Source organism: Ranitomeya imitator, chromosome 1 (genome assembly GCF_032444005.1).
Source record: "Ranitomeya imitator isolate aRanImi1 chromosome 1, aRanImi1.pri, whole genome shotgun sequence".
In the NCBI taxonomy this organism is placed as follows: Eukaryota; Metazoa; Chordata; class Amphibia; order Anura; family Dendrobatidae; genus Ranitomeya; species Ranitomeya imitator.
In genome coordinates this window covers 553,265,737-553,376,519 of record NC_091282.1, presented here as the reverse complement: position 1 = coordinate 553,376,519, position 110,783 = coordinate 553,265,737, and the positions used below count along the sequence as shown (strand labels likewise).

General features: G+C 44.7%; 2 protein-coding genes across 2 annotated transcripts; one reads left to right on the top strand and one right to left on the bottom strand.

The window, feature by feature from the left end:
* Nucleotides 1–225: 225 nt before the first annotated feature.
* COPE (COPI coat complex subunit epsilon) lies at nt 226–26,768 on the bottom strand. The gene is made up of 10 exons (XM_069767720.1): nt 26,610–26,768; nt 25,712–25,774; nt 25,529–25,629; nt 20,777–20,929; nt 17,798–17,851; nt 13,452–13,533; nt 11,109–11,264; nt 4,045–4,113; nt 3,598–3,672; nt 226–548 (listed from the first exon to the last, which is right to left on the bottom strand). Exons 1-10 carry the CDS (start codon nt 26,706–26,708, stop codon nt 501–503), a joined length of 900 nt encoding a protein of 299 aa, XP_069623821.1. The 5' UTR covers nt 26,709–26,768; the 3' UTR covers nt 226–500.
* A 78-nt stretch (nt 26,769–26,846) lies between these two features.
* On the top strand, nt 26,847–61,625 carry DDX49 (DEAD-box helicase 49). The gene is made up of 13 exons (XM_069767719.1): nt 26,847–26,990; nt 33,376–33,499; nt 41,918–42,003; nt 42,100–42,221; nt 46,124–46,311; nt 46,477–46,617; nt 47,450–47,525; nt 48,027–48,103; nt 51,902–51,999; nt 58,530–58,604; nt 59,225–59,313; nt 59,411–59,482; nt 60,376–61,625. The coding sequence occupies exons 1-13, from the start codon at nt 26,876–26,878 to the stop codon at nt 60,559–60,561; spliced, it is 1,449 nt and encodes a 482-aa protein (XP_069623820.1). The 5' UTR covers nt 26,847–26,875; the 3' UTR covers nt 60,562–61,625.
* The last annotated feature ends 49,158 nt before the right edge of the window (nt 61,626–110,783 follow it).

Sequence of the window (110,783 nt, the reverse complement as noted above, 5' to 3'; positions counted from 1 at the left end):
CTACCTCTCATGCTTCATGCGGGCTGATGTTTTTGGGGGAGATTTTAACAAATTGTATCTGAGCCTGGATCACAGCTGCAGGGATTCTCAGCTTTAGGCCACGTTCACACATTCAGTATTTGGTCAGTATGGACAAATGAGATACATCCTTGACAGGAAAAGGGTTAAAAGCTCTGAGGATATAATTACACAATATTTATAAGGATATCTACATAGAGGCATGTGTAAAGAAAGAAAAGAAAAAAGTTTCTTTTTATTGGGAATGTCCATGTTATACAAGAGTTGTCAACTTATTGTAATGAATATTCCAGTGATGAAAAACTGGCAATCCAAGACTCACTTAAAAAGAAAAAAAAATTAAGTATATTACATTCCAATACAGATGCCTTCCCCGCACTAGCATTATCTTGACATTCTGCCCGATATGAAACATATGTATTTTCACTGGAAATGCTATAACTTGTGTTCATAGAGCGAAATATAAATTAATCAGGTCCAGGTCATGCGCTGGGGGCATACTGCAGCACAAGGCGATCAAATTCATTCTCCTGGAAGAAACAGAAGAGAATTGTTAATGTGTTAGGAGGAGCAACTCTTACAAAGAGAGACATTATTTCCCATATGGCAGAGATTGGAATGACTCAAATGCCGCCAAGAGGGCATACATTCATTTTTCCAAAATCTATATTATGCAAGAAAAATTTTAAATTACCACTAAAATTCCTTCCAGCACATGACACGGCCAATTATTTTCAGTGATCATTTAAAATGCAGCATAAAAATGAGAATTACAAATTTTTAAAGGAGACTTGTCAGGCACAAATATAAAATAGATGCCATATAAAACACAGTAAAAATAAAAATAACCTCCATACAGTGGATATTTTTACCCACTGTGCTTTTCTTGCTTTGCTCAAAAATGAAAACACAGTGCAGTCTTGTGATCCCAGGGCACCCCCTCTCTGACCCCGTTTGGGGTTCCAATGGGTTGCTATGGTAACCAAATGCCTACTAATAGCCTGCAAGTCTGCCATAGACCAAAGCCTAATGGATCCTGACAGAGGCTTTAATAGGCTGCCCATCAGTGGAAGGGCTTGTAACCCACAGACTGCACACAGAGAACACAACCACATTATAGCCAGCGTGCCAGTGCACATGGCTGGCGTTCTCCGATAGCATTTGTTGAAAAAGGAAAGTAAATAAAAAGTTGCAGCACTAATACATAATACATGGAATATAAAGGCAGCACTCCAACAACCCTCAGCAATGAGGACAAGCACACAAAGCTGCACAAGGAGCCAGTCACATCCACAATTTGCAAACAGGCTGGATAATGCCCTGCACTACATAAGTGCAGTGTATTTTCTATGCAATCAAATAATTGCACGTTCAAGTTCCCATGTGGGACTAATAAATATTGAAAACAATTTAGATTTACAAGAAAATAAGCCATAAACTGGATATAAAATAATACAGCAACAAAAAAGTGCCCCGATTGGGTAAAAATATAGGCATAGCACTAGAATATACAATATCACTGGAATTAAAAGGTAGTAAATGGCTTTGGGACTGGCATATTGCTGCTAAAGTAGGTGGCTTCCTCAGTAAACTCTGTTTCATACACCTAAATGGAGCGGTTTTGGCAGAAAGCTCATGGATTTTTGCAAGTTCCATTAGTTGGTCCTGTCTACACCGGAACCACCTGCAAAATGAGATTTGGCATATGCCTGAACGTGTGGCTATGTCTTTTTATCATTTTAGTGAGGATACACGTACCCTGGGTGTCCGCCTCCAGTAGGTGCATATGCCCAAAAATGATGCAAGGCACACGGTCACTCTGTTAGCACCACTATAGGGTATAGCCTAGTCGGTGCATACGCACAAATCCCGTTTTGAGGGGGTGTGGTTTTTGTTCAGACTTACCGTATTTTTCGCTTTGTAAGACGCTCCGGATTATAAGACGCACCCCAAATTTTGAGGAGAAAAATAGGAAAAAACTATTTTTTAATAAATTGGTGGGGCGTCTTATAATCCATGCGTCTTATTACTTACCAGGGGTTGTGGTTGTGGTGGATCAGGGTCCCAGGCTCGTTGCCGGAGGCAGGAGTGGAGCATTGCTGCAGGCTGGGATGAGGGGGTCTGCAGGGGGCTCCTGTGCTGCAGGGGGGCTCCTGTGCTGCAGCCTGGGATGAGGGGTCTGCAGGGGGCTCCTTTGCTGCAGGCTGGGATGAGGGGTCTGCAGGGGGCTCCTGTGCTGTAGGGCTGTCTCCGGTGCTGCGGGGGGCTCTGGCGACATTTTGTGAAAGACCAGAGCCCCCCGGCAGTTCTTCCATGCGTTCCAGTATGACTAATTCCGGGAAAATGGCCGCCGGAATCTCGAGAGATGAGATCTCAGCGCTGAAATCTCATCTCCCGAGATTCCGGCGGCCATTTTCCCGGAGTCAGTCATACTGGAACTAACTCCGGGAAAATGGCCGCTGGAATCTCGAGAGATGAGATCTCAGCGCTGAAATCTCATCTCCCGAGATTCCGGCGGCCATTTTCCCGGAATTAGTCATACTGGAACGCATGGAAGAACTGCCGGGGGGCTCTGGTCTTTCACAAAATGTCGCCAGAGCCCCCCGCAGCACCGGAGCCTTCAGCATCACCCGGGGCAGCAGCGGACAACCCCGGCAGTGGCGGCGGACGACAGCGGCGGCAGGCGGTAGCGGCGGCGGACACCCCCTCCTCCCAGCCTGTAATGGTAAGCGGTATATCCGCTTTGTTAGACGCACCCACATTTCCCCCCCAAATTTGGGGGAAATAAAGTGCGTCTTACAAAGCGGAAAATACGGTAAATCCTGACGCAACAAATGAACGGGTGTATGAAAAGTATGAAAGCTCTGTTAGGGAACAGAAAATCAGTGTAAGGATTCCAGCAAATGAATTCCCATAAGTTAACTTGTTAAAGATTCAGCAAATGTTTTTCTTTGAGAAACATAGCTAACCTATTAGAGCCACATGATTTCTTGGTGGCATGACAGCTTTGTGGTTCACATCTGAAGCTTCCACCCTTTGAGGACAGCCTTAGCAATTATAGTCACTACTGACAACTGCATGTAATCGGTTAAACAATGTGGGAAGCTTATGTGGGAAGTACCTCTGTTGCACATATGAACAGAGCACTGCCATATAGACGGATGGTAAGAGGAAAGTGATGGCAGATATGTCTGGATCCACAAATCCCCAGAAACCAGACAGGAAAAAGAAGACACTTCTATTTATCCCACTTGTTAGTTCCCCAAAACAAAGTGTTGTACAAAAGTCTTTCAACAACCATGGAAACTGGATTGTTGGTGGATCAGCTCTATCCACTAACGTAATCTAATTTCTATGAGCAACTTCAGGGTTTGACTAAAAGATGATTATTACAGGTTGGAAAAAAAATAACCCTGTTGCATGGAAATATTACCAGGAAAACAATCTCATGGCAAAAAAAAAACCCCATCAACTTTATAAAAGCATGGAGCACATATAGCAAATATATGCGATTGATGGAATACTGAAGCAGGCTTTACTCTTTAGCTTTTTTATATAAAGCTGAAGCTCGGCCATTACCTTTGCTTGAAATTCCCTAATAAACGGGTGATTTCGATGTCCATCCTTTAACTGAGACAGGTAGCGATTTGTGACCTTGAGAGAGATGATAAAGTGCACATCATGAAAATAACCCAAGGATTGCGGCAAATTAGAGAAATTAAAAATAAAAAGTTCTCGGAATATACAGGTAAAGTTTTTATTTTAACCTTTTGCAATATCCCTTTATGAATTAAGTTAAATCAGATAACTGAAAGGTAAACAGGTATTGCTTATTAAACACTCAAAGACCAATTTCAGACAATCACCATATAGGTTCAGAAATTCAACAACACTATGGATGCAACTGGGGGTTTAATGACCTAAACTAGCAGCAGCATAAACATGTTATATAGAGTACCTAGGGAAATTTGTATGCCTGGCCTAAGATGATAAACGGCATGTCAGAAGAAACAGAAAAACTCTTACTTCTGGAGGTTTTCCAATGTGTTGAGTTAATACAATGAAATTAATCAGCGTTTCTGGGTGGCTGCTGTCCTGCAAATCAAGCAGAGGTAATGTAATGTGACATTTATCAAATTTACAAATACTATTCTATTAATATAGTCATTGTATAATAAGTAATAATATGATATTTTCAGTAAGTTCATTCCCACCCACATTTGATAAATGGTGCCACTCTCATACCTAGTTCCTGGTTGGGAGTTGGTTACGCAAAGGTGTCCGGTGAGGATTAGTTTGTATCAGGCAGCAGTTGTAGTGCATACTGCATGGGAGTTGTAGAAACAGAATAATAAGACACAAGTGCTGCTTATGAGGAAGGGGCACTAGGGCCCCCTTTATTAGTCATTTGTGGGATTTCCGCTGATCTAACATTTAACACTTACCGTATATACTCAAGTATAAGCCGACCCGAGTATAAGCCGACCCCCCTAATTTTGCCACAAAAAACTGGGAAAACGTAATGACTCGAGTATAAGCCTAGGGTGGGAAATGCAGCAGCTACCAGTAAATGTCAAAAGTAAAAAATAGATACCAATAAAAGTAAAATTGAGACATCAGTAGGTTAAGTGTTTTCAATATCCATATTGAATCAGGAGCCCCATATAATGCTCCATAAAGTTTATGATGGCCCCATAAGATGCTCCATATTAAAATATGCCCCATATAATCCTGCATAAAGGTTAATAATGGCCCCATAAGATGCTCCATAGACACATTTGCCCAATATAATGCTGTACAAATGTTGATTATGGCTCCATAAGATGCGCCATAAAGATATTTGCCCCATACAGTGCTGCACAAACGTTGATCATGGCTCCATACAGACACTTGCCCCATATAGTGCTGCACAAACGTTATGGCCCCATACAGTGCTGCACAAACGTTATGGCCCCATACAGTGCTGCACAAACGTTATGGCCCCATATAGTGCTGCACAAACGTTATGGCCCCATATAGCGCTGCACAAACGTTATGGCCCCATACAGACACTTGCCCCATATAGTGCTGCACAATCGTTATGGCCCCATACAGTGCTGCACAAACGTTATGGCCCCATACAGTGCTGCACAAACGTTATGGTCCCATAGATGTTCCATACAGACATTTGCCCCATTTGCTGTTGCTGCAATAAAAAAATAAAAAATAAAAATCACATACTCACTTCTCCGTCGCTCAGACCCCTGGCACTTTCAATATTCACCTGCTCCTCGTTCCAGCGCCGCTCCATCTTCAGCGTCTCCTGCACTGCCACTGATGTTCAGGCAGAGGGCGCGCACTAACCACGTCACCGCGCCCTCTGACCTGAGCCTCACTGCAGAAGACAGAGCGGCGCCGGAACGAGAAGCAGGTGAATATTGCGCAGCGCTCCCCGTTATACTCACCTGCTCCTGGTGCTGTGCAGTCCCTGTTTCCCCGACGCCGCAGCTTCTTCCTGTACTGAGCGGTCACCGTTACCGCTGATTACAGTAATGAATATATGGCTCCACCTCTATGGAGTACCCTGCTGTGGCCACTATCAGCAGACTGAGCAGCCCCACAATCTCGGGGGAGAGAACAGCAGAGCGGCGGGGGTGCCGTTTGTCGGAGCCTGAAAAATCAGACATTGATGACATATCCCAAGTATAGATCATCAATAATAAAGTAGTGGACAACCTCTTTAATTAAAGAATCTTGCCCTCCATGATACCGCTAAATTATTCACTTTCACTAGAGTACTAAAGCCATTTGCTTTTAGTAAAGCTACTTCAAGGTGAAAAGGAATATATTCTTGTACTTTCTATCAAAGATAAATATGAGGACTAACCTTTGACCCTATACACAGGTAAGTTTCCGTAAGTTTTACTGACAATTTAAAGAACTCTCTTGAATCTTTTCACCTGCCTAAGTAAAATAAAGAAGCAAATCTCTTTCCTTAACCCCTTAAGCCCCGAGGGTGGTTTGCACGTTAAAGGGAACCTGTCACCCCGTTTTTTCAGATTGAGATAAAAAATACTGTTAAATAGGGCCTGCGCTGTGCGTTACAATAGTGTATGTAGTGTACCCTGATTCCCCACCTATGCTGCGAAATACATTACCAAAGTCGCCGTTTTCGCCTGTCAATCAGGCTGGTCAGGTCGGGTGGGCGTGGTCAAATCAGGCTGGTCAGGTCGGGTGGGCGTGGTCACAGCGCTGTTTCTTCCCCAGCTTTACGTTGTTGGCGTAGTGGTGTGCGCATGTCGAAGTGCCGCATCCACTGCGCGCACGTGAAGAAACAAGCGCACAATCTGCGCTATTACTGGCATCGGTGGGGGCGGCCATCTTCCTGGGGCCACGCGTGCGCAGATGGAGTGCTCTGCTGCACGGGGCTTCAGGAAAATGGCCGCGGGATGCCGCGCGTGCGCAGAAGAGATCGCGGCGGCCATTTTCCTGAAGCCGAGATGCAAACTATTGTAACGCACAGCGCAGGCCCTATTTAACAGTATTTTTATCTCAATCTGAAAAAGCGGGGTGACAGGTTCCCTTTAATGACCAGGCCAATTTTTACAATTCTGACCACTGTCCCTTTATGAGGTTATAACTCTGGAACGCTTCAACGGATCTTGGCGATTCTGACATTGTTTTCTCGTGACGTATTGTACTTCATGTTAGTGGTAAAATGTATTAGATATAACTTGCGTTTATTTGAGAGAAAAAAATGGAAATTTGGCGAAAATTTTGAAAATTTCGCAATTTTCCAACTTTGAATTTTTATACCCTTAAATCACAGAGATATGTCATGCAAAATACTTAATAAGTAACATTTCCCACATGTCTACTTTACATCAGCACAATTTTGGAACCAAAATTTTTTTTTGTTAGGGAGTTATAAGGGTTAAAAGTTGACCAGCAATTTCTCATTTTTACAACACCATTTTTTTTTAGGGACCACATCTCATTTGAAGTCATTTTGAGGGGTCTATATGATAGAAAATACCCAAGTGTGACACCATTTAAAAACTGCACCCCTCAAGGTGCTCAAAACCACATTCAAGAAGTTTATTAACCCTTCAGTTGTTTTACAGGAATTTTTTGAATGTTTAAATAAAAATGAACATTTAACTTTTTTTTCACGCAAAATTTATTTCAGCTCCAATTTGTTTTATTTTACCAAGGGTAACAGGAGAAAATGGACCCCAAAAGTTGTTGTACAATTTGTCCTGAGTACGCTGATACCCCATATGTGGCAGTAAACCACTGTTTGGGCGCATGGCAGAGCTCGGAAGGAAAGGAGCGCCATTTGACTTTTCAATGCAAAATTGACTGGAATTGAGATGGGACGCCATGTTGCGTTTGGAGAGCCCCTGATGTGCCTAAACATTGAAACCCACCACAAGTGACACCATTTTGGAAAGTAGACCCCCTAAGGAACTTATCTAGATGTGTTTTGAGAGCTTTGAGCCCCCCAAGTGTTTCACTACAGTTTATAACGCAGAGCCGTGAAAATAAAAATTCTTTTTTTTTTTTTTTCACAAAAATGATTTTTTAGTCCCAGTTTTGTATTTTCACAAGGGTAACAGGATAAATTGGACCCCAAAAGTTGTTGTCCAATTTGTCCTGGGTACGCTGATACCCCATATGTGGGGGGGGGAAACCACTGTTTGGGCGCATGGCAGAGCTCGGAAGGGAAGGAGCGCCATTTGGAATTCAGACTTAGATGGATTGGTCTGCAGGCGTCACGTTGCATTTGCAGAGCCCCTGATGTACCCAAAGAGTAGAAACCCCCCACAAGTGACCCCATATTGGAAACTTGACCCCCCAAGGAACTTATCTACATGTGTTGTGAGAACTTTGAACCCCTAAGTGTTTCACTGCAGTTTACAACGCAGAACCGCGAAAATAAAAAAAATCGTATTTTTCCCACAAAAATGATTTTTAGCCGCCCACATTTTTATTTTCCCAAGGATAACAAGAGAACTTGGACCCCAAAAGTTGTTGTACAATTTGTACTGAGTACGCCGATACCCCATATGTTGGGGTAAACCCCTGTTTGGGCGCACCGGAGCGCTCGGAAGGGAAGGAGCACCGTTTTACTTTTTCAACGCAGAATTGGCTGGAATTGAGCTCGGACGCCATGTTGCGTTTGGAGAGCCCCTGATATGCCTGAAACTCCCCAATTCTACCTGAAACCCTAATCCAACAACACCCCTAACCCTAATCCCAACGGTAACCCTAACCACACCCCTAACCCTGACACACCCCTAATTCTAATCCCAACCGTAAATATAATCCAAACCCTAACCCTAACTTTAGCCCCAACCCTAACTTTAGCCCCAACCCTAACCCCAACCCTAACCCCAAACCTAGCCACAACACTAACCCCAGCCCCAACCGCAGCCCCAACCCTAGCCCTAACCCTGATGGGAAAATGGAAATAAATACATTTTTTTATTTTTATTATTTTTCCCTAACTAAGGGGGTGATGAAGGGGGGTTTGATTTACTTTTATAGCGTTTTTTATATCGGATTTTTTTGATTGGCAGCCGTCACACACTAAAAGACGCTTTTTTTTTATAGCAAAAAAGTTTTTGCGTCTCCACATTTTGAGACCTGTAATTTTTCCATATTTTGGTCCACAGAGTCATCTGAGGTCTTGTTTTTTGCAGGACGAGTTGACGTTTTTATTGGTAACATTTTTGGACACGTGACAGTTTTTGATCACTTTTTATTCCGATTTTTGTGAGGCAGAATGACCAAAAACCAGCTATTCATGAATTTCTTTTGGGGGAGGAGTTTATACCGTTCCGCGTTTGGTAAAATTGATAAAGCAGTTTTATTCGTTGGGTCAGTACGATTACAGCGATATCTCATGTATATCATTTTTTTTGTGTTTTGGCGCTTTTATACGATAAAAGCTATTTTATAGAAAAAATAATTATTTTGGCATCGCTTTATTCTCAGGACTATAACTTTTTTATTTTTTTGCTTATTATGCTTTGTGGCGGCTCGTTTTTTGCGGGACAAGATGATGTTTTCAGCGGTACCATGGTTATTTACATCCGTCTTTTTGATCGCGTGTTATTCCACTTTTTGTTCGGCGGTATGATAAAGCATTGTTTTTTGGCTCTTTTTTTCACTTTTCACTTTTGTTCACTGAAGGGGTTAACTAGTGGGACAGTTTTATAGGTTGGGTCGTTACGGACGCGGCGATACTAAATATGTGTACTTTTATTTATTTATTTTTTTTAGATAAAGAAATGTATTTATGGGAATAACATTTTTTATTATTATTTATTTAGTAATTTATTTTTTTTGGGGGGAAATTTTTTTTAAACTTTTTTACTTTGTCCCGGGGGGGACATCACAGATCGCCGATCTCAGTTTGCATAGCACTCTGTGAGATCGGCGATCTCACTCATCGCTGCAGGCTTACAGAGCTGCACCTGCAGCCTGCTCCTGACCCGGAAGTACTCCCTGCAGGACCCGGATGCAGCCCCGCGGCCATTTTGGATCCGGGGCCTGCAGGGAGAAGACGCTCGGTACAAGGTGAGCACATCACCTTGTACCGAACGTCTCAGGGAAGCACGCAGGGAGCCCCCTCCCTGCACGATGCTTCCCTGTACCGCCGGCACACCGCGATCATGTTTGATCGCGGTGTGCCAGGGGTTAATGTGCCGGGAGCGGTCCGTGACCGCTCCTGGCACATAGTGCCGGATGTCAGCTGCGATAGTCAGCTGACACCCGGCCGCGATCGGCCGCGCTCCCCCCGTGAGCGCGGCCGATCGCTATGACGTACTATTCCGTCGGTGGGAATTAAGGCCCACCCCACCTCGACGGGATAGTACGTCTTATGGGATTAAGGGGTTAATACGCCTATTACAACTGATGAGATCTTCCCTTACCTCTATTATAAAACGCTCTCAAACATCCCGATTCGAAGATGATCACATACAACGTTCTACAGTCACCCTATCCCAAATTTCTCATTCATATAGGACAATAATCCTTAAAAAGGGAAAAAAATCCCCTTGAGTGTCCCACTTAAGCGGTCAGTGTACCACATGCTCTATCCTTACCATTCCCTGTGTACAATGGGATGAGGCATAGTGCCTTTTGTTGACCCTCCTCTTTGCATTGTGTATTGAGCCACTGGCCACTGGAGAATCACAATATGAGAAAGAGGGGACACATCAAGCACAATAGGGTCTTATCAGGTGGAGAAATTGGCCTAGGTGAGAGATAAAGGAATTGCTTACCTATTGGAGTTGTTTAAGGGTGCCGTCTCACAGTGGCACTTTGGTCGCTACGACGGCACGATCCGTGACGCTCCAGCATCGCACCATTATCGCTCCAGCGTCGTAGACTGCGGTCACACTTCGCAATGCACGAAGCTGTTGGTTACTATGCGCACATCGTATACAAAATCGTGCACACCTTTGTTACACGATGCGATCATGCCGCCACAGCGGGACACTTGACGACTAAAGAAAGTTTCAAACGATCTGCTACGGCGTACGATTCTCAGCGGGGTCCCTGATTGCTGTAGCGTGTCAGACACAGCGAGATCTTAAGTATATTGCTGGAACGTCACGAATCGTGCCGTCGTAGCGATCAAAATGCCACTGTGTGACGGTACCCTAAGGGTGTTTTCACATTGCGTTCTATGTCCTCAGCAGGGCATACGTCCGAAATATCCTGCAAAAAGGAGATTTGGACGCATGTGCCGACGTTGCCATAGAATGTAATGTGACGGCAGAGCCCCAGTGGACAGTCTGAAAATTGCAAGATTTTGTTTTTTCAAATACAAAACATGATATGAAAAAAAAAAATGCATTGACAATTTCTTTTTTTTTTTTAAATAGATCCAATACAAAAACCTGATTTTACTAATGTTATTCTCTGATGACACTTTTCCTTTAAGCAGTATGATACATGTAAAGTAAAGCTGAACTGGTCTGGAAAATGGCTAAATATCTTGTAGATGTTTTTGGACACAATTGGGAGCTTTATCTCATTAGTAAACAATGGCAAAAAGAAACAAACAAAAAAAATTAATTAGAGTAGACCTCTACCTTGTCTAAAGCCTCCTGTAGGACTCCTTCGGCGTCCTCCCACTTGCCCTGTCCCATGTAACAAGTAGCTTGCCCATTTAACAGCAGGACAGTGGAAGAATATTTGTCAGACATCTCCTGGAAAATGTAGAAGGCATCCTGCAGTTTATCCCCTGCCTGTTGGAATAAGTCTCAAGCATCAGAAAACTGAGCACAGAGATACAAAAGCAATAGATACAACACACGGTGTAAAAAAGGTATCGTGGTCTATGAAATATTCAGGAGTGATCACACGATCTTGGTATACATGTGCCGTGATCCCAGTTATAGGAGATGCACAAAAGTAAAGGGTAACTGCCATAGGGAGAAGAAAGGCAAACTTATAAGGGTCTGCTTAATGATCGACAATGATCCAATTTCATGAGAGGATATTGAGAAGAAAGAAGGTCAGTCACCTAGAGAGACTCCATTAGGTCAAAACAAGTTCTACTATAAACCTAAGAGTCACGCCAAGGGGAGCAGTTATTGGTTGCCTATTATCCAGCATTCTGGCTAATCATTCTTTCTAAACTACATATCCTTAAAGGGGTGGACAGTAGCTTGATTCTGCCAGAACAGGTAATGCTTTAATAGAGTGGCTTACAAAGGGAGATCCAAATTGGGGAGCGCCGCCTGTATGACGTCCCGATGTACACTGTGTGCAGAATTATTAGGCAAGTTGTATTTTAGAGGATTATTTTTATTATTGATCAACAACTATGTTCTCAATCAACCCATAAGACTCATAAATATCAAAGCTTAATATTTTTGGAAGTTGGAGTATTTTTTTTTTTAGATTTGGCTATCTTAGGAGGATATCTGTGTGTGCAAGTAACTATTACTGTGCAGAATTATTAGGCAACTTAATAAAAACCAAATATATTCCCATCTCACTTGTTTTTTTTCACCAGGTAAACCAATATGACTGCACAAAATTTAGAAATAAAACATTTCTGACATGCAAAAAACAAACCCCCAAAAAATTAGTGACCAATATAGCCGCCTTTCTTTATGATGACACTCAGCAGCCTTCCATCCCTAGATTCTGTCAGTTGCTTGATCTGTTTACGATCAACATTGTGTGTAGCAGCCACCACAGCCTCCAGACACTGTTCCGAGAGGTGCACTGTTTTCCCTCCCTGTAGATCTCACATTTTATGAGGGACCACAGGTTCTCTATGGGGTTCAGATCAGGTGAACAAGGGGGCCATGTCATTATTTTTTCTTCTTTGAGACCTTTACTGGCCAGCCACACTGTGGAGTAGTTGGAGGCATCTGATGGAGCATTGTCCTGCATGAAAATCATGTTTTTCTTGAATGATACCGACTTCTTCCTGTACCACTGCTTGAAGAAGCTGTCGTCCAGAAACTGGCAGTAGGTCTGGGAGTTGAGCTTCACTCCATCCTCAACCCGAAAAGGTCCCACAAGTTCATCCTTGATGATACCAGCCCATACCAGTACCCCACCTCCACCTTGCTGGCGTCTGAGTCGGAGTGGAGCTATCTGCCCTTTACTGATCCAGCCTCTGGCCCATCCATCTGGCCCATCAAGATTCACTATCATTTCATCAGTCCATAAAACCTTTGACAAGTCAGTTTTAGATATTTCTTGGCCCAGTCTTGACATTTTATCTTATGTTTCTTGTTCAAAGGTGGTCGTTTTTCAGCCTTCCTTACCTTGGCCATGTCCCTGAGTATCGCACACCTTGTGCTTTTTGTTACTCCAGTAACATTGCAGCTCCGAAATATGGTAAACCTGGTGGCAAATGGCATCTTGGCAGCTTCACGCTTGATTTTCCTCAATTCATGGGCAGTTATTTTGCGCCTTTTTTGCTCAACACGCTTCTTGCGACCCTGTTGGCTATTTGCCATCAAACGCTTGATTGTTCGGTGATCACACTTCAAAAGTTTGGCAATTTCAAGACTGCTGCATCCCTCTGCAAGGCATCTCACAATTATGGACTTAAACGCAGCGTCCAGATGTTACAGCATAGTGGAGGGGATTTCATGAAATCCCGTCTCCACTATGCATTAAAAGATGCATGCGGCAGACCCGCGAAAATGCATATGCGGCGCGTCTTTTAAGAACGCAGCGTGTCCTTACATTGCAGAAACAACGCAAGGACAACGCAGGTGACCTGCCAGTGACCTCAGGTGCAGATTTGGTCAGGATTTTACCTGCATAAAATCCTGACCAAATCCTGATGCAATCCTGAACGTGGACACATACCCTAAGAAGCATATAGATACAGATTGTCTTGAGACAACATCTTTAAATGCAACCTTACATTTTCTGCGGATTTACAGCACATACTACATACTGACCACGGCAATGTTAACCCATGCTGTCGCCAGCTGGGTCAGTGTTGCATCCTCATCTGTATCCAACATCTTCCTTAGTTCTTTGCTACAACGAAGGAAAAAAAATTATGAAACAGTAATAGTGAAATTATAAAAGTTTTCCTTAAATATTACCAAACAAGTAATGCCTTGAAAATTTTCAAGATTGGATTTCAGTCATTTCCAGATTCAATAAAAATGTGCTCCCGTGTTTGAAAATCAGGAAGGTCTACAGTTTACCCCTTAACGCACTATGCCATATACTGTATGTGGCTCATGCTGATAGCACAGGCTCAAGTGTGATCACCAACAGAGCCTGCTGGTAACTGATAGCTGGACCCCTGCTGTATTCCGGGGAACAAAGATTATCCCAGGTGTGTCAATAGGGAGGGAAGACCTAAGTAGGCTTTATCTGTTGCCTTTTTCCTCATCAGACCAACAGGAGACCCTTCCCCCCACCCCCAACAACAGTGCCTAAACAAAAAGTGAAACTTACTATATAGAGTCATTACAAACAGAGTGATCTATTTAGTGTTGATTTCTGTTAATGATGATTATGGCTTACAGCCAATGAAAACCCAAAAGTCATTATCTCAGTAAATTAGAATACTTTATAACACCAGCTTGAAAAATGATTTTAAAACCCAAAATGTTGGCCTACTGAAATGTAAATTAAATAAACGCACTCCATACTTGGTCGGGGCTCCTTTTGCATCAATTACTGCATCAATGCGGCGTGGCATGGAGGCGATCAGCCTGTGGCACTGCTGAGGTGTTATGGAAGCCCAGGTTGCTTTGATAGCAGCCTTCAGCTCGTCTGCATTGTTGGGTCCGGTGTCTCTCATCTTCCTCTTGACAATACCCCATAGATTCTCTATGTAGTTAAGGTCAGGTGAGTTAGCTGCCAATCAAGCACAGTGATACTGTTGTTTGTAAACCAGGTATTGGTACTTTTGGCAGTATGGACAGGTGCCAAGTCCTGCTGGAGAATGAAATTTCCAACTCCAAAAAGCTTGTCGGCAGAGGGAAGCATGAAGTGCTCTAAAATATCCTGGTAGATAGCTGGGTTGATTTTGGTCTTGATAAAACACAGCGGACTTACACCAGCAGATTATATGGCCCCACAACCCATCACTGATTGTGGAAACTTCACACTAGACCTCAAGCAGCTTGGATTGTGGCCTCTCCACTCTTCCTCAAGACTCTGGGACCTTGATTTCCAAATGAAATGCAAAATTTACTTTCATCTTAAAACAACACCTTGGACCACTAAGTAACAGTCAAGTTCTTTTTCTCCTTGGCCCAGCTAAGACGCTTCTGGCGTTGTCTATTGGCATGAGTGGCTTGACACAAGGAATTTGACACTTGTAGCCCATGTCCTGGATATGTCTGTGTGTGGTGGCTCTTGAAGCAATGGCTCCAGCAGCAGTCCACTCCTTGTGAATCTCCCCAAAATTTTTGAATGGCCTTTTCTTAACAATCCTTTCAAGGCTGTGGTTATCCCGGTTGCTTGTGCACCTTTTTCTACCACACCTTTTCCTTCCACTTAACTTTCCATTAATATGCTTGGATACAGCATTCTGTGAACAACCAGCTTCTTTAGTAATGACTTTTTGTGGCTTACCCTCCTTGTGGAGTGTGTCAATGACTGCCTTCTGGACATCTGTCAAGTCAGCAGTCTTCCCCATGATTGTGGAGCCTACTGAAAAAGACTAAGGGAGCTTTTTCAATGCTTAGAAAGACTTAGCAGGTGTTTTTTTGTTAATAATTCTAATTTACTGAGATAATGACTTTTGGGTTTTCATTGGCTGTAAGCCATAATCATCATTAACAGAAATAAACTCTTGAAATAGATCACTGTTTGTAATGACTCTATATAATATACGAGTTTCACTGTTTGTATTGAAGAACTGAAATAAATCAACTTTTTGATGATATTCTAATTTTGTGATAAGCATGTGTCGCTTTGTGCTTTCCCAGCTAAGGTCTGTGTTTTCCTGTTTTGACATTGGCTTGTTTATTGATGATTCTCATGCCTGATGATTCTGTACCTTTGCGGTTCTCTTGGTTTTGACCCAGCTACCTGACTATTCTTCTTACGAGCTTGCACCACCGAACAGCAGCCGACTCTGTGGGCCTTGCCCAGGGATCCTTGTGTAAGTCCAGATCCCTGTATAGGTTTTGAAGGGTGAATGCCAGTGTCACCCCCAAAATGGAAGTTGTGCTAAGCCCACCGGCATCAGGGGCTTATCTACAGCATTCTGCAATGCTGTAGATAAGCCCCCGATGTAACCTGCAAGATGAGAAAAAGAGGTTAGATCATACTCACCCAGGGGCGGTCCCCACTGCGGTCCGGGTCCGATGGGCGTCACAGTCTGGTCTAGCTCCTCCCATCTTCTTACGATCACGTCCTCTTCTTGTCTTCATGCCGCAGCTCCGGCGCAGACTTACTTTGTCTGCCCTGTTGAGGGCAGAGCAAAGTGCTGCAGTGCGCAGGCACCGGGAAAGGTCAGAGAGGGCCCGGCGCCTGCGCACTGCAGCACTTTGCTCTGCCCTCAACAGGGCAGACAAAGTACGTCTGCGCCGGAGCAGCAGCGTGAAGACAAGAAGAGGACGTCATCGTATGAAGATGGGAGGCCCCGGACAGGACCGCAACGCCCTTCGGACCGGGACATTCCCTGGGTGAGTATAATATAACCTCTTTTTCTCATCTTTCAGGATACATCGGGGGCTTATCTACAGCATTCCAGAATGCTGTAGAAAGCCCCTGATGCCGGTGGGCTTAGCTCAACTTCCATTTTGGGGGTGACAGGTTCCCTTTAAGCATGTTCGTGGTTCCATTTCAGAGTAGCTGGGCGACCACTGACAGAGCCTCATTACAGTTCTCTTCAATGTGTAGCAGTCGCTGTTGAGGACTGCAGAATAGCTCCTACTCTCTTACATTCCTTGATTATAGATTGTGAAAAAAGACAACATTACATTAACATTCTGGTCATTCACAACATTTCAGATAAAGTGTAATTCTTTCACTTTTTATTGTGAGTATATCACTCCTTTGGCATAGTGCTTCCTTAAATAAGCACTCCCACACAATATTTTATTACCTAAATCTGTATAAATTTATACAATGTCTTGAAAAAGTATTCATATCTCACGAACTTTTACACATTGTTTCATGTTACACCCAGAAACTTACTTTTTTTTTTATTGGGATTTTATGTAATATAACAATACTAAGTAGCAAGTATTTCTGAAATGTAAGGTAAATGATACATGGTTTTCTAATTAATTTAACAATATAAATCTGAAAATTGTGACGTGTATTTATATTCAGCCCCCTGTAGTTTCATACCCCTAAATAAAATCCTGAGTGACCAATGGCCTTCAGAAATCACATTTCTAGAAATCACATCTACTATGCTGTAACATCTGGCCGCTGCGGATTTGTATAAGTACTCAGCATCAAACCCGCAGCAACTGCAGATCGTGGGCACATACCCTTACAAAGAGGTTCAGGTCTTTACACTTGGATATTTTTCCTGCTTCCAACACAACTTGAAAAATTGATTGCCTCATGGCAGCAAATGAGCAATATAGGTTACTCAATTCATCAAAGTGTTTATCATCATGTCAGTGTATAAAAAATATTATAGTATACAGCTGCAGTACTTATGAGGGTTCCTTCAAAATATATATTTATATTATTCTGCACAAAAGTTCACCACAGTGGTAAATGACAGAAAAGTGAAAAAATATATCCAAGCGGTTTCTTAACATTTCGACCCAAGCCTTTCTCAAGTTCGCAAGTGTGAATAGTAGTAGAGAGAAGCTGAAGATGAGCTGGTACCTCGTATATAGCAGTGAGCTTCAGATGAGAAGTACGTAAGTACGTAAGTTAATACATTGGTGGTAGTGGGTTGCCTGGTAGCATCAATGAGGCCTGTGTCATCATGACATTCCCATAATATCCATGCAGTGTACCCTGCGTTCACTGTGGAGGAGCACACTGCTATATACGAGGTACCAGCTCTTTAGCTTTATCTCTACTACTACTCACACTTGAAAATTTGAGAAAGACCCGAGCTCGTTGCATATATTTTTTCAATTTTCTGTCATTTACCACTGCGGTGAACTTTTGTGCAGAATAATAAAAAATAAATATTTTGAAGGAACTCTCATGAGTGCGGCTGTATACTATATACTTTAGTACCTGGGTTTAATCCCCGTCTAGCCACCACCACTACCTATTTTCTGAGTGTACATCTTTAGGACTATTCAGTGTATAAAAATAATGACCGTATGAAGTTACAATTAAAATAAAATGCACTTACCGAGCTAGATCAAGTCTGTCTATTTTCAGAAGTATCTGGATAATTGTCGCCATGCTGAAATGGGTAAGATGATAATTTGTTTACATTTTTCCCTTTATTCTTAAGATCTTTTTTATATGCAGATGACAAATCTCTACATCTACACTTGTAAATGAAATGTGTTTTTTTTTTAATTGTAAAATATAAAATGTATATTTTACATTTCCGCAATTGTAATGCGCAGCAGAATAACGTTACTGTGTCCTTTTTGCTGCAACAATGGCACAAATGAGACTTTTTCCCACCATTCCACAAAGATTTTTTTTCCCAAATTACAAATACATCCTGTAGTAAATTAACTTATGGCCATAAAAGCTACAATTAATTTAGCAAAAAAAGTAATTAAATTATATTATACTATATACTACAATCCCTCAAAAGGCCTATGTTGATGGGAAAGTTATAGTTATAGATAGTTATAGATCCTAGAAGAGATCAGATAAAATACATTTGGCTACAGCAAAAACTGACCACAAATAAATAGCAATTTTAGTTTGTATATTTAATATGGATGCATATCTAATTCTGGTAATAATATTGTTAAAATATTTGAACATTTAAAACACAGCGAATTGTTATAAAAGCAATTCAGCGCTTCTTCGCTGTCCTGCATTTTACCACCATGTGTCACTGCTGCTACTGAATTAGATGAGACCTATAAGAACTAGGATGAGTTGACATTTTGTACTAATAAAGTAAATCAGAGCTTCAGTAAGAAATGACAGATGCGGGATTATTTGCTTTATGAATCACATACATTTACAGCACAAGTATGGTATGACATTATAGGCTGGGGATACAAAGAGATTTACTCCCTTCCACCTTCTAAAGTGTGAAAATAACTTTAAAGGGAACCTGTCACCCCAAAAATCGAAGATAAGCTGTGGCCACCGGCCTCAGGTGCTTATCTACAGCATTCTGTAATGCAGTAGATAAGCCCCCCCCGATGTATCCTGAAAGATGAGAAAAAGACGTTAGATTATACTCACCCAGGGGCGGTCCCGCAGCGGTCCGGTCCAGGGCCTTCCATCTTCTTACGATGACGTCCCCTTCTTGTATTCACGCTGCGGCTCCGGGGCAGGCGTACCTTGTCTGCCCTGTTGAGGGCAGAGCAAAGTACTGCAGTGCGCAGGTGCCGGGCCATTGACCTTTCCCGATCGGGGGATTATCTACTGCATTACAGAATGCTGTACATAAACCCCTGATGCCGATGGCAACAGCTCATCTTCGATTTTTGGGGTGACAGGTTCCCTTTAAAAGTTGCATGCAGAAGACTTCTTCAAGCAATTTTATTGCTGCATGAAGAATAAAAACACAGCAAAATCCAATAAAGCTACTAGATTAATCTATTCCATTCTATTAACTCAATTTTGGTGGGGCCATACCAGGGGAATGGATGCCAACACTGTGGACGAGGTCAGGTAGCAGGACCTTGCTGGAGAGGCAAACCTATACAGAGAAGAGGTGGGAGGACGTGATTCAATGCTGTGCATACGCCTGTATTGTCAAACCTGCTGTCACTCTGCTGAGGCTCACTATGACTTATAGCAGCAGCGTGAACGTTCAGAAGGATCTAAGGCAAGCCTTAGACTTCATCAATGTAAGAGTCACCTGATCTGTGTGAAAATTCAGTCTACTGCTATAACTCATGCCATCCTCAGCAGAACACAGGCCTGACCATACAGACCCGTGAACCTGGCTATAATGTATATACAAAATAATGCCTGGTACAATGGTGGTTTTAGTATAATATATACCAGTCACATTGTATCCTGTATACTGTATATACTATGTGCACAGATATCACATGTTATATACAGGATAATAGGGGAGTGGTATAATATCTGATGTAGTTATAATTGACTTGTATAAACCATCTGAGGTCTGTTATAGTCTATCATATTATATACCAGGCACATAATATCCAGTATACTGTGCGTACAGTCACCAGATGCTATATACAGCATAATATAGGCCTGCTATCTCATACCATACTGTTCTACTATACTGCTCTGACAGCTGGCAGCCAATGTGCAGTATACAGACCCAGTATGCTCCATTTCACTGCACAAGTTTGTTGCCCTCAATGTTTCCCTGTAATGACATATCCCTGTCACAGCATGCAAGTGACAATTCTGATCACCAGTATGTTACAAAACTGTGCAAGGGAAATCTCCTTTAGAACAAATAGGTATATTGGTCATTTTGGGAAAAAAAATGTAAAAAGATTAAAATAAAAAAAACACATCTGATAAAAGCCAATGATGGAGGTGCATAGTGTCAAACTTCCACCAGTCTGATATTGATGATCATAAGGATAGGTTATCTTCAGCACAGAAGTGCACATCCCTTTTCAAGGAGAGACGATTATGCAAGGTCATTATTGTGCCATTTAATGCCTATGGAAATTAGATACACAGAGACTGGTGAGAACTGTACTCAGTGGTCTCCCTCATAAACTGACTTTATTAGCCTAAAGGTACCGTCACACTAGACGATATCGCTAGCGATCTGTGACGTTGCAGCGTCCTCGCTAGCGATATCGTCCAGTGTGACAGGCAGCAGCGATCAGGCCCCTGCTGTGATATCGCTGGTCGGGGAAGAAAGTCCAGAACTTTGTTTCGTCGCTGGATCTCCTGCTGACATCATCGGGACAGACAGCGGTAGGTAAGTATGAAGCGTTTGTTTTTTTTACTTTAACGATGGTAACCAGGGTAAACATCGGGTTACTAAGTGCGGCCCTGCGCTTAGTAACCCGATGTTTACCGGCATCGTTGGTCGCTGGAGTGCGGTCTGTGTGACAGCTCTCCAGCGACCAAACAGCGACGCTGCAGCGATCCGGATCGTTGTCGGTATCGCTGCAGCGTCGCTTAGTGTGACGGTACCTTAACATACCAGAAGATACAAGCCAGATGATGTGATAATGGCTCAGTCACCTACCATTCCAGGCTGTCTCCCTGGTGAAGAGTACGGAGGGCAGCATCTGCATTGCCATCATGAAAATAGATTGCAGCTGCCATTAACAGGAATGTTGTGTTGGTGACATCAACACTTTTAGCCATCTTTTTATCAAGGTCAGAGACAATAGCATCCCTAAAAAAAGGAAAGATACATTAAAATATAAAAACAGTGGAAATATCCAAGCACAGTGACAAGGGGAAAGCAAACAACACGTAGAAATCCTATGCTAATCTCCACACAAGCTGACCACTGTCAAGCATCATATGTGATAAGTAAAGACAAATCTAAACCTTTTAATTCAAGTTTTTTATCCCTTAAATGCATGACACAAATATACAGAAATGAGTGATAAAAAGTAGATGGGCGACAGTCAAGGAGCAAAAGAAACACCATTTAATGGAATGTTATATTAAAGGGTTATGCTTACCACAGCAAGTGATAGCACATTGCTAACTGACCCACAGCTATGATTTAGCCTACATCACAGGCTTTCCTCACACAGTGGTGCTCATGGGCACCCCAATAACATCAGAGAATACTTGTAAAATAGTATGAAATTCAAGTTTCATGTGTCACAAAATAAAGCACAACACAAAGTACACACACAATGTCACGCTGGGTGAAGGAAAAAGTAAGTATACAACAACTGGAAGAGGGAAGCCCAAACACTAGGGAAGAGGTGAGTGGAGATCCCGTAGGCAGAAAATCACCCTGCCTTTCCTAAACGTCCCTAAACAGGTTATGCACCTATCGCCGAGCAGGAATCTATTCCGTGCCTGACCCCAGCGATAGGCCCTGGATAGGGAGGGGACGGGGATACATAGTTAGTCCCCACTAAAACGGTAGACGGAAGGGGGAAAAACACTTAGCTTTGAGAAGACCACCGATACATCACGTCAGCAATCTTCCAAGGATCCTCAGGGAAGACACTAACTGACTGATAGAGTTTCGAACAAGACTGAGGCAAGTATGAGCTAACACCGGCACCATGCTGCAGCAACTAAATATATTTGGCCAATTACTTCAAAGAAAAAAATTGACCGTATCCAACAGGAAATTTTCTTCCAATCCCTTCATACCATGCACTGTCCTCCCTTCCACTGCATCTAGCTCATTCTCTGATTTTGAGCCAGTCACAGAAGAAGAAGTGATCAGGCTCCTTGCATCTTCTCTACAATCTGGTTTCTGCTCTTTACACTCTACTGAAACTGCCCTCACTAAAGTCTCTACACTGTGTGCAGAATTATTAGGCAAGTTGTATTTTGATCACATGATACTTTTTATACATGTTGTCCTACTCCAATCTGTTCAGGCTTGAGAGCCAACTACCAATTAAGTAAATCAGGTGATTTGCATCTCTGTAATGAGGAGGGGTGTTGTCTAATAACATCAAAACCCTATATAAGGTGTGCTTAATTATTAGGCAACTTCCTTTCCTTTGGCAAAATGGGTCAGAAGAGAGATTTGACGGGCTCTGAAAACTCCAAAATTGTGAGATGTCTTGTAGAGGGATGCAGCACTCTTCAAATTGTCAAACTTTTGAAGCATGATCACCGAACAACCATGAATTGAGGAAAATCAAGCGTGAAGCTGCCGAGATGCCATTTGCCACCAGTTGTTCCATATTTCAGAGCTGCAACGTTACTGGAGTAACAAAAAGCGCAAGGTGTGCGATACTCAGGGACATGGCCAAGTTAACTAAAGCAATTGTTACCATCCACCTCTCGTGTCTCCCCTTTTCCTCATAGTCTGTAAGCTTGCGAGCAGGGCCCTCATTCCTCTTGGTATCTATTTTGAACTGTGTTTTTTTGTTATGCTGTAATGTCTATTGTCTGTACAAGTACCCTCTATAATTTGTAAAGCACTGCGGAATATGTTGGCGCTATATAAATAAAATTATTATTATTATGGTAAGGAAGGCTGAAAAACGACCACCTTTGAACAAGAAACATAAGATAAAACGTCAAGACTGGGCCAAGAAATATCTAAGACTGACTCTTCAAAGGTTTTTTGGACTGATGAAATGAGAGTGACTCTTGATGGGCCAGATGGATGGGCCAGAGGCTGGATCAGTAAAGGGTAGAGAGCTCCACTCCGACTCAGACGCCAGCAAGGTGGAGGTGGGGTACTGGTATCATCAAAGATGAACTTGTGGGTCCTTTTCGGGTTGAGGATGGAGTGAAGCTCAACTCCCAGACCTACTGCCAGTTTCAGGAAGACTTCTTCAAGCAGTGGTACAGGAAGAAGTCGGTATCGTTCAAGAAAAACATGATTTTCATGCAGGACAATGCTCCATCACATGCCTCCAACTACTCCACAGCGTGGCTGGCCAGTAAAGGTCTCAAAGAAGAAAAAATAATGACATGGCCCCCTTGTTCACCTGATCTGAACCCCATAGAGAACCTGTGGTCCCTCATAAAATTTGAGATCTACAGGGAGGGAAAACAGTGCACCTCTCGGAACAGTGTCTGGGGGGCTGTGGTGGCTGCTGCACGCAATGTTGATCGTAAACAGATCAAGCAACTGACAGAATCTATGAATGGAAGGCTGATGAGTGTCATCATAAAGAAAGGTGGCTATATTGATCACTAATTTTGGGGAGGGTTTGTTTTTGCATGTCAGAATTTTTAATTTCTAAATTTTGTGCACTTATATTGGTTTACCTGGTGAAAATAAACAAGTGAGATGGGAATATATTTGTTTTTTATTAAGCTGCCTAATAATTCTGCACAGTAATAGTTACCTGCACAAACAGATATCCTCCTAAGATAGCCAAATAAAAAAAAAAAAAACACTCCAACTTCCAAAAACATTAAGCTTTGATATTTGAGTCTTTTGGGTTGATTGAGAACATAGTTGTTGATCAATAATAAAAATAATCCTCTAAAATACAACTTGCCTAATAATTCTGCACACAGTGTAATGATTTACTAACAGCTAAATCTAATGGTCACTGCTTCATGCTAATTCTCTTGAATCTCTCCGCAGCATTCAATACTGTGGATCATCAGCTCCTCCTCACTATGCACACTCCATTGGCCTCAAGGACACTGTTCTCTCCTGGTTCTCCTCCTATCTCTCTGACCGATCCTTCACTGTATCTTTTGCTGGTTCCTCTCCTCCTCTCACCTTCCCCTTACTGTTGGGGTTCCTCAAGGATCAGTCCTAGGCCCCCTCCTCTTCTCTTTGCATTCCTCCCCTATTGGACAAACAATCAGTAGATTTGGGTTCCAGTACCATCTCTATGCTGATGACACCCAATTATACACTTCTGCTCCTGATTTCACGCCGACCTTTTTAGAAAACATCAGTGTTTGTCTTTCCGCTGTCTCTAACATCATGTCCTCCCTCTATCTGAAACTGAACCTGTCAAAAACCGAACTCCTTGTGTTTCCTCTCTCCACTAACCTACCTTTGCCTGACATTGCCACTTCCTTGTGTGGTTCCACCATTACTTTCCAGAAACATGACCGCTGTCTTGGGGTCATACTTGATTCCGAGCTTTGCTTCACTCCCCTCATCCAATCACTAGCTCAAAAAATTTTTTCTAGAATTTGCCCTTTTCTTACTTTCGACTCTGCAAAAACTCTTACTGTTTCTCTTATTCATTCTCGTCTGGACTATTGTAACTCTCTACTAATTGGCCTCCCTCTTACCAAACTCTCCCCTCTCCAATCTGTCCTGAATGCTGCAGCCAGGTTCATATTCCTCACCAACCGTTACACCGATGCCTCTACCTTGTGCCAGTCATTACACTGGCTACCCATCCACTCCAGAATCCAGTACAAATGTATTACCCTCATCCACAAAGCACTCTCTACATCTACTCTCTTGTCTCAGTCTACCACCCTACCCGTGCCCTCTGCTCCGCTAATGACCTCAGGTTAGCATCCTCAATAATCAGAACCTCCCACTCCCGTCTCCAAGACTTTACACGTGCTGCGCCGATTCTTTGGAATGCACTACCCAGGTTAATACGATTGATCCCAATCCCCACAGTTTTAAGCGTGCACTAAAAACGCATTTCTTCACACTGCCCTACCACCTCAATAGATTAACCTAACTATCCCTGTGTGGCCCATTCAAATTTTTTTACCATAACCAGGTTCCTCGTATCATGTTCTCATATGCTTTATGCAGTTAATAGCCCTCTGTGTCTGTACTGTTGCATATTTAGACTGATAACCGGTTCATGCAGCTTTACATGAACACCTGATCCTTACATTATGGCTGGTCTGAACAAGTAAAGCAATTGTTACCATCCATCTCCCGTCCCTTGTCTCCCCTTTTTCCTCATAGATTGTAAGCTTGCGAACAGGGCCCTCACTCCTCTTGGTATCTGTTTTGACCTGTGTTTATGGTCATGCTGTAATGTCTATTGTCTGTACAAGTCCCCTCTATAATGTAAAGTGCTGCGGAATATGTTGGTGCTATATAAATAAAATTATTATTATTATTTAAACCTTCAGCACAGGTGAAGGTAACTATTGGGTCCCAGAGGGAGAAAGATATTGCTCCACATTAGAGATGGAAAAATCAAGAAGGTGCTCGAGCTAAACGTGAAGACCTTCTACAGCCAGATCTAGGATGACTGTCTGTCACACTGGACACACCTGTGACACATGTGTGTGTAAAACTGTAAGTGGTAATGCACTAGGAAAAAAAAAGCCATGTCCTAAATTAGAGAGCCAAAAATTAAACAATTAGGCCCATAAGATGTTATGCACATACCTGCGGCTTTCATTGGACAAATACTCTGCAAACATGCGAACAGCCTGCAACTCGGCACTGGAATTAGAGCGAATTTCATCCAAAACAACCCCATACTTCCTCTGTTACCAAGAAAAAAAGAAGGACAGTAATGAGGGTGCAAGAACAGGTTTTATAACTGCAGAGACAAATCTCATTATATACCTGTGCTATATAAGCCCGATACAGGAACACATCTCTCTCCACCTCTTTCTCTGGGCTTGAAGTCTGCAAAACACAAAAAAAAGTAAAAGGGTAAAGAAAACCTGCAATCATCAATGCAAGAATCTAACAGAAGTACCTAGATGCTGTCCACTGACATTAGGCACCACTCACACAAATGTATTATACAATCCGCAAAGCCCAGATCTACTGCAGAACTCCACACCCCAAATAACAGCCTCACATTTGCTTCCGAAGTGGTTAGTTCGGATCAGGAAACCCATGGTCAGTCCGGCATTGCAGTTTGTACATGGACCATTTACGTTTGTGTGAGTGTAGCCCAAGGTGAAGCTCAGCCATGTGCCCACACTAGCACATTTACATGCACATTGGGGTTTGGCATTACTAAGGAGATAACCAGCTGCAGCAGAGCAATCTTTGGCCACACAGGGTCATTGTGTAGCCCCCAGCCTTGTATATAATCACTCCCATTGGCGCACACACAAGGCCCATAAGTGGATACATGCAGTCACCCATATTCCCAGTAGCAGCGGGAGAAGAAATACGCTGGCTCCTGCGTCTGACTTATAGAGTATGTAGACCAGTACTCCAATTATCAAGACCCTGACTCCTAGCAGTGAGCTCCTGAAATCCTCTGCACAGCTGTGCACATATTTATATGTAACCATTATTATCCTCCCATACTGCACACTACTTTTCAGCCAGTAACTATGCAAACATTAAACACTGAGCGTCCTCGGAGGTCCGTACAGGTCGGTAATGATGGTTGTGGTTTCCGTGCTTACCTCCAGGCTTGTTATTTGCTACCATCTTCCCCACTGAGGGCTCTCATTTTCTGTATGTCCCCTAATCACACAGTAATGGCTGTGCGGCTCCTCACCTTCACTTTCTGCGCCTCATTGATGCTCTGTTGGTAGCTGCCAATATAGAACCAGTTTTTGATATCGAACAGCTCGTCAACCTCTCCCTGAGCAGCCATCTCTACAGCAGACACGTCACCCGGCCTGCTGCGTGCCACTTCCGCCTGTACGCGTACGGATCCCCCCTCCGCGCATGCGCACGGCACCTCCGCTGGGAAAACGAAGGCGCACAGTGGTGACGTCATACCGGAAGTGCTGCCAGTACTCACGTGTGTGTACGGAAACGATGGACGCCTTTACGAAGTTGGGTCTTTCATCGTGGCTGATAGAGCAATGCAAACAGCTGGGAATCCGCAAACCGAGCCCGGTGCAAGAGAACTGCATCCCGCCCATCTTGGAAGGTGCGTGTCCCATAAATAGTAGTGTATGATTTCCTCTGACATCACGTGTATGTTCATCGTCATAAGGTTTATGATCAGCTGCCTGTTGTAAGGGGATAAGACGTACAGTATTTTACAAATGGGCATATGGTGGTCTTAAAAGTGGGGGGAAACCAAAGGGAGGACTAGCAGCCTAACACCTCATTCAGACGTGTGGGATTCACTTGTTCTGCGGTTTTTTCAGACAGAACATAACGCATTATAGAATATGGAACTGTTCATGTGTTGTTGTTTGTGAAGCAAGTCGTCCATAGAAACCATGGAGCCATGTCCATGTGTGATCGCAGGCGCTGATCAGAATCATCCACCCGTCTGTGCCGGTCCATGAGAAATCACAGGGCACAGATGTATCAGTGTACAGCCCGTGTGCTGGCCGGCATTGTCAGGTATGGGGGAAACTTTGTCATCTGGTTCAACTGACGATAATCGGATCCAAATCCCTGATGTTTTCCCAAGTAAAATCACGGCAGTCTGAACGAGGCCTAATGGGGAGAGACACGAGAAGGGACAGAACAGGGGGATGCTGGACGGTGGCTGAGCAGGTCCTGCAGGTGGAGTCTGCAGACAGGCATCAATGACCCTTGTGCGTGTGTTACAGCGACCTCTACAGGCCACAGAGAAGGATATTGTAGTTGGGGTGAGAGAGAATGAGGATATTATAGTTTTGTACACTCTGGTTTTGAGGAAAGTGCGGATTCTGGAAACTCTTTTGAGCTGGAGGTGGTAAGGTCTTGAAATTGCGATTTGAAGGGTAAAACAGTGGGAAAAGTTACCCCCAGGCAGCAGTCTTATGAGATGGGGAAAGCGTAGGGTAATTTACCGAAATGGATATGTCTGGTAGGGTGGTTGAGTGAGATGGAAGAAAAATGGAGGGGTTATCCTGGGCCTTTTTTTCCTTTCATGCGGGCTAAGCACTTCGGTAGGTAGTTGCTAACTGCCCTCTTGTTCTGCCATGCTCTGATGTCTCCCGGCTGACCGCGGTCACAGAACCGTCCCCTGGTGGCACCTCTTCAACTTTGTGACGTCACATTGACAGAGCAGCTCATTCTCCTCCGCTCCGTTGACAGGCATCACTGCTGATGTGATGTTGATTGACACTTGGCTTCCTGCTGCCTCTGCGCCCTGTGATTTTTGCAGTGCCATTGCATGAGCATTGTAGTGAGAAATCTGCTAGTGACACTGATACCCAGTGCAGGCTCTCGAAGTCAGAATTACTTGCCATCATTGAAGAGAAGGAACTGCCCTGTTGAGATATGTCAGTGGAAGTGGGAGAATCTCCTCCAAGAAAGATCTTTGCATGACAGAACAAGCAGGTAATTGATGAGTTATTCGCTTCAGAGAAGAAAAAAGTCACAGAAATTTTTGTCCAAAAAGTTCTAGAAATCATCATGAGAAGGACGTATAGCTGATGGACAGTCTGGGATTCTGGGTAGCAGAGAGGTGACGTCTGAATGACATCAGAAGCCATGGGACTTTGCGTTGTTCCAGGTCAATGGTATAAATGAAAGAGTAGGGGTACAAGGACAGAGCGTTGCAAGAGACCGGTTAGGGAGGTATGTGGATATTCAGGAAATGGTCAAGTTTGTGATGCCAAGGAATGACAGGATTTGTGACAGGATGGAGTGGTTGACTGCGTCAATGGCAGAATGCAGGTCTAGAGCACACTTGTCAAACTCTGGCCTGTGGGGTGATTATGATCCGCGAGTCAGGAGCATTGCTAAACACTTTGATAGCTACAGCAATGCTGCGTAGCTCAGCAGTACTCACACGCCAGCACTGTGATTCTATGCAAGCTGGCTGCTCTCCTCAGGCTGCAACCATAGAGCCCTCTCCCTGCCTTCAGCCTGTGCAGAATGGCATGTTCACTCCTCCAAGCACTCTTCTACTGATGGAGGTGAGAATGCCGCCTGTCAGTTTTTTCACTGCAATATCGAATGAATCAAGTATGACCCCAAGACAGCGGGCGTGTTGCTGGGGAGTAATGGTAGAACCACACACGGAAATGGCAATGTCGGGCATAGGTACATTAGTAGAGGGAGGAAACAAAAAGAGTGATGAGTTCAGTCTGGGGCTGATTCCTGGCCCTACCTCTCCCATCCAGTGGAGTCGGTGTATCCATACAAAAATACTGTACCTGTAGTATACACATTGTACCTATGTATTAAATATATATAGGCGCAATACTCCTAAAGCTGTAGTATATAATTTTACATACAGTATATACAGTATATATTATATGATCTATTTGTAAAATATAGTTACTGCTCAAAAAAATAAAGGGAACACTTAAACAACATAATATAAGTCCAAGTCAATCACACTTCTGTGAAATCAGCCTGTCCAGTTATGAAGCAATACTCATTGTGAATCAATTTTCCTGCTGTTGTGCAAATGGAACAGACAACTGGTAGAAATGATAGGTAATTAGCAAGACAACCCCTATAAAGTAGTGAATCTGCAGGGGGTCACCAGACCATTTTCTCAGTTCTCATCCTTTTTTGACTGTTATTTTGGTCACTTTTTCATTTTTTCATTGCTCTCGCACCTTGAAGTACAGTAGCATGTGTCTACAATGCACAGAAGTTGCTCAGGTAGTGCAGCTCATCCAGGATGACACATCAATGCGAGCTGTGACAAGAAGGTTTGCAGTGTCTGTCAGCATAGTGTCCAGAGGATCGAGGCACTACCAGGAGACAGGCCAGTACACCAGGAGACGTGGAGGTGGCCTTAGGAGGGCAACAACCCGGCAGCAGGACCGCTACCTCTTCCTTTGTGCAAGGAGGAACAGTAGGAGCAGTGCCAGAGCCCTGCAAAATGACCTCCAGCAGGCCACTAACATCCATGTACAGTGGGGCAAAAAAGTATTTAGTCAGTCAGCAATAGTGCAAGTTCCACCACTTAAAAAGATGAGAGGCGTCTGTAATTTACATCATAGGTAGACCTTAACTATGGGAGACAAACTGAGAAAAAAAATCCAGAAAATCACATTGTCTGTTTTTTTAACATTTTATTTGCATATTATGGTCGAAAATAAGTATTTGGTCAGAAACAAAATTTCATCTCAATACTTTGTAATATATCCTTTGTTGGCAATGACAGAGGTCAAACGTTTTCTGTAAGTCTTCACAAGGTTGCCACACACTGTTGTTGGTATGTTGGCCCATTCCTCCATGCAGATCTCCTCTAGAGCAGTGATGTTTTTGGCTTTTCGCTTGGCAACACGGACTTTCAACTCCCTCCAAAGGTTTTCTATAGGGTTGAGATCTGGAGACTGGCTAGGCCACTCCAGGACCTTGAAATGCTTCTTACGAAGCCACTCCTTCGTTGCCCTGGCGGTGTGCTTTGGATCATTGTCATGTTGAAAGACCCAGCCACGTTTCATCTTCAATGCCCTTGCTGATGGAAGGAGGTTTGCACTCAAAATCTCACGATACATGGCCCCATTCATTCTTTCATGTACCCGGATCAGTCGTCCTGGCCCCTTTGCAGAGAAACAGCCCCAAAGCATGATGTTTCCACCACCATGCTTTACAGTAGGTATGGTGTTTGATGGATGCAACTCAGTATTCTTTTTCCTCCAAACACGACAAGTTGTGTTTCTACCAAACAGTTCCAGTTTGGTTTCATCAGACCATAGGACATTCTCCCAAAACTCCTCTGGATCATCCAAATGCTCTCTAGCAAACTTCAGACGGGCCCGGACATGTACTGGCTTAAGCAGTGGGACACGTCTGGCACTGCAGGATCTGAGTCCATGGTGGCGTAGTGTGTTACTTATGGTAGGCCTTGTTACATTGGTCCCAGCTCTCTGCAGTTCATTCACTAGGTCCCCCCACGTGGTTCTGGGATTTTTGCTCACCGTTCTTGTGATCATTCTGACACCACGGGGTGGGATTTTGCGTGGAGCCCCAGATCGAGGGAGATTATCAGTGGTCTTGTATGTCTTCCATTTTCTAATTATTGCTCACACTGTTGATTTCTTCACTCCAAGCTGGTTGGCTATTGCAGATTCAGTCTTCCCAGCCTGGTGCAGGGCTACAATTTTGTTTCTGGTGTCCTTTGACAGCTCTTTGGTCTTCACCATAGTGGAGTTTGGAGTCAGACTGTTTGAGGGTGTGCACAGGTGTCTTTTTATACTGATAACAAGTTTAAACAGGTGCCATTACTACAGGTAATGAGTGGAGGAAAGAGGAGACTCTTAAAGAAGAAGTTACAGGTCTGTGAGAGCCAGAAATCTTGATTGTTTGTTTCTGACCAAATACTTATTTTCCACCATAATATGCAAATAAATTGTTAAAAAAACAGACAATGTGATTTTCTGGATTTTTATTTCTCAGTTTGTCTCCCATAGTTGAGGTCTACCTATGATGTAAATTACAGACGCCTCTCATCTTTTTAAGTGGTGGAACTTGTACTATTGCTTACTGACTAAATACTTTTTTGCCTCACTGTATCTACTCAGACTGTCAGAAACAGACTCCATGAGGGTGGTATGAGGGCCCAATGTAACATAAGTGGGTGTTGTGCTTACAACCCAACACTGTGCAGTGCGATTGACATTTACCAGAGAAGTCAAAACACTTTTCAGACTGACAATCAGTCAGCCGAATAAATTGAAGAGACCCCGGAAGAAGCTGGATTGCGAAATGCGCGTTGGGTTGAGGTGGGACGCTGGGTCAGCTACAGGTAGCTATTGTTACTGTCCTTTTTCATTTTATCTGGATCCACTGTATGTATGCTTAGGCAGCTAAAGTGTGACGGAATAAGTTTATATACAGCACTATTTTCTACTATGTGGCACTGTATGCTTTTAGCCTGTTATACTTATGTGACCCCCCACCTTCAGTTTTGGTGCTTGTGCACTATGGCACGGGATATACTGTCCATGAATAAAGCCTTATTTTAAATTTAAATTCTGGATCTCTTCAATTTATTCGGCTGACTGATTGTCAGTCCGAAAAGTGTTTTGATATCTATTAGGAAGTGCCAGTGATATAAATGGGACAATGGTGATTTATTTACCAGAGAAGACCAAGATTGGCAGATTCAACATTGGCACCCTGTGACCTTCATGGATGAGAGCTGGTTTATACTGAGCACATGTGACAGAGTCTGGAGACATCATGGAGAAGGTTCTGCTGCCTGAAACATACTCCAGCATGACCAGTTTGGCAGTGGATCAGTAATGGTGTGGGGTGACATTTCTTTGGAGGGCCGCACAGCCCTCCATGTGCTCACCAGAGGTACACTGACTGCCATTAGGTACCAAGATGAGGTCCTGAGACCCATTGTGAGACCATATTTTCAGGTTCAGTGTTCCCTGGGTTCCTTCTGATGGATGACAATGCTAGGCCTCATGAGGCTGGAGTGTGTCAGCAGTTCCTGCATGATGAAGGCATTGATGCTATGGACTGGTCTGCTCGTTCCCCAGACCTGAATCCAATTGAGCACATCATGTCTTGTTCCATCCACCAATGCCATGTTGCACCACAGGCTGTCCAGGAGTTGACTGAAGCTTAAATCCAGATCTGGGAGGAGATCCCTCAGGAGACCATCCGCTGCCTCATTAGGAGAATGCCCAGGCGTTGTAGGGAGGTCCTACAGACACGTGGTAGCCACACACACTACTGAGCATCATTTCCATGTCTTGAGGCACTTCCACTGACCATGGATCAGCCTGTAATTTGATTTTCCACTTTGATTTTGAGTATCCTTCCAAATCCAGACCTCCGTGGGATATTAATTTTGTTTTACATTGATCATTTTTATGTTTTACTGTTCTCAACACATTCCACTATGTAATGAATGAAGATTTGCAACTGGAATTGTTTGCATCGGCCAGATGTCAATCCTTTGAACTGGGCTGCTAGGTGCCGTACTAGTCACGGTATAATGGCCATTACTGTAGCACACCTCTGAGTCTTGTGCAGAGAAGCAGTAGCAGTCAATGGCCAAAAACCTTTACAATATGAGTGCAGCTCCAACCAAAGTGTTTCCTGCAGATAGGTCATCAATGCCTTATGCCCAGACAGCCTCTTTAAGGACTAGAGGAGCAATAACTGTGGGGGCATATACAAACATTTTGAGGGAGTATTTTTGTGCAATATTTATTGAAATAGGAGGTGAGGTGACTGTGCTCTCCTCCTCTACTCATCTGGTACATTTCTGGTATATTTCTGATGCACACACAGAGTTGCACTTGAAGGATTAAGCATACATAGATTGGGCCTAAATGGTCTTGACTTTCAATATATTCTAAAGACCCTAATGGTACTGTAGCTTCTGTTTATAAATGCAAGCTCATACCTGCATTGGTTTATTGAACCACTTTTGTTTTTTTGGATAGGTCGTGACTGCATGGGTTGTGCTAAAACTGGGAGTGGGAAGACTGCTGCTTTTGTTCTGCCCATACTCCAGAAGCTGTCTGAGGATCCTTTTGGAATATTTTGCCTGGTGCTCACACCTACTCGGTAAGATCATTCACTTGATTTTTTTTATGAACTAGAATATTTGGCACGAAGATAAATGATTGCTCACTCCTTACTAGACAATGATTTTTAACACTGGCCTTGGTAACCCAGTGTGTTGTGTACACTTTTTTTTCTAGGTCTGCTCTAATAGCCCCTTTGCACATTGGGCATAACTGTACGTCCTGCATTGGAGTGCCCGTGACTCTCCTTGTTGTACGTTCTCCTACAATACCATGCCATTATATCCCTCTTTCCCAGACTCCAGCACTTAATGGGTCTTTGGTTGCCAAAGTAACTGTCTCTGCTCTCTAATAGAACATGATAAACCAATGTTAGCAGTCAGTCCAGGTATGTAGAGAATAATGTTTATAAATTTAGATGGGTAATATAAAGCATAGTAAATATGTACCTTCAAGTATTGGACTGGTGTAATATAGGTTCTGCACCATGAAAATTGCAGATGAAGTAAGCATATTGTGCACACTGAACCAATGGTAAGAGTAACATGTTAATTATTTTACAAAATTGAATCAAATACAATTTTATTGAATGGCTCAAGTTAAAAGCATAATATATCAAATAGCCAGTAGATGGCACTATATAACAGGGATAAAGTGCATAACTTTCCTTAATTTGTTTCCTAGGTGGTTTTCTTCCTAACATGTATATGACAGTTAGATTTGCTATCAACGCCTATTGGAAATCATAGGGCTTATTACTAGATGATCATTCCATTCCGATGATAGCAACTTGCATGTTAATTCCTTCCACCTATTCATTTGTTATATAGTGCCATCTACTGGTGAATTCATATGTTATGCTTTTATCTTGAGTAATTCAATAAACTTGTATTTTACTCAACTTTGTAAAGTACAGGTGCTTCTCACAAAATTAGAATATCATCAAAAGGTTAATTTATTTCAGTTCTTCAATACAAAAAGTGAAACTCATATATAGTCATTACAGAGTGATCTATTTCAAGTGTTTATTTCTGTTAGTGTTGGGCTAGTTTCTGCTATACTGAGCATGCACTTGTTGTCCGTTCTGCACATGCTCGGTGTGTGCGCTTTTAGCTATAAAAAGTGATCAGAATAAATAATAACAACGTTACGGGTCTTGGAAAATGGGGGCACAAAGCAAAACATTTTTTTTTTACCACTTAAACACAAAGATATGTAAGTTTGCGATCGCTGAAATCGTACTGACCTGCAGAATTGCATCAATGTCATATCAGGTCATTTTTACTATACAGCAAATGCCATAAAAGCAAAAAATAATTGTAGAATTGCATTTTTTTCATTATTTCATCCGACTTGGAATATTTTTTTTTTTTCAGTGCATTTTATGGTAATCTAATTCAAAACTACTGCTCATCCTGCAAAAAAGCAAGTCCTCATATTACTGTATTGACTGAAAAATAAAAAAAAGGTATTTCTTGTGGAAGAAGCGGAATGAAAAAAAGTCAGTCCTGAAGGGGTTAATGGGAACTTGTCATGCAAAATAGTGCTATTAACCTGCAGATATGGGGGTCAAGCTGCAGGTTAATAGCGTTCTGACACTGTCCGTAGACTGCACTGAGAGCCCCGCTGCCAGGAGGAAATTGGCTTTATTTCCCTGGCGGTGTTTGGCTTTTAGTCCTGGGGGGCAGCACCAGTTCGGGTTCAGGCACTGCTCTGTGTATACCACTACCGTAACCACGCTCCTGGCACTGACTTAACAAGCGGCCCAAATCCTGAGATCTAAAAGCTCGCTCACATGAGTGTATAACATGGCCGAGTGCTAACCAATGTTTTATTGGATAGCTTTTAGCCCTATATTATACTGTGGGCAGTGCTGACTAGTGCTTTTTTTTTCTCATGCCTATTCAGCGTGAGGAAAAATATGCAGCATGCGCTCCCATACAAGGGTATGGGTGCATGTAAAGCATCCGACTGTACTCAGATGTCATCAGAGTGCGGTACGACATGTCCACTCAAACAAAGGAGAATGTGGAGAAATTACGTTCTCAGTCTTCTCCACACCTGTGCTCTGATTCTCACATGCGAGAGAATAGGATCACACTAAGGTGACACTGCTCAAACACTGGGAGCAGTACTAACCATTACACTGGTGACCATGACGCAGTGCACGATGGTGACCATGACGCAGCGCACGATGGTGACCATGACGCAGCGCACGATGGTGACCATGACGCAGCGCACGATGGTGACCATGACGCAGCGCACGATGGTGACCATGACGCAGCGCACCATGCTGACCATGACGCAGCGCACCATGGTGACCATGACGCAGCGCACCATGGTGACCATGACGCAGCGCACCATGCTGACCATGACGCAGCGCACCATGCTGACCATGACGCAGCGCACCATGGTGACCATGACGCAGCGCACCATGGTGACCATGACGCAGCGCACCATGGTGACCATGACGCAGCGCACCATGGTGACCATGACGCAGCGCACCATGGTGACCATGACGCAGCGCACCATGGTGACCATGACGCAGCGCACCATGGTGACCATGACGCAGCGCACCATGGTGACCATGACGCAGCGCACCATGGTGACCATGACGCAGCGCACCATGGTGACCATGACGCAGCGCACCATGGTGACCATGACGCAGCGCACCATGGTGACCATGACGCAGCGCACCATGGTGACCATGACGCAGCGCACCATGGTGACCATGACGCAGCGCACCATGGTGACCATGACGCAGCGCACCATGGTGACCATGACGCAGCGCACCATGGTGACCATGACGCAGCGCACCATGGTGACCATGACGCAGCGCACCATGGTGACCATGACGCAGCGCACCATGGTGACCATGACGCAGCGCACCATGGTGACCATGACGCAGCGCACCATGGTGACCATGACGCAGCGCACCATGGTGACCATGACGCAGCGCACCATGGTGACCATGACGCAGCGCACCATGGTGACCATGACGCAGCGCACCATGGTGACCATGACGCAGCGCACCATGGTGACCATGACGCAGCGCACCATGGTGACCATGACGCAGCGCACCATGGTGACCATGACGCAGCGCACCATGGTGACCATGACGCAGCGCACCATGGTGACCATGACGCAGCGCACCATGGTGACCATGACGCAGCGCACCATGGTGACCATGACGCAGCGCACCATGGTAATGTCTCCCTCCGTATATAATAATCTCTGGGGCAGAGTTATCTCTGGCACCATCCGCCCCGGAGTCTGGAAGAGGCCACTTATATAAAGTGATAAAAGATAATTTCTCAGCAGCAACACAGCTGATATGAGACACACAGGAATCACTCTCCTCAGCAGTCTATAACCTGTATGCCCATATTAACCCCTTCACCCTGAAGCCTGTTTTCACCTTGACCGGGCCAATTTTTACAATTCTGGCCACTGTCCCTTTATGAGGTAATAACTCTGGAACGCTTCAATGGATCCCACGGATTCTGAGATTGATTTTCTCATGACATATTGTACTTCATGATAGTGGTAAAATTTCTTTGATATGACTTGCGTTTATTAATTTTGCAATTTTCAATCTTTTAATTTGTATGCCCTTAAAGGGAACCTGTCACCCCGTTTTTTCAGATTGAGCTATAAATACTGTTAAATAGGGCCTGCGCTGTGCGTTACTATAGTGTATGTAGTGTACCCTGATTCCCCATGTATGCTGAGAAATACATTACCAAAGTCGCCGTTTTCGCCTGTCAATCAGGCTGGTCTGGTCAGGTGGGCGTGTTCACAGCGCTCTTTTCTTCCCCAGCTTTCCGTTGGTGGCGTAGTGGTGTGCGCATGTCCAAGGTCCGAATTCCCTGCGCCCACGTGAAGACACAGCGCGCGATCTGCGCTGTCATCCCTTTCATCGGTGGGGGCGGCCATCTTCCTGGGGCCGCGCGTGCGCAGATGGAGTGCTCTGCTGCACGGGGCTTCAGGAAAATGGCCGCGGGATGCCGCGCGTGCGCACAAGAGATCGCGGCGGCCATTTTCCCAAAGCAGCATACATGGGGAATCAGGGTACACTACATACACTATAGTAACGCACAGCGCAGGCCCTATTTAACAGTATTTATAGCTCAATCTGAAAAAACGGGGTGACAGGTTCCCTTTAAATCAGAGAGTGGTGTCACACAAAATAGTTAACAAATATCATTTCCCACATGTCTACTTTACATCAGCACAAATTTTCAGACATTTTTTTGTTAGGAAGTTATAAGGGTTAAAAGTTAATCAGCGATTTCTCATTTTTACAGCTAAATTTGCAAAACCATATTTTTTTTAAGGACCACCTCACATTTGAAGTGACTTTGGGGGCCTATATGACAGAAAATACAAAAGTGTGACACCATTCTAAAAACTGCACCCCTCAAAGTGTTCAATACCACATTCAAGAAGTTTATTAACCCTTCAGGTGCTTCCCAGGAATCTTTGGAATGTTGAAGGAAAAAATAAACATTTACTTTTTCTTTCACAAAAATTTTCCTTTAGACGTAATTTTGTTTTACTTTCTCAAGGGTAACAGGAGAAATTGCTCAATACAATTTGTTTTGTAATTTCTAATGTGTAAGGAGCGCCATTTGACTTTTTGAATGTAAAATTTGCTGGAATGATTAGCATACGCTATGTCACGTTTGGAGATCCCCTGATGTGCCTAAACAGTGGAAACCCCCACAAGTGACACCATTTTGGAAACTAGACCCCTTATGGGACTTATCTAGATGTGTATTGAGCACTTTGAACCCCCAAGTGCTTCACAGAAGTTTAAAACTTTAAGTCGTGAAAATAAATCACATTTTTCCCACAAAAATCTTTTTTCAGCTACATATTTTTTTATTTTCACTAAAGTAGCAGGAGAAAATGGGCCCCAAAGTTTGTTTTTCCTGAGTTCACAGATAACCCATATGTGGTCGAAAACTACTTTTGAGGCACAATGCAAAGCTCAGAAGGAAGTAGCGCCATATTACTGTGCAGATTTTGTTGCACTTGTTTGAGGGTGCCATGTTACATTGGCAGAGCCCCTGAGGTGCCAGAACAGCAGAACCCCCCCATATGTTGACCCCATTTTACAAACTAAACCTCTCAATGAATTCATCTAGGGGTACAGTGATTATATTCACACCATTGGGCAGTGAAGATGAAATAATTTACATTTTACCTCCAAGATTTACATTTTCATACTGGTAAATGGGTAAAAATGGCTCCAGAATTTGTCCCACAATTTCTGCTGAATGTAGAAATACCACATATGCGACTGTAAAGTCCTGCTTAGCCACACGGAGAGAGTACTATACATGGAGGGACAGAGCGCCATTTGCCTCCTAGAGCTCAGATTTTCCTAGAACAGTTTGTGGATTCCATATAAAGGGCCCCCAAGTGCTAGAAAAGCAGAATCCCCCCTCAAGTGACCCCATTTTGGAAATTCTATTTACAATCCTAAAAAGATGGACCCCACTGGATCACAGGTCCTATGGCGTTCACAGTGCCTCCATCAGCCTCATTATAGGGAATCTTCCGCCACAGGTTCCGTCTGAATCACATAATCAGAAATTTACACGGAAACCCCGGTATAAGCGTAGAGTGCAGGATAAATGTGCACTGAGCCTTACTGTGATCTTTTGGAGGTAGAATGAAAAAAATCCACAGCAGGTGAAGAATTGGTTTTATTTATTTTTTATGCCGTTCCACGTGTGGTATAAGTGATTAGAAGACTTTATTCTTCAGGTCAGTGCGATAACAGCAATATCAGATTTATAGCGTGTTTTTATGTTTGGCTTCTGTCACACACTAAAAGATGTTATTGCAAAAACTAGTTTTTTACATCACCATATTTTGAGAGCTATACTTTTTCCATATTTCTGCCAACAGAGTCATGTGAGGTCTTGTTTTTTGCAGGACGAGCTGACGTTTTTATTGATACCATTTTTGGGTATATGACATTTTTTGATCGCTTTTTATTCTGATTGTTGGGGGACTGAACAAAAATTTGCAATTCAGGAATTGCTTTTTGTTTTTTTTTTTAATACCATTCCGCCTGTGGTAAAATTGGTAAGGCAGCGATACCCAATTTATATCAGTTTTTTTATGTTTTAGCGCTTTTTAAACTATAAAATCTATTTTATAGAAAAAATAATTATTTTGCATGGCTTTATTCTGAGAGCTATAACTTTTTTATGTTTCTGCTGATGGAGCTGTATGGTGGCTTATGTTTTGTGGGACGAGATGACGTTTTCATCACTACCAATTTTTATTTACATTTGTCTTTTTGATTGCGTTTTATTGCACTTTTTGTTCAGCTGTATGATGATAAAGCATTGTTTTTTGCCTAATTTTTTTACTGTGTTCACTGAAGGGAATACCGTATATACTCGAGTATAAGCCGAGAATTTCAGCCCATTTTTTTAGGCTGAAATTGCCCCTCTCGGCTTATACTCGAGTCATTCCCAGGGGTCGGCAGGGGAGGGGAAGTGGCAGCTGTCTAATCATACTCACCTGCTCCTGGCGTGGTCCCTACAGGTCCCTGGTTCTCTGGGCGCCGGCAGCTTCTTCCTGTATTGAGCGGTCACATGGTACCGCTCATTACAGTAATGAATATGGACCCGACTCCACTCCCATAGGGGTGGAGTCGCATGTTCATTACTGTAATGAGCGGTACCATGTGACTGCTCAATACAGCAAGAAGCTGTCAGCGCCCGGGGAACCAGGGATGTGCAGGGACCGTGCCAGGAGCAGGTGAGCATGAGGCAGTGCGTAATATTCACCCATCCCACATTCCACCGTCAGCGTCGCTGTGTCTTCCCCGTCCTCTGCAGTGACGCTCAGGTCAGATGGCGCAGAGGCCGGGGAAGACACAGAGGCGCCAACGGTGGAATGGGAAAGGTGAGAATAGCCGGGGGCCCTGAGCGACGAGAGGTTGAGTATGTGATTTTTTTTTTTTTTTTTTTAAATCGCAGCAACAGCATATGGGGCAAATGTGTCTATGGAGCATCCTATGGGGCCATGTGCAGCATTATATGGGGCAAATATTTCTATGGAGCATCTTATGGGGCCATGTGCAGCATTATATGGGGCAAATATTTCTATGGAGCATCTTATGGGGCCATGTGCAGCATTATATGGGGCAAATATTTCTATGGAGCATCTTATGGGGCCATAATCGGCATTTGTGCAGCATTATACGGAGCACATATTTCTATGGAGCATCTTATAGGGCCATAATCAGCATTGTGCAGCATTGTATGGGGCAAATGTCTGTATGGAGCATCTTATGGGGTTATAATCAACATTTGTGTAGCATTATATGGGGGATATTTTAATATGGAGCATCTTATGGGGCCCATCATGAACTGTATGGAGCTTTATATGGGACATATTTTGTATGGAGCATCTTATGGGGTCCATCATAAACTGTATGGAGCATTATATTGTGCTCCTAATTTAATATGGATATTCAAAAACACTTAACCTACTGATGTCTCAATTAATTTTACTTTTATTGGTATCTATTTTTACTTTTGACATTTACCGGTAGCTGCTGCATTTCCCACCCTAGGCTTATACTCGAGTCATTAAGTTTTCCCAGTTTTTTGTGACAAAATTAGGGGTCTCGGCTTATATTCGGGTCGGCTTATACTCTAGTATATACGGTAACTAGTGGGACAGTTTTATAGAGCGGGTCGTTACGGACGCGACGATACCAAATGTGTGCACGTTTATTGTTTATTTTTTGTTTACATAAATGTATTTATTGGAAAAATATTTGATTCTTTTTTTTTTTCTTGGGGATTTTTTTTAAATATTACACTTTCTAATATATTTTTTTCTTTTTTTACATTGTCCCTGGATGAGACATTACTGTATATCATCAGATCGCTGATCTGATGTTCTGCAATGCATCTGCACTGCAGAATATTGGAGCAGCAACTGACAGGCAGGGAAGGAGGATCTGAGGTCCTACACTGTGCAGGCACTTTGAAGCCACCTTCGCTGAAGGACCCCATGCCCATCTTTCTGGGGGTCGCCATGGAGACCATCAGGACAATGCGATCACAGAGCAGTACATGTATGGCGCATGTTGGGAAGGGGTTAATAGTTTACATAGGTCAAATGTGGTGACAGATTCCCTTTAAAATGGCAGATTTAGTGTTGGATACCGTGCTGTGACATTGCTTCCCCAACATAAGCCTGTTTATATGGCATGATATTTCTTCATGTCCTACCATTCTTATTATAACTTTTTAAATGTTACTTCTGTCTAGTCCTCCCTTTTTATTGTACTATCTACGTTATTAGCCACAATTTGAAACATCAGAGTTTCTTCTTGGTACCTAAAACATACCATGGATAACAAATATATAGTGAGCTTCTTAAAATAATTCATGTTAACCACCATGGTTTTTCTGTACAGTGAACTGGCATATCAGATTGCTGAACAGTTTCGAGTTCTCGGGAAGCCGCTGGGCCTGAAGGACTGTATAATTGTTGGTGGAATGGGTACGTATCTCCAGGTCGGTGTTTGTGACTGTTAATTCTATAACAATGCCATATATCGCTTTCAGTATGTGCTCACACTAATATTTTTCTGTATAGATATGATTGCCCAAGCTTTGGAGCTGACCAGAAAGCCTCATATTGTTATAGCGACTCCTGGCCGTTTAGCTGACCACATGCGTAGTTCAAATACTTTCAGCATCAAAAAGATTAGATTCTTGGTAAGATGGCGCACATAGAAATAGGCTATAAAGTACCTAAAGCAATTTTTGTGTTTTTTTTTTTTCAGGTTCTTTAGCATTGAAAAATAATAATAAAAAAAAATGTATATATTTATATATTTCAAACCACTGATAAAGTTTACTTTGTTGTTCATTAATCTGTTTCACAGCCATTTATATTGCTACATTGACTTTTATCATAAGATTATGTATAGAACAGTTTTTCTTTAGTCAAATCAACAATTTATTGCTCAATTTCCTCTTTTAAATTGTTGTATTATTGTAATACAAAAAATGCTAATAAAAACAATCATTAAATATATGGTTAAAAGTAAAAGGGGTTGTCTACTACTTGGCCTACCCCTTCTTGATCTAAATGTTTGGTCCCATAAAATATTAAGTCTATACTTTATTCCCGATCCAGCGGTGTCAACTCTCGCGGTTCGGGTCTCTCGTGCGGTTGTTGTGACACTGTTGTGAAAGTTCGGGCTGCAGCTGATCTCTGACTTCCTGTTCAGTTCAACACGAGGTGTGGACAGTACTGCCAGCGCTGAATGGGTGCCGGTGTCACAACAACAGCACGGGAGTCCCAGGGAGAAATAGTGCCAACACTGCGGGAAAGGCACCAGCATGCGAGGGGAGTACAAACTTTTTTTATTTTATCGGGCCAAGCGTGAGGTATGAGAAGGCGTTGTCCTTGAAGTGGACAACTTCTTTATCATAGCTGAGAGAGATGGAGCAGGGCTCACCATACCACTACTGACTGAAGTTTGAATTGAGTTAAAGGGGTTGTCCCATGCAAAAAATGTATCAATAGATCTTGGAATAATAATAAATTTCAGAAGGCTGAGATTATCTCCGAAATGTGCAATTGCTTTGTACTGAGTAATGGGTTTGTTTGACCATCCAGGCACATGGTTGGCACATGTAATGCCTGCCCAGACAAGAGAGAATAAGTGATTATGCCAATGACATAGCAGTTTCTTGCAGCTGCTGCTTTCTGTGCTGTAAAACATTAACTTGCCTGTTTTATCACATGAGTGTTTTTGCCCACTACCTCATAAATCAATTTAATGAAGTTGGAGCTTCTGTTGCCGCTGAGCACGTACAGTGAAGGAAATAAGTATTTGATCCCTTGCTGATTTTGTAAGCTTGCACACGGACAAAGACATCAACAGTCTATAATTTTAAGGTAGGTTAATTTTAACAGTGATAGAATATCAAAAATAAAATCCAGAAAATCACATTGTATAAATTCTATACATTTATTTGCATTTTGCAGTGAGAAATAAGTATTTGATCCCCTACCAACCATTGAGTTCTGGCTCCTACAGACCAGTTAGACGCTCCTAATCAACTCGTTACCTGCATTAAAGACAGCTCTCTTACATAGTCACCTTTATAAAAGACTCCTGTCCACAGACTCAACTAATCAGTCAGACTCTAACCTCTACAACATGGGCAAGACCAAAGAGCTTTCTAAGGATGTCACGGGCAAGATTATAGACCTGCACAAAGCTGGAATGGACTACAAAACCGTAAGTAAGACGCTGGGTAAGGAGGAGACCACAATGAAGGCAATAGTAAGAAAATGGAACAAATACAAATGACTGTCAATCGACTTTGATCTGGGGCACCATGCAAAATCTCACCTCATTCGGTGTCCTTGACCATGAGGAGGGTGAGCGATCAGCCTAAAACTACAGGAGGGGAACTTGTTAATAATTTCAAGGCAGCTGGGACCACAGTCCCTAAGAAAACCATTGGTAACGCATTACGCCGTAAAGGTTTAAAATCCTGCAGTGCCTGCAAGGTCCCCCTGATCAAGAAGGTGCATGTGCAGACCCGTTTGAAATTTGCAATGAACACCTGGATGATTCTTATTCAGACAAAAATTGAGATCTTTTGGCATTAAATCAACTCGCCGTGTTTGGAGGAAGAGAAATGCTGCCTATGATCCAAATAATACAGTCCCCACAGTCAAGCATGGAGGTGGAAACATGTTTTGTGGGTGTTTCTCTGCTAAGGGTACAGGACTACTTCACCACATCAATGGGAGAATGGATGGAGCCATGTACCGTAAAATCCTGAGTGACATCCTCCGCCAGGGCATTAAAAATGGGTCGTGGCTGGGTCTTCCAGCAAGTCAATGACAGAAAACATACAGCCAAGGCAACAAAGGAGTGGCTCAAAAGAAGCACATTAAGGTCATAGAGTGGCCTAGCCAGTCTCCAGACCTTAATCCCATAGAAAACTTATGGAGGGAGTTGAAGCTCCCAGTTGCCAAGTGACAGCCTCAAAATCTTAATGATTTAGATATGATCTGCAAAGAGGAGTGGACCAAAATTCCTCCTGATGTGCGCAAACCTCATCAACTACAAAAAACATCTGACTGCTGTGCTTGTCAACAAGGGTTTTGCCACCAAGTATGAAGTTTTGTTTGTCAGAGGGATCAAATACTTATTTCTCAGTGCAAAATGCAAATAAATTTATACAATTTATACAATGTGATTTTCTGGATTTTATTTTTGATATTATATCTCTCAATGTTAAAAGTAACCTACCCTTAAAATTATAGACTGTTCATGTCTTTGTCAGTGGGGAAAGTTGCAAAATCAGCAAGGGATCAAATACTTGTTTCCCCCATTGTGTGTCACTGACTGACTTAATTGATGAGCTCAGAGTGCTGGAGACCTAGCAGAATAAAGGTACCGTCACACTTAGCGACGCTGCAGCGATACCGACAACGATCCGGATCGCTGCAGCGTCGCTGTTTGGTCGCTGGAGAGCTGTCACACAGACCGCTCTCCAGCGACCAACGATGCCGGTAACCAGGGTAAACATCGGGTAACTAAGCGCAGGGCCGCGCTTAGTAACCCGATGTTTACCCTGGTTACCATCCTAAAAGTAAAAAAACAAACAGAACATACTTACCTACAGCCGTCTGTCCTCCAGCGCTGTGCTCTGCACTCCTCCTGTACTGGCTGTGAGCACAGCGGCCGGAAAGCAGAGCGGTGACGTCACCGCTCTGCTTTCCGGCTGAACGACGCTCACAGCCAGTACAGGAGGAGTGCAGAGCACAGCGCTGGAGGACAGACAGCGGTAGGTAAGTATGTTCTGTTTGTTTTTTTACTTTTAGGATGGTAACCAGGGTAAACATCGGGTTACTAAGCGCGGCCCTGCGCTTAGTTACCCGATGTTTACCCTGGTTACCAGTGAAGACATCGCTGAATCGGTGTCACACACGCCGATCCAGCGATGTCAGCAGGAGTCCAGCGACGAAATAAATTTCTGGACTTTCTTCCCCGACCAGCGACAGCACAGCAGGGGCCTGATCGCTGCTGCCTGTCACACTGGACGATATCGCTAGCGAGGACGCTGCAACGTCACGGATCGCTAGCGATATCGTCTAGTGTGACGGTACCTTTACTCACTCCAGTGATAACAGGCAGGGAAATTATACCTCACGGAAAGAATCAGCTGTAGTCCCCTACTGTCATGTCTGTATACATTTTCTTTTGCGTCCTCCCCTGGTCAATAATGTTTAGATCCTGCTCCTGTACAGTCAGACAGCCATTACACAGTACAGGGGCGCATTTGACAAAATGTATCTCTGCACAGGAGCATTTTTTAACACCTCTAATTGTGGAAATTATGAATATTTATATCTATTGTTTAAAATGTACTTTGTTTGTGGGATGACCCCTTTAATAAATCTGAGACTGCATGCCAGGGATGAGTTGTCCGACAATTGTGTTGAAAATGCAGTGTATCACTAGTAACCAGACTTTCCAACATGTCTGTGCCTCTCAATAAATGTAGTGTCCCTGTGCTGCCTGTAGGGAAGGGCAGCCTGGCTGCAGGCACATTATTCATACTCGCTCCCAAATTTCAACCCCTAGGTTCTGGATGAAGCTGACCGTCTTTTGGAACAGGGTTGTACGGATTTCACTAAAGACTTGCAGGTGATCCTTGGAGGAATTCCTGCCCAAAGGCAGACACTTCTCTTCAGCGCCACCTTGACTGACACCCTGCAGGAGTTAAAATCCATTGCAATGAACAAGCCTTTCTTCTGGGAATCCACCTCAGAGTAAGGAGCTGAATATATGTTTCATGGTGCGGGAACGTCACAGATTGTGGGCGCTGATTTAGCACTTTGCATGCCGGGAGATGGCAATGTCTTAAATCTGCACTGAAATTTAGGAGGAAATGTCATGGTCTTACATGTACCTGGATAACACCTGCTTTTCTTCAGGGTGCGCACAGTGGAGCAGTTAGATCAGAGATTTATCTTGGTACCTGAGAAAGTGAAAGATGCTTATTTGGTGCATTTGATCCAGACGTTCCAGGATGAGCATGAAGACTGGTCCATTATGATCTTCACCAGCACTTGCAAGTAAGTTCTGATACATTTAATTGAATATTATGACTTTATTATTGGCATTTACTGGTAGATTGTTGAGTGCATATGTCACACAGAAGAAAAGGATTTACACATCACCAAAACTGTCACCAGGTTTTTGCCACCTAATCTGAACACAGTATAATGTATAGACAAAGACCCTTATTCCAGCAATGTCACTTACAGGGCTGCTTGCTGTTATTTTGTGTAACTCCACCCACAACCCTGATTGCCAGATTTGTGTACACTGTGCATAGGCAGAAAGCTGACACAGTGGTGGGGTGGGGTTATACAGAGCTCATTATTATGGAGGACCACATGGCAGCAGGTTTACAAGCCCTCTAGTGATATCCTGATGATAAAACAATCACTAAAAGGCTTGTAAACCTTTCTGCCTATGCATAGTGCACACAGAAATCTGGCGATCAGGGGTGTGGGCTCTGCACTCACAGAACTGGTAGATCTGCAGTAGATAAAACAGTGACTTTATCAAAATCACAGCAAGCAGCCCAGTAAGTAACATCACTGGAATCCAAGTTTCTGCCCCTACATCATGCTGCTCTTGGATGGGGTAGCAAAAATCTAGTGACAGATTCCCTTGTAAAAAATTTAATTGTAGCAGTAAAAGGTAGAATATCAACTATCTCTGTGAGTTTCTGCATTAAAGTTCCTTCACAGAGTCTTGTGAAGAAGCAAAGCACGATTTCTTTGTTTTTTTTTTTATCTTATCATTTAATTTATGAAAGTAGAACCAAAAAAGTAGACATTGGGACCGCAGTGTAGCAAAGTCTTAAATACTTTTTTTATATAAATATATATATTTCAGGAACTGCCAAGTCCTCAATATGATGCTCCGTGAGTTCAGTTTTCCTTCTGTAGCTTTGCACTCCATGATGAAGCAGGTAAGGGTTTGCAGACTTACAACTTCAAAAATTGAAAAGAGAATCTTGATTATACAGGATTGATCGCCTGATTTTTCCACTCATATGTTATCTGCTAATTGAAGGTTTACTGTTGGAGCAACTTTGACCAATGAGAACGTCATGAACAGCAGTATTCTAGTATTCTTCTGTTATTACCTCTGTTTGGTTTAAATGGGCCACATTCTGTGAATAGGAGTGTTATGCTGGTTGGTCTGTGTATGGCTGCGTACATCCTCTCACGCTCCGCCTACACTCCCCGTACTTCCGTATGCGTAATGCGTACCTATCTTTAACATTGGGTACGCAGGGACATGCGTTGGATGTGGATTCGTCCGCTTGCGGCTTTTTGACGTGCCCACCGATCGCACGGGAACGCAAAAAGACATCCACTGTCGCCGTCTGATGTCAAGGTCATATAAGAGTCTTCTCTGGCATAGGTTTTCAGCTTCTGACCTGACAGCCTTTGTGTTTTCACCATAGAAAGAGAGATTTGCTGCCCTTGCAAAATTCAAGTCCAGCGTTTACAAGATTCTAATTGCCACTGATGTAGCAGCCAGGTAAGAAGACACATGTTTTCCTGCTTATTTTCCACTTTTACAGTTGATTTTGTTGAGTAGTTGTTCATCTGACAGCCATGCTTAGTGAGGACCTTCCGTATTGATTGTACTGCTAAGTTTAAAATGTTGTGCATATTCATCAGTGCTAGGGTCACCATGTGTGGAGAGGGTTCAGGAACTGAACTCTCTCCAAACACAGTGATGTCGGCTATGTTGCATAGCCGGCATCTGTCTCTAATAGCAGTAGCTGGAGCTGAGCGCTGATCCTTGTGGTTCACCATCTAGATGCTGGTGTCCATTTCTGGAGCAGTTTCCAGTGCACACATACTTGCTTCCCTAGGAAACTCGCAATGCCATTGTGCTGCACCAATGCTTACCTTGGCAGCTGGGCTCCTGCCATCTTGGTACGCCTGTAAATTCATGCCGTACTTCCTCATGTGAGACCACAATTTTCACTACTTCCTCATATGAGACCACAATTTTCACTATCTAGTGCATTACTGAAAAAAGTGAATTATTAAATAAGAAAATTAAAATCACTACTATTGTCGTCCCATTGAAATTAAAAAAAAATAAGTACGGTATATTTGAATCACTGTGTCCTTTAGAGTCCAGCTTATTAAACTATAAAATTACATAAACCATACGATAAATGCCATAAAGAGGGGTGGGGGCCAGAACTGTCTTTTGGTCAGCATACCCACCCCCACAAATTCAATAAAGCATCAAAACATTGTAATTACCCCAAATTAGTATCAATAAAATCACCAGTTTGCCTTGCCAAAAACACAGCTCCATTTACTGCAAAATAAAAATTTTCCCATTTCAGTACGTAGTATGTTAAATGAATGGTGTCTGTCAAAATACAGATTGTCCAACAAAAAAACAAGCCCTCCTATTACTATGGTGAGGGGAGAAAATAAATTGTGACTCTTGGAAGAAAGGGGAGGAAATAGTACAAATGTAAAAATAACAATTTGCTGCGGATGCAAGGTGTTAAAGAGAATTTGTCACCCTCTGTGACGTATATGACCTATTAATATGGGCATACAGGCAATAGAAATGTTACACTAATCCTCCCCGTATGCCTCATATTAATGGTCTTGTTGTGGAGAAATGTTATATTCTGTCTTTATGCTATTGATTTCTTCCAGGCTCCAGGGAGTACGGTGCCTGGAGGAAATCCCTGCCATCCCTTACCCCCTCCCATCAGCGTCCGTTATGGCCCCGGAATCCTGTGCCCTGCACTCCCTCAGAAATACATTCCGTATCCTCCCTTCTGTGGGTGCTGCCTTCTGCTCAGACGCCGGTGACTTCTGCTCCAGTGACCTCCAGTGTGCGCACCGATAAGGTGTTCTCCCCACTTCCTCCCTGTACAGTCATCACTATGTACACATGGTTCCTAGAGATGACTGTGCAGGGAGGAAGTGGGGAGAGCATAATATCGAGGCGCACACTGGAGGAGGTCACAGTGACTCGCCTGCGCAGAAGATCCCTGAATGCAGCGCCCACAGGAGGGAGGATGAGGTATGTATTTCTGAGGGAGTTGCTAGGGTGCAGGATTCCGGGGCCGTAACTGACGCTGATGGGAGGGGGGTAGTGTTATAATGAAGATAGGAGGGCAGAGATTTATTCCAGGCACCGCACGCCCTGGAGCCTGGAAGAAATTCTTAACATAAAGAATATAAGATTTCTCAGCACAAAGACCATTAATATTAGGCATACAGGTAGGACTAGTGTAACATTTCTATTACCTGTATGCCCATATTAATAGGTCATATACGTCCCGGGTGACAGATTCCTTTTACATTATATACTGAGAGCAAATGTAATGTATAAAATACTCGAGTCCTGGTGTACAGTAGTAATGACAGCCATTTTGTACATACAATGCCTACAAGTAGTATTCAACCCCCTGCAGATTTAGCAGGTTTAATAAGATGCAAATAAGTTAGAGCCTTCAAACTTCAAACAAGAGCAGGATTTATTAACAGATGCATAAATCTTAGAAACCAAAAAGTTTTGTTGCTCAGTTAAATTTTTATAAATTTTAAACATAAAAGTGTGGGTCAATTATTATTCAACCCCTAGGTTTAATATTTTGTGGAATAACCTTTTATGCAATTACAGCTAATAATCGTCTTTTCTAAGACCTGATCAGGCCGGCACAGGTCTCTGGAGTTATCTTGGCCACTCCTCCATGCAGATCTTCTCCAAGTTATCTAGGTTCTTTGGGTGTCTCATGTGGACTTTAATCTTGAGCAAGTTTTCAATTGGGTTAAGGTCAGGAGACTGACTAGGCCACTGCAACACCTTGATTTTTTGCCTCTTGAACCAGGCCTTGGTTTTCTGGGCTGTGTGCTTTGGGTCGTTGTCTTGTTGGAAGATGAAATGACGACCCATCTTAAGATCCTTGATGGAGGAGCGGAGGTTCTTGGCCAAAATCTCCAGGTAGGCCGTGCTATCCATCTTTCCATGGATGCGGACCAGGCGGCCAGGCCCCTTGGCTGAGAAACAGCCCCACAGCATGATGCTGCCACCACCATGCTTGACTGTAGGGATGGTATTCTTGGGGTCATATGCAGCGCCATCCAGTCTCCAAACGTCACGTGTGTGGTTGGCACCAAAGATCTCGATCTTGGTCTCATCAGACCAGAGAACCTTGAACCAGTCAGTCTCAGAGTCCTCCAAGTGATCATGAGCAAACTGTAGACGAGCCTTGACATAACGCTTTGAAAGTAAAGGTACCTTACGGGCTCGACTGGAACGGAGACCATTGCGGTGGAGTACGTTACTTATGGTATTGATTGAAACCAATGTCCCCACTACCATGAGATCTTCCCGGAGCTCCTTCCTTGTTGTCCTTGGGTTAGCCTTGACTCTTCGGACAAGCCTGGCCTCGGCACGGGAGGAAACTTTCAAAGGCTGTCCAGGCCGTGGAAGGCTAACAGTAGTTCCATAAGCCTTCCACTTCCGGATGATGCTCCCAACAGTGGAGACAGGTAGGCCCAACTCCTTGGAAAGAGTTTTGTACCCCTTGCCAGCCTTGTGACCCTCCACGATCTTGTCTCTGATGGCCTTGGAATGCTCCTTTGTCTTTCCCATGTTGACCATGTATCAGTGCTGTTCACAAGTTTGGGGAGGGTCTTAAATAGTCAGAAAAGGCTGGAAAAAGAGATAATTAATCCAAGCATGTGAAGCTCATTGTTCTTTGTGCCTGAACTACTTCTTAATACTTTAGGGGAACCAAACAGAATTCTGGTGGGTTGAGGGGTTGAATAATAAATGACCCTCTGAAAATACTTTTCACAATTTAAAAAAAAAATAAACAAAGAAATAACATTCTTTTTTGCTGCAGTGCATTTCACACTTCCAGGCTGATCTACAGTCCAAATGTCACAATGCCAAGTTAATTCCAAATGTGTAAACCTGCTAAATCTGCAGGTGGTTGAATACTACTTGTAGGCACTGTACTCTGTAATGGACCCCGTTTGTAATTCTTCTGTGGTGTCTTACAATAGGAATTACAATATCTTACATTGCTGCTTAATTGTTTGTTTTCTTTTGTAAGACATTGGCTTCTTCCTTTTTTTTATGATCGTCCATTTTCATTATTGTGCACTTGTTGTGTGTGAACCACAATGGTGCCATTTATCCCCCATTGACTGTGAATCAATAGGATTGTTTAGTATCAAGTGCAGAATATTGCTGTCTTGTAGACTACATTGGCTACAGTGCATGAGAGCAGCCATGAAGCCATACATGAGGAATGTATTCACTTTTCACTTGCTTTTCCAGGGGGCTAGATATTCCCACCGTGCAGGTTGTGATCAATCATAATACCCCAGGCCTGCCAAAGGGCTACATCCATCGTGTGGGCCGTACAGCAAGGGCAGGTAGGGATTGTCAGCTCTAAGCAATGGTATCCTTTGCCTCATTGCCATGTTAACAGAATGCCGTGTGATTATTTGGGATCACTTTGTACAAATGCTCAGGGCTTTTATTTTCTCATTACTGAACTGCCTATTTCTGTTCTTAGATCTGGCTTCATTATACAATGCATTATTCTGTATGAGAATGGCTTCCTTTACTCCCCTGATCGTTACATATATGTGTGTGTCTGTATACATACATACATACATACATACATACATACATACATACATACATACATAATATTATTATTATTTTCATCATAATTTCCACCACAAAAGTGGAGTAAGGTACAACAAATGTACATTGTCAAGAAGTGACATGCATGTCTTATGTTTTTTCTCTCCACTGGCCACTTTGCAAAACCTGAAGTGGAAATAAATACCGTTACTTATAAATCTGCTTTGTGGTTCAGATGCTTAGTTTTTTTTATCTGCCACATTTGTAGCATAGATTGTGGACTTGTTCTGGTTAAAAATGACAAAAAGACTGTTATATACTCTGTATATACAGTATATCATCCATTCTGCTAAAGCACCATTTGTAGATTTAGGCCTGTAGGTGCCATATTGAGTACATCTGTGGTGCCAAGTCAAAACTAGGCCCCACCGTCTATCTAATCTGGCCAATTGGCTAGGATACAACTGTACATTCTGCCTCTAAAATATTTCTCTGTACTACTGGTGTATAAGACTGTGTGTCTTTGTGGGGCTGACATCCATGCGGCGTGCATTGTACCGGTGATGTGGTCCTTTTCTTTCTTCTGTATGTCTTTAAAGGGAATGTGTCACAATTATTATTTTTGTATTAATAATTATTGATTATATAATCAATAATTATTAACCACTTCCTGACCTCGGATGGGATAGTACGTCCGAGGTCAGAACCCCCGCTTTGATGCTGGCTCAGACGGTGAGCCCACATCAAAGCCATGACATGTCAGCTGTTTTGTACAGCTGACATGTACCGCAATAGCGGCGGGTAGAATCGCGATCCACCCGCCACCATTAACTAGTTAAATGCCGCTGTCAAATGCTGACAGTGGCATTTAACTAGCGTTTCCGGGCATCAGACGATGCATCGGCATGACAACCAGAGGTCTATTGAAGACCTCTATGGTTGTTGATGCCAGATTGTTGTGAGCGCCACCCAGTGGTTGTCATTCATAGCAATGCAGTAAATCTGCTACATAGGAGCGATCTGAGCATCACTCCTATGTAGCGGAGCCGATCAGTCTATGCCAGCTTCTAGTCTCCCATAGAGGCTATTAACCCCTTCGCGCCAGCCGCCGTACTAGTACTGCGCTGCCGGCACTGCATAAGTGCCAGCAGCAGTACTAGTACGGCGCACCGATCACCACGGTCTCGCGCTGAGCGCCGCGGTGATCGGGTGCGGGTGTCAGCTGTATATGACAGCTGACACCCCGCAGCAATGCCCACGATCGGCGCTATCGCCGATCGCGGGCATTTAACCCCTCTGATGCCGCTGTCAGTAGTGACAGCGGCATAGAGGGGGATCGCGCAGGGACGGGGGCTCCCTGCGCTCTCCCACCGGAGCAACGCAATGAGATCGCGTTGCTCCGGTGACCCGGAAGGAGTCCCCGGATCCAAGATGGCCGCCGGACTCCTTCCGGGTCATGAAGTGACCTGGCTAGCCGGCGCCTGCTAAGAGCAGGCGCTGGAAAGCCAGCTAAGCTGCCTGTCAGATCGTTGATCTGACAGTGTGCTATGCACAGTGTCAGATCAACGATCTGATCTAATACAGAGATGTCCCACCCTGGGACAATGTTAGAAAGTAAAAAAAAAAAAATAGAATGTGTAAAAAAAAAATTTAAAAAAATCCCCAAATTAAAAAAAAAAAAACATTTCCCAATAAATACATTTATTTATGTAAAAAAAAAAAAAAAACAATAAATGTACACATATTTGGTATCGCCGCGTCCGTAACGACCCGCTCTATAAAACTATCACACTAGTTAACCCCTTCAGTGAACACCGCAAAAAAAAAAAAAAAAAAAACAAGGCAAAAAACGCTTTATTATCATACAGGCGAACAAAAAGTAGAATAACACGCGATCAAAACGACGGATATAAATAACCATGGTACCGCTGAAAACGTCATCTTGTCCCGCAAAAAAAAAGCCGCCATACAGCATCATCAGCAGAAAAATAAAAAAGTTATAGCTCTCAGAATAATGCGATGCAAAAACAATTATTTTTTTATATAAAATAGTTTTTATTGTGTAAAAGCGCCAAAACATAAAAAAATTACATAAATGAGGTATCGCTGTAATCGTACTGACCCGAAGAATAAAACTGCTTTATCCATTTTACCACACGTGGAACGGTATAAACGCCCCCCCTAAAAGAAATTCAGGAATTGCTGGTTTTTGTTCATTCCGCCTCCCAAAAATCGGAATAAAAAGCGATCAAAAAATGTCATCTGCCCGAAAATGTTACCAATAAAAACATCAACTCGTCCCACAAAAAACAAGACCTCATATGACTCTGTGGGCCAAAATATGGATAAATTATAGCTCTCAAAATGTGGTGATGCAAAAACTATTTTTTGCAATAAAAAGCGTCTTTTAGTGTGTGACAGCTGCCAATCATAAAAATCCGCCAAAAAAACGCTATAAAAGTAAATCAAACCCCCCTTCATCACCCCCTTAGTTAGGGAAAAATAATAAAATGTAAAAAAATGTATTTATTTCCATTTTCCCATTAGGGCTAGGGTTAGGGCTAGGGTTAGGGTTGGGGTTAGGGTTTCAGTTATAATTGGGGGTTTCCACTGTTTAGGCACATCAGGGGCTCTCCAAACGCGACATGGCGTCCGATCTCAATTCCAGCCAATTCTGCTTTGAAAAAGTAAAACAGGGATCCTTCCCTTCCGAGTTTTCCTGTGTGCCCAAACAGTGGTTCCCCCCAACATATGGGGTATCAGCGTTCTCAGGACAAGTTGGACAACAACTTTTGGGGTCCAATTTGTCCTGTTACCCTTGGGAAAATAAAAGCATAGGGGATAAAATATCATTTTCGTGGAAAAAAAAATAAATTTATTTTCACCGCTCTGCGTTATAAACTGTAGTGAAACACTTGTTGGTTCAAAGCTCTAACAACACATCTAGATAAGTTCCTTGGGGGGTCTAGTTTCCAATATGGGGTCACTTGTGGGGGGTTTCTACTGTTTAGGTACATCAGGGGCTCTGCAAATGCAACATGACGCCTGCAGACCAATCCATCTAAGTCTGCATTTCAAATGGCGCTCCTTCCCTTCCGAGCTCTGCCGTGCACCCAAACAGTGGTTCCCCCCAACATATGGGGTATCAGCATTCTCAGGACAAGTTGGACAACAACTTTTGGGGTCCAATTTGTCCTGTTACCCTTGGGAAAATGAAAGCATAGGGGATAAAATATCATTTTCGTGGAAAAAAATATATTTTTTATTTTCACGGCTCTGCGTTATAAACTGTAGTGAAACACTTGTTGGTTCAAAGCTCTCACAACACATCTAGATAAGTTCCTTGGGGGGTCTAGTTTCCAATATGGGGTCACTTGTGGGCAGTTTCTACTGTTTAGGTACATCAGGGGCTCTGCAAATGCAACATGACACCTGCAGTCCATTCCATCTAAGTCTGCATTTCAAACGGTGCTCCTTCCCTTCCGAGCTCTGCCATGCACTCAAACGGTGGTTCCCCCCCACATGTGGGGTATCAGCGTACTCAGGACAAATTGGACAATAACATTTGTGGTCCACTATCTCCTGTTACCCTTGGGAGAAAAAAAAATTGCGGGCTAAAACATCATTTTGTGGAAAGAAAAAATGATTTTTTAATTTTCACAATGCTACATTCTAAACTTTAGTGAAACAATTGGGGGTTAAAAGTGCTCACCACACATCTAGATAAGTTCCTTAGGGGGTCTTCTTTCCAAAATGGCGTCACTTGTGGGGGGTTTCCACTGTTAAGGCACGTCAGGGGCTCTCCAAATGCGACATGGCGTCCGATCTCAATTCCAGCCAATTTTGCATTGAAAAGTCAAATGGCGCTCCTTCCCTTCCGAGCTCTGCCATGCGCTCAAACAGTGGTTTATCCCTATATATGAAGTATCGACGTACTCAGGACAAATTGCAAAACAACTTTTGGGGTCCAATTTATCATTTTACCCTTGGGAAAATAAAAAATTTGGGGCAAAAAGATCATTTTTTGTGAAAATTAAATATAATTTTTTTTTTACGGCTCTACATTATAAACTTCTGTGAAGCACTTGGAGGTTCAAAGTGCTCACCACACATCTAGATTAGTTCCTTAGGGGGTCTACTTTCCAAAATGGTGTCACTTGTGGGGGTTTCCAGTGTTTAGGCACATCAGGGGCTCTCCAATCGTGACATGGGCTCCGATCTCAATTCCAGCAAATCTCGCATTGAAAAGTCAAATGGCTCCTTCCCTTCCGAGCTCTGCCATGTGCCCAAACAGTGGTTTACCCCCACATATGGGGTATCAGCGTACTCAGGACAAATTGTACAACGTCTTTTGTGGTCCAGTTTCTCCTGTTACCCTTGGTAAAATGAAACAAATTGGACCTGAAGTAAAAATTTTGTGAAAAAAAAGTTAAATGTTCAATTTTTTTAAACATTCAAAAAATTCCTGTGAAGCACCTGAAGGGTTAATAAACTTTTTGAATGTGGTTTTGAGTACCTTGAGGGGTGCAGTTTTTAGAATGGTGTCACTTTTGGGCATTTTCTGTCATATAGACCCCTCAAAGTCACTTCAAGTGTGAGGTGGTCCGTAAAAAAATGGTTTTGTAAATTTTGTTGCAAAAATGAGAAATCGCTGGTCAACTTTTAACCCTTATAACGTCCTAACAAAAAAAAAATTATGTTTCCAAAATTGTGCTGATGTAAAGCAGACATGTGGGAAATGTTGTTTATTAACTATATTATGTGATATAACTCTCTAATTTAAGGGCATAAAAACTAAGAGTTTGAAAATTGCTAAATTTTCATAATTTCCGACAAATTTTTGTTTTTTTCACAAATAAATGCAAGTCGTATCGAAGAAGTTTTACCACTATCATGAAGTACAATATGTCACGAGAAAACAATGTCAGAATCACCAGGATCCGTTGAAGCGTTTCACAGTTATGACCTCATAAAGTGACAGTGGTCAGAATTGTAAAAATTGGCCCTGTCACTTAGGTGAAAACAGTCTTTGGGGTGAAGGGGTTAAAGCATGGCAAAAGTTAAAAAAAAAAAAAAGTTTTGAACAATATGAAAAAATATAAAAGTTTAAATCACCCCCCTTTCGCCCCATTCAAAATAAAACAATAAAAAAAATAAAATATACACATTTGGTATCACTGCATTCAGAATGGCCCGATCTATCAATAAAAAAAAAAAAGCATTAACCTGATCGCTAAACGGCGTAGCGAAAAAAAATTTTGAAACACCAGAATTATGTTTCTTTGATCACAGCGACATTGCATTAAAATGTAATAACGGGCGATCAAAAGATCGTATCTGCACCAAAGTTGTATCATTAAAAACGTCAGCTCGGCATGCAAAAAATAATCCCTCACCTGACCCCAGATCATGAAAAATAGAGACACAACGGGTAACAGAAAATGGCGCATGGCCATATTGACGGAAAAATAAAAAAGTTACGGCTCTGGGAAGTAGGGGAGCGGAAAACGCAAAACCGAAAAAAGCCCAGATCATGAAGGGGTTAATATAAAATGTAGTGGGTTTTTTTTTTACATTTTTTCATTAGTTTTTCTGCAGCCGCCGGGTGCTGCCATTTTTCTTTGCTGGTGTGTAAGTATCTGAGCATGACACTTGCGATTCCGGTCAGCATCAGCTGCGCTCACTGCTGCTACAGGTAGATAATAGCTGTATGCCACCTCCATCATGTGCCGGGAATGAGGCAAGCACATCTAATCCCACGGGAGTGGGCTGGTGAAGAAGTTGGTAATGTTAGATGGTTAAGACCTCGTCCACTCAGCTGGGTTTTCTCGTATGTGTGCCAATGATGTGTGATTTTTTTTTTTTCTTTAAACAAACAAAACATGAATAATTCATGGCCAATAACTGATTTGACATGATCCTTTTTCATAGTCATCCCAAGTGTCAGCAAAAATAGAAAGACTGAGGCATGTCAGAGATCAGTGCAATTTTCAGACCATGATGTGAATAGTCACCACATAGTTGCCATCTGTGATACATCTGTGTGCTGTCTAATTACAGAGAAAAGGGCTGTTTACATGATGGGAAATGGCTACAGAGTTATAGTGAAAACCCTAGCAGATGCCTCAAGGATCACGCTTTCATTCCATAGGGACAGATACTTCTGTTAATATCTGTCCATGTATTGATTTCATTGGCGGTTCTCAGGAATAATTGGTTCACATTTCATTGAAAACTTGTTTTAATAAATGTGACTTATGCTGGGGATTCCTACAAGATCATCATCTTTATTCCTTTTATTTTCTCTTTTCAGGACGCCATGGCATGGCAATAACATTGGTGACTCAGTATGATATTCATCTGGTGCATGCTATAGAAGAAAAAATCAGTAAGTGTCTTGTTTGTCATTTTTGTTATATGCACTCTTCATTACTTTCTAAGTTTTTCTACCATTAATTTTAGGTAGTTGTAACTCCTTTTGTTTAGAGAATACCTGTTTTGGCCTAAAAGGGACACTGTCACCTGAATTTGGAGGGAACAATCTTCAGCCATGGAGGCGGGGTTTTGGGGTGTTTGATTCACCCTTTCCTTACCCGCTGGCTGCATGCTGGCTGCAATATTGGATTGAAGTTCATTCTCTGTCCTCCGTAGTACATGCTTGCACAAGGTGCAATCTTACCTTGCGCAGGCGTGTACTATGGAGGACAGAGAATGAACTTCAATCCAATATTGCAGCCAGCATGCAGCCAGCGGGTAAGGAAAGGGTGAATCAAACACCCCAAAACCCCGCCTCCATGGCTGAAGATTGTTCCCTCCAAATTCAGGTGACAGTGTCCCTTTAAGCTTGGTGATAGTCCTTCCTACTATTAAATTTACCATAGATCTCCTTACTCAAGGTTGAGATGGCATGCTTCTTAATTATGTGCATTTGGATAATGGACATGACAACATATTAGAAGATGTGTAACCGCAAGTTTTCACTTTATTAAATCTGTTTCTCACGGGCAGATCTGAAACTACAAGAACATAAGGTGAAAGAAAGTGCAGTCCTGGAAATCCTTACCCAAGTGAATGTCACCAGGCGAGAATGTGAAATTGTAAGTCTCCTCTTAGTTTCTCCTAGATGTAATCCTTTACAATTAGAAACCCCCGATGGTGCACTGGGTACTAACTAGTATTCTCTATCGCTCCTAGAAACTTGAATGTACAGACTTTGATGAGAAGAAGGAGATAAACAAGAGGAAACAGCTTATATTAGAAGGAAAGGTAAGGTGCACTCAGTTATAGTAATGATAAGCGCCAAAGATTTCATTCATTGGGACGTGCTAATGGTCCTACATGGAGAGTTAACATTCACTACATTAATGACCGAAGCTATCCCTATTGTCAAATAAAATTATATCCAGCAATCATATTCTTTTATCTTGCTTTACTTGGACATACTATGTGATCTTACGCACTGAGGTTTTCTCCTTACACTATGCATATATAGTCATTAATGATTTTCTGTGGCAAATTACAGCTTGGAAACCATCACACTGATGTAAGCTTATGGGACAGTTGCCCCCCTTTTTTTTACTGCTATAACACCCCTTCATTCTTCTTTTGAAGGTTTTCCACAAGATTTTAGAATGTGTTCACTCACACAGTCAAGCAATTTTTGAGTTCAGACTCTGATGTTGGATAAGAAAAATGATCCAGTTGATCCCAAACATGTTTAAAGACACCCAAGTTCTTCCACACCAAAGTGACCACAGCGTGGTTTTCTGAACCTTAGCTTGTGTACAAGGGCACAGTCCTGCTACAGTATGATGTGACATTTCCCAATTTGGGAGCAGACCGTTGTTCACATATAAATTAAATGTCTAAAATTACACTTATCACTGTTTTTATTGTCCAGACCAAACAACTATTCAATTCTCCCGAACTGATATCCCTTTTTGCAGTAGGCAATATACATCCTCATAGGTAATGTTCTTGGTGCATCTGCTAAACATTGATTCAGCCTGTCAGATAGTCAAACATGATTTTTAACACCCGCTGTAGAGAATTTGGGCATAGCCTCTGAGCCCGCTCTATTCTTGTGTATGTTACATTTATGGTAGCATGGTGGAAAGGGTTATTTTTTAAATGTTATATTTACTTTATTATAATGTAAGGATCCAGATCTGGAGGCAAAAAGAAAAGCGGAACTGGAGAAAATCAGGAAACAGAAAAAGAAATTCAAGGCGCACATTCAGGAGGCATTTCAGAAAAAACAAGATGCTCAAGTACGCAGGAAATTGAAAAAGAAACAACTCCGACAAGAGAAGAAGGTTGACAAAACTCAGCTGAGCAGTGTCTGAATCTGCCTACCTGCTGTGTTCTCCTACCAGCACAGAATATCGGACTGACAGTTAACTAATGTATCCACTATATGCTTGACATCAGTAGATGTATATAACCCCAACATATTCCCTTATTATTCTCAAGGAATGGGCTGTCGTCCGCTCTTGGTATGGGCCATTCATTGGAGGATCAGCAGCTTTGAGACCTTAACTTGTCTGTTAGTGTCAGTGACTTTCTGCAATGAACATTCAAACCTAAACAATTCTCTAATGTTGACTTTACTGTATGGGGTTGTATGTTACTTGGTCAAGAGAATATTCCTTTTTTTTAAGGGGTTGTCCTCCCCTGAGCAAATTTAAACAAGCTGCAGAATCTTAGCAGAGTGAATTAGTATTCAGCGCTGTTTGCTGGGTCCAGCAGATATCGTGTAACCACAAGAATGCAGTTTCCACACTTTGTCACGTGTTAACTAAAGTCTCAGCATGAGCATTGAGCAAAGCGGCTGTAGCTCTAACTGAAACATGACAGCTAGAGTTGAGCAAATATGAATTTGCCATATTCGTGCCATATTGGTACCCTATTCTTGCTGAATTTATGTGTGACGATCGATTTCTAACATATTCGGTCATTTCGACTCCAATGACGTTCAGCTGTGTTCGGCGAATATTGCACATATAATATTCACGGCCATTCGTAATCAGAACCGAATTTTGAAAAATTTGCTCAACTCTAGTGACAAGAAGTATGCAAGTAGAGCTGAATCCTAACTGTGTAACCAATACAGACTGATAGGATTCAGCAAGCGTACACAGCTTGCCAAAAATGTACTCGGGGGTAGATAATCCATGTAATATAATTGTTCTCTGCGGAAAATATTTGAAAGAAACTGCAATTCCCCTTAAGCTTTTTCCTCTGCCCTACTCAAGTCAGTTCGAACCAAAGTTGTAATTGTACTAATTGTAACATAATGTAGGTGGTGGTGCACAAAATATCTTCAGTTCTTGTTACAAAAACTGTGGAGTGAAAGTTGGAGCTAATTTTTGTTCGAGTCAATGGAAATGTACAGAATATTTTCCTTTTAGTAATATTGGTTGGTTAAATTATTGATTATTGATTTTCATAGGAATTTAGAACTTTTAGGCTATGTGCACACGTTGCAGAATTGCCGCGGAAATTTCCGCAGCAATTCTGCAACTCCCTGCCGCGGATTTAACGCATGCAGAATTGGCATGGGTATTCCCACTAAACACTAGCGTTTTCCAAGCGAAATTAGCTTGCAGAATGCTAGCGTTTTCCAAGTGATCTGTAGCTTGGAAAACTGATTGACAGGTTGGTCACACTTGTCAGACATAGTGTTTGACAAGTGTGACCAACTTTTTACTATTGATGCTGCCTATGCAGCATCAATAGTAAAAAAGATATAATGTTAAAAATAATAAAATAAATAAATTGTGATATTCCTACACCCCTACAGCATTCCCGCTCCTCACGATGCTCCAGGAAGCTTCAGTTCCCAGTAATACCTCGTGGCAATGACCCCAGATGACGCAACATCACGTGAGACCGCTACGTCATCACAGGTCATTGTCGCAAGGCATTACTGGGAACGGGAGCATTGCGAGGAGCGGGAAGGCTGCCGGGGCCGCCGGAAGGTGAGAATATCACAATTTTTTATTTTAATTCTATTTTTGTTTTTTACAGGTATATGGTTTCGAGGGCCTGGAGGAGAGTTTCCTCTCCTCCACCCTGGGTACCAAACACACATGATCTGCTTACTTCCCGCATGGTGAGCATAGCCACATACGGGAAGTAAGCGGATCAATGCATTCCTATGTGTGCGGAATCGCTGCTATTCTGCACAAAGAATAAACATGCTGCGTTTTTTCCGAAACATGTTTCCGATGCGGAAAAAACGCAGCATGGGCACAAAAAAATGATGGGATGCTTACGTAAGTTTTTTTTTTAGCGTTTTTTCGGCAGAAAACGGCTGAAAAAAACGCTAAAAATCCTGAACGTGCGCACATAGCTTTATTATATATATTTTGTGTTAATCAATGTAAGTGATGTTACCATTTCACTATGGTAAATCTTTTATTACTACTGTATTTTCCGGCGTATAAGACGACTTTTTAACCCCTAAAAATTGTCCCAAAAGTCAGGGGTCGTCTTATACGCCGGGTATGGGTGCGTGGAGCGATCCTGGATGGTTCCCAGGGTCTGAAGGAGAGGAGACTCCTTCAGGCCCTGGGATCCATATTCATGTAAATAAAGAATAAAAATAAAAAATATGGATATACTCACCCCTCCGACGAACCCTGGCTCTCAGCGCTGCAAGCGTCTGCCTCCGTTCCTAAGAATGCAGTGAGTGAAGGACCTCACCTGAAGGAAATCTAAATGTGAATGCAAAAAGTGCATTTCTCCTACGCCTCATTGGGGGACACAGGACCATGGGTGTTATGCTACTTGCCACTAGGAGGACACTAAACACATAAAGAATTAACTCCTCTGCAGTATACACCCCCTGTCTGGCCAGTAATGACCCAGTTCTTGCTTAGTGTCTGTAGGAGGCACTTGGGTCTGTTTTCAGACCCCCAACGTTTTTTATTTTCTGTAGATTTTTATTTTTTAATTAACGGAGTGAAGGGGGCAACGGATTCCTTTCTAGGGTCCGCTCTCCCCCGAACCATCAACAGGCGAGCACGCGGAGTATACCTCCCCGTACCTCTCCTGCGACGACTGGGGCATGCCTAATCTACGCTAGGGCGATGGTTCCTATATGGTCCCGATCTCCCCCCTGTAAGATGGCGAGCACATAGAGTATTGGCTCTTATGTGCATCTCCCGGGCTCCACTGCAATGAGGCCCTCACCTGGCGGCGTTATGTAGTCCCCACAGTAGCCGTAAGTCCCCTGCGGCAGGCACATATGAAGATGGACGGAGGCTCTCCATCCCCCGGCCAAGGGAGGATCGATTGAGCTTATTACCTCGCAATGGAGGCTGCATCTCTCTTTGGTGGCGGTGAATAGTTTCCTTCCTCACGCTGCCTGCGTGGGAACGTGCGGTCCTGGTCCCTGGGGAGAGGTGCCGCTGGCTGGACGCTAGCGGCGATCATTCGACGCTGCCCGCCGGTGCGCTCCGCCAGCAAGCTCCATAAATTTAGTACCCGGCCTTTTACACCCGGACTAGGCCGCAGTTGAAATCCCCGCCCACCGCCGGAGCCCCGCCCCCTACCTGCAAATCTCGGGTGCCATCTTGGGACTCCACTTCTGCGGGGAAATCGGCCGAAAACGCTAGCTAGCTACGCTGGGCCGAGACCAATCATTCGCTCATCTCGGCGATCCACATACCGGGTGTGGAGAATTGGGCGGCGGACTTCCTCAGTCGCCAAGGTCTTGCCTCGGGCGAGTGTTCCCTCCATCTGGAAATCTTCCAGCAGATTTGTCTTCTAGCTGAAGATTCCTGCAGAGCGGTCACACAGCTAGATCTTCTGTGCAGGGACTTGTGGTGCCACAGTAGCCTGTGACACCACAATTCCTGCTGAAGAAAGAGAGACTACAACCGTAAGTGTTGATCCCCGATACCTGCCCGATCTCTCTTCATCCACCCCAATCCTCTTCCTCCTTTTATTCCCCCCTCCACTCCCCTTTGTGCCGTCTCCATGCGCACATTTAACCCCTTCATGACCCAGCCTATTTTGACCTTAAAGACCTTGCCGTTTTTTGCAATTCTGACCAGTGTCCCTTTGAGGTAATAACTCAGGAACGCTTCAACGGATCCTAGCGGTTCTGAGATTGTTTTTTCGTGACATATTGGGCTTCATGTTAGTGGTAAATTTAGGTCAATAAATTATGCGTTTATTTGTGATAAAAACGGAAATTTGGCGAAAATTTTGAAAATTTCGCAATTTTCACATTTTGAATTTTTATTGTTAAACCAGAGAGTTATGTGAAACAAAATAGTTAATAAATAACATTTCCCACATGTTTACTTTACATCAGCACAATTTTGGAAACAAAATTTTTTTTGCTAGGAAGTTATAAGGGTTAAAATTTGACCAGCGATTTCTCATTTTTTCAACGAAATTTACAAAACCATTTTTTTAGGGACCACCTCACATTTGAAGTCAGTTTGAGGGGTCTATATGGCTGAAAATACCCAAAAGTGACACCATTCTAAAAACTGCACCCCTCAAGGTACTCAAAACCACATTCCAGAAGTTTATTAACCCTTCAGGTGCTTCACAGCAGCAGAAGCAACATGGAAGGAAAAAATGAACATTTAACTTTTTAGTCACAAAAATTATCTTTTAGCAACAATTTTTTTATTTTCCCAATGGTAAAAGGAGAAACTGAACCACGTAAGTTGTTGTCCAATTTGTCCTGAGTACGCTGATACCTCATATGTGGGGGTAAACCATTGTTTGGGCGCACGGCAGGGCTTGGAAGGGAAGGAGCGCCATTTGACTTTTTGAATAAAAAATTGGCTGCACTCTTTAGCGGACACCATGTCACGTTTGGAGAGCCCCCGTGTGCCTAAAAATTGGAGCTCCCCCACAAGTGACCCCATTTTGGAAACTAGACGCCCCAGGGAACTTATCTAGATGCATAGTGAGCACTTTGAACCCCCAGGTGCTTCACAAATTGATCTGTAAAAATGAAAAAGTACTTTTTTTTTTACAAAAAAATTCTTTTAGCCTCAATTTTTTCATTTTCACATGGGCAACAGGATAAAATGGATCCTAAAATTTGTTGGGCAATTTCTCCCGAGTACGCCGATACCTCATATGTGGGGGTAAACCACTGTTTGGGCACTCGGCAGGGCTCGGAAGGGAAGGCGCGCCATTTGACTTTTTGAATGGAAAATTAGCTCCAATTGTTAGCGAACACCATGTCGCGTTTGGAGAGCCCCTGTGTGCCTAAACATTGGAGCTCCCCCACAAGTGACCCCATTTTGGAAACTAGACTCCCCAAGGAACTTATCTAGATGCATATTGAGCACTTTAAACCCCCGGGTGCTTCACAGAAGTTTATAACGCAGAGCCATGAAAATAAAAAATAATTTTTCTTTCCTCAAAAATGATTTTTTAGCCTGGAATTTCCTAATTTGCCAAGGGTAATAGGAGAAATTGGACCCCAAATGTTGTTGTCCAGTTTGTCCTGAGTACGCTGATACCCGATATGTGGGGGTAAACCACTGTTTGGGCGCACGGCAGGGCTCGGAAGGGAAGGCACGCCATTTGGCTTTTTAAATGGAAAATTAGCTCCAATCATTAGCGGACACCATGTCACGTTTGGAGAGCCCCTGTGTGCCTAAACATTGGAGATCCCCCAGAAATGACCCCATTTTGGAAACTAGTCCACCAAAGGAACTAATCTAGATGTGTGGTGAGGACTTTGAACCCCCAAGTGCTTCACAGAAGTTTATAACGCAGAGCCATGAAAATAAAAAAAAAAAATTATTTTCTCAAAAATGATCTTTCTTTATCGCCTCTCATTGGGGGACACAGGAACCATGGGTTGTATGCTGCTGCCACTAGGAGGCTGACACTATGCAAATAAAAAAGTTAGCTCCTCCTCTGCAGTGTACACCCCACCGACTGGCATTAAACTCTTCAGTTTAGCTTAGTGTCAGTAGGAGGTGGACACGGGTCTTTCATTAGACCCTTATCTACCTCAATGTGCGTCGTTTCTTTTTCAGGTTTTCGGAAGGGATACAGGGTGAGCAGTCACACCTGTAGTCCCACAAAGCGGACTATGAGTACGGCGTGTACTGCCACCCCGTATCCTCATAGATCCCTCTCCAGGACCAAGATCCTAGCACACAAGCGTGCTCAGAAGTCCGGTCCTGGCTCCGTCCCCCACCCACTCGCCTTCCAGAGCCTGTCGGTCGGAGGAGACGAGGACGTCCATCAGCTCCAAGGACGTCTAATATCTTCCACGTTGTTAAGGTTAGTAGACGGCGTGGGATATTAGGTGAGTATTTGGGGGGCCTCGGGATTCCCTTCTTCCTGCATTTCTGCGGCCGCACTGCTATTCCTGCGGCAGCACCCTTCCTGTACCAGCAATTAGGGACAATTTCCGGGGCCCATCCTTTGCGCGGCGGCTCTTAATTCCGGCCGCGCTACCTTCCCACGGTGGCTCTGCACCTCTAATCGGTGCCCCAGACCCTTTCCTCTGCGGCGCGGCCCCCACTACAGACAGCCACTCTGTTTTTATCTCCACGGTCCCTCCTTTTCAGCGGCCACGGTCGTCTCCTGCGGCGGCCGGCTTTTATTGTAGGCCCCGGCTCTTCCCGGGGCCTACTTCCGGCACAGACACCGGCGCTCCGCTGTTTCTGCGGCGGCTGCCGCGCCTGTCAGACGGGACGCCCGCACCTTTTCCTCGGCGCCGGCACCCATTTCAGCGGTCGCCGGCCGCTAATTTAGGCCCCGGCTTCCCCCGGGGCCTACTTCCGGTGACGCGCTCCGTCACTTCCGGTATCTTCGGGCGGGCTTTCTCCCGCCCGACAAACTCTGCCCGGCATTCCCCACCCACCGGCGCCATCTCGGCTGGCTCCGCCCCTTCCTCCACGCCGCTGCTGGACGCTCAGGGCACGAGTTCTCTTCATCGTGCCACGCTCCTGCGCCGGGGAAACTTCGCAGAGCGCTCTTGCTGGGAACACAGCACGCCATCTGCGCTGGGGATCCACAGCATCTTCCTCCAGGCCTGCAGCTCCTGGTATCCGGGGTTTTTCGTCTGCCGTGAGTAGCTCTGCACTGCAGACTGACACCCTCCTCTGCCCCACTGTCCCCTAACCTGCTGGCATTTTCTTCAGGGACCTCTTCAAAATGTCTAACTCTAAAGGGGGCCGCTCTCGTCCTCCGACTTCATCTTCTGCCTTAGTCACGTACTTTGCATGTTCGTCCTGTAACAGCAAACTTCCCTCAGGTCAGTCCTCCCCGCTGTGTCAGTCCTGCAGCAACCTGATTGTTCCCACCGCCCAGGATCCCCCGGCTGTTCCGCCCGAGAGTGATCCCCCCCATCCCAGGCTGGGCCGCCTCTCTGTCACAATCGGTGGCCGATTTAACACGGGTATCTCAAACCCTAGTGTCCGCGCTGGATCGGTTACCCCTGCAGACCCCTGCAGTGGCCAGCGGGTCGCAGGAACCGCCGCCCGAGCCCTCCTTGATAAGCCACAAAAGGTCCAGACAGGAACGTCGGTCTGAGTCCTCTTCGCGCTCCATCTCGCCGCTTGGCCCTCCCCCGCGGTTGGTGTCCCACCGATCCTCCTCCCCTGAGTCGGGCGAGGCATTATCTGATGCGCCTTCGGAGGATATTTCAGAGCTGGTTCCTAGCCAAATCGCCACCATGAGTGAGACAGTACAGAACCTCATTGGGGCAATAAACCAAACCTGTGGCATCAAGGATCCCTCTACGGAACCCGCAGATCAGGCGGTTTCGTTTAGACGGGCCAAACCACCTTTTAAATTTTTCGCTCCTCATCCTGAATTCGAGGAAATCTTGTCCAGAGAGAGAGAGAACCCCACTAGGCGTTTTCAGAGGGGAAAACGCCTGGGTGTGCTATATCCTTTTTCTCCAGAACTTACCGCCAATTGGACGGTCTCTCCCTCAGTGGATCCACCTGTGTCCAGGCTGTCCACCAACACGGTGCTTCCACTGTCCGGCGGAGCATCTCTGAAGGATTCAAACGATAGAGTTATAGAATCCTTCGCGAAATCTGCTTTTGAAGCGGCTTCAGCGGCTCTATGTCCAGCTTTTGCGTCCACTTGGGCTTCAAAATCCATTTCAAAATGGGCCAAGGATCTTCGGCGAGGTATCCTGGACGGGGCGCCTCCCGCACAATTAGCGGAACTTGCCAACCAGATTTCCCACGCTGGTGAATACCTAGTTTCCGCCTCCCTGGATGTCGCGTCTTGTGCGGCTCAAGCTTCCAGCAATGCCGTTGCCATCCGCCGGACCGTTTGGCTCAAGGCCTGGCAGGCGGACTTGTCCTCCAAAAAGTCCCTTACTAGTCTGCCCTTCCAGGGCTCTCGCCTCTTTGGTTCCCAGCTGGACCAAATAATTAAGGACACCACCGGGGGTACAAGTTCTCTTCTTCCCCAGGCTAAGCCTCGTCGCCCTCCTCCTAGACGACAGTTTCGTTCTTTTCAGCCTTTTCGTCGCTTCGCTGCGTCAAACTCCTTTTCCCAGCAGCAACAGAGGCCACAGGCACGCCAAGAGAAGAAGGCGGTGTCCTTTAGGCCCACTCCGTCCTGGCGTCCTCGTTTCTCCCAGGGTAGATCCTCCAGGCCCAGGACTGGAAGATCCACCTCGGCATGACTCTCGACAAGACTCCAGCCCAACTCCCAGATTGGGCGGCCGTCTTCTCCTTTTCAGGGACGTCTGGATTTCTGCAGTAGAGGATGCATGGGTCAGGGAAGTTGTATCCTCGGGATACAAAATAGAGTTCGCTTCCCGACCTCGGGATCGTTTCTTCCAATCCCGTCCTCCAAGAGACCCCGCTCTAGTTCCGGGCTTCTTCTCAGCCATCGCTTCTCTGCTCAAATCCGGGGTAATCGTTCCCGTCCCAGAAAAAGAACGCTTCACGGGTTTCTACTCGAATCTTTTTGTGGTACCGAAAAAAGACGGCAAAGTTCGCCCCATTCTGGACCTCAAATTGCTGAACAGGAGGGTTCGCCTGAGACACTTCAGGATGGAATCCCTTCGTTCAGTAATTGCTTCCATGGAGGCTCAGGAGTTTCTATGCTCAATAGATATCCAGGACGCCTACCTCCATGTCCCGATATTTCCCGGACATCACCGTTTCCTGCGCTTCGCAGTGCAACGAGATCATTTTCAGTTCGTTGCCCTGCCGTTCGGTCTCGCAACCGCGCCAAGAGTGTTCACGAAGATCATGGCGGCGCTGATGGCCATCTTGAGAGTCAGAGGCTTGGTGCTATTTCCATATCTCGACGACCTCCTCATCAAGGCTCCGTCCTTCGCTCAGGCTCACGAAAGCCTGTCCATTGTTCTCGACACCTTAGCCCGTTTCGGGTGGCTGGTAAACCGGAAGAAGTCCTGCCTTATTCCTTCTCAGCGCATCATCTTTCTGGGCATGCTTTTCGACACTCGTCAGAGCAAAGTCTTCCTTCCCAAAGACAAGAGATCCACTCTTTGTCGGGACATACGCTTGCTCCAGGGTCCTCGACCTCCCTCCCTCCATTCGGCCATGAAGGTTCTGGGGAGGATGGTAGCTACATTGGAAGCGATTCCCTTCGCCCAATTCCATTCCCGACCCCTTCAGCAAGCCATTCTGTCTCAGTGGGACAGGTCGGTCTTCTCCCTGGATCGACCGATCAAACTCTCCTTTCGGGTCAGGCGGTCTCTCAACTGGTGGCTGACGTCACCTCTCATCTCCCAGGGCAGGTCCTTCCTTCCGGTTCACTGGCAGGTGGTGACAACGGACGCCAGCCTGATCGGCTGGGGTGCGGTTTTTCGCCACCTGACGGTTCAGGGCCGTTGGTCGCCGCAGGAGTCATCTCTGCCGATCAACGTCCTCGAAATTCGGGCCATCTTTCTGTCCCTCCGCCACTGGGAAAGGATCCTCAGGGGCCTTCCAGTCCGGATCCAGACGGACAACGCCACGGCTGTGGCATATGTCAATCATCAGGGGGGGACTCGGAGCTCCTTGGCCCTTGCCGAGGTATCCAAGATCCTCCTTTGGGCAGAGGCAACTGTTCCGGTGATATCCGCGGTGCATATCCCCGGCGTGGAAAACTGGGCCGCCGACTTCCTCAGCCGCGAGGGCCTCGCGGCAGGGGAATGGTCCTTGCATCCGGAGGTCTTCCATCAGATTTGTCTTCGATGGGGAGCTCCGGATGTGGATCTCACGGCGTCCCGAGTCAACAGGAAGGTTCCGCAGTTCGTCTCCAGGTCCCGCGATCCTCTCGCAGTGGGCGTCGATGCTCTGGCCATTACTTGGTCACGGTTCGAGCTGCCCTACCTGTTCCCTCCCCTTCCATTACTTCCCAAACTCTTGAAGAAGATCAAAGCGGAAGGGGTGCCGGTCATCCTGATCGCCCCGGATTGGCCCAGGAGAGCTTGGTTCGCGGAGCTCGTCAACCTTCTCGCGGACGCTCCCTGGCGCCTTCCAGACAGGCCCGATCTGCTGTCCCAGGGTCCGATCTGCCACCCGAATTCTCGGTCGCTCAGTTTAACGGCGTGGCTGTTGAGACCGCGGTTCTAAGAGCGTCCGGCCTTTCGGACCGGGTGATTCACACCATGATTCAGGCTCGGAAGCCTTCGTCTTCCAGGATCTACTACCGCACCTGGAAGGCCTACTTCCGTTGGTGCGAGTCCAACCGCGTTCCGCCTATGGTTTTTTCCCTGCCTTCTCTTTTGGCCTTCCTTCAGGCAGGACTGGATTCGGGCCTAGCTCTTAGTTCCCTGAAGGGTCAGGTCTCTGCGCTTTCCATCCTCTTTCAGAAGACCTTGGCCTCTCGGCCACAGGTTAAGACCTTCTTTCAGGGGGTAGCCCACGCCGTCCCGCCGTACAGGGCCCCTGTGGAGGCATGGGACCTAAACCTGGTACTGGACGTTCTGAAGGTTTCTCCCTTTGAACCTCTTAGGGAGATTCCTCTATCAGTTTTATCATGGAAGGTAGCCTTTCTTGTGGCCATCACGTCCATTCGCCGCGTTTCCGAGCTGGCGGCCCTGTCTTGCCGTCCTCCGTTTTTGGTCATTCACCAGGACAAGGTGGTTTTCCGGCCCCCACCTTCTTTTCTTCCTAAGGTGGTTTCCACCTTCCACCTCAACGAGGACATCGTTCTACCTTCCTTTTGTCCAGCTCCGACTCATCCTCTGGAGCGATCGTTGAACAAGCTGGACCTTGTCAGGGCTGTGAGGATCTATCTGGACAAAACGTCCACTTTCCGGAAGACGGATTCCTTTTTCGTCATTCCTGATGGCACGCGCAGAGGCCAGCCGGCTTCTAAAGCGACTATTGCTCGATGGATCAGAATGGCAATTTTGGAGGCTTACCGGGTCAAGAACAGAGTGCCCCCTCCTGGGATTAAGGCTCACTCTACCCGGGCAGTCGGCGCCTCCTGGGCGGTGCACCACAGGGCTTCCGCCCTACAGCTGTGCAAAGCGGCAACTTGGTCTTCCATCCACACGTTCGCCAAATTTTACAAGGTCCATACCTACGCATCGGCGGACGCCAGCCTAGGCAGAAGGATCCTGCAGGCGGCAGTGGTGAGTCCTCTGACCTGATGGAAGTCTGTTTTTCCCGCCCTTGGGACTGCTTTGGGACGTCCCATGGTTCCTGTGTCCCCCAATGAGAGGCGATAAAGAAAACAGGATTTTTGGTTGCTTACCGTAAAATCTGTTTCTTGAAGCCTCCATTGGGGGACACAGCTCCCTCCCAATGTTTTTGTTATATGTTCTCTGACTGTTCTCACGTTTACAGTTCTCAAGTTTGTGGTTATGGTTTTTCAACCTTGTTTTTTCTCCTACTGCTTTCTCACTAACTGAAGAGTTTAATGCCAGTCGGTGGGGTGTACACTGCAGAGGAGGAGCTAACTTTTTTATTTGCATAGTGTCAGCCTCCTAGTGGCAGCAGCATACACCCCATGGTTCCTGTGTCCCCCAATGGAGGCTTCAAGAAACAGATTTTACGGTAAGCAACCAAAAATCCTGTTTTTAGCCTGCAATTTTTTATTTTCCCAAGGGTATCAGAAAAAATTTGACCCCAAAAGTTGTTGTCCAGTTTCTCCTGAGTACGCTGATACCCCATATGTGGGGGTAAACCACTGTTTGGGCACATGCCGGGGCTCGGAAGTGAAGTAGTGACGTTTTGAAATGCAGACTTTGATGGAATGCTCTGTGGGCGTCACGTTGCGTTTGCAGAGCCCCTGATGTGGCTTAACAGTAGAAACCCCCCACAAGTGACCCCATTTTGGAAACTAGACCCCGAAAGGAACTTATCTAGATGTGTGGTGAGCACTTTGAACCCCCAAGTGCTTCACAGAAGTTTATAATGCAGAGCCGTGAAAATAATAAATACGTTTTCTTTCCTCAAAAATAATTATTTAGCCCACAATTTTTTAATTTTCCCAAGGGTAACAGGAGAAATTTGACCCCAATATTTGTTGTCCAGTTTCTCCTGAGTACGGTGATTCCCCATATGTGGGGGTAAACTACTGTTTGGGCACATGCCGGGGCTCGGGATTGAAGTAGTGACGTTTTGAAATGCAGACTTTGATGGAATGCTCTGCGGGCGTCACGTTGCGTTTGCAGAGCCCCTGATGTGGCTAAACAGTAGAAACCCCCAACAAGTGACCCCATTTTGGAAACTAGACCCCGAAAGGAACTTATCTAGATGTGTGGTGAGCACTTTGAACCCCCAAGTGCTTCATAGAAGTATATAATGCAGAGCCGTGAAAATAATAAATACGTTTTCTTTCCTCAAAAATAATTATTTAGCCCAGAATTTTTTATTTTCCCAAGGGTTACAGGAGAAATTGGACCCCAAAAGTTGTTGTTCAGTTTCTCCTGAGTACGCTGATACCCCATGTGTGGAGGTAAACCACTGTTTGGGCACATGCCGGGGCTCGGAAGGGAAGTAGTGACTTTTGAAATGCAGACTTTGATGGAATGGTCTGCGGGCGTCACGTTGCGTTTGCAGAGCCCCTGGTGTGCCTAAACAGTAGAAACCCCCACAAGTGACCCCATTTTAGAAACTAGACCCACCAAGGAACTTATCTAGATATGTGGTGAGCACTTTATACCCCCAAGTGCTTCACAGACGTTTACAACGTAGAGCCGTGAAAATAATAAATCATTTTTCTTTCCTCAAAAATGATGTTTTAGCAAGCATTTTTTTATTTTCACAAGGGTAACAGGAGAAATTAGACCCCAGTAATTGTTGCGCAGTTTATCCTGAGTATGCTGGTACCCCATATGTGGGGGTAAACCACTGTTTGGGCACACGTCAGGGCTCAGAATTGAGGGAGCACCATTTGACTTTTTGAATACGAGATTGGCTGGAATCAATGGTGGCGCCATGTTGCGTTTGGAGACCCCTGATGTGCCTAAACAGTGGTAACCCCTCAATTCTACCTCCAACACTAACCCCAACACACCCCTAACCCTAATCCCAACTGTAGCCATAACCCTAATCACAACCGTAACCCCAACACACCCCTAACCCTAACCACAACCCTAATTCCAACTGTAGCCATAACCCTAATCACAGCCCTAACCCTAACCCCAACACATCCCTAACCCTAATCCCAACTGTAGCCATAACCCTAATCACAGCCCTAACCCCAACACACCCCTAACCCTAATCCCAACTGTAGCCATAACCCTAACCACAACCCTAATTCCAACCCTAACCCTAAGGTTATGTGCCCACGTTGCGGATTCGTGTGAGATTTTTCAGCATCATTTTTTAAAAATCCGCGGGTAAAAGGCACTGCGTTTTACCTGCGGATTTTCCGCGGATTTCCAGTGTTTTTTGTGCGGATTTCACCTGCGGATTCCTATTGAGGAACAGGTGTAAAATGCTGCGGAATCCGCACAAAGAATTGACATGCTGCGGAAAATACAACGCAGCGTTTCCGCGCGGTATTTTCCGCACCATGGGCACAGCGGATTTGGTTTCCATATGTTTACATGGTACTGTACACCTGATGGAACACTGCTGCGAATCCGCAGCAGCCAATCCACTGCGGATCCGCAGCCAAATCCGCACCGTGTGCACATGGCCTAATTCTAAAGGTATGTGCACACGCTGCGGATCCGCAGCAGTTTCCCATGAGTTTACAGTTCAATGTAAACCTATGGGAAACAAAAATCGCTGTACACATGCTGCGGAAAAACTGCACGGAAACGCAGCGGTTTACATTCCGCAGCATGTCACTTCTTTGTGCGGATTTCGCAGCGGTTTTACAACTGCTCAAATAGAAAATCGCAGTTGTAAAACCGCAGTGAAATGCGCAGAAAAAACGCGGTAAATCCGCAGCGGTTTAGCACTGCGGATTTATCAAATCCGCAGCGGAAAAATCCGCAGAGGACCAGAATACGTGTGCACATACCGAAACCCTAACCCTAACCCTAACCCTACCCCTAACCCTATTCTAACAGTGGAAAAAAAAAAATTCTTTATTTTTTTTATTGTCCCTACCTATGGGGGTGACAAAGGGGGGTCATTTAATATTTTTTTTATTTTGATCACTGAGATAGATTATATCTCAGTGATCAAAATGCACTTTGGAACGAATCTGCCGGCCGGCAGATTCGGCGGGCGCACTGCGCATGCGCCCGCCATTTTGGAAGATGGCGGCGCCCGGGGAGAAGACGGACGGACCCCGGCAGGATCGGTAAGTATGATACGGGGGGGGGGATCGGAGCATGGGGGGGTGAATCGGAGCATGGGGGGGTGAATCGGAGCATGGGGGGGTAGAACGGAGCACGGGGGGTGGAACGGAGCACGGAGGGGGGTGGATCGGAGCGCGGGGGGGTGATTGGAGCACGGGGGTGAGCGGACAAGAGCACGGGGGGGAGCGAAGCACAGGACAGAGGGGAGCCGGAGCAGTGTACCAAACAGATCGGGGGGCTATCAGTGTGGTGGGGTGGGGGCACATTAGTATTTCCAGCCATGGCCGATGATATTGCAGCATCGGCCATGGCTGGATTGTAATATTTCACCCGTTATAATAGGTGAAATATTACAAATCGCTCTGATTGGCAGTTTCACTTTCAACAGCCAATCAGAGCGATCGTAGCCACGAGGGGGTGAAGCCACCCCCCCCCCCCCCTGGGCTAAACTACCACTCCCCCTGTCCCTGCAGATCGGGTGAAATGGGAGTTAACCCTTTCACCCGATCTGCAGGGACGCGATCTTTCCATGACGCCACATAGGCATCATGGGTCGGATTGGCACCGATTTTCATGACGCCTACGTGGCGTCATGGGTCGGGAAGGGGTTAACAGCCACAGCGTTTGAGTGGTGACGCAGTTCACCGATCAACACTCGTGCATGTTTTTTTTCTCAGCCCTCTTTGTGCCGACTCCGTACACACATCCCGCAGCCACCGAACTTTGATAATTGACTCAGTTCACTTAGAGCTCGTGCCTGCCGTTTTCCTTTTTTCACCCTCTTTGCGCCACCTGACTACAACTGTAAGTGTTGATCCCTGCCCGATCTCTCTTTACCCACCACCTTTGCGCCATCTCCGTGCGCACATTTAGCAGCCGCAGAGCATTGATTGGTGACACAGTTCACCGATCAACACTTGGGTTCGCTGATTTTTTTTTTCAGCCCTCTTTGCGCCAACTGTACGCACATTCCGCAGTTGCCGAACTTTGCCAGAGATCGTGCCGGCTGTTTTCCATTTTTTTCTTTCACTCCCGTGCGCACATCCAGCAGCCGCCGAATTTTGATAAGTGACGCAGTTCACTTATCAGAACTTAGGGCCTGCTTTTTTCTTTTAGCTTTTTCTTTTCAGATAATAGTTTGCACCAATCACTATCACCCGCCACACACACACACACACACACACACACACACACACACACACACACACACACACACACACACACACACACACACACACACATACAGTTATAAAGTGCACACAAAGCACCATATTCACAAAAAAAAGTCCCACCCATCACATTCATCCCAACAGCGCTATTCAGCGGGCCCCAGCACTTCTGGAACTGACGGTGCTCGTATCATTCAAGGTCAGCATTTTCCGGGGGAGGTCCCGCAAACTGGAAAAAAAGGTAAGTCGCAAAAAAAGGTGTTGAGTGTGTTACAAAAGGGAAATACGCATGGACACCATTTATCAATGTGACACCTGGCCTGTGTATGAAGGATTGCTTCAAATTGTACTACACCACCATGTAATACTAAATTATTTTACAGGAAACAGATAAGTTCCTTAGGGGCTCTAGTTTCCAAAATGGGGTCACTTGTGGGGGGTTTCTACTGTTTAGGCACATTAGGTGCTCTGATGGAGTGGTCTGCGGGAGTCATGTTCCGTTAGCAAAGTCTGCATTCCAAAACGTCACTACTTCCCTTCCGAGCCCCGACGTTTGCCCAAACAGTAGTTTTCTCCCACATATGGGATACCAGCGTACTCTGGACAAATTGGACAACAATTTTTGGTGTCCAATTTCTCCTGTTTCTACTTTTCCGGTATATCAGAGGCTCACCAAACGCGGCATGGCGTCCGATGTCAATTCCAGCCAATTTTGGTTTGAAAAAGTCAAATGGCGCTCCTTCCCTTCCGAGCCCTGCCGTGCACCCAAACAGTGGTTTAGCCCCACATATTGGGTATCAGCCTGCTCAGGACAAATTTCACAACAACTTTCGTGATCTAATTTCTCCTGTTACCCTTGGGAAAATAAAAAATTGGGGGCCAAAAAATCATTTTTGTGAAAAAAATATGATTTTTTATTTTTACGGCTCTACATTATAAACTTCTTTGAAGCACTTGGTGGGTCAAAGTGCTCACCACACATCTAGAGAAGTTCCTTAGGGGGTCTACTTTCCAAAATGGTGTCACTTGTGGGGGATTTCAATGTTTAGGCACATCAGGGGCTCTCCAAATGCGACATGGTGTCCTATCTCAATTCCAGTCCATTTTGCATTGAAAAGTCAAACGGCGCTCCATCCCTTCCGAGCTCTGCCATGAGCCCAAACAGTGGTTTACCCCCACATATGGGGTATCAGCATACTCAGGACAAATTGTTCATTTTTATTTAAACATTCCAAAAATTCCTGTGAAACACCTGAAGGGTTAATAAACTTCTTGAATGTGGTTTTGAGCACCTTGAGGGGTGCAGTTTTTAGAATGGTGTAATTTTCTATCATATAGACCCCTCAAAATGACTTCAAATGAGATGTGGTCCCTAAAAAAAAAATGGTGTTGTAAAAATGAGAATTTGCTGGTCAACTTTTAACCCTTATAACTCCCTAACAAAAAAAATTTTGGTTCCAAAATTGTGGTGATATAAAGTAGACATGTGGGAAATGTTACTTAAGTATTTTCTGTGACATATCTCTTTGATTTATAGGCATAAAAATTCAAAGTTGGAAAATTGCGAAATTTTCAAAATTTTCGCCAAATTTCCGTTTTTTTCACAAAAAGTCTTATCGAAGAAATTTTATCACTATCATGAAGTACAATATGTCACGAGAAAACCGTGTCAGAATCATCAGGATCCATTGAAGCGTTCCAGAGTTATAACCTCATAAAGGGACAGTGGTCAGAATTGTAAAAATTGGCCCGGTCATTAACGTGCAAACCACCCTTGGGGCTTAAGGAGTTAAAATGCAATAACGGACGATCAAAAGAAGGTATCTGCACCAAAGTGGTATCATTAAAAACAGCTCGGCATGCAAAAAATATGCCCTCACCCGACCCCAGATCCTGAAAAATGGAGACACTACGGGTATAGGATAATGGCACAATTTTTTTTTTTTTTAAGCAAAGTTTGGATTTTTTTTTCATCGCTCAGATAAAAAAAGAACCTTGACATGTTTGGTGTCTATGAACTCATAATGACCCGGAGAATTAAAATGGTAAGTCAGTTTTAGCATTTGGTGAACCTAGCAAACAAGCCAAACAAAAAACCAGTGTGGGAGTGCACTTTTTTGCAATTTCACCACACTTGGATTTTTTTCCCGTTTTCTAGTACATGACATGCTAAAACCAATGATGTTGTTCAAAAGTACAACTCGTCCTGCAAAAAAATAAGCCCTCACATGGCCATATTGGCAGAAAAATAAAAAAGTTATGGCTCTGGGAAGGAGGGGAGGGAAAAACGAAATGCAAAACCGGAAAAAGCTAGGGTCATGAAGGGGTTATAGATCATTTTTGTGATTAAAAAGTTAAATGTTAATTTTTTTCCATCCATGTTGCTTCTGCTGCTGTGAAACACCTGAAGGGTTGATAAACTTCTTGAATGTGGATTTGATCAGCTTGAGGGTTGTAAGGGAGGATCTAAAGTGATCCTTCACGGTTAACTCAGTGATTTCCAAATTAATCTACAGGGCATTGCCGGCAACTGAAAATGACCAGACGGAGACGTGTGTCTCTGTATGGGGGATCGAGCACTTCTCTGGCCCCCGTTTATTGTGCATCACTTTCTATAATCATAGAAATTACACTTCAACCAATCAGCATAAGAACACGCTCACGGTTCTTAACCTATAAGAATACAGAAAAAAAATAACCCATGAGGATACAGGAAAACCGAAAACTACAGATATGGTCATGTCTTCTTGACATATAAAAAGCATACCAACAGGTGCCTCATTATCTGGTTCAAGAGAACACTGTGGCCTTGTAGCAGAACATAAACAATAGCCTAGTTGAATAACAGACTTGTGAACAACAAGATAAAGTTACTTCTTGGCAGCTATAACATTTTACCTAATTAAATAACAGAATTTATCTTTAAGCAACAAGAAAATGGAGTCAAAAGCACAAAATGGAGATTCTTAATTTGTTCCTTCACAAGGGATGCCGTTTTTAGAATGGTGTCACTTTTGGGTATTTTCTGCCATATAGACCCCTCAAAATGGCTTCAAATGTGAGATGGTCCCTAAACAAAATGGTTTCGTAAATTTTGTTGTAAAAATTAGAAATCGCTAGTTAAATTTTAACCCTTATAACTTCCTAACGAAAAAAAATTTTGGTTCCAAAATTGTGCTGATGTAAAGTAGACATGTGGCAAATGTTATTTATTAACTATTTTGTGTGGCATATTTCTCTGTTTTAAGGGCATAAAGATTCATATTTTGAAAATTGCAAAATTGTCGCCAAATTTCCTTTTTTATACAAATAAATGCAAGTTATATTGAAGGAATGTTACCACGAGAAGTACAATATGTCATGAGAAAACATTCTCAGAATCGCCAAGATCCGTTGAAGCGCTCCGGAGTTATTAACTCATAAAGGGACAGTGGTCAGAATTGAAAAAATTGGCCCGGTCATTAACGTGCAAACCACCCTTGGGGCTAAATCAAACAATAGAGTAAGTTCAGTTCAATGGTGGTGACAAACAAAACAAATGCGATGAGCTGACCTCCTATATGTAGATATTTCCCCAAAGATGACAGAGGCAGCATGTATTTAGAACTGATTTTACTGGAGGTAATCTGGTAGATAACTATGTACAGTTGTGAGGTAAATGGGGTCAGCCTATACCCATACCTCCCAACTTTTATAGAAGGTTAAGAGGGACAAAGGTTGCGGGGCACAGAGGCAAATTTTAGGCCACGTCCCTTCCATACTCATTTCACAACTAGTCAACCCCATATCCACGCCCCAACCACACCCATTTAGCAATATTGAACAAAAAAATATGGCCACACATGATGCTCCATAATGTATAATGGCCCCACATAGTGCTTTGTACTTTAAAATGGCCTCACATGATGCTCTATACTGTATAATGGCCACACGTGTTGTTCAATTCTGTATAATGGCCACACATGATGTTCAATTCTGCATAACGGCCACACATGAGGCTCCGTACTGTATAAAGGCCTCACATGATGCTTTATACTGTATAATGGCCTCACTGTATACACTAAGCACCACAGCCTGTACAGGAGTTGACTGATGCTTTAATCAGCAAACTACAGAAGAATCTGTCAACAGCATTCTGGGAAAACTGTTTAACAGCATCATTAATAAAAGGATCATTACCTTCCTCACCCAGCGTCACATCCTCAGCAGAAGCCAAGCTGGATTCATGCCAAACCACTGCACTACCAATCACATCTACACCCTTCACAGCCTCATCAAGACCCACGTCCAGAGCAAAAAACGGGAAAATATTTGCATGCTTCGTGGACTTCAAGAAGGACTTTGACTCTTTGTGGCCCCCCGTCTGTTTCTGAAACTCCTAAAAAGCGGAATAGGTGGCAGAACCTGCGACATCATCAAGAGCTCATACACTGAGAACCGTTGCAGCGTGAAGGTGAATGGGAAGAGGACAGCCTTTTTCCGGCAGGGCCGCGGGGTCAGACAGAGCTGCAGCCTGAACCCAACTCTATTCAACATCTACATCAGTATTTCCCAAACTCCAGTCATCACGGCTCCCAACAGGTTCATGTTTTCCGGATTTCCATAGTGCTGCACAAGTGGGAGAACTCCTGGTACTTAAATCAAATGTGCAATACTAAGGAAATCCTGAAAACATGACCTCAGGGCCGGCTCCAGATTTTTGAGGGCCTCGGGCGAAAGAGTCTCAGTGCCCCCCTTTAACACACCACGATTCATGATGCACAGATACAGCAGAGAAATATAGGTATATAGTACAATGCCAAATATTTCACTTCTTACATGAGTGATAGCTATTGTAAATTCTACAATACCATACAGCAGAGGGGCTTTATATAAGTCAACCCCTTATATGCCAATTTTTGTGACCTACTTCCTCTTCCTCAGTTAGTAGTAGGCATTTTATTGTTAGCTGAACTTGCTGCTAAGAAAAAACTGCATACATTGAATGACAATTTTTTAACAGAAAACTTTTTAAAGTAAAGATAAAGTATTAATGTAGAACATTTGTAAAAGTGCAAAATGGGTAGCATATAGCACAACCACGTAGTATATCGCACAGCCACTTAGTATATAACACAGCCACATAGAATATAATACAGCCCACGTAGTATATAGCACAGCCCACGTAGTATATAACAGCCCACGTAACATATAGCACAGCCCATGTAGTATATAGTACAGCCACGTAGTATATAGCACAGCCACGTAGTATATAGCACAGCCACATAGTACATAACAGCCACGTAGCATATAACACAGCCCACATAGTATATAGCACAGCCCACATAGCATATAACAGCCCACGTAGTATATAGTACAGCCCACGTAGTATATAGCACAGCCACGTAGTATATAACACAGCCCACGTAGCATATAACAGCCCACATAGAATATTACACAGCCCAAGTGGCATATATCACAGCCCATGTAGTATATAGCACAGCCACGTAGCATATAACACAGCCCACGTAGCATATAGCACAGCCATGTAGTATATAGCACAGCCCACATTCCCCCCCGAGAATGGCCCCACAGTCCTGTACTCACTGTTATAGTAAAAAAAAAAGAAAACCACACTCCTCACCTCTCCTCGTGCCTGCACTGCTCCCTGCTCCTGTCTCAGCGGCTGCACTGCCTAGCACACAGTGAGTGCGAGATGATGTCATTGCGCACCCACAGTGTGAGAGGCAGAGTGGGGAATGATGGGAGAGGGAGCGTCAGCTGACATTCTCTCCTCCATCATTGCTGTGAACTTTATCGGCAGACGCGGCACTGGCGGCAGGGGCCCCCCAGAGCCTCAGTGTACCATACCGTGAAAGGGCCCCCATCTCGCCAGGGCCCCAGCACTTGCCCAGGTGCGCCGGGTGCTGACTCCAGCCCTGCATGACCTGTTGGGGTCCAGGAGGACTGGAGTTTGGGAAACACTGATCTACATAAATGGACTGACAGCAGCCCTGGAATCCTCCTCCACCCCAGTCCTCAGTCTGCTCGACCAAGAGATGAAGTTCCTGCTGTATGCAGATGACCTCCGGCTACTCTCCCCAACTGAGAGAGGCCTCCAAGATAGCCTGGCAGTGTTGGAAACATTCAGCACCACCTGGGCACCTCCTATCGACCAAAAGAAAACCAAAGTCATGGTGTTTCAGAAGAGGAACCAGAATAAAAAAAACCTCACTCCCTCACATTAAATGACTCCACACTGGAGAAGACCAACAGCTATATCTACCTCAGTCTGGAGCTAAGTCAAAACGGGAGCCTCAAGCAAGCAGCAGGGGCCCTGAAAGGAAAAGTGTTCAGAACCTTCTATGCTATCAGAAGACAACTGTACCACCTCAAACCACCGGTGAGAGCTTGGCTTAAGATATTTGATAGCATCCTCACTCCTATACTGCTGTATGGTAGTGAGGTTTGGGGCCCAGTGACTTACCCAGACCACACAAAGTGGGATTCCAGCCCAACCGAAGTCTTCCACGTGGAGTTCTGCAAATATCTCCTCCAAGTACATCGCAGCACCTCAAACATAGCTTGTCCGGCAGAGTTGAGCTGATTCCCCTTATGACTAACTATAAACAAGAGGGCTCAATCACACCAGGCGCACATTCAGAGCAGCAACTCCAGCTCCTTCCATCACAAAGCCCTACTGAGCCAAAGCCCAGAGCAAGCCACGAACCTCGGCAGCCAGTCCCGCCAAAGTCAGCAACACAACCTGACATAAGCTGAAATAAAGAAGACCTCAGAGAGCTGCAAGATGCAATATATTTATGGTTGGCAGAGTGAATTAGAGAACTCCCAGAAACTCACTATCTACCGGTTACTGCAGAGGGACTATACTCTGGCCCCATATCTGGAGAGGTTACATCACCCCAAAGACAAGCAGACCCTGAGCCTATACAGACTGAGTGCCCACAGTCTAGAGGTGGAAACAGGGCGGCACCGACAGGCATACAAGGCACTGGAGCGCAGACTGTTCCAGCACTGCCAGCAGGGGGCACTGGAGGACGAGGCACACTTCCTGCTTCACGGAAACAAATACTCAGCAGTGAGGGCCTCCCACTTCCAGAATCTTTCTATTCACAACCCGAAAAAAAACACCAGTACACAAGCAAAGATGCTTACTGTCCAAGGCATCCAAACAATTGCACTATCCAAGGTGCAGCGGACCCAAGTTAAGATGGCAAATACACAGGTGCAATAATACCGATAAGGCAGCCAGCCTAAAATCAGGGATTGGCCTGTGTGTTCACACAGGATGCATTATAGTCAGCACTGGTTGGCCCGCCATATGGCATCAATAATAGGCTTTGCCAGATGCTCTGCATTTCTGTGTGAACATGTCACATACAGATTATTTGCTTGCACAGGTGTACCAAGCGGCCAATCCCTGATTGTAGGCTGGCTGCCTTATCGGTATTATTGCACCTGTGTATTTGCCATCTTAACTTGGGTCTGCTGCACCTTGGATAGTGCAATTGTTTGGAGGACTTGGACAGGTAAGCATCTTTGCCTGTGTACTGGTGATTTTTTGTCAAGAATAGTGGAGGTTTTTCCTCTTATGGTGTTTTTTATTCACAACCCGGACTTCCCATCCATGGATGAGGAGAGGAAACTCTGCATCTTACTGGGGGAAGAGGAATCAACAGTGGAGATCGCCGCCCAATATGTCACCATATGTCATAAGCTGAGAGGAACTTAAAACCCCTAAATGGACTATTATTTCCCAAATTGTGCCCCCAACACCCCCATTCCCATAATCCCCAATCCCCTCCCAGGTCACATCTATTTTCTTTGCTTTGGCAACACTAAATGTATTTTGGTCCTGCCAATAAAGCCTATTTGAGTTTGAGTTAATCCAGGTCTAGGAGGAGAACATCTGCTGCCTTATCAGAAGCATGCCCAGGCATTATAGAGACAGACTCGTGGAAGCCACACACACAACTAAGCATTATTTCCTTGTCTTGAGGCATTGTCACTGAGATGTGATCAGCCTGTAATTTGATTTTCCACTTTGACTTTGAGTATCATTCTAAATCCAAACATCCATGGGATATTGATTTTTATTTACAGTGATCATTTTTATGCTTTATTGTTCTCAATGCATTCCACTATGTAATGGATAAAGACTTGCAATGGAAATATTTCATTCAGTGATATCTAGGATGCAGTATTTTAGTGTTCCCTTTATTTTTTGAGCAGTATAAAGATATATATATATATACTAGCTGAAGAGCCCGGCGTTGCCTGGGCATAGTAAATATCTGTGGTTATATATAGCTAACTTTTTTAGGGTCGAGTCGGGTTTCGCAAAACCCAACTTTCTCAAAAGTCGAGTCGAGTGAAATCGGCCGATTATCGTGAAAAGTCGGGGATAGACCGAATCACGAAACCCAATGCAAGTCAATGGGGAAGCATAGACGGCAGTGAGTGGAGGCCAGGAAAACAACTACAGTGCCCATTTTAAAGGGCAAAAACATACATTCTTGGTACTGAAGCGTGTCAATCTTAATTTACCTTATAATAATAGTAAGGCATTGGAAATTGGGGGTCATTTGGCTAAAGTTGTGGGGGGTATGGCTGGGTCAAGTATTTAGTGGGCCCAGGAAACGTGGACCACATCACGGCAGTGGACCAGGGAGAGGTAAGTATTTCAACTTTGCAAGTGCTGTGATCCTGAGCAAGCAGGGGGGGGGCACTCATTCGCATTGGCACTGGCACAGGGTCCCTCAAAGTACAGCAGTGTGTTTGCATGGCGGGGGCGCCTCCCACCGGCAGCGACACTTTTGCGTACTATGAGGGGCCCTATGCCAGTGATGTCGCCAACGAGTATGCCCCCCCACCTGATGAAGGAACCTGAACTTTCATCTGCACCTTCCTCTTTGTCCCCGTGTAAGGTGGTATAGTATGCGGGAAGGGGAACCTCACTTTCAGCAGGGTCAGAATCTGGCTGTGTAGCATGCAAAGGGAATGTAGCGCTCTGGGTCAATGTACCAGCAGAGTCATCTAGCACTGGCTGGGCAATGGGCGGGATGAGGATGAAAAACAGATATAGGCCCAAATAATAAAGTGGGCTAAATGCATTTCAAAATTGGTAACAGGACTAACCAGGCGGCATTGCTTTGTTCAGTGGAGGACAACTGTAAACAAGTAAGTAAGTAGTAAACAGGTGGCACTGCTTTGTTCAGTGGAGGAGAACAGCAAGGAGCGGCAGACACCGTTAGTAGGCCCCAACCATCTAGTAGGCCAAATGCAGTGTAATATTAACAACTACTTAACGAGAGCCTGAAAATGGAAGTTCAGGACAGGAAACCAGGAGAACAGCAAGGAGCGGCAGACACCGTTAGTAGGCCCCAACCAAACTAGTAGGCCAAATGCAGTGTAATATTAACGACTACTTAATGAGAGCCTGAAAATGGAAGTTCAGGACAGGAAACCAGGAGAACAGCAAGGAGCGGCAGACACCGTTAGTAGGCCCCAACCCAACTAGTAGGCCAAATGCAGTGTTATATTAACAACTACTTAATGAGAGCCTGAAGATCGAAGCTCAGGACAGGAAACCAGGAGAACAGCAAGGAGCGGCAGACACCGTTAGTAGGCCCCAACCAAACTAGTAGCCCCACTGCATTTGTTCCATTTAACAACTATTTAACAAGAGCCTGAAGATAGAAGCTCGGGAAAGGCAACCAGGAGAACACCTTGGAGCAGCAGACACTGTTAGTAGGCCCCAACCAAACTTGTAGCCCCACAGCGTTTGTTCCATTTAACAACTATTTAACAAGAGCCTGAAGATAGAAGGTCAGGAAAGGCAACCTGGAGAACACCTTGGAGCGGCAGACACTGTTAGTAGGCCCCAACCAAACTAGTAGCCCCACTGCAGTTTTAAAATTCCGATTGACTGAAAACCTGACAATTGCAGGTCATTTTTTTTAAGAGGACAGCTGTATTGAGTGGCGCAGACAGACACTGCTAGTAGGCCTTACACCACAAAGTTGGCTCGATGCAGGTTTAAAAAAGGTTACATGGGTACACGGTCAGCATTGGTGTGGTCAGTGGAGGACAATTGGAAGGAGGGACCGCAGACAGACTTACTAGGCCTAAAATAAAAAAAGTAGGCTCTATGCACTTTTAAATAGGTTCCAGGGGTACACAGGCAGCATTGGTGTGGTCAGCGGAGGACAATTGAAGGAGGGACCGCAGACAGACTTAGTAGGCCTAAAATAAAAAAAAGTAGGCTCTATGCACTTTTAAATAGGTTCCAGGGGTACACAGGCAGCATTGGTGTGGTCAGCGGAGGACAATTGGAAGGAGGGACCGCAGACAGACTTAGTAGGTCTAAAATAAAAAAAGTAGGCTCTATGCACTTTTAATTAGGTTCCAGGGGTACAAAGGCAGCATTGGTGTGGTCAGCGGAGGACTATTGGAAGGAGGGACCGCAGACAGACTTAGTAGGCCTAAAATAAAAAAAAGTAGGCTCTATGCATTTTTAATTAGGTTCCAGGGGTACACAGGCAGCATTGGTGTGGTCAGTAGAGGACAATTGGAAGGAGGGACCGCAGACAGACTTAGTAGGCTAGGCTGTATGCACTTTTAAATAGGTTCCAGGGGTACACAGGCAGCATTGGTGTGGTCAGCGGAGGACTATTAGAAGGAGGGACCGCAGACAGACTTAGTAGGTCTAAAATAAAAAAGTAGGCTCTATGCACTTTTAAATAGGTTCCAGGGGTACACAGGCAGCATTGGTGTGGTCAGCGCAGGACAATTGGAAGGAGGGACCGCAGACTGACTTAGTAGGCCTAAAAGAAAAAATTAGGCTCAATGCAGTTTCAATTATCTTGCAGGGGTACACAGGCAGCATTGGTGTGGTCAGCGGAGGACAATTGGAAGGAGTGTCTGACACAGTTAGTACTCCTAAATAATACATAGATGTTAATGTCTCGCAAAAAACAAACCAAAAAAAAAAGGGTGGCATACTTAGGTACAGGGGTGGGCTCCTCTGCTGACTTTCAGACATTGTTATTTGGCGCAAAGTATTTACTGGTGTAAATGTAGGACAGGGCCACTGAATATTTTAACTAGCATCATACATGTCAACAAATTGGTATTGTCAGTGCCAGGCATTGAAGGATTTCACCGCATAGACTAAACAGCGGTGGAGCAGTGAGAGATAATTTTGCAAGTGGTAGAGCACAGTTTGAGCTGGGGGGGGCACTCTCTCGTGCCCGGCGCTACTGGCCCAAGGCCCCTCATATTACAACGGTGTGTCTGACGTTGGGTGCGCGCCACCACCGCCAGAGACACTTCATTGTACTATGAGGGACCCAGTGCCAATGCCGTCAACCAAAAGTGGGCACACCCACCTCTTCAGACAAATGGCACTCTCACGGGTGCTTGCGCCAAGTGGCGAGACCACGGCCCCGTGGGGGGAGTCAGCCCATTTAGGGAGGTGTAAACATGTTGTATGCTGGACATACAGCAGCTGCAAATTAAGAGATTGGAACAGTCAGTAAAACCAGTCCAAAAGCAAGACCTTTTTACAGGAAAGCTAGGTGTCAGCCGGGAAAGGTGGGGCAAAATAATTAGAAATCCATGAGTGGTTCATTTTAATGAAGGTTAGATCATCAACATTTTGGGTAGCTTGACGAGTCCTTTTTTCGATCAGTATTGAACCAGCAGCACTGAATACTCTTTCTGATAGCACACTAGCTGCTGGGCAAGCGAGCTCCTGCAATGCATATGGAGCGCCCCCAGACACAGGGCCGCGGGTTACTCGGTACCGGTCCTCTCTGTCTCAGTTCTAGGGTTGTCACGGTGGCTGGACCCAGTCCGTGACCCTGCTAAGGGGCGTCCAATAAAAGGGATGATGAAAGTCAGCTAAAGTTTTGTGACGCCACCTGTGGTATTCGGTCGGGTCGACCGACGCTGCTTGGGGTCCACTGGGGTGATGTGATGGCAGCTAGATGGTATACCTTCCCACAGGTGAAGTATATCCCCAGGGCTTTCCAGTAGTGTAGGTGGCGATGGTGTGAGGCGCAGTCAATAACGAGGACACAGGGTTGCAGTCTCTTTACCTTTTACTGAAGGCTTCGGGATCCTCAATCCAGAGCACTGTCAACTGGGCTGTCTGAGACCGGCCGGTCCGAAGGCACATCCAGATTTCCCTTTGCAGGTGGAAATCGTTGCCTACCACTAGCGCCTGTGTGTTGTAGTTCTTCCCTGCTGAGCATTCGGGATAGTCCTCACAACTTCTGTTCTCGTTCTTTCTTTCTCTCTCTCTCTCCGTCCCCCAAGTTTATCTGGATAGGACGCACCCGTTTGACGGGAAGGCTCTGAGCTATTCTGGGACCCTAGAGACGCCCCTCTCCACGCTTGCCCCCTATGTCTGCTTAGGTGATATATGGTAGACAGCCAACCTATAATTAACTGTCTTGCGGTATTTGAAGTAAGGCATAAAGTCAATTACTTCCTCGGTGTTCCGGTCACCGGCTACGCGCCTCAGTAGGATGTTGCCGTTCTCGGGGCACGACTCCTACTGGCTCTCCTTTGTGCTTGATCTCGTTTTTCACTGTCCACAATATCCTTCTCTTCTTGTCCTTTCTAAGGATACCGCCGCAAGGTAGTGCAGGCGCGGTTCCGTTGCTTTCTATTCGTTCTGCTAGGCCCCTGTCAGGAACCCACCCCTGACAGGTCCTCCCTGGACTCACCCCAGGCTGCGTTCTGTCCTAACTTCCTATCCGACCCCTAGTTTTACCAGTGTGAGGAGTGGCCTAATACATAGTGCCTTTTGCTCCCCCTAGTGGCCGAAGTGTGAAGTGTAATGTGTGCTTGTGATACCTGGTCAGGTGAACTCCTTTAGTGCAAATAGACATAACATCACTCCCCTTAGTGGCAGAGCGACATTACTGCAATGACCAGGACTCTGGGGCGCTGCACTCCCCCCCGGTTAAATCCAGTACTCCCAGACTGGGAAAGGAAGAACAACAATAGTTATTAGAAAAGGACATACAAAATTTTTGGAATGCTTTGAACAATGCTAACATTACAATACTTCCCATTATGGGAGGTGAGGTCACTTGAACGTTACAAACAGAAACATGTTTAAATATTTTAAATAACATTCTATTCTACTGACTATAAATAATTCCTATTACCCAGCCCGGTATTCTACTAAGTGCAAATCTTTGAACAATAATTTAACTTCTCCTTTAAGGGCGTATAAGCTGAACCCACTAAAGGCTTACTATAAAACATTACAGTACAAATCTAACGTTTTCTTTATCTCTTCTAACTTCACACAGATGCAGGACCGCCTGGCTATTCATCCGGGCCTACTGCCTTTTTTCTTCTAAGTCCACAGCAACCATCTCTCTATGGTTCTCAGACTCACTAACCCCTATGGGTTCACTTTCTAGCTCTTCTAGCTACATGGCATCTACTATGCAAACATTATCACTATCTTACTACTTAAGGCATCATTATCAAAAGGCAACAAATAACATTCCCTTTAAGAGGGAGAATCAGTCTTCTCTGAGGTAGTTCAAGCATTTATCAAGTCACTAAGGAACTGCAAGACTCAAGAAACTTCCACGTTGTCATCTGGAAGCGTTTCTTCGCAAAGTCTTCTTTCCTTGTAAAACCAGTAGAGAGCACCCTTAAGAAGTTGCGAACTATATACAACACAGTTTGTGAATCATTCACCATCCATGATTCGGCAGTCTTTTAAAACAATAATGAACTTGTGCAAAAATAAAACAATAGGGATCCCGGGTAAACAAAGGGACCCCTTTAAGGATTAACCCTAGACGGGTTCAAGTAGCAAAAGGAGCAGGGAACAGTTAGTTAACTATATACATATGTCAGGTTTTCGAGGTTTATTTCAATTCAGGGGGTAGCCCAGCTAGGCACCGGCAGCTACACGGTGCCACAGAAGGGACTCCTTCACCCCACACAGGGGTCTGTGTACCCACAGTTCTCCACTGGGGGGTCACTGAAGCACCGGTCGTCATGGCGGTCAACTCTTTGGCCACTACAGCCGTTGTGGTGGTGACAGTGCCGGTAGTGGTTCTGACAATGGTGCATGCCGGAGCGTTCACAGTAGTCTCGGTAACCACGGAAGCTTTGCCACCAGGGGACACTGTCGCTGCCGGGGTCGGCTGGGTCGGCGCCTTGGTCGGGTGCGCCACTGGGCTTTTCTTTTTATGCACATCCAATGCAAACCAGCCCTTCTCCCCAAAATGTCTGGTGTACGTAACAATGTCTCCCGGGTAGAGATCCCGGTCCGAATATCCCTCCAGGAGATGCGACTCTACATCCCTGCGGTTGACGAACACCTCCGCGTACTGCCCCGGTTCTTTAATGAAGCCCCAGCCTCCCCCGAGTCGGAAGGCTACCACTTGGCCCTGCTTCCATGGGGCCGGGTCCGTGCTGCGGTCCTTGTGGGCCTAGGCCTTGACCGCTCGGTCTCTCCGGTCGTAGGCCTGGCGCTTGGCCTGATATTCAGCCTCTTTTTCCTCCCACTCCCGGGCAAGTTGGGCCTGGTATCTTTCCCAGCTGAGGACCTCCACTTTCTCTCCCTCCTGCTTTTCGGCCCCTGGGAACCCCATGAAATCCGACCCGGGGTTTACCCAGCGGTATACGGTCCGCTCAGCATAAACGTCTCACGACAACGTAGTGGGCTCCATCGGGGCCTTAAGGAATCGCTCCATACTCGTGACCTGGTCCCAAGGGTCAAAGCGCTGGAGGCGGTGAGTGCCGTGGGGAGGTGGTGCGGCTACAGGACCCACTAACAGGTCCTCAACCACCGGGGCAGGGTCGGTGTCTTTTCCTGCCACGACGATGTCCTCGGGGTCGGCTGACTCTGCCGACGATGGGTTCGGCGATGGGATCGGCAGGGGCTCCGGTCGCGGCACAAGGGGTGATATCAGCGATGATGGATCCTCCGCAGGCGCCACCGGGTGCGAGGACTGGGTCTCCACCTGCAGCTGCAGGAGTTGATCGATCAGCTCCTCCATTCCAAGCTGCAGGAATTTGGTATCAGCAGCGAAGGCTTTGCCACGATGCTCCTCCGGGTAGCTGGGGGAGTCTCCGGCTTCGACCCCACACTCCGGCTCCGGGTGACTTGTCATGGCTTCCTCCGCGTGGCTGCTGTCCTCTTTGTCCTTTTCCCACTCTCTTCTTCTTGGGCGGTTTCGTTTCTTTGGTCCCCGCCCACCATTGAGGATCAGGAGGCGGATCTCGGCCGCTGACGGGCACGTCCTCAAGGTACAGAAATATTTAGACTGGGCGGCCATAGTTTTTCGCGCTTCTCAGTTCGTTCACACCCACAACTCCATGCCCTTCTTCTTCCTCTGCGTTCCTCGTGGCGCTACAATGGCGGCCGTTTTGGCGGGAATCTTTGCGGCAATCAGCAATGCACAGTCTTTGCAATAAATTACAGTTCAAGCACAATTCTAACACAGTTCCAAGGCACACATGACCTGATTTCTCAGGCTTTAGTGACGCCAAGTTGGAGCACCCCATAAACACCAAGAAAAAGATGTCATGCTATATAAAGGGGACCACCCAAAAAATAACAAAAATATAGAAATATCTTCAAATACTTTATTATGTCGACCAAAAGAACACAAAACAACACACTACAATTTTAAAAACATTTAAAAAAAGACAAATGTGACATCATAGATTCCTATAAGGAACCTCCCCCTGGACATGTAATGTGTTAGGAATACAAATAGCAAATAATTGTTTAATCAAGGGTACATCTGTCCTAAATACACATTCGAGCTGATGATGGAGCTGTGGTCACGCAAAACAGTACTAGATGAAAATAATGAAAATTGGTACCTGGCCCAGCTCGCAGCACAAGATAACAAGCACTAGTGCAAGAATATGTGGTCCTGTTATTGTAATAGGCAATTGCTATAAGAGCAGGTATAGCAGATATAACAGATGTATCCACTATCAATGGATGATAACCAAAAAGAAATACCTAAGGTGAACCCAATAGGTTATCCTGCTATAAAGCGAGCAAATCCCTAAAACCATATATAGCGAGTATACCCATATGAACAAGTAGTGACCAATACATTAAATAGACCAGGTAGAATGTCGTATTTTTAGGCAAGTAAATACCAAAATGTATAGACAGCAAATGTACCCCTAATGAACAGGTGGTAGCAAAGAGGTAGATAAAACAGATAAATTGTATCTAGGACTGATGAGGTACATCTACATTAAACGCCCATTTTATTAACCACACATATATAAAGTGAAATAACAGCCAAGAGGTGATCAGCCTCTAATGCTGAAATTCATTTATAGTGAATTGGCATTTGTCCCATATACACAACAACCATGTCTGAATGCTGTAGTGACCCTCAGTCTAGGCATATAAGCCTAGAAGAAACAAATAAATTCTGTTCCTGGGGACTATCAGGACCTGGTCAAAGTGTCCAGAGCCCCACTATATACAAATGTAAACCCAATGCATAGTATATGAGGCATATAGAGGAACAAAGCTCGCTAAATAGGGCAGGATGCTACCATCTCCGTATAGGCTTAAAGTAGCAATGCTAATAGAACATGGACCTGCTCCTGACGAAGCCACTCTAGTGGCGACACGCGTTGAGCTTCTGCCCCCTGGACCTCTGTATGGATGGGTATTCTGGTGAACTCCTTTAGTGCAATCAGACATAACATCACTCCCCTTAGTGGCAGAGCGACATTACTGCAACGACCAGGACTCTGGGGCGCTGCACATATTCGGATAATTCAAGCCAGGTGTCTAATTTGGATGCCCAGTAATCAAATGGGAATGACGTGTGAGGGAGAACATCGATAGGGGAGGAAAAATAGTTAGTAACCATACTGGACAAATGTTGTGTCCTGTCACTTTGAATTGATTCTGCAGTACCTGTCCTGTCTGCGGTCATTGCGAAATCACTCCACAACCTGGTCAGAAAACCCCTCTGTCCAACGCCACTTCTGATTTATGCACTTCTAACACCTCTGCCCTGTTGCCGCCTGCAGCTCGTGTGAGAACCATCACCGGCGCTGTGTGCTGGGAATGCCTGAATCAAACGGTCAACAAGAGTTGCTTGTTGCCAATATTTGTTCAAGGTTCTCATTGGCATGATATTTTGCAGTTTTCCCTTATAGCATGGATCCAGGAGGCAGGCCAACCAGTAATCGTCATCGGTCATCATTTTTATAATGCAGGAGTCCCTTTTTAGTATAAGCAAAGGCATAATCCGCCATGTGGGCCAATGTTCCAGTTGTCAATTCACTGCTTGTGCTGGATTGAGGAGCACTTTCGGGCAAATCAACGTCACTTGTCTCCCTCAAAAACCCTGAACCTGGCCTTGCAACGCCACCAGTTTCTATTGCCACCTGAGAAGCTTCCTCATCCAAAAAATACTCATCCCCATCATCCTCCTCGTCCTCCTCCTCTTCGCCCGCCACCTCGTCCAGTAGACTTCCCTGACCAGACAATGGCTGACTGTCATCAAGGCTTCCCACATCCTCAGCTGCAGACGCCTGCTCCTTTATGTGCATCAAACTTTGCATCAGCAGACGCATTAGGGGGATGCTCATGCTTATTATGGCGTTGTCTGCACTAACCAGCCGTGTGCATTCCTCAAAACACTGAAGGACTTGACACAGGTCTTGTAGCTTCGACCACTGCACACCTGACAACTCCATGTCTGCCATCCAACTGCCTGCCCGTGTATGTGTATCCTCCCACAAATACATAACAGCACGCCTCTGTTCGCACAGTCTCTGAAGCATGTGCAGTGTGGAGTTCCACCTTGTTGCAACGTCGATGATTAGGCGATGCTGGGGAAGGTTCAAAGATCGCTGATGGTTCTGCATACGGCTGGAGTGTATGGGTGAACGGCGGATGTGCGAGCAAAGTCTGCGCACCTTCAGGAGCAGGTCAGGTAACCCCGGATAACTTTTCAGGCAGCACTGCACCACCAGGTTTAAGGTGTGAGCCAGGCAAGGAATGTGTTTCAGTTGTGAAAGGGCTATGGCAGCCATAAAATTCCTTCCGTTATCACTCACTACCTTGCCTGCCTCAAGATGTACACTGCCCAGCCATGACTGAGTTTCTTGCTGCAAGAACTCAGTCAGAACTTCCGCGGTGTGTCTGTTGTCGCCCAAACACTTCATTGCCAATACAGCCTGCTGACGCTTGCCACAAGCTGTTCCATAATGGGACACCTCGTATGCAACAGTGGCAGCTGCGGATGGAGTGGTCGTGCGACTGCGGTCTGTGGATGAGCTCTCGCTTCTGCTGAAGGACGAGGAGGAGGAGGAGGGGGGCGAATGCCTACAGCCAACTGTTTCCTAGACCGTGGGCTAGGCAGAACTGTCCCAATATTGCTGTCCCCTGTGGACCCTGCATCCACCACATTAACCCAGTGTGCCGTGATGGACACGAAACGCCCCTGGCCATGCCTACTGGTCCATGCATCTGTTGTCAGATGCACCTTTCTACTCACAGATTGCCTGAGTGCATGCACAATGCGGTCTTTTACATGCTGGTGGAGGGCTGGGATGGCTTTTCTCGAAAAGAAATGTTGACTGGGTTACTTGTAGCGTGGTACAGCGTAGTCCATCAGGGCTTTGAAAGCTTCTCTTTCAACTAACCGGTAGGGCATCATCTCTAACGAGATTAGTCTAGCAATGTGGGCGTTCAAACCCTGTGTACGCGGATGAGAGGATGAGTACTTTGCTTTCCTAATGAGAGTCTCTTGTAGGGTGAGCTGGACTGGAGAGCTGCATATGGTGGAACTAGCGGGGGTGCCGGTGGACATGGCAGACTGAGAGAGGGTTGGTGATGGTATTCTTGCTGTTGGCGTACATAGTGTTTCCTACCAAGAACCTGGTGATTCCCTGACTGCTTTGTTCTTGCGACGAAACCTCCACATTTGCTGCAGGTGGTGTGGTAAACGGTGGGCTTACAGTGAGGGAAGGGATGTAGCGTTGCTGACTAGCTTCATTGTGAGAGGATGCAACAACGTTAAGGGACGTTTTGTAGTTAGTCCAGGCTTGCAAGTGCATGGTGGTTAAATGTCTACGCATGCAACTTGTATTTAGATTTTTAACATTCTGACCTCTGCTGAAGGTCCTTGAGCATTTCTTACAGATAACTTTGCACTGATCGTTTGGTTAAAAAAATGCCAGACTGCACTCTTCCTACTATCGGATACCTTTTCAGGCATTGCACACTGAGCTATTTTAACCGGATGGCCACGCTGTCCTACAACTGTTTTTGGTTTTGCCACACGTTTTTGGCCAGATACGGGCCTGCCAGATGGAACCTGTTGCAATGTTGATGCCTGCTGCAGCTCCTCCTCCTCCGCTTCAGAGCAACTGCCGGCTGCACCCTGTTCCCCCAATGGCTGCCAATCGGGGTCAACAACTGGGTCATCTATGACCTCCTCTTCTATGTCCTGTGCACCTTCCTCTGTGTCACCGTGTAAGCCGGTGCTATAGCGTTCGTGACGGGGCTCCATAGTCTCATCAGGGTTAGATTCTGGATCAGTACACTGCGAGGGCAATGTTGTGATCTGAGTCAAAGGAACAGCATAATAATCTGGCTGTGGCTGTGCACCTGTGCACACTATTACGACCCGAGAAGTGGACCCTCTGGGTCACGGCTACAGAGCCCCCGAAGGCGAGCAGACCAGATGGAGCCACCTCCTATACAGGGAGTGTTAGGGAGAGGCCCAAGGAGGGTGAAGCCGCGACTGCCGGAGCCAAAGGGACGACTGAAGTAAGAACCAGAGATGGGTCAGAGGATAAGGGAGAGGTGATGTCACTGAGGCAAACAGATCAGAAGAGTCACAGGACGAGCAGAGTAGGTAAGGAAAATGTACTGACCGGTATGAAGGAGACACACGATAGATGGGGAACGTCAGAAACACAGGGCCGGCAAGGACGGCTGGAACACAGGACTGGCAAGATGGCAGGAACACTGGACTGGCAAGGAGGCAGGAACACAGGACTGGCAAGGAGGCAGGAGCACAGGACTGGCGAGATGGCAGGAACACAGGACTGGCACGGAGGCAGGAACACAGGACTGGCAAGGCGGCAGGGAACACAGGACTGGCGAGATGGCAGGAACACAGAACTGGCACGGAGGCAGGAACACAGGACTGGCAAGGCAGCAGGAACACAGGACTGGCAAGGAAGGCGACAATGAGACAAAGACCAAAACAGAGTAAACGCTAGTTAGGCGTCTAACCAGGGCAAATGCAGGAGTGAAATACCCGATGGGCACTGCCATATTGGGGGCGGAGCCAATGGGTCACAAACTCCCAGAAGCCCCAGCGGTACGAGAAGCCCGTCTGCGCATGCGCGGACCGGCAAAGGGATGAGCACCCAGGAAAGCAGAGACAGAGGAGTGAGGAGGAGCGTCGGGAGCGCGCCGGCCGGAAAGGTAAGTATAGGATGGTGTAACACACTCCATGTCCGATTCATCTTGTAATGGGCATGGCCTGTTAACAATTTCCCTTTCTAACCCAGGCACGGTATGTGTAAAGAGCTCCATGGAGTAACCCGTTGTGTCGCCTGACGCATCCTTCTCTGTTGTTCTGGGTGAAGAACACAAGGAAGCGACTTTTCCCTGACCAGGAACATCCACTGACGATGCGCTGCTTTTACATTTTGCACTTTCCGAAGAGGAGGCAAAAGAGCTAGAGGCAAAGTCAGCAACGAAAGCCAAAACTTGTTCCTGCTGCTCCGGCTTTAAAAGCGGTTTTCCTACTCCCAGAAAAGGGAGCGTTCGAGGCCTTGTGTAGCCAGACAATGACGGTGGCTGAAGAACTCGAGACTTAGGTGCTATATTGCTTTTCCCACGACCACCTGATGCTCCACCACCACTACCATCATTACCAACTGGCAATGACCGCCCACGGCCACGACCTCTTCCACCAGACTTCCTCATTCTTGGAAATATGTAACCAAACTAACAAACGGTATTTGGTACTGTAAAACCAGTTACAAGGTGGACGCAAACTTGTTGTGAATTTAAATCTCCCTTTATAGGTGTGTGAGACTGCTGGGAAAATCAGGCTCACTGTATTACAGTACACAGCTCCAGTGGCAGACAGTGGCTGACAGATATGCCACTAACAGGACTGACGCAGATGCACACACTGGAAATAAAAATCTCCCCTTCTTTTTTTTATATGGAAGACTAGTGAATAAATCTAGCCCACTGTTTTACAGTATAGTTTCTGTGGCAGAAAATGACTGACAGATAACACAGACTGGACTGGCACAGATGCACAATTTGCCAATATTAATCTCCCCTTCTTTTTTTTATTTATGGGAGACTAGTAAATAAATATGGCCCACTGTTTTACAGTATAGTTTCTGTGGCAGAGAATGACTGACAGATACCACAGACTGGACTGGCACAGATGCACAGATTTGCCAATATTAATCTCCCCTTCGTTTTTTTATGGGAGACTAGTGAATAAATTTGGCCCACTATTTTACAGTATAGTTTCTGTGGCAGAGAATGACTGACAGACAGATACCACAGACTGGACTGGCACAGATTCACAGATTTGCCAATATTAATCTCCCCTTCTTTTTTTATGGGAGACTAGTGAATAAATCTGGCCCACTGTTTTACAGTATAGTTTCTGTGGCAGAAAATGACTGACATAACACAGACTGGACTGGCACAGATGCACAATTTGCCAATATTAATCTCCCCTTTTTTTATATGGGAGACTAGTGAATAAATCTGGCCCACTGTTTTGCAGTATAGTTTCTGTGGCAGAGAATGACTGACAGATAACACAGACTGGATTGGCACAGATGCACAGATTTGCCAATATTAATCTCCCCTTTTTGTTTTTATATGGAAGACTAGTGAATAAATATGGCCCACTGTTTTACAATATAGTTTCTGTGGCAGAAAATGACTGACAGATACCACAGACTGGACTGGCACAGATTCACAGATTTGCCAATATTAATTTCCCCTCCTTTTTTTATGGGAGATTAGTGAATAAATCTGGCCCACTGTTTTACAGTATAGTTTCTGTGGCAGAAAATGACTGACATATACCACTGACTGGATTGGCACAGATGCACAGATTTGCCAATATTAATCTCCCCTTCTTTTTTTATGGGAGACTAGTGAATAAATTTGGCCCACTGTTCTACAGTATAGTTTCTGTGGCAGAGAATGACTGACAGACAGATACCACAGACTGGACTGGCACAGATGCACAGATTTGCCAATATTAATCTCCCCTTCTTTTTTTTATATGGAAGACTAGTGAATAAATCTGGCCCACTGTTTTACAGTATAGTTTCTGTGGCAGAAAATGACTGACTGATAACACAGACTGGACTGGCACAGATTCACAGATTTGCCAATATTAATCTCCCTTCTTTTTTTATGGGAGACTAGTGAATAAATCTGGCCCACTGTTTTGCAGTATAGTTTATGTGGCAGAGAATGACTGACAGATAACACAGACTGGACTGGCACAGATGCACAGATTTGCCAATATTAATCTCCCCTTTTTGTTTTTATATGGAAGACTAGTGAATAAATCTGGCCCACTGTTTTACAGTATTGTTTCTGTGGCAGAAAATGACTGACAGATACAACAGACTGAACTGGCACAGATGCACTGATTGGCAACATAAATCTCCCTTTTTAGGTGTGGGACAGTGCAGAAAAATACAGGCCCACTGTTTCACACTACACAGTTTCAGGGGCAGAAAGTGGCTTGAAGATATATTAAAAAAAGGGGGACTGTACTACAATTACTATCTCCCTATAGTAATCTCAGAAAAGTATGGCAGGCAGCAATAAAAAGGACTGCTGCACACAAAAGTGTGGACAAACAAACAAGATAGCTGTGCAGAAAGGAAGGAACAACAGGATTTGTGCTTTGAAAAAAGAAGTTGGTTTGCACAGCGGCGTACAAACAGCATTGCAACTATCAGGGAGCCTTCTAGGGCAGCCCAATAAGCTACAGAGCTGATGCACAGAAATCTAGCCTCCACTGTCCCTGCAAGGAAAAGGTGGTGTTGGACAGTGGAAATCGCTACAGCACAAGCGGTTTGGGGGTTTATATTCCCTGCCTAACGCTATCCCTGCTTCTGACGAAGCGGCAGCAACCTCTCCCTATGCTCAGATAAGCAGCAGTAAGATGGCAGTCGGCGTCCATGCCCCTTTGTAGCCCCTGTGATGCCGCAGAAAGCAAGCCAATCACTGCCATGCCCTTCTCTAAGATGGTGGGGACCGAGAACTATGTCATCACGCTGCCCACACTCTGCGTCCTCCTTCATTGGCTGAGAAATGGCGCTGAACGCGTCATATGAAACGCGACTTTGGAGCGAAGATCGCGTACCGCATGGCCGATCCCACGCTGGGATCGGATCGGGTTTCATGAAACCTGACTTTGCCAAAAGTCGGCTACTTATGAAAATGACCGATCCGTTTCGCTCAACCCTAGTTATAGCACCTCACTTCTCTTATTTTCCCATCATGCCTCTCATTTTTCCCCTTAAATCTTTCATTTTCCCCCTCACATCTCTGGTTTTCTCCCTCACTCCTCTCATTTTCCCCCTCACTCCTCTTATTTTCCCCTCACTCCTCTCATTCCCCCCTCACTCCTCTCATTCCCCCCTCACTCCTCTCATTCCCCCCTAATACTTGTCATTTTGACCTCACATCTGTCATTTTCCGATCACTCCACTATTTTCCCTCACTCCTCTCATTTTGCACTCACACCATTTCATTTTCACCTCACACCTCTCATTTTCACCTCACACCTCTCATTTTCCCCTCAGTATATACATGTTTGTCATCTCCCTTATATATAGTATACACCTGTATGTCATCTCCTGTATATTGTATATACCTGTATGTCATCTCCCCTGTATATAGTATATACCTGTATGGCATCACCCCTGTAAATAGGATATACCTGCTGTATGTCATCTTCTCCTGTATATTGTATATACCTATGTGTCATCTCCTCCTGTATATAGTATATACCTGTATGTCATCTCTTCTGTATATAGTATATACCTGTATGTCATCTCCTCCTATATATAGTATATACCTGTATGTCATCTCTTGTATATCTTATATACCTGTATGTCATCTCCCCTGTATATAGTCTTTACCTGTATGTCATCTCCCCTGTATAGCATATACCTGCTGGATGTCATCTCCTCCTCTATATACCTATGTGTCATCTCCTCTTTTATATAGTATATACCTGTATGTCATCTCCTCCTGTACATAGTATGTACATGTATGTCATCTCCTCCTGTATATAGTATATACCTGTAAGTCATCTCCTCCTGTATATATATATACCTGTGTGCCATCTCCCCTGTATATAGTATATACCTGTGTCATCTGCTCCTGTTTATAGTATAAACCTGTAAGTCATCTCCCCTGTATATAGTATGTACCTATATGTGATCTCCTCCTGTATATAGTATATATCTGTGTGTCATCTCCTCCTGTATTAGACCTCGTTCACACGTTATTTGGTCAGTATTTTTACATCAGTATTTGTAAGCTAAATTGGCAGCCTGATAAATCCCCAGCCAACAGGAAGACCCAGACAGGTCATGTGACTGACAGCTGGCATATTTCCTATATTGTACATTTGTTGCTCTTGTAGTTTGTCTGCTTATTAATCAGATTTTTCTTTGAAGGATAATACTAGACTTGTGTGTGTTTTAGGACGAGTTTCATGTGTCAAGTTGTGTGTGTTGAGTTGTGTGTGGCGACATGCATGTAGCGACTTTTGTGAGATGAGTTTTGTGTGGCGACATGCATGTAGCGACTTTTGTGAGATGAGTTTTGTGTGGCGACATGCATGTAGCAACTTTTTGTGTGTCGAGTTGCATGTGACAGTTAAGTGTATCAAGTTGTGTGCAGCAAGTTTTGTGCAAGGCAAGTTTTACGCATGGCGAGTTTTATGTGTGGTGCGTTTTAAGGATGTGCAAGTTTTGTGTGAGGCAACTTTCGCATGTGTTGCAACTTTTGTGCATGTGGCAATATTTCCGCGTGTGCAAGTTTTGCGTGTGGCGAGTTTTCCATGAGGTGAGTTTTGCATGTGTGGCTAGTTTTGTGTGAGCCTAGTTTTGCATGTGGCGAGTTTTGCATGTGGCGAATTTTGCACATGGCGAGTTTAGAGCGGTGACTTTTGTGTTTCGACTTTTATGTGGCAAGGTTGGTGTATGTGTGGTGAAATGTGTGCTGAGGGTGGTATATGTGTTCAAGCACGTGGTAGTGTGTGGCGCATTTTGTGTGTGTGTTCATATCCCCGTGTGTGGCGAGTATCCCATGTCGGGGCCCCACCTTAGCAACTGTACGGTATATACTCTTTGGCGCCATCGCTCTCATTCTTTAAGTCCCCCTTGTTCACATCTGGCAGCTGTCAATTTGCCTCTAACACTTTTCCTTTCACGTTTTACCCACTATGTAGATAGGGGCAAAATTGTTTGGTGAATTGGAAAGCGTGGGGTTAAAATTTCACCTCACAACATAGCCTATGACGCTCTCGGGGCCCAGACATGTGACTGTGGAAAATTTTGTGGCTGTAGCTGCGACGGTGTAGATGCCAATCCCGGACATATACACATACACACACACACATTCAGCTTTATATATTAGATATATATATATACTTTTTATGACCATTTTATTTTTTATCCTGTAAAGGGAATTCAACATCCATAAGAATGATCACTTATATAATTTACAACAAAACTGAATACACTGCAATATAGTTTTGTATAATGTCTGCCAGCATAATGTTGGCTGGCACCCTAAAATCAGCATGACTTATAAGTATCCATTATCAAGCGGTAATAAAAACCCTCTCATAACTGATATAAACGTCATGTAGCACTGGTTTGCTCATTTCTGTTATTGGCTGCCATTGTAATTAGTGATCCTGCAGCTGGTGCAGTGATCAGGGTACCTTGGCACTTGAAGGTTGGCATATTGTCAAAGTTTGACACTCCTGTGCTAAGCATATGTAGTGCTTGGTAACTACTTTTTTCATATCTAATAGACATTTTATTTGGAAACAGATCAGTGGAACTCTGGGTTTTGAGACCCCTACTGATCTCTCAATAGACTCCAGAACACCCAGGACACCGGATTGCACAGCTTCTGCCTGAGCGCACACATGGAGCAGAGTACAGATTCACTAGAAAGCATAACCAATGAAGCCTTTGTACTCTATTAGGGTACGTTCACATTTGCGTCTTGCGACGCAGCGTCGCCGATGCAACGCACGACGCATTAGGAACGCACAATAAAACGCAACGTTTTCGACGCATTCGTTAAACGCATGCGTCTAAAAACGCAGCGTTCTTTGCGCGTTTTTGTTGCGTTTTTGTGAAAAACGCAGTGTTTTTCGACGCATGTGTTGTCAAACAATGATGTCATTTTCCACCCAATAGCATGACAAAGAACCTTTATCTAGTGTCTAGACACTAGATAAAGACCACCAATGGATAGAAGAGGGTGGGTATAATGAAATTTTAGTATATATACCACCGGCATAGATAAATTCCTCCCATTTTGCGTGTTTTCAGCATCAAGATGGAGCGTCCCATGGAGAGTATCTACCTCAATATGGAGCTGGATTTTGCCATTGCTATTGCTTACGCTATTGCCTGTCATGAACAAAGGAAAAGAGATAAACAACGGAGAAGGAGTCATCGGCGCTTTTGGCTACACCCTATAGTGGAAGTCCGAGAGAGTCGTGGAGCCTACCATTGTTTGTTTGGCGAGCTAAATGACAACCTGGAAAAATATTTTGAGTATACCAGGATGTCTCAAAACAGCTTCCGCTATCTGCTGCGTCTGGTGGAAGGAGACATTACCAGGAAGGACACGCAGCTCCGGAGATCAATTTCTGCCGAGGAACGTCTGCTGGTGACTCTACGGTACATAATGTAGCTATTTGAAGGACTTTATATAGTTCTGCCCTTTTTTTTAAATAACCTTTTTTTTTTTGGGGGGGGGGGCGGGGGAGGAGGGATGGAAAATGTAATTTTATTTTATAACAATGTACTTTAATTAATTAAATTTATTTATTTTTCTTCTTGTCAGTTTCCTGGCAACCGGAGAGACCTTGAGAATCCCTGCATTTCTAGTTTCAGATTGGAGTCTCCACACTTTCGGGTATTATTGCCGACACATGCCGCGCATTGTGGGACAATCTCCGTGAGGAATTTTTACCAATCCCAACTACAGTTTTATGGGAGGCCAACGCCCTAAAATTTGACCAACTATGTTCTTTCCCTAACTGTATTGGAGCAGTGGATGGGAAGCACATTAGGATTACAAAGCCAGCAAGAAGTGGATCTCTTTTTTTTAATTACAAAAAATACTTTTCCACCGTGCTCATGGCAATTGCTGGTGCGGACTGCAGGTTTCTCGCCGTGGACATTGGAGCGTTTGGCCGTGCAAATGATTCACGGACATTTAAGGAGTCTGATATGGGCCGAAGATTATATGAGAACAATTTTAATTTCCCCCAGCCACGACCTCTTCCCAACACCGAAAGCCCGGCCGTGCCATTTGTTGTGGTTGGTGACGAGGCTTTCCAAATGTGTGCCAACCTACTGAAACCATACTCCAGTCGGGGCTTGGACCACACAAAAAGAATTTTTAATTATCGACTGTCCAGGGACAGAAGAACTGTGGAGTGCGCCTTTGGAATCCTTGTCTCCAAATGGCGGATTTTAGGATCCGCCATTAATCTGAAAATTGAGACAGTTGATCAGGGGGTGAAGGCTTGTGTGGTTCTCCACAATTATATTATTGCTAAAGAGAGAGTCAACGTGGAACTAGATGAACCCATACCAAACCCATTGCCTGATTTCCAAGATCATCCTCTGAGGACAACTTTGGAAATTGCTCAGATGAGGGATCGATTTGCTTCATATTTTGTTTCAGATGTTGGCCGTGTGTCATGGCAAGATCAAATGGTTTAATGTAGAAACAGTATTTCATTCTGCTGAAACTGTAACTAAGTGCCTTTCCGTTTTAAAAATAATGCTACCCTATGTTACAATGTTGTTGCCAATAAAAAAAATTTTTAAACAAATCCAATGTTCTATAACCAAATGTGTGTACCACAAAATGTAGGTATGTGAGCACCAGTTACCACATTGACTCTGACAATACAAACAAATTGTTCACATAGCCGTGTGTTCCATTGTTTTACATGCGAACATGATCGGCTCCCACCTTGTCAAGCAATTAATCTTGCAGACTATTTGCATATGGAACCTGGCATCATGGAGCGTGATGGCTGAAGCAGGTTTTCTGCCGCTGCATGTTCCGCGGCTGTGTGACAGGCACTACACATGCATGGCGATGCCAACAAATAGGCCTTGGATGTGCATGTGTTCTTCCTGTCACACAGCCTCGGAACATGTGGCTGCAGATCATAATCCGCACTCCATGAAGCCGCGGCCCATATGCTACTAGTCTGCAAGTGTTTTGCTTGACAAGGAGCAAAACAAGGCTTGATCATGTTCGCTCAACTCTAGTGAGTTAACACTATTGAACTCAGGATGCTGGAATACGTCCAGAGTAAAATAGTGGCGACACTTGAACATTGCTACCACCTCACCTGACCAACAACCTTAAGGTACCGTTACACTAAACGATTAACCAACGATCACGATCAGCGATACGACCTGACCGTGATCGTTGTTAAGTCGTTGTGTGGTAGCTGGAGAGCTGTCACACAGACAGCTCTCTCCAGCGACCAACAATGATGAAGTCCCCGTGTAACCAGGGTAAACATCGGGTTACTAAAGCGGCCCTGAGCTTTAGTAACCCGATATTTACCCAGGTTATCAGTGAAGACATCGTTGGACCGGTGTCACACACGCTAATCCAGCGATGACAGTGGGTGATCATTCACTGCGACCTATGATCTCCCAGCAGGGGCCTGATCGTTGGTCGCTGTCACGCATAACGATTTGTTAACGATATCGTTGCTACGTCACAAAAAAGCAATGATATCGTTAACGAGATCGTAATGTGTGACGGTACCTTTACAGTAGGTTTGGAAAATTGATATATTTTTTAATCCTCTTTGTTTTTGTAACATCTCATAGTACAATGAGAGACAGCCCAAAAAAATTTCCAACAAACTTGATAACATTGTGTCAGACATTGCAGATATGAGGTGTTAAAAACACAAGATTTGTGTATACGGCGCATGGTGTGAGTTGGTGCAAACTTTATTTTAGACCAAGAAACTACAATGTTGTTATCAAAATAACAATTTTATTTAGGGATGAAACAAAAAGAAAAATGGGTAAAGTTTAAGGGGTCGGAACTTCCGCAATTAAGAGGGATTGATATCCACCAGTTTGGGAGTGGGTGGAGGAGGAAGAGGAGGAGGAGCAGGAACCACCATACAGCAAAACACTAGAGGGTATGCCGACGTCTGACCACCCTGTGGTCGATGGTGGCGAGATTGCCAACGCAGGAGGTGAGGGAGGAGGCACGACCAGTGTCCTTGGCACTGTGGACTGGCTCTGGCTACTCCTGCTCTGGCTAGACCCCGGCCGAGAGCTTGGTGTTGCTATTGGAGCAGCCAGAGCCGCCGTAGATGTTACAGTTTTCGCCCGTTTTCTTCTCTCTCCCTCTGGGTGTTGTTCTGCCTGGCGTCTTTGTGGCCTTGAAGGCCTGGCAGGAGCAGGACTTTGCGGCTCGGTTCTATGGTGTCGGTGGCGGCGGCGGTGGCCCTCGGCACGCGGAGCTCTGTGTGGGTGCTCTGCAGCAGGAGTTGGAGTCATGCTAGCCAGCGATGGTACTGCGGGCATTGTAGTCGCTGACTGCATGACCCGAGCCTGCTGCAGAGCAGTCACGTACGCATTGTTGCAGGCCTGCATCTCCGAAATCTGGAGTTCCGGCGTAAGATGTTCCAACATGCCCTTCGCAATGGCACTAAAGAAATGTTTTGCCGGCCTCGAGAGCTCGGATTCCATTGTTTGAAGGCGCCGGTCGATATTGGACAGAGTTGTGTCCATTCTATCGCCCAGCGCCTTGAAACAATTCTGGAAGACCGTGCTCAAATGCAAAAATTCGGGCATTAGCGGCCTGTCTGAGGCCCGCTGACGCTGTCGGGAATTCCTGAAGGAAGGAGCGCCAGTGGCCTCGGACAGGGGAACATCTGATGGACCGGCTACCGTTTCTCCAGATGGTGGTGCAAGCCTACTCTCGCTGTGGGATGGCTGTGACGGGTCAGATGGCGATTCACGAAGGACCGCTCCAGAGGGCCGAACAGGCTCGAAGGTGCTGCTGTGTGTTCTGTGAAAACAAAAGGAAAACATTAGTATACAAAATAAAACATTTCACATTCGCCAACATTGCATCACACACTATAAAATTATAATTTGGCCTTTTAGGTAAAGGGTCAGTTCCGTCTGTCAGTCCTAACGGTATTAATTCGCTGAATGTTACAGCCAGCTGCCTGTCATGGCTGACGCAAACAATCAGCGCCGGGCACAGTCGTTAATAAAATGGCCGCTCTTTACTCCCGGCAGTGAATGCCTGTCGCCCGCATACTCACCTCTCTCAGCGTTAAACACTTACCGGCGGTAACCGTTGCCGCCGTTAAGGATGTAACCAAATTTTTACTATTGACACTGCCTATGCCGCATCAATATTAAAATTTGATAAAATTTTTTTTATAATAATTACCATGCTATACTCAGCCATGGTTGGCGTTTTTAACGGCCGCCATGGTTTACGCTTACCGTTGGAACTGCCATGATGTCACGGTCATGTGACCGAGACGTCATCACAGGTCCTGCAATCAGACCTACCCTGGGAACAGAACCTGCCGCGGACTAGAAGGTCTCCCGTGTGTTTTATTTTAACGTGTTATTTGAAACTGTGATAATCCAGGAAGGGCAATATACTACGCCACAATGAAATATTGCACATGGCTGGCCAATCTACTATGTGTCTGTGTGCTGTATACCGGGCAATATAATAAATGGCTAGGCAAAAACTATGTGGCTGGGGAATATACTACGTGAATAGGCATGTGGTTCAATACCCGATGTGTGGGAATTGGTAAATACTTACTGTCGGCGGGCAAGGACCGGTCTCAGGAACTGCAGAATTCTGTTATACTTGTATGTTGATGTCCTTGCCGCAGCAGCTCCGCTACGTGTCTGTCCCTCCTTTTTCAGGCCCGGATTGAAACGGTCCTTCATGGAGCGCCATCTGGTCTTCAATTTTTTGACTGTGAAAAAGTAAAAAAAAAAAATTAAGGTTGAGATAAACTTTTTTATTTGATACACAACCGTGTGCGATGCCACAAAAGTAGAACACATCACAGATGGTTGTGTATCCTGGCCTGATGGGTCAGAGCGGCATTTCGGCAATACTTACCAAATTTATCTTGGTCCGTGGGTGAAGCGCTGTCAAACCCATCCCACAGCGATTTGGCCACCTCAGCCCACATACGTCTCAACACCACCTGGTCCACGTGCTGGGGGTCACGGCTGTCACACAACGGGCCTAGCTCCTGGATAGATGCGACCATGATGTCGATGTCAATGTCATCTTGGTCCCGTTGTGAAACCTAGAATAATTGGAAAACATTAATGTTTGCAATATAAATAAAATTTGGTCTCCCTCCCTCCTCCACCACCCCCACAAAAAAAAAAAAATAAAAAAAAGGAATTAAAAAAAAAAATGTTATAGGTTGTTTGAAAAAAAACTATCTCGCCGTCTTGCCACCACAGCTTGGCCCCGTGGACGCTGCTCCCGCTGGGTCTGTTACTCCTCACTTGAAGAAGCCTGGAAAATAGTTTTAAAAAATTGAGAGACATGTCTACAAATGACACCGAATAGTAAGCAACAGTAGATCATGTACTCACCTGACTCCCCAGTGGTGTGGTGTGGCTTGAGTCGCTGGCCATTTTAATAACTTGATGAAATTCTGAAATGAAAATAATTTAATTATTTTACTATGCACAATGCAGAGGAACATATAGGAAAATATCAAGAAATCCATACATTAACATTACGACCACAACGAACAGTGCACTCATAGTACAATGCCAACTGAACTAGCGCTGAGCAAACAACACCGCCATACATTGAAATAAAAAACAATGGCAGAGACGACACAATGCCAGAGTATAAACAAAAGCATAATACCAGTCCCAGGAAAGATAAGAAAACAAATTAACAACAGACCCTATGTACTAATCCAAAAAGACACAGATTTTTTTGAACCACATTTTTACAACATTGATTTCCAAAAGGCACAAGAAAAGGCAAACCATAACGCCATACGTTACTATAGAAAAAAAATATATATAAAAAAAATATTAAAAAAAACACAGTGGAACAACCGCATGCACGGAACAAACAAAACAGCACAATAGATTTCAGAAAAAAAATAACAACCCCCCCAAAAAAAGAAAGAAAAGTCAATCCTGGATACATCACCATACTTTAAAATAAAACCAACATGGCCGGAGACAATGAAATGCCATAACGCCAGAAATATACATCACAACCAGAATACAAAAAACACCACCCAAAAAAAAAAATTGAAAAGAAAAGTCAATCCTGGAAAGACCACCGTACTTTACAATAATCAACAAGGCCGGAGACAATGAAACGCCATCCTATACAACGCCATACATCACAACCAGAATAAAAATACACCAATGTCTTTACACAACCACAGTGCAGAACATACACAACTTGCAATAAAACAATTTAAAAATAAAACATGTAGAAAATGCGCAGAATCATTCTATACTTACATCTTTTGAAAGCAGATGATGAGGTCTGGTCTCTTGGTATGCTGCAGGACAAGTGACAAAAACAATGCAAACTTTTGTTTATATATGGGGGATGTTTTTTCACTGTCTAGACACAGTCTAGACAATTTTTGGGTAATTTTATTTACCGACGCATGTGTCGCACAACGCATGCACGACGCACGCACTTGCGTCCTATGCGTTGTCAAATGGTTTAAATGGGGATTGTAACGCAATTACGACGCACGGGCGACGCAAGTGCGACGCACGCGTTTTTACGACGCTACAAAACTGCAACATGTAGCGTCGCCCGCGCCCCGCCAGGTGCGGCCAAACGACGCATGCATCGTGCATTGCACCAAAACGCATGACAACGCGTAACAATGCGTCCCCAATGTTAAAGATAGGGGGCGCATGACGCATGCGTCGTTATGCGTCGACGACGCTGCGTCGCAAGACGCTAATGTGAACGTAGCCTAAAATCCATACCTTGCGCTGTCTGCACACTCAGGCGAGGGGACCTGTTTCCCGAGCTGCCCACTGGGGTCTATTCAGTGACTGGGGGGGGTCTTATGACCCACAAATGCCCACCAGTTTGCAGGCTTTTAAAATACCTGGCAAATATGAAAAACTTACAGAAAATTAAGTTACTATTTAAATCTAAATTGCAAATGTTCATCTTACAAAATGTCTAGAAAGAATTTTCAAAGATGTATGATGGCTTGATGATATTCAGGGGATATTTTAGACCACAACAGCGGTGGCCTTTTCTTAGAGAGGCTCACACTTACCATATGAAAAATCGGTCCGAGTCTCCCTGCTGAGAGTCGCACGAGTGTCCTGCGAGTACAATCATATTTTTTACACCTAGCATCCGATTTACATCAGAGTGCAGTGTGATTCCTATTTGATTGCAATGCGATTTTAACATGAGCTTTTACATACAGCAATTCACTGTCATTTACACATCGTTTTCAAAGGAAATATTCTTCAAAACACACACAAATATACATATAAGATAGATAGATTAAAAGCCGACAAATCATCTGCCGCATACAGTATAATCACAGAATGACAAGTGTGCTGCAGCGGTGTGCAGTGATGAGGCAGGGACCCAGGAAAGTTCAAAGTAAACGTAGGTTTTATTGTCCAAAATAACTTACAGACAAAAGAAACGGTATCCTCCGGATCGCAGCCAGGAAGCAAAGTAGTCCATAAATGCGTCCGGTTGCCGGGGCCGGCCACACCACCGTGTTATGCTGCGGAGTTCGCCCCACTGGGCTCTGTATTCCCTCACACAGGCAGAGCTTTTGCAGAGCTGTCTGCTCTACACCATTTATATACACCTATTTTTCTACATCTCATTAGATTTAATGATTTTTGTTTTGAGAAACAAAAAATAATTGAAGTGACAAAAATAATATTTTTAAAATACTGAAATTTATTAATTCATCTGAATTTTTTTTATTTTATTTTTTTAATACAGGAACAAATGGTACTGGAAAAGTCCACAAAATTGACTTTCTTTGACAAAAAACAATTACACTATTATCTTGATAATGATGACATTTTGTATGCAAAATTAGCTTGATCTCAATCTAAAGTACATGTGCAGAAAAAATAATTACTGAACAGACTTAAAGTGCTTAGTTCAAGCAAAAAATGCTATAATCCCATCCTGAAATATTCAAGTAACTATAGCAACTGCTATTTTCTTAATTCACCATCAGATGGTGCTTGTACCTTATAAAAAAGTTCACACATATATAAACGTTTTATCATTGCAAAATAGATTGGCAATATGGAGATACAATCACAAACACTAAAAAGGCTCGCACAATGACTG

Bases quoted from the DNA above. Each gene is read 5' to 3' on its own strand.
- COPE (XM_069767720.1), bottom strand. From the start codon at position 26,708: ATGGCTGCTCAGGGAGAGGTTGACGAGCTGTTCGATATCAAAAACTGG. The intron at 17,852-20,776 runs GTAGGTGACTGA...TACCCATTTCAG, and splicing joins CAGGGAGACAGCCTGGAATG to CATGGCGACAATTATCCAGA. The intron at 3,673-4,044 runs GTAAGAGTTTTT...ATCTCTCTCAAG, and splicing joins ACATTGGAAAACCTCCAGAA to GTCACAAATCGCTACCTGTC.
- DDX49 (XM_069767719.1), top strand. From the start codon at position 26,876: ATGGACGCCTTTACGAAGTTGGGTCTTTCATCGTGGCTGATAGAGCAA. The intron at 42,004-42,099 runs GTACGTATCTCC...TTTTCTGTATAG, and splicing joins TATAATTGTTGGTGGAATGG to ATATGATTGCCCAAGCTTTG. The intron at 46,618-47,449 runs GTAAGTTCTGAT...TATATATTTCAG, and splicing joins ATCTTCACCAGCACTTGCAA to GAACTGCCAAGTCCTCAATA.